A 135,757-nucleotide genomic window follows, 5' to 3' on the forward strand; every position below is an offset into this window, starting at 1 on the left:
TTTTCATAGCCTTTTTCTTAAAGACTTATTCATTATTTTCTAGGGGGTGGCAGAGGGAGAGAGAGAATCTCAGACTCCCTGATGAGCCTGGAGCCTGATGCAGGGCTCGATCCCACAACTCCGAGGTCATGACTTGAGCCCAAATCAAGAGTTAGATGCTTAAGGGCAGCCCAGGTGGCTCAGCGGTTTAGCGCCGCCTTCAGCCCAGGGCGTGATCCTGGAGACCCGGGATCGAGTCCCATGTCGGGCTCCCTGCGTGGAGCCTGCTTCTCCCTCTGCCTGTGTCTGTGTGTGTCTCTTGTGAATGGATAAATAAAATCTTTTTTTTTTTAAGATTTATTTTTATTTATTTATGATAGACATAGAGAGAGAGAGGCAGAGACACAGGCAGAGGGAGAAGCAGGCTCCACGCCCGGAGCCCGACGCGGGACTTGATCCCGAGACTCCAGGATTGCGCCCTGGGCCGAAGGCAGGCGCGAAACCGCTGAGCCACCCAGGGATCCCGGATAAATAAAATCTTAAAAAAAAAAGAGAGAGAGACGCTTAAGTGATTGAGCCACCGAGGTGCCCCTCCATTTTTTATAAACTTATAAGGGATGTTATCCTTCCTTGTGGGCCTTTTCTTGCAAGTAGGCAAGTGTGAATGCTACCCAAACAGTGCTTTGCTCTCATGTAGGGCTTACCAAGCTGCCGTGCATCCTCACCCATGCTACCTTGATGGTCTTCCCAACACCACATCGATGGCCCAAATCGGTGACTTTATCCTCAGTTTTACAGAGGTGGAGACTGAGTTTCAAAAATGCTTTGTTGACCTGCCCGAGGTGACACAGCTGGGAAGTGGTGGGATGGCCCTGGACAGATGTGTCTGACATGGTAATGTGTGTTCTCAAGAAGTTTCAAACCCAGGTGTGACCCGCTCTACCACACCTTAGGACCCCCGCTTGCCTCTCTGCCACCTGTTGTCACAGCAGGAGTTTACTGTAGCTGGTGGAAGCTGGGGTCCTTGAGCAAAGCTGCCTGCAGCCAAACCAGCTTTGCCTCCTCGTGACTGTGGACCTGGGGTCTTCCAAATGTCCCCGTTCCTTCATCTGTAAAATGGGGCTGCTGTTGCCCATGTCAGGAGGATTGAATGAATTAATGCCTCAGAGTAACACTGGATAAGAATTTTAAAAAGAAATCTCTAGGCCAAAAGCTGTAGAGATAAGGAGTTTTTTTTTTAAAGATTTTTTTTTTATTTATTCATGAGGGACCCACAGAGAGAGGCAGAGACACAGGCAGAGGGAGAAGCAGGCTCCCTGCGGGGAGCCCGATGCAAGACTCAATCCTAGGACCCCAGGATCACCACTTGAGCCAGAGGCAGACACTCAACCACTGAGCCCCCCAGGTGCCTCAAGGTGAGTAGCTGTTAAGAGAACTTCTGGGGCACTGGGTGTCTCAGTCAGTTAAGAGTCTGCCTTGGGTTCTGGGATGGAGCCTGCTTCCCCATCTCCTTCAGCCCCTCCCTCTGCTCACTCTCTCTCTCTCTCTCTTTTAAATAAATATTTTATTTATTTATTCATGAGACACACACAGAGAGAGGCAGAGACACAGGCAGAGGGAGAAGCAGGCTCCATGCAGGGAGCCTGATGCAGGACTCGATCCCGGGACTCTGGGGTCACACCCTGAGCCGAAGGCAGATGCCCAACTGCTGAGCCACCCAGGCATCCCATATCTCTCTCTCAAATAAACAAAATCTTAAAAGAGAGAGAGAGAGAAAGAGAGAGAGAGAACGAACCCTGGTCTAGCTTCCTCTTCTCTAGGCAATTCTCAATTTTATAGGGACCTTACTGAGTATCCCTACAAGTACAGTTGATCCTAACATTTCATTTTGCTTGATACTGTTTATTGCCGGATAGACTTAAAATCCTCCGTGGATGTTAGCGCCCGCCTAAGGATCGCCGTGTCAGCCGCAGGATGCAGTTGTAAAATACTGTCAGGCTTGCAGATACAACCCGTTTCCCCAAGGTCTCATGTGTACTCTCTTTCCTCAGTTATTTACACCCCCTCTCCCTGGGTGCTCAGTCGATGTCCTCCCGGCTCCGTCCCAAGTGGATCTGCACATTGACACCCAACTTCCCTCCACCCTTCCGTTCCAGGCACATGTTCTTCTCAACACGCTCCCCCAAGAGACCCTTCCAAATGCGGACACATGCCCTTGACCTGCATCCCAGGGTCCTTAGACCCTCAGTGTACAGATAAGTCTGTGCTCACGGAGCCTACGAAGTACTCCCACCATCCCAGGTCTCCCCAGGACGGTGGGAGAAGGTTTTGCAGCCATGGCCATGGCCAGTGGGACAGGGTGCAGACCTACGAATGAGTGAGGAGGTTCTGGATGCCAGGCTGCACCTGCCCAGGGAGGTCCGCTCACAAGGCTGTCACCAGCGGTGGGTGGGAGCCAGGGAGCGGACTTCCCTGCTGCCCATCTGGTCGCAGCACCAACAGCCTAGCTGTGCAGTCCAGGGCACCTGTGATTGCTGCTGCTTAGGGGGCAAAGGCTCCAGGCTGGAGAGGAGGCTCGGCTGAGGAGAGCTGCCGGCGTTGTCCCAGCTCAGGGTCGGGGGAGAATTGAGCTGAATGTGCACCTATTCCGAAGGGCAACGAGCCAAAAATAACTGGGAGCAACAGCATTTCATCTGACAGGCCCAGAAATAGAGCTCATTTTGGAGCACACCAGGGCTACAGAGTGGGTGATACGAGACCTCCAGCATTCCCGCAGAAATCCACGGAAAACCTCCCAGCCGGCACAGGCGCTCCCAGCCCCTCTTCACACGACTTCTCAAAGCCAGGGCCCCGGGGCCCACAAGAAAGGAGTCTGCAGAGTCACTGAGGCTTGAGGCTCAAAGGTTGGGGCCCGAGGACCAGGAGGTGAGGACGGTATCTGGCCGAATGTTCTAAGGAAGGAAGGAACAGGAAGTCATTGGTAAATACCGAGGATTCAAAAAAGGAAGAGCAGAGATAGGAACGGATTTAGGGGAGCCTAAAGCCTTGGCTTTCTCATTTTTTTCAGGAAAGAAATGGAAGGACCGAATGCTGAAAAAATATATATATATTTTTTACTGTGTGCAGGATTTAGCTGGATCCTGAAGGTCATCGTTGGCAGAAAAAAAGGCCAAGCTTTTCCAACGGGGATGGGCCGCGTGTTGCCTGACAGCAATCTTCTCTTCTGTTTTTGTTTTCTTCTCTCCAGTGTTGATGTAAAAGGCAAATGTCACAGTTCATTTATCTTTATTCCGCATATCTGAAGTTGCAGAAAGGAAGGAGGGAAGCGGTAGGGTGCAGAATTCCAGAGAACCCTGTCGGTGCGAAAAGCCCCCACCCGGTGCTAACAGGCAGGAGATGGAGAAGATGACACTGAATATGGGGCCGGGGGAGGGGAGGCAGAGAGGTAATAAGGGGCAAGAAGGAAAGGAAGGGTGGAGAGAAAAAAATGGAAAAACAAGATGATGACGTCGATTTTATTGAGTAACTATTTCTTAAGAGCTTGCTATGTACAAGGCATGAGGGCAGTGCCCAGAGCTGATTAAGAAACCACCCGTGTTTTCAAGGAGCCTTCAGTACACTTGACGAGGACAAACCAAGAAACTGTCTAGAATGTGAAGCAGGATTAGCCGGTTACCCCATGGGGGTCCACGGGATGCTCCCATGCATCGAAGCATCGAGAAGCATCGAGATGCTCGTGAGCACAAAAAGAACCAGTTGCTTTGTGACCTGAGGTCACGAGGGAAGGCTCTCTGGCCTTGGTGGCATCTGCTTGGGCCCCAAAGGTTTCGGTAGGAGGACAGTGGCAGCAGGAGCATTCCTGGCTCCTATGTAGTGCCCTCCCGGTGCCCACTTGTAACTCAGAGACCAGGTGTCTCAGTAGGGGTGGATCTCTCTTCCAGAGACATCCTTGGCACCTAGACATGTGGTTGCCAAGGGCCCTTGCACGGACTGTGACAGCCTGAAGGTTAAGTTTCTATTGGTCCACAGCAAAATAAGACAATGACACAGTGGGTGTTTTTCACAAATTATATTCAGTTTAAAGGACTTTCTTTTATTATGATGTTAGGTCCTTCCTAATTTTTTGATGGTAAGAATACCCTGTCTGTTGGATGAAATACTGTTGATAAAAGAAAGCATATTGGGGCAAGGGGGTTGTTTGTTTTAAATATTTTTTCATTTTTAATAAATAATAATAAAACAATTTTTTGAAGATTTTATTTATTTATTCATGAGAGACACAGAGAGAGAGAAAGGGAGGCAGAGACACAGGCGGAGGGAGAAGCAGGCTCCATGCAGAGAGCCCGACATGGGACTGGATCCTGGGTCTCCAGGATCACGCCCTGGGCCGAAGACGGTGCTGAACCGCTGAGCCACCCAGGCTGCCAACAAATTTTATTTTAAACACATTTTTAATACATTTATTTACATAAATAATATAATTATTTTATTTTAAATTTATTATAATAAAATAAATGAATTTTATTAAATGTATTAAAATAAATATATTTTTAAATTTATTATTTATCTTAAATAATTGTATTTTTATATGAATATAAATACATAAATATAAAAAATAATGACTTTTATATTATTAAATTTAGGCTTTATTAAATGCTTTAAGTATCTTTACCTGATAAGTGAATAGTTGGCCGTCATAGGTCACTGAGACTTTACAAGTTTTCAAACCATATTGGCGTCTAAGATCCACTGGCCTGGGATGCCCTTCCGTGTCCACGGAGGCAAGCCTCTTCAGTGGAGGTTTGGCCTTTTTCTTGCAGCCCTGACCCAACCCACCCAGGCCTCTAGTTGCTCCTCCCCGTGAGCCCCTGGAGAGAGGCTCCCGCCCCCCCCCCGCCCCCCCGCCCCCCCCCTCACTCTCTCCTGTTCCAGGTTGAGGTGTGGAGTTGCTGTCTGGCCGCAGGCCTGTCGGAGGGGATGGGAGGGGATGGGATAAACCGACTCACACCCAGGCAGTGGTGAGCCATACCGGATAAATACAGTCCCCGGGGACCTTCACAGTTTAGTGGAGCATCAAAACTTCACTTAAACCAATAAATTGTAAAGGCGGGAAAGAATGGTTATGCTTAAATTGAACGGTCTTCTTCTATAACAAGGCCGCACCCTTCAAATGACCCATAGGGACAGCTAGAGAGGACGCAAGGGCCTAAACTGATTGTAGCTTCTGGACCAGATGTCGCAGACCGCTATGAATAGAAATCCTGACCCTCTGTTTCTGCCCCCCTCCAGCACAAAAGTCATCAGTCCGCCCCGCAATCCCCTACCCTGGGCCACAGAGCGTCCTAGGCCACAGAGTGACCTGAACATCCCTTTTTGAGGACCACACTGAGGTCTGGTTAGTTTTCTGCAATGCCTGCTGCTCCTCTTGGGGAAGGAATGTTTGCTCACCTCTGGATTCTGGGGCCTTGGGTGATGCCTGATGCACACAGAAGGAACACACTAGAAGCCCAGCGAGTATATCAAGAGGTTTGCTATAGCAGGGTAAAAATAGCCCAGTGCCCTCTGGGGTGCCTCTGCAGTGACTACACTTGGGGAAATTCAAACCTACGGGCTTCTCAACCTCCAATGCCATGAATCCTGATTACAAACAACCCGAGGAAACCATTTAGTTCCCTGAAGACCAAGCGAGTCTGTGTGCAATGAAGGAGAGAACGCCGGAGAACCCCAGGAAGACAGGTGGAAGTTCCAGAAATGCTGTGAAACCCCATCTTCTGGAACTGGCCGGCAATTTTCCTTCCACATATATTGAAAAGCATAGTGTAGCCTTTGATCTGACCAAATATATAAATATATATCTATATGGACACAATCTGGGACAAGGCCACCAAATCTTTCATCTCCTCGGACAAGCAATAGAATAAGTGATTTTGCACATCGCACAGGAGGATTTTCAATGCTCTGGGTCTATGGAAGCGGGACAGGTGTTGGAGACATCTGTCAAACAAAGAAACCCTCAGATGCTTTCACGTGGTGGCTGCTGGGTGAGGTGGGAGCAGAATGGCCTTGCTATAAGCCAGTGCTTCTGGAAATGAGGTCTGTGGACCGGCAGTCCCCTGGCAGCTCGCTGGAAAGGCAGCTTTTCAAGCCTCCCCGGGGCGGCTGCACCTGAAGCTCTCGTGGGGTTGTCCAGCGTGTGTGGCTTCCCGGGCCCCCGGGGCGGTTGGGACACAGGCTGAACTTTGAAAAGCACCGATGTAAGCCGTTACCTGGCGGTGAGTGCCTGGGAGCCAGAGCCTGACCCACGGCCACAGCCCTCAGGTGACCTAAATAAAGAGAAAGGGATGACTCAGCGGAGTTGCTGAGCGCGGCCGGGCCTGTACTGAGAGGGCTGAGGGCATATGGGGGCGCGAGCCCCCGGGCTCCCCGTCTTGACTGCCAGCCTCTGCTGCCGCCTGGGCCTGGCTGGACTGGACCCTCCGCGGTGGCATCCCCGCAGGGCGGGCGGGGGCCGGATGCCCCCGGACCCCCATCCCATCCCATCCCTGGCTCCCACCTGTCCTTAGTCGCACAACGCACAAATCCAGCGGCGCCAAAGGGAAGCTTTGGAGAACTTTAAAGGTGGGTCGGCCGTGCCCCAGCCCTGCGCTTCCCGGGGCGCCTGGCGGGGGGGGGGGGGGGGGGCGCAGGCTCGAGGCGGTGGCCGGGTCCAGCCGCGCGCCGCAGGTCCCAGCCCGGTCCCAGGCCGAGGGCGCGCCAGGATTTATCTCACAAAGTGCCCGTGCGCTCCGCCGGCCTCGCCCCTCCGCTTAGGGCCTCGGCACGATTGCATTGACCTGATTAATGCATTTTCCCGTCGGTCCAGAGTAGCGGCCGGGGCGCGGGGCTGCAAATCCCGCGCAGACCCGCCTCGGGCGCCGGGGCCCTGGACAATTAAAACAAAGAGCGCGGCGGCGGCGGCGGCGGCACCGCACAAACCCTCGGGAAACGTCCAGAACGTGCCGCGTCCCGGGCGGCAGGGCGGGGCGCACCCCGGGTGCAGGCTGCGCGGGGCGGGGAGGCGGCCCCGCCTGCAGGTGGACAGGTGGAGGCTGGCGGGGGCAGAGCGCGTCCGGCCCCGCGCCCCGCGCCCCGCGCCCCGCGCCCTCGCCCAAGGGGCGACGAAACGAAACCCCCTGCGCCCGCGGGCCCGGGGCTGCGGGGCCCGCAGGGGGACAGGGCGGGGGCGGGAGGGCGCGCGGGAACCCGAAGCGGAGGGCGGGCGAGGGCCGGGAGGAAAGGCGCAAAGTGGAGGAAAGAGGGGGCGAGGGAGAGGCAGGTGCGAGCGGGAGCGGGGGGGCGGGGGGGGGGGGGGGCGCCGGGGGCGGGCCCACCTGCGGGGGCGCGGGCGGCCGGGCCGGGGGCGCCGCGGGGAGGCGGGCTGGGCAGGGAGGCAGCGCGGAGGGAGGGACGGGCACCGGCAGCGGGGAGGAGCCGGCGCCGGCTGGGGCTGCGGGGGCGGCGACGGCGGGAGCGGCGGCGGCGGCGGCGGCGGGTCCGGCGGCGGCGGCGGCGGCAGGTGGCCCCGCGCGCGGCGGCCGGCCCGGCCGGGGGCGGGCGGGAAGGTGGCGCCTCGGGCGGGGGCCGGTCCCTGCACCAGGTGACCTGCTCCGGCCCGGATCCGGGCGGCCTCGCCATGCAGCGGCGCGGCGCGGGGCTCGGGTGGCCGCGGCGGCAGCAGCGACCCCCCCCGCCGCCCGCGGTCGGCCCCCGGGCCGCAGCCATGGCCCCCCCGCGCGGCGGCGCCCCCCCGGGCCTCGGCGGCCGCCCTGCCTGCGCGCTGCTCCTGCTCTGCTACCTGGTGAGCGCCGGACCCTGCGGGTCCTCCCCTGCGCGCGGGCCCGGGGACGCGGGCGGGGGGCGGCAGGGCGCTGCTAGTTTGCTCGCTTCCCGGCCGCTGCGCCCCGGGCGCGCCGGCACCTGGGATGGGGCGCGGGGCGCGGGGCGCGGGGCCGGGGGCGCGGGGCCGGGGGCGCGGACCGCGGCGCTCGCCCTCCCTCCCGGACGCGCGGCCCCCGGGGGCCCCTCCCGCCCCCCGCCCCCCGCCCCTCCACCCTGCGCGCGGCTCTGCCCCCGGCCCCCTACCCGGCCGGGGCTTCCCTCGCAGTCTCGCAGCTCCTCGCCTCTCGTGCCCAACTTCGCCTCTCCCTCTCCCTCTCCCTCTCCCTCTCCCTCCCTCCCTCCCTCCCTCTCTCTCCTTCTCTCCCTCTCCTTCTTCCTCTTTCTCCCTCTCTCTCTCTCTCCCTCTCTCTCCTTTTCTCCCTCTCCCCCTCTCCCCCTCCCTCCCTCTCCCTCTCCCCCTCTCCCCCACTCCCTCTCTCCCTCCCTCTCTCTCTATCCCCCTCTCCCTCACTCTCCTTCTCTCCCTCTCCCCCTCTCTATCCCTCTCCCCTCTCTCCCCCTCTCCCTCCCTCTGCCTCCCCCTCTCGCCCTCTCCTCTTCCTCCCTCCCTCCCTCTCCCCTTCCCTCTCCCCCTCCCCCTCCCCCTCTCTTTCCCTCTCTCCCTCTCTCCCTCTGCCCCTCCCTCTCCCTCTCTCCCCCCCCTCCCCCGGCGATCACCGCCCCTCCCCTCCCCTCCCCTCCCCTCCCCTCCCCTCCCCTCCCCTCGTCCCCGCCGGGTCCTCCTGGCCCGGACCGCTTTCTGCCACCGCGCCGGCGACGAACCCCGCGCTTGCAGCGCTCGCCAACTCCTCCGCGGTCACTCCAGCCAAGTTGCGGATGCCAGGAAGAATCCGAGTTCTTGCAACACGCTTGCCGCCCGCCCGAGCGGTGACTTTAGCTGCGTCTCGAGCTTTGCAGCGGTGCCGCTCCGGAGAACAGACGCTAGGCTGCTGCGCGCCCGCGGACCGTTTGCGCTCCTCCTGGCTCCTCTTTCAGTCACCAGCTGAATGGCACTAACCTATTTTTCCCCAACCAGCCCATTTAAAAATACCCGAGCAATGTTCACCCTCGGGACACGGTGGGGGAATTAGCCCTCGACTCCTCTGAAGCCTTGCTAGCTTCTGCTCGGAATCCTCCCAGACAATGGTAAACCTACAGAAGGCGACACCCTTCCTGCCCAGCCTACCTTAGGCTCCAGGATCCTGCAGAAGCCCGGGGTTATCTCGCCATATATTACTGTAAATAAGTGAAATCGAAAATGCTGAATCATGAAACCGATGTAATAGGAAGTTCGCAGAATGCTTAAAATTGAGCAGTGTCATTGTCCAGGATTGTTCTCATTGATGATGTGGTACCGCCATTATTTGGAGTCTTTCCTCGTAGAAGCCAAAAACTGCTTAGGAGACGTTGTCGGGCATTAGAAATTTGATTCCAAAGAGATTGCCATCCAGCCCAAGTTTCTTTGAGCACTCTTTACTTCTCGTCTGCTGCGTTTCTTGGAGCAGGAGGGTGTGAAAATGCTAATTGTAATTCTGCGTTAGCGTCTACCTGTTGAGCTATCCAGGCTCTTCCTCCTATTTTAAAGTCAACCAGTACCAGATTTCGTGGCCAGATTTATTCAATATTTTCCTAAGAAGTTGTCGGTTAACATGCATGGTTTGGGTTTTTTTTTTTTCACCCCAGAGGTGGTATTATTTAATATTTATGCCACAGGGCTACAGCGCACAGGCTTGTAAATATAACTGCCAAAACAGATGATGACAGGGTTTCAGTTTAAACAGATGATCCACATCCACAAGGCCCTGGTTACCCACAGAGGCAGAAATGATGTACTAGAGCAGTGTGTGAAACATTAATGTACAGGTGGTCTGGAAAGTTCCATGTGGAAATCCCAAGACCTGGCAAGGAGAGCCCACTTCTTGACAGTTCTGAGGAATCAGAGTGACAGGAGCACAGCCCAAAGGCCTCGTGGTCTGCAGGAACAGAGGCAGGTGGTGGAGAAAGTATAAAAGTTCTGTTTAGACCAAGAGAACAGATCACAGGAGGGGACAGAGATGCTCTGCGTGGAGTAGAGCAAGATAGTGAGGTGGTGAGGTCAGGGCTCCGAAGACAGAGATTATAGAAAATACTGCAAAGTCGAACTAATCTGAGCGTGGCCGAGTGTCTTGGCAGACAGGGAAGGGTTGGATTTTGGAACCATCCAGAAGAGGGAAACAAGAAGCAGTGCTTCTTGACTGTGTTTCCTTCAGATGGGCTGCAAATATGCCACTGCGCAGGAAGGACGTTGATAAACAAGCAAACCACTTTGCAGCTAAATGTTAAGCTTTTGTCAAACCCAGGAAAGCAGAGGTGTGATTTGGAAGATGGGCTCCACCTTTTGTTCTAAAGGTCTATCCATTTCCTTAGGATTCTGCTCTAGAGGTATGTGCTACCTAAGCCAGTGGTGAGAGGTAAGGAAGGCTTTCTGACCTTGGAGAAATTCGCTGTGCAAGGCAGGGGAACGTCTGCAGGAAACACGAGATACAGAAAACAAAGGGGTGGGGGGATGCGTAACCATGTCCATTTTCCTTCTCAAGGAATATTTCCTAGAGGAAGTGATTGGTCAGGGAGGCAAGGCCGGCAGGTGGAGGGTAGAGGCGGAGCAGAGTAGCTTGGGCAGGATCTCAGGAACATGTAGACACTAGAGGAAGAAAGCTATCCCATAATTTAGAATCATAAATAATAAGAATAGTTTGCATTATCCTAAGTCGTTTATATGCATTTTCCAGGGCTTTTTTTTTTTAAGATTTATTTATTTATTTGAGAGAGAGAGAGAGAGCGCACACATGTGAGCAGGAGGAGGGGCAGAGGGAGAGGGAGAGAATCCTCAAGTAGATCCTCACTGAACGTGGAGCCCGATGTGGGGCTCGACGTGGGGCTTGAGGTTGTGATCTGAACCGAAATCAAGAATCTGATGCTTAATCAGCAGAGCCACCCAGACGCCCCTGCATTATCCAGTATTCTAACGACAGCCTCGTGTGGTAGGAGCTGTTATGCTCCTCATTCAGTTGAGGTAGCTGAGACTCAGGTTAGGTAGGTTGCCTTGGGCCACACAGGTAGTCCGAGATTGAAACCCAAGTCTGTCCCCTTCCGGAGCCCCAGTTCCTAGGCAGGCTAACTTACTGCTTTCTGCTTTTTGCTGCTCTGAGCTCGTTCCTCTCATACATAGATGCATGGGCCATTAGCAAAGCTCTTACAATGAGCGGCCACCGTGCCACTGACCAGGATGTGAGGTCATGTCTAAAGGAGCCTAAAATACACAAAACAGAAACAAGAGGCCCCAGAATGGAAGCAGGATGTTAAAGAGAAGAATAGGTGAAACCAGGAAATATTTGCCACCTGTGATGGCAAGGTAAAAGGTACGGTCTTTGTCTAGTCCGGAGGCAGCTGAGGGTTGGGGGGTTGGTTGGCACTTGTGTTTGTGTGAACGTGCGTCCAGGTGTAGAGCGAGCGTGCCTTGGAATGCGTTCCAAAGTCAAGTTGTCTCTGGTTCGGGGGCCGATTCCCACTTTGTGTTATCCCTACCTCTTTGCTTGTTCTCGAGGACTGGAGGTGGAGACTGGTTTTCTGAACAGATGCCTTTAAGCCCCTGCCCTCACGGGGAGCACGCTTCCGGGAGCCAGGGTCCTGAGGCAACGGGCGCCTTCCCTCCCCATTGGCTGGGACAGAATAACCTTCAGTGGCAGCCCAAGAACAGTACTGTGACTGTAGCTAGGATACTGCCAAAGCATGAATAATTGTGACGAGGCCTGAAAGATAAGTCACGGAATGATGCCAAGCAGATTTCTGAAAAGATGATCCCTGGTTCCAGCAGCTGCCAGAAAATTCTAAGGTCACGAAAGGTCAAGGTGGCAGAGAGCCTCCTCCGAGAGGGTGAGGGCTTGGAAAGTAAAAGGTAATGGAATCGCTTCCACTGAGGTCACTGGTGCTGAGTGGTGTGGTCCGCGCAGGACTTGCCAACAGACCCCCCTACCCCCCGCCCTTGTCATTCTCTTACATCATTAACTCGTACCTTCCTCCAGATTTGGCCGGACCAGCTGAGGCTGCCCGGCCCCATCTGTGACGGTGGCACTTGGAGAAGGCATTTCTGTCCATTCCGAACGCTGGTCTCGAATGTATAATTTTTTCTTAAATGAGAAAAACAGATCTCACAATGGCCAGTGTTGATGTCAGCTGTAGAGCCGAAATATTCAGGGTGGACATTTGCACTTGTTAGACGATCAGAGGACAATGAAGTAAGAGGGCATTGGTGGCACAGATGTATGGGGGGTCGTCCGCGGACGGTGGCTGTGCCAGAGCTCTCCATCAGTGGCCGCAGACCGTCGGTTATCCCTCGAGTGGTACTCACAGACTCCTCACTCCGTGCGTGACACAGGGCCTAGGAAGATCGGAACAGGGTGGAGACAGAGAGGCTCTCACTTATCTTGACTCGAAAGTGAAAATGGATGTTTGAAATATAGAGATGAGCTTCAAACCTCCCGTCGGCCAACAGAGTCCACGTTCACCCTGACCAGAGCACCTAAAATCTCCCAAGCCATGGCGCTTGCCTTTTGCTCTCTGTACCTTCGAGTCCTGTGGGCAAAAGTGTGGGAGTCGTGAATCGGCTGAAGGAAGCAGCTGGAGGAAAGATAGACAAGGCAGAAAGAACCCAGGCAGCTCACAGAGGAGACGGGTGGACATGAGTGGGCCATAAATAGCCTCCAGCGAATTCAGTTGCCCTGTTTATTGGCTCATCCTATTCCCCTGAGAAAGGACCCGAGGGGCAGGAAGGCTGTGCAGCATGGGAGGGATTGGGACATCCGCTTGGGTTGCCCTGGTTTGTCTGCCATCCTCATCCAAAGAAGGGCTTGGCTGAGTTGGGGCGTTGGCTCGGTGCGGCGTGTAGGTTTGTGGGTAAGACAATCCTTATCTTCCCCAGGCGCAAGGTGTAGCCGCCTGCTGGGATCTTAGCCCCCACCCCCCTACCTCCCTTCAGGATGACAGTGAGCAAAGTCTCAACAGCCCCCCCCACCACCACCCATGGCCAGAAAGTGGGACAGGTGTAGAAGTAAGTTGGTGAGTCGAGGGCCTCATTTTGGGCGTTTCTGGAAGACCAGAGAGACCCCGTCACTGACTTTGGAGTCAGATAGGAATTTGAATTTTGGTTCTGTCTCTGAGTAGCTTGACCTTGGCCAAGTGACTTCCCGTCTCTGAATCCATTCCATTTTCTCAGCCGTAAAACTGGAATGCTGTGTCCCTCCCAGAGCTGGTGTGAAGATTCGATTCGAAGGGAGAAGTCCTGTGAGGTTCTCTTTGAGAGGATGAGTTTTGAAGTGAGAAGTCAACTTAGGCATCGGTCCCAACGCCCGGCACAGAGTTGGGTACTCAGTGAAACGAAACCAAACCAACCCTTGGTTACCCTCATGATTTAAGTTAAATCAAATCAAAGCAGTATCAAAGAGAGGAGGGGAGCCAGTGCAACTAGGAGTACTGCCTGTGGTGGTGGTGGTGGTGGTGGTGGTGTTTCTCTAGCCAGCTCTCAGGTTTAGGAAGGCATGTGGGTCACCTGGGATGTAGTTCCCAAGGCACATCTCGATTCTGGATTCCATACCGACATCACTGCCCATTCTGTTTAATTGCATACTTTGTTGACATAAACAGGATTTTTACTTATTTCTAGTCAGCAGAAATTGGAGAAGTAGGCCTTTTAAGCCAATACAATTACCTTCTGATGTATGGAAAGTTTGATCCAGCCGGCTTGACGAGAAAGCACTCATGAGCAAGGTTTCCTTAGGTGACTGATGGGGTGGGATGGGCAGGAATGAGAAGAACAGACACTCGATAATTGTTTGCATATTACATGAACCCACATACATTTGTTGGGGTAAATAACCCTCCCCGTGAATGATCTCAGATGTTCCAATCTCTCTGTCCTTTCCTTAAATAACAAGTGGACCATGCAGAGAAAAGAGCCAAGTTTTCTCAGCTTTTTGGAACAGGGAGGGTTATTTGAATAGAATTTCTTCTTATTGATTTTGTTGAAAGGCATCAGATGCAGTCATCCTAAAAGAAGCTTAGGGAGAATTGATAGATTTTTTTTTTCTATCCAGAAGATACATAAATTCATCTGTTTCTTGACTCCCCCTCTGAATTGAGTGCACTTTGATCTTTAATTTGGGGTCTTTTATCATGAACACAACATTAATGACCCATTTCTTTCTTTAAAGAGAATTTACAGTACATACACTGTACATAACATCTTACACAATTAGACAAACACCAGGGAATCTATGTTTCCGGAGTGTGTGTGACATTGTCAAATTTGACTTTGATTAAGGCTTACTTCTGGTGTAAACAGATGTTCGAGGGCTCGGGCATCTTTCAGGGCCCAGCTCCATTGTGTGCAAAACAGTTCAGTAGCTTCCGAGGTGGAACATCTATCTATGTGGCTGCCTAAATAGCTAATTTGAGGGGCACAGAAATGCCCCCCCTCACCCCCCTAAATTTCTCTTTATAGCTGCAGTGCATTTGGGCTTTGCTTTTAAGGCATTATCTCCCCCAGCCTGGCAGAGAAATGCAGATCTGTGATACTACTGCAGTCCTTTTTCATTATCACATTAACACGGATGAACTCGCCAGATGAACAAGAGTCCAACAGGGGGTAGAGGGATAGGAAATTTTAAAAATTTAACTCATATTTTTTGGTGTGGAGAGATGGAAAAGTTCTAGAAGGTAGGGTGGTTGTCTGAAAGGTCTGGAGGGACTCCATAGGTAAGAGAAGCCCACCCTAAATGGGTAAGGTAGGTGCCAGAGGGCCACCTTCCCTGACCTCACGTCAGCTGTGATCCCCAGGAGCCCCCCGGGGGGGCGGTGCCAAAGGGTAAGGGTTCTTTCCAAGGAGATTAATGAGGCTGGATGGAAATAGAGAAGCGGAGAGGGCCCCTGTCACAGAAGAGCTTGTGAACATCAGGAGAGGGTGGCAGGGACTCTGGATCAGGTCCTCCGGTTTATGCGCAGGTGCTCCCTGGAGCAGTGAGCCGAGGAGGACCACAGAGGCTCCTGGCTGAAATGCTCCCGCCCAGTATTTCACTTCAGCGGGAAACACCCAAAATCCTACTGTGTGCCAAGCTCTATTTTAGAAGCCAGGAACATAACAATGAATAAGACACGGACTCTGACCTCATAATTTCTAAACAAAGGAGTGACTAGGTGCTTTTTTTACTTCCGTTAATGCAAGCTGGCATGTGAAAATACCTATGAAGGTTGGACACGTGTCATGCCTGTAGCTGAAACTCTTCAACTTAATTGCTTTATTTTCCTGGCAGGAAACAGATAACCACACACATGACTTAAGCCAGGAAATCAGCTTCAGCTTAATCAATATTTAGAGTGTGATGTGTTGCTAATTGGTGTTGGTTGTGTACATAACAGAGGTAGCCACAGCTCATGGCGTGGCAGCTGCCCACTGGGTCTGCTTCAATCCACGAGACACCAGCTTCCTACTTTGCATACGTGCCCCAAAGACTGAAGGCCGTCATGCCTTCTTGAGGGATTTGGACCCTGCCCCTAGAGCCGCAGATGGTGCCTTTGAGGTCCCCTTCGGGGCCAGCACCCCCCCCTCCACCACCATATTACGAAAGCCTTGTCCATCCCTGAAATTGTTCTTCTCTTGTACTCCTGCTTCTCCCACTTCTCAAGTCATCTGGCTCAGCTGGTGACATTTTTCTGCACCCAGGCTAGCTCGAACTTCTCATCCCACTTAGATCTTTACCAAAGGAAACAATAGCAAGATGCCAACGCTGCCACCACTGGGGAACCTTTGCAAAATAACCCATCAAGCGCCATCAACCACACGTCTACGAAGTTATGCCTAATTGGGTTATTCATCTCATTTCTCCCGTATGATCATTCCTTTAAAAAGCACATTTTCTGTCATTTTGTGGTTTCCGAAACTCTAAATCTAGAATAAAAGCTCGATAATCTAGAACCGTAGTCGGCAAGCTGTGGTCGACGGGCGCAGCCAGCTGCCTGTTTGTGTAAACAGAGTTGAACGGGCCCACAGCCGTGATCATTCGCTTATAAGTCAGTTGTCTGTGGCTGCTTTCTTGGTACCACAGCAGAGCTAAGCAGTTTTCATGGACACCAAGTGGCCTGCAAAACCTAAAATACTTACCATATGGCCCTTTTTTTTTTACAGGAAAAGTCTGCTAACTTCATATCTAGAATAGCACCAGCCAGTAGAAGTATAAACGAGTACGAGCCACCTGTGTAATTTCAAATTTTTCGATAGCTGCATTTAAAAACTAACAGGTGAAATTCATTTGGGGGGAACATATTTTGTTTAACTCACTGCATCTCAGTATGATCCACTTCAACACGTGGTCAGTATGAGAACTATTAGATAGGTTGCATTTTTTAAAACATTGAAATCCAGTGTATATCGTACACTTACAGCACATCTCGATTGGAACCCGTCGCATTTCTTCTGTATTGGCATGCGTCTAGAACCCATAAGCTCCTAAAGCGTGGATTTACTTTTCCTGCATTTGAGGTTTTGAAGTAGGTGAAAATAAAATAATCTTCATATGCACAGATAAAGATTTCCTTTAAAACCGAATTTTGAGGGAAGGCTCTGGAGAGAGAACACCGTCAGGTGTCCTATACCTTTTTCGTTCCCCTCTGTCACCACTGATCTCCACAGTGATGAGCCCGACGTCCAGAAAGTCATGGTTCATCAGGCAAAGCTGAAGCCAGTGTCAGCAGGCTGCGCTTATTAACGTGGGAAAGTGGGCCGGTGCACGTTTCACCCTAAGATGGAAAGCAACGAACGTTACCACTAACTGCACTTGCCAGTGGAAGCTCATGAAATCACATAGCCTTTCCCCCAGAATTCTGTTTAAGAGAAGCATTAGCCTGGAGTTGCCAGCGTCAGCGATAAAAACATGATTCAAAAAAATAATAAAATAAAATAAAATAAAATAAAATAAAATAAAATAAAATAAAATAAATAAAATAAAATAAGCGGCAGAAGAGGACTAGGGTGTGTTTTTAAGGTAGACAAAAAAGGAATGAGGAAGACGTTTTAAGTCATTTTCTGAAAAAAAACACACGGTGACATTCAGTATGTCCTGGCCTCTGCTCTCTGTTGCCTTATTAACTGGGCACGTGTGGGTTTGAGTGAGGGTGGTGGCTTTTGGGGCACTGGGAACGAGGGACACTCGCCAGCATCGGCTGCCACGCTGTCCAGCCTCCCTGTCTTCGGCTGGCCTCTGCGCTGGATTCGCATCTTGAGAAGGGGCCACATCTGGGCACATCTGTCTGAATGAACAAACCGCCCCTTGTGGACAAATGCTGAGGGTACCCGTAGCCCCAAGAAAGCTGAACTAAGCCCAGCCACTCCTTACAGCCTTGCTGCCGTGCGCGTGGGGGGACAACGTGGGAGAGGGCCGGGCTCCTGGGCTTGCCTCTACTAAGCCACCAGCAGGGTGCTGTGGGGGGACCACTCAGCGATCACTGCCTCGTTGGAAGAGTGGGGGGGCTGGCTCGTCACCAAGGGCTCTAACAGTTACTACTTCTAATTATGAGATTATTTTTATGTTTGTTTTCCCCCCTGTAATTTGGAAATATAAATGAGAGCATAAAACAATTAAGCCTCTCACTGCGGGGGCAGACAGTTTGGACTGTACCCACCTCTTTACATATTTCTTCCCACACTTTTCCCATGACTAATCAAAAGGGATGGCCAGCCCTCCTCACTCTGCTACGTGGAGAAGCTACATTTTTTTTAAAATTTTCATCTTTAGGACACTTGCTTTTCTCTTCATCCCCCCACTTTTCCCCCCCAATATTCATGTAGTACAAATTCAACTCCAGGCTAATGCTTCTCTTAAAGATGAATAAAAATAGATAGCACATGTCTCTCCCTTATCCTGTCTCCTGGTCACTTCATCCTTCATGCGAACAGCTAGTGGATTCAAGCAAATGTGTATATGTTTTTCCTTGTTTTAAATTAAAGATTATATTTATTTATTCATGAGAGGTGGAGACATGGGCAGAAGGAGAAGCAGGCTCCACGCTCGATGTGGAAGCCTGATGTGGGGCTTGATACCAGGACCCCAGGGTCACCCCTTGAGTTGAAGGCAGACCCTCAGCCACTGAGCCACCAAGTGTCCCTATTTTTCCTTTTCTTAAAAAACAACAGCAACAACAACAAAACTCAAATGATACTTCTGAAACTTGTTTTAAAAAAAAAACAAAACCCTCAAACTTTGGAGATCATTTCGTTATCTGTACATGAGGCTCTTACCTGTTTTAATAGCTGTCTAGCCCTCCAGGAGAGGATGTACTATTATTTACTGAACCAGCCCTGTCTAGATGGACATTTAGTTTTCCATCTTTTGCTGTTGCAAATAGTCCTGCAGTGAAAACCTGTACATACATCATCTTGCACAAATTTGAGTATATGGGTAGGATAAAATCCTAGAGGAGGAATTATTGGACCAGAGGGTGGGTGCATTTCTACGTTTGTTGGATACTCCCCGACCGCCGTCCATAGAGATCACTCTCACCAGCAGTATGTAGTAAGAGGCCAGTTTGGCGGGTACAGTGTGTTATTGGACTCTTGGATCTCTGTGAACCGAGTAAGTTCAAACTGATATCTTCAGCGTGGTTTCAATTTGCTTTTCTCTTATTATCAGTGGGAATTTGCTTATTGATGAACTCTGTCATTTGCTCATTTTTCTTGGTTGTCAGCTTTGTTTCTAATTGACTGTCAGTGCTTTAAAATAGAAACATGCTTCCCATTTCCAGAAACTTTCAATGATTCTTCAGTGTCAGTAGAATGAGAGTCCGCATTCCCTGGGCTGGGATTCAGTGTCCTTCAGAGCCAGGACCTAACCTCCCCCCACCCCCGCCCCCCGACCTCATAACCCCATGTCTTTTTGCATCTTTAATCCCATTCTGTTCTCTGGTCAAACCAATCTGCCTCTATCTAGTATATCTGCTCTTGCTTAAGCTGTTGACATTGCTTGTGGGGGCTTCCATGAGCCTCTTTACCTAAAGAACCTCTCTTCACCCCTCAAAGCCCAATGAAAACCCACTCTTTCCATAAATTCTAGATCCCCCAGGTAGAATTACCCTCACCTGGGACTGTACTCCATTAGGACTTGCGTCTAGGTTGACAGGAGCCTTGAGCACATTCTGCCTTTGGGTCACTGCTCTTTGTCAACACAATTCCCTGATACCTAGCTTTGTGTCTCAGCCCCTTCTGGGAAGAAAGGGGTTCTTAGCGCTTCCTTCTTTAGAAAAGGCCACAGTGACCTTTTTCTTTAGACTTGTAAAAATATTCACAGCATAAAATTTACCAATTTAACCACTCTTAAGGGTATACAGCTCAGGGGCAGCAAGTACATTCACATTGTTGCACAACCATCCCCACCATCCATCTCCAGAACTCTTCTCCTCTTGTAAAACTATCACTCTGTGCCCATTAAACAATAAGTTCCCATGATCTCTCCCCCTCCCCTGATCGCTAGCAACCACCAGCCCTTCTGTCTCTATGGATCTGACTGCTCCAGGCACTTCATACAAGTAGAATCGTATGGTATTTATTCCTTATGACCGGTTTATCTCACTTAGCGTAATGCCCTCAAATTTCACCCACACTGTAGCATGTGCCATACTTCTCTTTTTAAGGTTGAATGAGATTCCATTGTGTGTATATATCACATTTTGTTTATCCGTTTATTCACTGAGGTGGATGTCTACCTCTTGGCTGTTGTGAATACGGCTGCTGTGAGCATCAGGGTATGTCTATGAATGTATCTCTTCAAGTCCCTGTGTTCTGCTACGTTGGGTATACAGCCAGGAGTGGAGTTGCTGGATCATGTGGTAATCCTGTGTTTAATTTTTTGAGGAACTGATGTACTTTTTGACTCAGTGGCTGCATGATTTTACATTCCCACCAGCCATGCACCAGGAGTCCGGTTTCTCTACGTTCTCTCCAACACTTTATATTTTTGTTTTATTTATTTATTTATTTATTTATTTATTTATTTATTTATTTATTTATTTTGGTTTTGGATCATAGCCATACTAATGGGAGTAAAGTGGTCTGAAGTCACCTTTTCCCTACTGTGTTTTGGATGCCCGAATCACAAACTTTTATTTAGAAGAGCTCTAAGTGCCCATACATCAGTGCCTTATGCTCAAAACAACATTGCCTTGATCTCATGACCAACTGTCCAAATTTCTTCTGGAAGGAATGTCCGTTTTAAGAGGTCTTCATACTTAAAGAACGAGATAAATAAACACACAGCTAAAATCTTTCTTGGCACAGGTAACACCATCCATGGTGAGAGAATCAGACAACACAGTCTGAGGTCCAAGCCTTGCCTGTGTGTGATTTGGAGCAGTGGAAACTCCTGCTGGGCCATCCGTCATGCGTGCTTGTGCTGGCTCAGAACTTACGGGAGAGGAAGGGCCAGGTTGGCATCCCTGTCATGTTCCCTCTCGGGTGCACTTTGAACTCGTCTCCCACCCTTTGATTTGGCTGCGTCTGATCACCATTTGAAGTCAGGACAATAGTTTGGAAATGTCTGAAGCTGGCTCATCTCTTTCACGCGAAGGCAGAGTCACCGATGCTGGATTTGTTGCGAACTAGCTCCTCTATTTGGAAACCAACTCTGGAATGATTGCCACGTAGCTTTGAAAGTCACATTTTGATCAGCAGATGCTACTGAGTCTGGGGAGAGAGTTTAATGTGGCCTAATCTTCATTAGTGTGTGTGTTGGTTTTTCTGTAATTGTTCGGTCGTGGTTTTGCCATCTTGTGCGTCCCACATTCATTGCTTTATGTAGATGCCTATTTTTTATTCCAGGAAAAAAATGCACGTATCTGTTAATCTGATGATTTTTAAACTCCCTGTACTTTCTTTCCTTTTTTTTTCCTTTTCAGAACGTTGTCCCGTCTTTGGGCAGGCCGACCTCCCTGACTACGTCGGTGACCCCCAAAGCCGAGCAGAGCGTGGCTTACAAAGACTTTATTTATTTCACTGTCTTTGAAGGGAATGTCCGCAATGTCTCTGAAGTCTCGGTTGAGTATTTATGCTCTCAGCCTTGTGTTGTCAATCTGGAAGCGGTCGTTTCATCCGAGTTCAGAAGTAGCATCCCTGTGTACAAAAAGAGGTGGAAGAATGAGAAGCATCTTCACACCAGCAGGACACAAATAGTACATGTGAAATTTCCAAGCATCATGGTTTACAGAGATGATTATTTCATCAGACACTCCATTTCAGTATCCGCGGTGATACTACGCGCCTGGATTACTCACAAATACAGTGGTGGAGACTTGAATGTTAAATGGGAGGAAAATTTGCTACATGCTGTAGCGAAAAATTATACTCTGCTGAAGACAGTCCCGCCTTTCGAACGCCCTTTCAAAGATCATCAAGTGTGCCTTGAGTGGAACATGGATTATATTTGGAACCTTCGGGCAAACAAGATTCCCCAGTGTCCTCTTGAAAATGGTAGGTCATTTGCCTTGCGAGGAGCCTCGTGCTCATTTCTTCAGATAGCCTGTATCACGAGAGGTTGGCAGGAGAAGGTTCTCGCACTAGCAGGTGGGGGAGGCAAGGAAAACGACGAGCACACCGGATCGGCTTTAGGACTCCGGGGGAGAAAGAGGGTGGAAGGAAAAAGGTGAAGAGAGAAGAAACAGTAGTAGAGAATAGAGTGCACTTGAGAGTCACAGAGGTCATGGAGGGACCTTGAGAGGTTTGGCTCTGAAGTTGTCAAAGGAGTGTTAATGCCACCGAGACCGACCCTGGGAACATCTTCCTCCCTCTGTCCCTTCATGAGTATCCGATATTTTTAACTGGAGTGTTTTATCCCAGGGGAGATGAGAACCAGACGAGCCTTTGTGTCGGGCGGGAAGGAGGTATCCCACGGTAGTTTCCAGCCCAGAGCGCATGGGTTCAACTCCTGGCTCTGCCCCTTTCTGCCTGTGTAATCTTGGAATTCTGGGAGCCTCAGTTTCCTTGTCTGTAAAGTGGGGATGATCGGTAACAGTTCCGTCAGAGCAGAGTTGGGAAAATGAAATGAGATGTAATTTGCTTAACGCACAATCAGCACTCAGTAAAAAAGTAGCCGTGACGATGATAGAGTCCAAACTCTGCATTTTATCCTAAACGCCATGTGGTTACAGCCGCCAAAGGACCCATGCAGGGGGTTCCCGTGCCTTCCCTTAAGCACCGGGGTTGGAGCTCTCTGGCTGTGTGCCCTTAGGGGAAGTTCTCTCCCTTGGCAAGAGGAGCACCTTCCTATGGGGATGCTGAGCGCCCCCCAGCTCTTCTGCTCATCCCCCGATGGGGAGCTACGCTGGGCATGCTCCCAGGCACTCACCTGGGATCTGACAGTGCTTCCTGCAGTGTAGCCCTAGGACCAGCTCCCACAGTCACGCAGGGCTCTTGGTGTAAATGCAGATTCCCAGGCCCCCACACAGCCTACTGGGTCAGGAGCTGTGGGGTGTAGGGCCCCGAGATCAGCACTTGAAACACACTCCCATGACTCTGACGCATCTTGAAGCTCCAGGACCTCTGGAGCAGCGGCAGAGCTGGTGGGTTCTTGACCTAGAGTGACAGTGGCCCAACCGCCATGGGCCTGTGACAGAAGACGCTTCCCTGGGAGGTGCCTGACCCCTGCTAGTCTTTGAGAGGACTTGCTTTGGGGCAAGGTGACTTAACCCTGAGAAAACAACAGCGATGAGTATTCCCTGGGACCGCCCCAAACGGCCCTGCATCTAGAGGAAACGTGAAGGGTCTGTTTAGCCATACGTTATGGTGGGTCAGAGGCCACCTGCCGTAGAACAAATACATTCAACATTAAAAAAAAAAATTTTTTTTTTTTACATTTAGCATTAAAAAAAACCTTTTCTTTATTTGAAATAATTATAGACGTGCAGGAAGTTGCAAAAATGGTAGAGAGCCCTGCATATCCTTCCCCCACCTTCCCTCTAATAAAGATCTTTCCTGACTGTAGGACGCTAGCGTGAGCACAAAACTGATGTTGACTTAGACCGTGGACTTTATTCAGAATTCACTAGTTTTTACAGGAGCTCTTGTGTGCGTGTGTGTGTGTGTGTGTGTGCATGCACGCGTGTGTAGTTCTCTGCCCTCCTATCCTGCACTTGGTCTGAGTAGCCTTGTTCCGTGTCTGGCTGATTCCATGGTTGTGTGGTGCTCAAAGTACAGATCTGGAGAGGAGGAAGCCAGACTCCGTTCCCGTGTGCGTGTGAGTTGGGGGTAGGGCGGGCGGGCAATTAAATGTCTGAAACAGTCGAGCTGCCTGCATTTCGATGATCAGTGTGCATCCTTCCTCCACGCAGAACCCCTTGCTAGCATCTTTCTGGAATGCCTTCCACGGGGAGACCTAATTTATTAAGGAGAAGGAAGCACGAGGCACATACAAGCCAGTTTTTTTTTTTTTTTTTTTTTTTGATGTGCCTCCGATTTTGTCAGGGCGTAATGATTCCATTTCATGTTTGGCAAATCACATATTTCTCACTGAAGAATGACTAAATTGCAAGCTGGAAGTTTTCAGATGAAGTCATTTATGAACTAGCCGAGGTCTTAGGGCCCCTGCCCATACCCTTAAAATGTGAACCACCTTTTCTTTCTTTTGTTGTTCCTTCCCGTATTCACTGAGCTTCGCGGAATAGCGCAGTGGGATTTTTCTCTCCACCTTCTTCCAAGCATTACTTTTGGGGTGAGAACCAATCTGATAAAAGCACGATGCAGAGGAAAAACCTTTTCTAATAATTAAAGTCCTCCAAAATGGTTGAGGGGGGTGGTGCTCCGTGCACTCTCAAAGCCAGCTCTGTTTGCGTGGCTGTGATTTGTTCACCGAAAAGGGGAACATTCCCTCGCCCTCTCTTTAAAAGAGGAATCAAAAGAGCGTCTGCAGCAGCCCTATGGAAAGTGTCCACGACCTTTGTTCTTGATACGCTGTGCGATGGAAGGGGGCCAGGCCTCTGGCTTGTTCTTAGCAGGGGCTTCTTTATTCAGCTCTCGATGAACAAGAGTCAAGTCAGAACAACAAGATGGCATTAGGGAGCCGAGGGGGTGCCTTTCATGTCCGGTCCCCTTGCAGTCTGCAGCCAGCGCTGGGGTGGGGTGGGGGCGGGGGGGGACGTTTTCTGTGTCGAGTGCCTGGTGTCCTACGACAGCTCCACGTCTGGACTAAAGGACCCTGTGACTTGCTTTCATTTTCTTTTTCCTTTATAAAGAGAGAAGAGAGCCGAGGCGCCCCCACGCACGGGGCTGTTCTGTGAGGACGGTTAGGGTGCCTCTCCCCCAAAGGCCCAGGGCCGGCACCCACCGTGAGGCTGTGCGCCTGGACGCCCGCCCCTCCCCGCGGCCCGCCGTGTATCTGCTTTGCCACGATCCTGCCAGGCCGGGCCTTTGGCCTGATTTTTGGTGGACGTGCAGCAGATTTTTGTCCGGCCCTGCCAAGAAAACCTTCCCCAGATCAGAAGTCGGCAGCCTCTCAGGACACAGGTGTATCCAGGCCTGGCCACGTGTCCTCCTGGTGCACCTGTCCCTGCTGCATTCTGGGCACGTGGGCCAGCGGTGGCCAGGCACGCCACACCTAGGGCCCCAAGCGTATTGTCCGTTTCCCTGGGGGAAGGGACCAGGCCTTGGCCGTTGTCCCTCAGCGGTGACACATGTGCCTGACTCACGCATGAACTCATCGAGAAAAAGCGATCCACCCCCAGGCAACAACTCCAGGCCCGCCTGGACCTCTCTTCCTGCCTGTCCCACCGTGGCAGGTCAGCTGGCCCTGTTGCCTCCATACTCGATCGCCCCGCACCACGAGTGTTGCCGTCATACCGGTGGATGTCACCGCCGGCAGCGGCCTCATTCCCCACGTGGCAGCCAGTGCAGGCAGGTGGCATCACCCCCCGCAGGTGGTTCCTCCCGCTGCAGTGAGGAAGAGCCCCTCGATGACCCCTGTGCCCAGGGTCCCTGTCCCCTACCCTGCCGCGTCTCCTGACGTGTCCCCCTTATGCACCTGCTTCCTGCTCCTTGAGCTTCTCGGGGTCATTCTCCCTTTGGGACACTTACGTTATCACTCCCTGTGCTAATGCCATGTCAGGAGAGAGGGCTCGCTGAGCCGGTTATCTAGGATGGCAGCCCCACCCCGTTGTTCTCTATCTTCACCCCCTTCCCAGCCCTATCGTCACCAGACTTTGTAATTAAATATGCGTCATTGCTTTCTTTGCCCGGGGAGTCTCTCTGTACTAGGACGCGAGCTCCCTAAGGCCAAGGTCCTGGCTCGCTTTGTGCGGTGCCCCCCGCCCCAGCCCCTAGCACCCCGCAGGCATCCAGTGACTATTTGTGAATTGAGTGACGGATGCTGTCAGCCAAGGGGCAAGGACTGCGTGTGACCATCACACTGGGACATCCTCACACAGCTGTGTTGCCACATTAGCGAGCACCCAGGGGTAGCGGGCGGCTGTCCCTAGGCTCGCACACAGGCCACAGCTGCCCCGGGAGAGCCCTTCTGGGGCTGTGCTGGTTAAGGATGCAATCTCTTGGTCAGTCATTCTCCTTGGCAACCGCACATGAGCCCCCCCTTTGCCCTGCCCTCGTAGTTTGAGTCTGGGATTCCCCAACCCCCGCCTCGACCAAGTCGATGCCTTTTACGGGAAATAGGCCTCCCCCTGCCCCCACTGCTGCACCACGTGGCAAAATCATCCTTCTACTTTGGTAGCTGGCTCAAATGTCCACTCCTCCCCTGCCCACCCCCCTTCCCCACTGAAGCTTCTCTCTTTTCTTTTTTCATCCCTGCAATCAGAAATTAACTCCCTGCCCTCTGGCCTTCCCTAGCTGCCTGTGGGTGCCTGTGTGTCATGTTCAAGTCAGGGAAACAGAGAACATTGAGCACCAGCTAGGTATCAATTTCTCTGCTAGGGTTGGAGGCTGGAAGATACAGACACGGTGCCCCCTGTCTTTAGGTGCCTAAGCAGGAGGGAAGAGCTGCTACCCGTAGTGACAGCTGCTTCCTGTGGCTGAGTGCTCGCGGTGTGGCAGGCACTGTGCTAAGTGCTCTATGTATCTCATTTAATCTGCCCAGAGCCTTACTGTCACCTCTACAGGGGAGGAAACTGACTCAGAGAGGGTGGGGGACTTGTCTAAGGTCGCACAGCTCTCCATGATAGAGCTGGGATTTGAACCCAAGGGAGTCTGGTTCCCAAACCCCACAGGGAGCTATTATGCTGCACTGCTGAGGGATGTCATGAAACTATTTACCTATTTTAAGTCCTTCGTTCACTGAAAGAAGTCACTGAGCATCTTTACACATCCAGAGCTTTGCTTTCTTCTCAGCGGAGGCGACATCTGAGCAGACACTTGAAGGATGAGTAGAGTTTTCATAGTCGGAAAAGGGGTAGAGGGAAGGGTCTCCAGGAAAAGGAGAAGCATGAACCAGGACGCAGAGAGGAGAAAATGCATCCTGATGGCGGCAGGGGTGTGAGCCCGCATCTCCCGACGGGAGGGATGGCAACTAGGCCTCATCTTGGCCGCCAGCCCGGAGGAGTAAGAAGGATTCTGAGGCTGAGTCTGTGCCTAGTGCGAGAGTGGCAGGAGATGGGTTCCCGGTGCCTGGCACCAGGTGCAAATGTGGGGGAGCAGCTTCGTGCTCTGTGTTTGTCCGTCGAGGTAGAACCCCAGGTGTGAGTTGGGCGATTCGGGGAACTTAGACTGGAAAAGCAGGCCGGGCCCACACTGACGTGTATTAACCGTCTGCCCTGCTGTGCGTCTCTATGAACATTTCTCTGGTCTTCCCGCTTGGGGCAGACACTGGGGAGGGTGGCAGCTTCCTTCTTTTCCACTCTCTCTCTCCCTTTTGTCGACGATCCATCCTCCTCTTCAGAGCCAATGGATTAGAAGTGTGATTTCTTATAACAAAACTCCATTACAACAAAGTCATGGAAGGACAATGTGGGAGCCAGGCTTTACCTGTCCCCGTGAAACTACCAGTTGATGCAGTGAGACTATTTAAGGCAATGACATGATGATACCGTTTATAACTCTGAGAACTATGTATTTGGCACTTTTATTCAAAAGGAGAGAGAGAGAGAGACTTAGTTCTTTTTTTCCCTCCAGTTAATCACGGTGGTCTGAATTTCTCAGTAATAACACTAATTAATGCCTCGCATCTGCATGGCCCTTTATGGTTTCCAGAACACTTTTTCCGTGCACATTGTCTCATTTAATCCTCGTAATAGGCCCATGGGAAAGAGTATTATTCTCATCTTTTCTTTTCAGAGGAGAAAACCAAGGCTCAGCTTGTTTCAGGGGAGTCCAAGCTTCCTGATTCCTTCGACTTTGCTATGCCGCCTCTCTGAAATATGCTAATACAGCCCTAACCCAGGTTCTAAATTAGAAAGGAATACTCTTTTTTTAAGTTGAATTTTTACTGATGTGAATCATCCTGTTTTCCTCACCCACTGGACTTTGTGTCTTTGAAGCAGATTGAATAGTCACAGAGGCCTAGGGCGGGGAGGCCTTCTGTAGGGGGCTGGCGTCTCCTCCCGGCCTGCACGGGAATGCTCAGACTTTGTTCCTGGGTTTTTGTTTTTGGTTTTTTTTTTTTTTTTGGCCTAAAAAGAAATACATGCACCTGGTAAAAAATTCATAGAGTGTAAAAGGGGTTGGAGGAAGAGTGAGCTCCCACCCACCCTGTGCTCTCGTTCTTTTCCTAGAGGCAAACTCACTGACACTAGTTTCTTGCATCTGCTTCCAGAAATGCTCTCTGCTCCTATAAGCATTAAGTTCATACCCCTTTCTTCCAACACACATGGGAAGCTACTAAAAACTCTGTCCCGCTCTCATTGACAACACGGCAGAGATTTTTCTATAAGCAGTGCATGTGCTACACGACCTCAATCCTTTCAGTAGCTGCTCGGCATCCCGTTGCCTGACAGCCCATAATTTATTTAACCTGTCCCCTGCTGATGGTCACGCAGGTCACTTCTAGTCTTTTACTTTTGGCAGCAAGGTTTCGTCGAACATCCCTGTACATGCATCTTTGGGCACACCTACAAGTATGTTCAGAGGATAAATTCCTGGGAGTGAAATTTATTTTATTTTTAACACTCCTACTATTGAATATTCCACTGACTTCCTTACTCGCCCACTTCACTGCCTGGTATCCTTTGTGGGGAAGTTCTGACCTAAATCATACTTGCGAGAAAATTGAGTTTTAGTTCTCAGGCTTTGGTTTTAAAGAAAATGGAACCCCTGATCACACGTGCCTTTTAATGTCTTGCATTTGGAAAGCACTCTTGAGTTACCTGCGCTCCAGCTTTCCTTCTTCAGGTTGGAACATTTTAGCTTCTTTTCTGCCTGCTGCTACTTACAGACTTACAGTCTGGTTTGTTTTCGTTTGTTTGTTTTTGCCCCAAGACTCTCTCTAACTTCTCCACAAATGGGCTGAGGTCTCAGCTGCATCATTGTGGATGTGTTTGAAGCACGTCCTGAGTAGGGTTCTGTTACATGGACGTGGGACTGTCCCTGGAGCAGGTGTCCATGTCAGGGCTCTGATCACTCTGCTGACCTGGAGAATGGGCTACGTGACTCACCCCAACCGCCCCGCTCGGAGGTGGTGTTCAAAGTCCTTAAGAGCCCGTATGAGACAGGGTCTCCAGGTCAGGCTCCGCGGGCGCTAGCCGTAGTGCTGAAGCAGGATGGTGCAGGAGGCCCTTGCTGAGCCAACTCTACCCTGAAGGAGAGCCAGGATGGGTAGTGGTGCTGGGGTCATGGAGGGTCAAGGCAGCACCGACCTCTTTGGGAAGACCTGTGAGATGTGATGTGGTTTAATAAGAAGCTCATTGGGTTGTAGTGGGAGACCAGCTTTGAGTTCTACCTGCGTCTCTCATGGGCAGTGCAACCTTCACTTCTTGTCTCCAAATGAAGGAGTTTGTGCCATACAGACGGAATCCAATCCCTCTTTTTTCTCTAAAATTTGATAAAAGAAAACAAGCAAAAGCAGTCAAAGTGGTGGGTTCTAAATCTGACCCGTTTTCCTGGTATTTTTATGTTTGTCATAATGATGTCTTTTTCCTACCTAATTTCTGCATTCAAGATTAGCCAGAGAAAGGGATTTGGGGGAAGGGTCTGAAGGAAGAGAGGCTGTGATCTTATTTCAGAAGCATGGGGCACATTATAGAATTGTGAAAAGAGTTGAACAGGAGAGAGGCCGGCTCAGATTCTGACTTGGTAACACTGTGCCTATTTGTCCATTCATTTATTCATCATTCCCTCAATATTTGTGGAGCCTATCAAGTGCTGGGCTCCAGGGATGGGGTAATGATTGAAGTAATGTCCCTGCTCTCTTGGGACTTACATTCTGGAGGAAACTGGGCAAGCCTCTTACCCTCTTTGGACCTAAATTTTGGGCTTACGTGTTTCTACCTGTAAATTCTTTAATGGAGAATGACACTGGTATTATTACTTCCCATTCTAGTGGCCATGGCAGCCATCACTAATGAAACATAGTGCTCCAAGCAGCCCCACAGTCAGATATTAGAAAACAAGCCTAGATGTAGAATCCTAATGTCCTTTCCTGCTCTGAACTTTCATTCTTATTATTTCTAAGTAAGTGCTGAAAGAAAAATTGCAGGAGAACTCCAAATCATAGAACTATTCAAGCTGTAGATTTTACAAGAAAACCACCATCGCTTTGGTTTTGTTGGGTACAAAAGGTACGTGTTTTTGTAAAATTTATTTTAGATCTTTCTATCTTAGATTTTTTTCCTTCCACATCTTTTGCTGCAAGTTCTCCAGCTCAACCCGCTTTACTTTGATCCCTGGATAAAGGAGAGGCTCATCAGCATTGACTTTTAACTCCTTTCACTTTGGAAACCTCTTTATGAAGCCTCCTTTTACCGGAGTCAGGTTGGACAGAATCAAATCCTGCTCTTTTTGATAAATGTTTCTACTGCACACTAGGTAACTCAACAGCAATCACTAGCAGAAGGCCTCCTAGGGGGCTAACGTGGCCATCTGGTCTTTTATGTTCCACTCCACGCGGTGGAAGCCAAACCAAGGTTGGGCTGACAGCAGTCTCTTGGTGATTTTCTCCCTGGATTCCAAAGACACACTTGCAGTGTTTCCATTTCTAATCCCCCCTTCCCTTTCCCATAATAGATCAGCAAGTCCAATGTCCCCAAATTGAGCTCAAATAGTGAAGAATAAAAAAAAGTTTGCGTTGTTTCTGTTGGAATTGATAACTCTATCCTTTGGAGATTTCAAATGCCTCTCTACCTCTCACAAAACAGGGAGATTTGTGGACACTGGGGACAATGTGGCTCTATTTTATTTAATTCTCTTAGAAATAGGGGTCTGAGATTATGGACACTTTGCTCTTGTGATTTTTAAGTTTTAATGAGCCAGAGCTACCTCTCTCTATAATAAAACATTTCTCTCCATTGAGGAATGACAGCTGGGGTCTTCAGTATTGCAGGCTGAGGCATTGGATAACTTGGACAGAAGTTAACTCTTCCCTTTCCAGGAAGCCGAGGAAAATAGATAATTTCCACCATTGGGTCATGGACATTTCAACCGAAGAGCATTTTTTAAAAGAGAAAAGGGATTCTTTTCTTTTTCTTCCTTTGAAAGGGGGTTGGGTATGGAAAATATGAAAAAAAATCATTCTGGCCTCGTTGAAAGCAGTGGGTATTAAATACAGATGAGATAATTCAGTTCTCCTTTTAAGACTTGTTAAGGACACCCTATCTTCTCTAGAGCCACAGAGTTCTCCCACATTTGCAAAATAAAGTGGAAGGCTCCCTAGTTTTAAGGGGTTTGGGTTGGCCATTTTTGCCAAAGGTAATGTGTGGAATATATTGGAAAATCTGCACAGAAGGAAAAAACCTGTGCACTTCTAAGAGCATGGATTCTGAGACAAAACCACCTGAGTTTGAGTCCCAGCTCCACCTCTTATTTTTCAATCTTCTCTAGAGCTCAGTTTTTTCATCTGTTGAATGGAGGTAACAGAACCCATTTCATTGATGGTTATGGACTTAAATGAGATTACTCCTGGAATGGTTTGCTCAGCACATCCCTTGGCGTATTCTGTGTTCCATCAGCATTAGCTACCACTTTGGCACCTGTGCCTCCATTTCCCCATCTGTAAGGTGGGGATAATAGGATTATCCCTTTTCTTTCTAGGTAGCTAGCTAGCTAAATGAGACATAGACCCATTGACAGCAGTGTGGTTGGTGTCCTGCTGCTCGTGTGAAAACGGTTACTGTTGTTGCACAGATTCCAAACGCTTTCCTTAACACTGGAAGGGCAGCATGTGAAAGAGCCTAGGCCCCGAGCTTGAACATCACACGTCTGGCTCTCCTGCTTATTAGCTGTGTCCTTCGGCGAGTTATTTTACTTCTATGCCTCGGACTTTTCGTCTGTAGATTGGGACCCATAATTCAATCTCCTCAGTGGGGTTGCTGGGAAAACGAATTGAGACAGCTCTCTGTAAAGACGCTTAGCAGGCGTCCGGCATAGATTCAGTGTTCAATAAATGTTTGCTAATGTTTTCAGATGCTTTCTTGTAACTGGGCAGATTGGAACTGGGCAGAGGGTTCCAGGAAGAATGTGATTTGGGGAGCAGTGCTTTGCTGGAGATAATTGAAAGGCAGCCGTCTTGCTGTTTGCAGATGTGGTCACCCTCCTGGGCTTTCTCTATGCCTCCAGTGGAGAAAACACAGGCATTGTGAAGAAGTTCCTGAGGTTTCACAACCGAGAGCTGGAGGCCACCCGACGCCAGCGGATAGATTATCCAGTGTAAGAATGGGCAGGTGATGGGGGCTGGTGGGGCAGTACTGTGTTTCTCTGAAGACCAGGGCAGGCTAGTGGAATCCCGTAGGGAAGACACGCCTTGGTAGCACGTTTCAGAAAAATGTGGAGATCCACATGGCTTAGACAGAATTTGTGGCCCAAAGTATTCCTGAATTATTCTTGCAATTAGCAGTCCTCAGCGTGCCTCGGACTTTCCTGTGTCGGTCCCAGGAACGACACAAGCAGGGGACCAAGGTGTGGGATCCTGAGGCCTCGCAAGCTTTCGGGTGCAGCCAGCCACAGCCAGCGCACATTGCTGCCTTCGCTTTGCTTTTTCTGTCTTGAAAGATTGGATGAGCTGCTTGAAATCTCACAACTTCTGATCTCCTCCATTGATTTCAGCAAAACCCAGATATATTTTTTTCCTTCTGCTGAATTGAAGATGCTGAAAACAGTTCCTGGTTCACCTCAGACCGGATGGATTTAGCAGAGTGATTTAATTCTTCCCATGCTGCTGGCTGTAGAAAGATCTTGAGTCACTTTACTGAGCGTATGTTCTTGCTAAGCTTCCTTGTAATAACTTATCTTCATGAGCTTGCTCAGCTGGGTGGGTCAGGAGGGAGCTGTGTGGCACCATCTGTTTGCATATCTTACCACTGATTCTGAGGCCAGATTACAAAGCCCAGAAAATTCTAAAGGACTTGTTTGGATCTATCCCCAAAGAACCCGGGGCCACGGCCACTTTAACCCAAACTGTGAATTGCTTACTGGGGTAATGGCCAGAACTCTGTACATTTGTTTTGACCTTGATTCCTATTTCACCTGCAAAATGCAATTACTCCCAGCGCCTCATCTTTGAACTGCTGGTCACTAACATAATGTGTGGCATCAAGCAAGGGTTCAGCAAATATTTGCTGAGTGATGGATGGATCACACATCTTGGCTAAATGTGTCCTAGTTAAGTTGACTACTGTTATTTTATTCTCACGCCACAAATCACAGATGTACAATACTTTTTTCAACTAAAATAGCCCCGATCCAGAAATGGAACAATTAGATTAGTTGTTTCCATATGGGTCAGCCAAACTGTGATCCCTACAATCTAATGTATGCATTAAAATAGTATCTATGTGTCCCAATTAACATATAGTGATACCATCCGCAGATTATGACATTTTTGTACCTTTAAGCCTTTTATCTTGGAAGGAAACAAAATTGCTCAAAAAAGCCCTCATTATGTTTTTTTTCTTTTAATCATCGAAATTAGAATAGCTTCTTATCAAACCACCTCTTATTTAAATCCAGATTTTTATTTTATGTCTGGCTTTCCAACCCTTTATCAAGAATTCGGAGGGCAGGCATGTGAGATTGTCAAAGAGGCACAGACCCAGAGTTTTCGGTGCAAGGGACACTATCTGCTAGTTGTATACAATGATTCTTAACTCCTGTCTTTTGCAGTTACTATAACTACCTCCTTTGTCTCAAAAATCAAGCTTTGCAAGCTGATCTCCCATGATGAACATGAAGGCAAATTCATCCCTTCATTGGAAAGAAAGCAATTTACTTGGTCATTGTTAGCTATAATTACCTGTTCTTGGATGATATCAATCTGCAGATTTTTTTTTTTTTCTCCTCACTCTTGTAGGTTTACTGTTTCATTGTGGCTTTACTTACTCCATTATTGCAAGGCCAATCTCTGCGGGATTCTCTACTTTGTTGATTCTAATGAGATGTACGGCACGCCGTCTGTATTTCTCACTGAAGAGGGTGAGTATAAAACAGAACCTTTAAAATAATACTGTAGTTTTCTTGTGCTCTGTTGGTAGTTATGTCTGGAATTAAGGAAGATGCTGTCAACGTGGTAGTTCAGCGAAAGCGATGATTTTCAAATGCGGCCTCATGTGAACCTTTTCTTTCTTTCTTTTTCTTTTTCTTTTTTTTTTTTCCTGGAAACGTAAAACACATGTTTTCTTTACGAAGGAATCCACTTGTGTGTTCTTTTGCTTGCTTTGTCTTTGTTTATAGGAAGATGGCACATGTTCTAGCCATAGCGCTCCTTTGGACAATTGTCGAAACAGGAGCAACCACTTCGTGCACTTTCTAAGTTTTTTTTTTTTTCTCGTGTTCACGAGCTCTCATTTTCCTTGTAGGCCACTTGCATATTCAGATGCATCTTGTCAAAGGAGAAGACCTTGCTGTGAAAACGAAGTTCACCATGCCTTTGAAGGAGTGGTTTCGACTGGATATCTCTTTTAACGGAGGCCAGGTATCTGTGCGCACGTCCCGCGAATCACTTCGGGTTAAGCCTTGCCATAAACTCAGGAAGCAGGGATGTCTGCAAGAGCACATTTGTGGCGAATGATAAACTCTTTACAACTCTACACTTTTTCAATCAAACTTTTATAGATGGAAGTTTAAATCATAAGAATCCTCTCCCATTTAATTAACTTTTAAAGTGCTTCTTTCGACCATATTGTGAATGAGTAAATAATATAGCCAGCTCTATGTCCACAATTATCTGGATGGTATCAGCAATTCAGTATTCCCCCACCCCCACCCCCCGAGGGAGATAGGCTTTGTGGAAATAAATGTTAAAGCAGCATCGGTCATGTTTATGCAGTGTTATCAGATCTACGACTCTTTTTTTTTTTTTTCAGGAAATTTATTGGTTAGCTCAGCCAAGAAATGGTTTGACTGTTTTTGGCAGTTACACAATTGCTGACGTTTGGCATTAAACAGACAAATAATAACCAACAAACCTAAGTGATGGCAGGACAGAGGGGCTTTATCTACTTTGTACTATAAAAACAGTGTACATAACTGTTTCAAACTCTCATAACACAGATTTTATGGATTGTGGCAAATCTGTTGTTATAATTGAAGACTATTCCATTTCTCAATACACTTGATGCCGATATGCTACTCTTCCCCCTCGTTTTACTTCCTCATCAGCTTTTCTTATTGATTTGTGATTTTCTGGTAACAAAAGTGGAAGAGATGTTTTGTTTGTCTTGTGTATTAGGTAATACACAGACTTCCCTTGGTGCTTAGGTTTATCACATTTCCTTTTTCCTGGAGAGACAAGAAATCAGGTCAACCCTTGTTGTCTTCCTAAGAAGAGTCTGTGAAAGGTTAGCTGGAGTTTTTTTGTATGTTTGTTGGTTTCCTTAACAATGTGAAGCGACACAGCTGTGGTCTGTGGTCCAGCTTCCCATTTATGTAAGGATTATGATGGCATTATAGCTTGGTTGCTGCTTGCTCCTAAGAAGGTCAGATTGGTTCTATGTGTCTCTTAAACGGGTATCAAATCATCAGAGCAAATCACAGATCTTATTTTGTGCCCTATGGATGCAAGGCTCTTTGCTCACGGGGCTTATCGACTATTTATGGGAGAAGCATTAGGCAGGTGAAGGGATGTCATAAGGAGAGCTTAATTACCAAATGACTCATATTGACTCAGGGAAGAGAGGTGGCACTTCACGCTGGGATGCTCGGGGAAGGTATCATGGAGAAGGTTCCTACAGATTGGATGGAATGGAGAGAGAGGAGAGGAGGCAACATTTTAGTACATCTTTGGGGGTTAGCAGCAGATAAGCCAGTTTGGAGTAGAAATGTGCAGACTGTAGAAAACTAACAGAAGAAAAAAAATTGTCTTTAGGGCTAGAATGTGGACAATCTTGAATATCACGGAATCTGGATTTCTATTTGCAAGGCAGCACTGGTGTCATGGAAGATTTTCGAGCAGGAGAAGAGTAGATCAGAGTAGTCCTTTAATTAAAGAGATGAATTTAATTTAGCAGAGTACGTGATGGGGTAAAGATTAGAAAGACCAGATGGGATAGAAAGAAAAAAGAAGTAGGGTTGGTTTTTTTTTTTTCTTTTTCTTTTGGTAGATTTATGCCTTTGGTCCTACTTTCCTTCCATCCTATCTGGTCTCCCTAATATCTATAAGTTCCCCAAACAGCATTATGGTTTTTCCATATAATCTCCACCCCTGTGTTGGGACTATCATACTCATTGATTTGACTAAATGGACAAGTGATTTCAAGCCAGTGGCTGGTTTAGAGAAACAATAGATCTGAGTCATTTTCTTCTCTGAACCAACGTGTTGCATATGGATGAATTGGGTTGGGTTTTATGCATTTGTTTGTCTCTCACCAACACAGTGTCATAGCCACACCTTTGAGACCCTTGCTCTGTGCTAGCACTGGGGGAGTAGAAGGAGCCCCTTAGCTCCAGGGTAGTCCAAGGCACGAGAGGAACACGGGACAGCTAACAACATTCTCAACAAAAACATTGTCACTGTTGAAATGCCAGTGACGATTCTCCGTGCTTAGGGAAAGGGAGTGGGGAACAGCAGCACGTGAAGAACACTCAGCGCCAACTTATTTCTCCCCTAAGGCTCTCGTGGGATCAGAGTAAAATTTCATAAACTCCTTGTAGTATACTACACATTTCCTCGTCTTTCTACGCAACACACTTTTGAGCACAAGTACACCAAACGAAGCTTTGGCTGGTAGCTTGGAAGCATCTGAACCCCACTGGGGGAAACTGGGTGATGGATATTGTTACCATGTGTAGTCATTTGGAGAAAGTAAATTTCTTTAAATCTTAAAACGTACACTGGGCTAGTAAAGCGTCCCTTTTATTTCTGCAGAAATGGACCAGGGGAGAGACCACACAACCCATTTTATGAGTAATTTATACCCAGGACTGTATTTATGATGTGAGGTGTTGGGGCATAACTGATCTTGTGTATTTCTCCCAACACAGATCATAGTAACCACCAGCATTGGACAGGACTTGGAAAGCTACCACAATCAGACCATTAGGTAAGTGTGATATTTTCTTTTTACGCAACATGTTGTTGGATAAGGATTAAGAAATCTTCATACATTAGCCTTCAACCCTCATGTTATTCCCACACTTCCTTATTCAGCTTTTCTGAACATGGACTGTGTCTGGTCTGCCCGAGAGCCAGTGTTTGCACTTTTTTTTTTTTTTTTTTTTACATCTGCAAACTCCTCTCCCTCCCCCGCCACAACATTTTTTTCTAAGCAAGAGAAACTATTTCTCTCTCCAGATCCCATTGTAAATTCTTCCCTTCGTGGCACCTTATAATTCATTTTCTTTGAAAATTATCTTCTGTGAGGGATTCTGAAAGATAAATCAAAGTATTAATGTTGCTTATTGAGAATGGTTGGTAGCTTTGGCCTAGGATAAAGCATAAAAGCAGACAGTCCTCATATTTATGTTTATAATCTAAATTTGAAATGCATGCGACTATTGATATTGGTGTAACTTTTCATCCTCGTGTAACCATTCTCCACAAGAGTTACGGAAGCTGAGAATTAGGTCTTTTGCCTGGCGTTTCATAATTTTTTAATTTCCTTCTGCATCCCTGTCTAATAGTGGGGTTTCTAGTGGCAGAACCATGGGGCAGGCTGCTTTGGGAACCCAAGATACCTCAACATGCCTAGACTATATATATATATATCTACAATCAAATGCTTAAAAATAAGTGTAAAAAACAGAAACACAAATTACCAGCTTTGCATGTATAATTTATGTATGCATGTATAATACACATGTACCAGCTTTGTCTGTACAATTTAAAAAATGTATCAGGCTAAAGGAGGGGGGCATCTCGTTCCTCCCCGCTGTAGTTACTCTACTACAGCGAGCAGGAAACTGTCTCTCTGAACAGGCCCGATCCCTCAGACTCCTCACATAATCCACATTTTCTTGGAAACCAATTATTGAAGAAATGAAAACAAAGAGAGGTAGAGACGCGGGAATGGAGGGGGGCAGGGCACACACCCTACTTTTCCCCCCCCTGTCATTCCGGTTTATATTTATGTCAAACTGCTTGCTTTCGGGCTCTGGGCAGATACAACAATTCTTATTTTCATGGCCGGATTAAAGGATTACAGTTATAAGGAAAGGCTAAAGAGGTGTTATTCCTTAGCCTGCAAGAAGGTCAGGGGCGACTTGACAGCTGTATTGGAGCAGAGAGGCTGAGGCCTGAGAACAGAGGGGAGGAAGGCTGAAAGGGTACCACGAGGACTTAGACCAGTCAGAAAGAGTTCAACGGGCATGAGTTTTGTTGTAGAAGAGAGTTCAAGAAGGAGAGAGGCCTGGCAGTTTGTTTTGGAGAAACAGATGCTATGTGGCTCCTTTGGGAGCGTCTGCTGGTCCCCTGCTCTGCACGGTGGGCCCCAGAAATAGAGGGTTTAAATTTTGGGATGTGAAATCTGAAATAATACCTCCTCTTTTCCTTCCTGACCCCCACGCCCGACCCCAGGATGTTTTTGACAGAAGATTGATTTCATAGGCTCTTTTTCATTCTTGACATAAGGGCTTCCTTTCATCATACATCCCAGAGACCTAGGTGCTGAGTTGTAGTTGGAGCGATCACAGGGTGATCCAGGGCTGGGACCAGCATGCGGGGACAGAGACATACGCCTTCCACATAAGATTTAAGGAGGTTCCAGAAAACTCCGTAATTGTATTAGTTTGCTAGAGTTACTGGAACACAGCACCATAAGCTGAGTGGCTTAAACAACTGAAAATTGTTGTCTTACATTTCTAGAAGCTAGGGGCTCAAGATTAAGTGTCGGCAGGGCCGTGCTCTCTCTGAAGGGTCTGGGAAAAGAGCTGTTCTGGGTTCTGAGCCTGCCAGGCCTGTCTCCAGCTTCTGACAGCTCCTGGGGCTGTGGTGGCAGGTGTCCCAATCTTCACAGGACATTTTCCCTGTGACTGTGTGTGTGTGTGCGGGTCTTTCGTATTTCCCCGTAGGGTAAGAACACCAGCCATATCGGACTAAGGGCCCATTCTGCTCTTATGGCCTCATCTCAACTCATTACATCTGCCATGACCTTATTTCCAAATAAGGGCACATTCTGAGAGCCTGGGGTTCAGACTTCAACCTGCAAATCTGGGGTAGGAGGGTGGGGGGAAATGACACAATTTAACTCATAACAGTAATCATGACAAATAGCATCTAACATAATATTGTAAGAAACAAAAATTAATGTAAGGAATAGACAATGAACAAAAAATAAAGGTGATCCATGTGATCACCATGTGATCATATCAGATTCCGGAGAGGAGGATGGATTATCAGGTACAGACCAACTCAACATTCTGCTTAAAACATTGAAATGATCTCTTACGTGGTAATAAGGGCAGTCCCGGACCCAGGAGTACCCCTTGCCACCTCCTCAGCTGTCCTGCCTGTACTCCTGGGACCTTCCTCATCAATAGAAGAACTGGATTTAATGTGTGGCCTACCTGGGATTCCTGTGGTTAGATATTTGGAATCTCACCCATCAGAGAGATTTTCGAGGGGGCCAAACCAATGAACTAAACATCAGATATTTCAGGTGGTTATAGGCATTCCATCATAGCGCTCCCTTTCATTCCTTGTTGTCGTATAAACATAATGATAGCTGCCGTCCCACAAAGGTGGTATAGAAAGATCAGTAATTAAGTGCTCAGGAGTGCAGTGCTACACACAAATGAAAGGCTGTCAGTGACAGTGGGTGACAGGTAACAACTTCAGGCCTGTATAGGGTTTATCCTTCCTTCATTCATCCAATATATGCTCATTCACCCAACCTGACACAGTGCCAGACTCTGGGAATAAAATGATGAACAAAAATAATACAGGCAATCCCTACCTGCATGGAGCTCAAAAAGACAAAAACAAAGCAAAACCAAACAAACAAACAAAAAAACCCCAAAAAACCCTAGTGGGGGGAGGCAGATCTTAAATAAATTCACAAATACATTTAAAATTGCATATCGTGGTGAATTCTGGGAAGGAACTGAATAGAATAATAGCTTCAGAGGATACCAAAGGGATCAGAATTTTCAGCAGGTTCCGGAGAAATGACATTTGAGATGGCGATTACTCTAAGGGGGCAGAGGGACAGCTAATTTGAAGCTCTATGTTCCCCTACTAAAGAATGCTCGAGCTGGAGCTGTTTTCTAATCCTGAGTGAGGTTTATTAAAAAACGCCAGAGATTCTTTTGGGCTGCCCGCGCTCTGCAGTGATAAACCAAGGCAGTCTCCTATGTCCAGATAAGAGTAAAGAGAGTTTGCCAGTGTGTCTGAGGTTTCCAGAAGGGACGGCCTGGGCCTTGGAACCGTGTTGCTCAGCTTTATGTCAGTGAAATTGATGACCATCAAATGGTGCACACACAGTGCAAGAAAGCACTTGCAATCTTTGTGCAGCCACGGAGGATTTTAGAGGAGAAAAATGTACAGGCGCTGATGGGGATGGAAACCAGGCTAGGGAGATTTCCTATTTAGCTCTTCCTTTGGGGTTCCCAGACCCAATTCCAAGATGGGGGAGGCTTCCCGCCTACCACCGCCAAGCAATTCTCAGACACCAGCAGGGTGTCCGAGAATTCACTGCAACTCCAACACGGTCTACCCAGAGATAGCATCAGACGGCCACAGAGTCAGTCCTACTAGGCTGCCCCCTCCCCAACTTCAGATACCAGTTCCAAGCCCATGCAGTAGATTGGAGGTTCCAATGACCTCCTCCTTAGGTTCTTTTTAGTTGCAAGATCAGCTGCCAGGACTCAGGGAAGTACTTACTTACATTTACCCATTTATTAAAGGATCTGATATAGGATACTAATCAACAGCCAGGTGAAGAGATACATAGGGCAATGGCTGGGAAAAGCTTCCATGCCCTCTCCAGGTGTGCCAATTTCCTCAGCCTCCATGTGCTCACAAACTTTGAGGCTCTCACCCAGGCCTTTAGGGGTTTTACCGAGGCATCATTACATAGTCATGGTTGACTAAGACATTGGCCATTGGTTGGTTCAACTTGCAGCCCTTCTCCCCTCCCTGGAGGTTGAGGGGTAGAACTAAAAGTTTCAATCCTCGAATCATATGGTTGGTCCAGCCTCTGCCTTTGAGTGGAATCACCTTCACTGATATAACAACAAACATCTTTACCACCTTTGACACTTAGGAGATCCCAAGGGTTTGAGGAGCATGTGAGCCAGCAACTGTGGGCAAAGATCAAATGTATATTTCTCTTTTAAAAAAATTATTTTTTTATTTTAGAGAGAGAGAGTGAGGGAGAGAAGGGAGGGAGAGAAAGAATCTGAAGTGGTGCAGAGCCCAGTGCTGGGGCTCAATCTCTCAACCCTGAGATCACGACCTGAGCTGAAATCAAGAGTCAGACGCTTTAACCGACTGAGCCACCCAGGTGCCCTCAAATATATATTTCTTATAAACCACAAGGTTGCAATTGTATTATGATAGTGATAAAAAAATTACAATCCCGTATCATAGGGACCAAGTAATTCATGGATCAGTTGAAAAATTCAGTTAAAGCAAAGATCCATGTAAAAAGATACTTACCATAAACATTTTATTTTAATGAAAAAAACCTAGAAACATACATTCATCCACCAATCTTTCCAGATAGGGCCTTTGTTATGATTCTACCTATAGAAGTTCCCTGTGGTCTTTCTTGCATAAAAGGCGCCCAATTTCTGTTTCTTACAAATAGAAAGAAAACAAAGACACTTGTGAAGCTGTCAGAGCCAAAATACATCTAGATTGCTTCCATTTTCTTCTAGTCTTCTACAGTTGTCCTAATTCCACACTTTTTGAGTAACTGTTCTTTTCTGAATCTACCGAAAATAGTCAACCTAATTGTTATAGAATGGACAACTCTTTCTTTCCAGTCCACATTTTATTGAATATAATAGTAAATTTTATAATTTTAATGACCATACAATTGGCACTGTCAGGTTTGGGAACAGACACTTCTTACTCTCACTAGGCATGTGATCCTGCTAAGATGACAGTAAAAGTCCGGCCGTGGACTAGGTTAATAATAATAACCGTAGTTAACTGTTATGGTGCTGAATTACCATGTGCCAGGTGCAGTTCTAAAGGCTTGTTTAAAAATTAGTTTATTTAATCCTTCCAACAGCCCAGTAGGTAGGTACTGTTACCTTCTCTACTTAAGCAGTGTGAAGCCTAAGGCTACAGAGAGTGGGCTCCAGCCGCCGAGCATCCAGCACTAGCAGGGATAGCCAGCAGGTGTGCTGGTGAGTTGGTTGAGCCGAGTTCCCTTAAGAGAGCTTCTACTGTAGAAGCATCGCGAGGGTGGCTGGAATGTTAAATCTTTCCATGGTCTTGAAAATCAAAATCAATTCATAGCTCTCAGAGATAATAACTTCGTGGTCCTAGAGGAAAATAAAGGGAAGGACCATCGTCTTCTCACGGCCCCTCAAGCCTAAGATTCTGAAAGGAAAAAAAAAATCCAGAGAAGAAGCACTTCTTTTCCATTTTAGCCACATTCTTGTAAAGCCAATTTCTGAGCATTCACTTTTGCTGCCCTCTGTGGATGTGTTCTCCCTTTTGTCTTCCTCTCCAGCCAGGTGCACCTGCTAGGGTTCGGGTTCCTTGGTAACAGTCAGTACAGCCTCTCTTTGGGGCTAACCCCAGGTTGCTTGGCTTCTCTGATCCAACGGCTGGTATCTTGCTCCATCCCTGTTGGCGTCACCCTGGCCCATTGCTCTCGCGGCTCGCCGGGCTCCTGGCGGCTTGCCTGACATTTTGTTTTCTTTCCATCTGCTTCCATCTGCCCTCTGCCTTCCCTGGCGCTTCCTCTTTGCTTGGCTTCTCACTTGATGTCTGTCTTGACCCCCTCCCCCCAACCTGCTGTCCACATATGATGGCACCTTGTTCACCTATCCTATTTTAGTTTTTAAATGGGTAATAAAGGCACATGTTTAAAAAGAATCAAAACTATATGAAAAGATATACAGTTAGGTGTCTTGCTTCTACCTCCGCCCCCATCCACTCCATCCCCTACCCTCACGCCCTGAAGAAATACTATTATTAGTTTCTTGCAGTGTATACTTAGACTTTTTAAAATGCAAATACCAAAAGAAAATCCATTCTCCTCTTTCTTGGATAAAATGTATGTATTCTTTGTTCCACACTTTTGTTCTACTTTTTTTCACCTAATATATTAAAGATCTCTCCAGGTCAGTACACAGAGCCTTCTGTTCCTTTTTTCAAGCTGTGTATGAGGAAAAGGCTCACATTTAGGATCCACTGGATGGCTGTGGGCCAGACACCTGGGGTTTTCCAGGCTTTGGTGAATATAAACAATGCAGCAAGGAACAACTTTGTGCATTTTATTCATGCTGGCCCATTTTCCCCCTTCGTTTCCCTTCCTGTTCCTTCAAGTCTTTCAGGACGAGGCGGACTTCCAGCATATCACCTGTGCTGACCTCTTGCTTTCAGCCTCTTCCTCCTCACTCTGAATTTTCTCTTGGTTCTTATCTAATAGGATATGTTGTTAGTTTTCCTTCACAACCACCTTCTATCCATTCAACAAGATTTTTTTTTCCTTTTCGAGCAAAACATTTCCAAGTAAAACTAGAGATTCCAAAAAATTCTAATTCCAAACAATTTTACCAATATCGAAAGCCGCCAGGTACTGAGTATTTATGGTGGGCCAGGCACTCTTCTGGGCATATACCATTACATTTCATTAGTCCTCCTAAGAATATAATTATTTTTTTAAAAGATTTTATTTATTTATTCATGAAAGACACAGAGGGAGAGGCAGAGGCACAGGCAGGGGGAGAAGCAGGCTTCCTGCAGGGAATCCGATGCGGGACTTGATCCCAGGACCCCGGGATCGCACCCTGAGCCCAAGGCAGAAGCTCGACTGAGCCATCCAGGCATCCAAGAATCTAATTATTAAGGAACTGATTTACTAATGAGAAAACTCAGTCTCAGAGAAGGTAAGGGACAGGTCCAAGGTCACACAGCTGGTAAATAGCAGAGTTGGGATCCTAGCCCAAGTGTGTCTGACCCCACCATGGTCTTATCCGCTAGAACTCAGCGTGACAGGCAAGAAGAAATTTGGGGGTGTAAGTCAGGGACCGTCAATGAAAGAGTCTCTTTTTTGAAGATCTGGTTCAGACCAAGAGCCCTCCTAATTCTTTGTTCTTCTGTAGCTTCAGGGAGGATTTCTATTATAATGACACTGCTGGATACTTCATTATTGGAGGGAGCAGGTATGTGGCCGGCATTGAAGGGTTTTTTGGACCTCTGAAGTACTATCGTCTCCACACTCTGCACCCCACACAGGTGAGCCCTGGCATCGAGAAGTTTCTGGGTGTTCATGCACGATGGGTGTGTGCCTCGGGGACGTGGAACCTCATGTAAACAAAAGATTTACCCAAGCCGGACCTCGCATTGGCTCTGTCATCAAACATAATTAATATGGAGGCTTTTCCCCCAGCAAACTCGATAATAGATTTCTGTTAAGGTTTGGTTCATTTAGTACTCATAAAATGGAAACCATTTACTTCCTCTGTTTTAATAACTACTAGCTTAATTATAGAGTAGATTTTTATCAGGCTGTTGCCTATCCAGTGATTAAGCTAATGAAAGGAGAGAATCTTACTTATTTGGTAGAGCTTCTTTTATGTGCTATTATTTAAAGTATCAGAAGAGGAGATGCTCTAACAAATTAAAATCTTGGTTCCGTTTGCTGCTCTCTTCAGAAACACAGACCCTGGGCTCCCACTGGGGTGGGTTGGCTGTACTAGAGATTGTGGAGGACTCAATCTACTGTATCGTGACCCTGCATCAAAAAACCCACCCAGAGATGGGATTGTCCAGCTCTCCATGCCTGCTCCCTTGGGGCTGGTGCAGGGAGACGGGGATTCCCACCATTACAGAGGTGTCTTTTTCCACCTTGGTAAAGAGATCACCAGACACCTGAACAAGGAACATTAATGCATCCTGTGACCCTGTGGGATTTGTTCTGGGAAAAGTGGGAGTCATTAGGCAAAGTAAAGGAAGAAAAACGCAGAGCCCTCTACCCATGGGTGCATCTCAAAGGCCCTATGGAGAGACCTTTATGAAGAGGAAAACAAATAAATTAATTTATTCATTTCACGGCAAACACTTCTAGAGCACCTGCTACATGCCAGGCGCTGTGCTGGTGCTGAGGCATCCAAGATAATTAACATGGAAGCTCTCAAACTTTTTTCTGAAGGTGGTTCACATAAGAAACCTATGTAATAAAAAAAAAGAAAGAAAAGAAGAAATCCGTGTAATATCATGAACATACATATACATACACACATAGACACGTGTACGTATAAAGTACAAAACTGAAACAATGATCTTACAAAGAACACATACCCTTCCCATGTTAAATGCACTCTGCTATTTTGTGTTCTACTTTATATATATTTTAAAAATCACTGCTGGTTACAACCTGCTGAAATCATTTCATGACCCCCTAATGGGTCACAACCTGCATTTTGAAAACCAATGAGTTGAGATAAGGCCTGTTTCCGAGAAGCTCCCCGTCTGGGTCTTAAACACCTCGGTCATGAAAGAATGCGGTACATGCTTTAATTCACACTCGAGCCCAGGGTTTGGGGTCTGTGGGCACATCCGCGTCCGCACACACCTGAGGGTGGGCTGTTAGCAAAGCCGCCCCGAATCATGACCTTGGACCTGACTCTTGGAGGCTGAGTAGGATCTTGCCAAACAGACGAAAGTGGGAGGAGGGTTCCCAGGGAGGGGCACAGCGCGGGGAGACTTGGCATCGCTTGGGAACTGAAGGAGAGATGAATGTGTCTAGGAACAGCATGCAGTGAGGGGAAAGAAGAGGGTGGAGGCCTGGTCTCTGGGAAATCCTGACATTTAAGAAGCTCTGCAGAGGAGAGGGTGCCACGGAAAGCAGCTAGAGGGAAGCAGACAGAGCTGGTGCATACCCTCCCTTTGCTAATCCGGAGTGGATGATCCGTGCGCAAGCAGGCCATCTGGTGATACCAATGGGGGAAGGACATTAACCCCAACGCAGCCTCATCGGTATCGATGGGAGCTTGGTGACAATTGTTGCTCAGTCGATTTTCTTGCCTTCTTGTAGATTTTTAATCCCCTCCTTGAGAAGCAGCTTGCTGAACAGATCAAATCATATTACGAAAGGTGCGCTCAGGTCCAAGAAATAGTGTCCATGTACACGTCCACGGTACAGCAAGGGGGAGGAAGACAAGAAGCATGTAAGTACTGAGCTTGCGGAGAGCAATTTCTAGCTCTGTGTATTTGTGTCAGTACGTTTGGCTTCTTTCTACCACGGCCAAAATAGAATATATATGACTTGAGCAGTGGGAACAAATATGACTGCAAGCCCTTCCGCAGATGGAGGCAGGTGACCTTGTACTTTCCACCCGGACCCCAACCAGACCAACGGCCAACAGGAACCCACACCTGCCTCTTAGCTTCAACCATATGCGATTCAGTTTAAGAATACAAATGAAAGCGTTTCGAGCCTCGCATTGCATTCTTCCTACCCATAATGGGATCTTAGGCCAGTCTAAGAAAATAAAAGTGAATTGGAAAATAAATTAATCATTAGAAATGTTTCCCCATCGGTGCACTTTTGTCTTGGGCCATTAATATCTGAATATTAGCTTTCAGAAATGTTGAACAGTGACTTTGTTGTTTGGGGCTCGGTTTTATTTTTTTAATCCTTGAAATTGATTCATTCTGGAAGACCTTGGTAATAGCCAACAGAAGGGATGAATTTCAAATAGATTGCTTTCATGCCTGCTCATATTTGCACGGACATCCTTCACTCATACAGGGTGGTCGTTGATTATAAGACTCGGTTCCTGGCCCGTCTTGCAATATTTCAGCTTGGATCTAGGGCTTATAAATTTCTCTGTGCTTAGAGCTCCTTGCCTGATACGGTGGCACTAGAGTTAGTCACATATGTTCCTTCTGGAAGAGAAATTCCTGTGGGGCCTTTGCCATCAGGAAAAGAGAATTGAGTATGGCAGTCCTGCCCACGCATTTCACTGTCTCCAGAGCTGAACTTCCCACCCCAGGCTGTGGAGGGATGGGTGCCTCTGGAACGTACCTCGGTCCGATAGGGTTCACAGACGAGGGTCTTGGGAAGTGAGGAGAGGCAGTGATAGGTGAGTGTGGAAAGGCAGCGCTTCTGCAATTTAATTTAAGAATAGGCAATACTGGTCCCCAGCTGCTGCTCGTACAGCTGACTCATCCAGAAAATATGATGCTGTCAGAAGAGGGGGAAGATATATAGGAATAGTAATATCCCAAACAGGAAAGAAACTGATTTTGATAAGTGATGTAATTTCAGGAGCGATACTCTGAGTTGGAAGGCCATCCTTGCATGCTGATCTGTTTGGTGGCCTTGAACATTTTCCTAACATCCCCTGCCTTGCCTCCCTGGGGGTCCTTGTGCTTTGCTCCGCAACTCACGCTGCCAACAAAACGGCCTAGATATTGGCCTCCTGGGGCACAGTCCGAGGCCAGCTGCTCATTCCATAGAATTATTCCACAGCCATCAGCAACTTGGCACATTTCCCTTGGACATGGCTTTGAATTTGTGACCTCGAGGTCAAGGCATCGTAGCTGGTTTCAAACCCCTACTGTACCCAAACCAACATCCAGTAACATGAAGTCTGACCTCTTCTTTCTAGTTCCTCTTAGGGAGGAGGGCTTTAGAAGGATGAGACCTTCCCTCCCCTAAGGGGAGTGCTGTCTTGTGCTTCCTTTGCCTGTAGGCAACCTCCAGAACTCCTACCTGGACCTGAAGCTCAGATATGGGAGTCCCTCCACGTGCAGAGCCTTCCCCTGGGAGAAAGAGCTGAAAGACCGGCACCCGGGCTTGTTCCAGGCCTTGCTGGAGATGGGCCTGTGGACAGGTAGGTAATTGTGTCTTTGCCTCGCCTTTGGACACTGGCTAGGAAGGCTCCTCCTTTTGCAGCTCCCCTCACCCTCTTTGGTGACGTATGCCTCAAAGCTATTTTTAACCCTATGTTCTAGGGTAACTTCACATTTACATTCTGCCCCTGTAGGCCCACCTCCCTCGGTGTCGCTGTGCACATTTCCAACACTAAATACAAGGACAAATTGAGGAATCGCTCCAGCCGTTCTTTTAAAGCCAAGGCCACAGAGGATGGCGTGCAGCCAGAGCTGGCCATCGAAGGCCATTGGTTTGGCCTGTACATTATTGTCAATTAAAAAAAAAAGTACTTGCTGGTATCTCAAAAGTTGCATAAAAAATGCAAATTTTTAGCTTTTCTTGAAAAACCAAAGTTCTGGCAATGCTAGGCACAGTCTGGGAGTGAGAGTCGGCCCAGGCGTGCTCCGTCCATCCACGGTACGCCCCTCCCCACCTCCCATTCCAGCACCTACCACCTGCTCCTCTCCTGCGGCTTACCTGCCTGCTCCCCCAGGCACTTGAACCTGAGATTCCTGACTTGGCATCGTAAACGGGATCTCAGCCATCTGTCTCACCTTCCCGACCGACCATGGCCAGCTTCTGCGTAGGCCGGGCACAGTCTGGGTGTGCTTAGTCATTCCGTGCCCCCTGGAGGGCCACAGGGGATCTTGGAATGAAGTCTGTTGGGAAGAGGAGGGGAGCCGGAAGTGCTCAGCCCGGGGAAGGGGATGCCAAGGCGAGCGATGATCACGGTCTTAGTGGTGAGAGGCCACCCGAGGTGCCGCAGAGTGCCAGCATTCCACGGAAGAGATGCCCTGTTGCAGACAGTGCAGAGGAAACCTCGTCCGGCCTGAGGGAATCCAAACCAGACAAGATATTTCCTCTTTTCGTTCATTTGATACCTGCTGAGTGTCTGCTCAGTTACTTGGCTAGACTTTAGAGAGAAGTAAAATCACTCAAGGTCCCTGTCCTTAGGGGACAGACTTGGAAACAAAGGAAAATTAAGGATGCATCTTTTTTTAAAAGATTTTATTTATTTATTTATTTATTTATTTATTTATTTATTTAAGAGTGAGAGTGTGAGTAGGGGAAGGAGCAGTGGGGGCAGGAGGAGGAGGGGGAAAGAGTCTCAAGCCAGACCCTGTGCTGAGCGTGCGGAGGAGCCCAGATTCGGGGCTTGATCTCATGACCCCGAGAGCATGACGTAAGCCGAAACCAAGAGTCCATTGTTCAACGGACTGGGCCCCCCAGGCACCCCTGGGGATGCATCTTTAGTAAAGGCAGTGGGAGTAAGTGGTAGAGTCGCAAGGAAGGAGTGGTCAGGGAAGGCTTCCTGGGAGAGGCGACACCGGGACTGATTCTTGAGGAGTCGGTAGGTGTTTGCCAGATAAGCAAGGTACCTGGGCGTCGGAGGCAGGGCAGAGGCAGAGCGATGGGAGCAGCGCAGCCCTTGGAAATGACGCGCGAGGGGCTTGGGAGGTGGGAGAAGGCCTGGAGAGTGTGACTGTGACGCGGTTCGGGCACCGTCCTGAGAGTTTGAGCTTCACCTCGTGGGTGACAGGGGCCCGTTGAAGCAGCAGATGTGATCAGACTTGGGTTTTGAGGTTCTCCGGCAGCAGCGGGCGGTGGGGGGAGCTGAAGGGAGGGGTGTGCGCGGAAAGCAGGGGTCCTTGGCCAAGGACGCAGGCCTGGATGGGACAGGGTGCTGGGGACAGAGCTAACGGGGGTGGAGACAGGTTGGCTCTCAAGGACGTGGGGCTGCTTGGATGCGGGCAAGGACTGCGTAGCCCCCGCAGCCGGGGGCCTGACTCCGAGGTCAGCTTGGCGCTTACCTGCCCTGTGCTCTGGGACGAGCTGCCTGGTTCCCTGGGCCCGTTTCCTCGTCTGTGAAGTGGGAACAGTAACGGCGCCCCCCTCCGAGCGTCCAGCGTCGGGCTAAGTGAGTGGATGCATGGGAAATGGTTTTAAAACCGAATCAGCATTCGGGAAGCTCTGCACAAGCCGAGTTTCTCGACCTCGGAGCTGCTGACCTTTTGGACTAGATGATTCTTTGGGGGGTGGGGGTGGGAGCCGAGGTCTGTCCTGCGCATCGTAAACATCTGCGCAGAGATGTTTAGCTACATCTCTGGCCTCAACCCTCTCCCCGCCCCCCCGGGACCCCCCTCTTGAGACCTGACAACCAGAAAGGTCTCTGGAGTTTGCTAGATCTCCCCAAAGAGGGGCCAGGTCGCCCCATGCTGACAAGCACTGCTGCGTCACCCCTGCGGCTGGTACCGCCAGGCACAGCCAGTTGGCAGGTGCCGGGCCTCTGGGGGCGGGTCACCTGGACATACGTGCCGGATGGTCCAGGCCCAATGGGCTGAGGCCACGTCAACGTCAAAATTGCTTTTGTGAGATTTCTGATCATATTTATATATAGTTTTACTGATTGGGAACCGGAGTGAATCACGTTCACAAAACACTCTTTTTTAAAGTAAATACTCCCAGTAAGGTTTTCAGGCTATTTTTATAGCTCAGAAGTTTTGTTTAGAAGCACTTAGAATTGTGTGTGCGTGTGCGTGTTTTCTCCGTGGAGGCCTGGAAATGGAACCTAATTAAAAACCCAAATCATGAGCTCCTGAACCTCACGATGTCCCAGGCTCTGGTGCTGGGCAACTGTCACATTGCAGCGCACAGCCTGTTCTGCTGACCCCGTTAGGCCTCCGCGGGGCCCCATCTGTGAGAGAAACAGAGCCCCAAAGCCCAATTTGCCACCATACAGCCCCCCACTGGTGCCCAGCCGGCCAGTTGAGTCCTTCTGGGGCCAAGTCTGCACCAAGGAGCATCTCCTGAGGGTCGAATCTGCCCCCACGGCCTCTGCCTCCCTGGGGCTCGCAGCCACCTGCTTCCTTCTTCTCCCTCCCATTTCCTGCGGCCCAGGGGCAGGCAGGGAGGGGGGTGCCAGGCAAGGTAGGCAAGTTTCCAGAATGAACCCCAAGCCCCCATTCTGCCTTCAGCTCCTGTTTTTTTTTCTGGGTTACACCGCCCTGTCCGTGGGGACTGGGGAGCCTTCTGCAGAGGTCGGCCCTACACTCCTCATTAAAATCCATCTCCCTGCCTGGCACCCTGCCCTTGCTTGGGGCCAGCAGAGCGTCCTCCTGCTAACCCTGGAGACAGACTGGTGTGGCGCATGGTGTTCACTCGCTAACAAGGCCGAGCGCAATGCAGAAGAAGTTGATTTTGTAAATGGAGGTTAAAAAAAAAAACGAGTTTACACTTTTAACAGATCTCGAGTCTGGTCTCCTATAAAAGGAATCATCGTAGACTCGTGTGGCTACAGATCCATTCCTGGCTCCTCACCCCCCTTCCTTGTGGGTTCGTCTTGCTGTTAAGGGCCTCGCTGGCTTTGGAGCGTCTGGACAACTCTAGGTAATAAGAACTCTGCCTACGTTGTTTTGTGCTCTTGCCCCGAGCTGCCCTGTCCTGTTGACTGACTAGTAGACTCTATTAGAACCATCCTCATGGTTTTCCATTTTGCATATCTGAGGTAAGCTCTGGGAATGGAGTCAAGGATCATCAGGTGTTTGGGGCTTTGAATTCGGGCTGCAGGAACTGAATGGGCGCAGGAAGAGAGGGCAGGACTTCACCTGTGTGAGAAGCTTCTTGGGTTGCTCATGTCTCGACCTTCCTTGCATTCATTCACTCAGCAGATGTTGACTAAGTGACCCTGTGAGCTGGGATCGAACAAAAACGGGGCCGTGTTTCATATATCAGGTCAACGTAAAGAAAAAGGTCAGCTCTCATTGCTCCTACAAAGGGAATTAATTTGTGGAATTATTATTTTTCATTCCCAGCAATTTGGAAAAATAAGACCACGGAAGATAGTGGCCTGTGATTTCTGGTTCTTTGCGGCAGAGTCATTTATTTTCTTGGCAGCATGTCCCCACATGCACAGCCCACTCCGCTTCCAGGCCGCTACATGCGCACGTTTCAGGCTTAAAAAGAGTTGTTTCTCCGCACTGTGTGATTTCGGGCGGATCATCTGCTCTCTCGCTAAGCCAACAACGCACGTCAAAGCAGTGATGAGAACATTGCAGGGGGTGGACAGTCGGGACCATTGGCTTCATCCACGACCAGCAGGGACCCTCATCGGAGGCCTGCATCCGGCCTCGCGAGGTCAGCAGTGGTCACCACCTTTCAGTTGTTCCCCAAAGTCTGAGCTGTACTTTTCCTACCGCAAGAGAGAATCACCCAATATTTGTACCCTCCCTCTTTAAGGACTGTAATCGAAAATATGTTTTTGTGGTAAGATACATGTAGTGTAAAACTCCCCATCATAACCATCTTTCTGTGTACTCGTCAGTGGGGTTAAGCCCATCCACATTGCTTTTTTTTTTTCCCATCCACATTGTTGCACAGATCTCTAGAACTTTCTCACCTTGCAAAACTGAAACTGTACCCATTAAACAACGGCTCCGCGTTTTCCCTCCCCACAGCCCCTGATAACTGCTGTTCTAGTTCCTGTCTCCATGTGCTTGCCTGTTCTAGAAGCCTCTTGTAGGTGGGATCGTGCAGTGTCCGTCTTTCTGTGACTGGCTTATTTCACTTAGCACCATGTCCTCAGGAGTGTCGTGACACGTGTCTGAATCTTCTTCCTTTTGAAGACTGAATAATAGTCCATCATCTGTATATACCACGTTTCGTTTGTCTGTCGATGGATACTTGGGTTGCTTCCACCTGTTGGCTATTGTGAGTAGAGCTGCTATGAACGTGGGTGTGCAGATACCTCTTCCAGACTCAGCTTTCAATTCCTTTGGGGATAGACTCCGAGGTGGGGTTCCTGGATCATGTGGGCATCCTGTTTCATTTTTCGAAGAACCTTCCTACTCTTTTTCATAAGCGGCTACACCATTTTACGTTCCCACCGACAGTGCCCAAGGGTTCCCATTTCTGTACATCTTGGCCAACGTTTGTTATCTTCTGGTCCTTTGATAAATCGCCATCCTCATGGGTGTGACATGTAATTTATGTGTGTAATTTATGTACTGGGGAGAGTTTGGTTTAATAGCAATTAGGAATGATGCTCTCATCAATGACATAACGCTATGAAAGCGCTTTGTGGACAGAGAGGCACCATCTGGATATGAGGGATAGGGTCGCCTGAAGAGGGCTCATCTCACTCTGCCTTGAGTCAACTATTTGATCCCGTTTGTGCCTCTATCACACAATCGCAAGCTTGTTGAGGGTAGCACAGGAAGTAGCAGTGTCCCACTTACACCGCCAGTTCTCCACGGAGTCTACAAAGGTGCTGGCCATATAGGAGGTGCTTAGTTGTGGAGCCTTCTTCTGTATGACCCTACACAGCACGTTTCTGTAGCATTCCCCTCCCAGAGCATCCTTCACCCACCCATGCTCCTCGGCAGACTTACAAATAGTCTTCAAGTCCCAACTCAAATACTACCCCCTCAAACGGCCCTTTTCTGTGTCCCCAGGCAGACTGCTTTCCTCCCACGCTCCCCTTGCCATTTCGTGGGTATCCTCTTCACTATACCTGTCCTACCGCATCATCATTATTGCTTTGCCTGTCTGATTCCACAGTGGAGCTTCTAAGACTTCAAAGACAGGGACTGGGATCTACGTTTCCTTTGAAGTCCCCCAATAAGTATTTGTTGGGTAACTGAACGCATTCCAAATGATTAAACGATACATTCACAGCACTAAAAATGTCTTTGTTGGGTCAATCGATCGCTGAGGGAAGGAGGAATTTGACTAGTAGGAGACACACGTTCAAGGCCTACGCTAGCCAAGCCACGACACCAATCTCAACTGATAGAAGTCTATGGGCTTCTTGGCCCTCTTTCTACATTTTTCTCATTTCTTGCACACTCCTTCAGTCTGTTCTCTCTCTGGAGCTGCGGCCCTGGCTCTGAGACACCTCTGCAAACATAATTCTGTTTCCCAGGCCTGCCAGCGAGCTGGGCTCCGACTCCTCCCCATCCACAAGAGCAGCCCGGAATCCTTCTTACGCGCAGCCGGTACAAAAGAATTCCCAAAAAACGTAGCCCTCATGGCTCTCGCTTTTTCATTTCATTTCATGGTTCTCGCTGTCTGTTAATCTACTGCTCAAGGAGACAGGTGCCCAGATGTAAAACAGCCGCAAGGTTCACGCACGCCCAATTCGGTACCCATGGATTGGATCCCTCCAGCACCGTGCTGGGCCCTGGGGCAACCGAATGAAAAGACTTAACTGCAGCCCACACGGAACTCTCTGCCAAGCGCCAGGGGTTGAGGAGGAGGGAGGCTTCTTAAATGTTGACAGCTGATGTGCGAGCCTTGTATAAAATGCAGCTGTGCCCACCGGTGGTTCCCACTCTGAAGAATCACAGGACGTGGTCCTCGTCGCCCCGAGTAGGCATGCCTTTGAATTAGAGACGGCAGCGCTCGGGGCCCTCAGCTGCAGTCACAGAGACGTGGCAGGGGACATTCCTGCCTCCCGGCATTCCAGAGCCACTGCTCTGCATTCTGATTGCCATGCTTGGCACGGAATCCTACTGTGCTGCTCTGTCCCAAAGTCCACGACGGCCCAGGCCCTGGGTGGCATCCAACACGAGACCCCGTGTTCAAGACCTCAGGGGGACCATCCTGATTGGTCACCCTCTATGTTGTTTCCTGGGGAACCTCCAATTCTCTAGGAAAATGGCTCTGTCGGAGCATAGAAATTGCCCTATTAGCATTTGGGCCTTCTCCAATGCCGGGATGGTAGTGTTCCAGTCTGCGTGCTCTTTCATTATTGAAGAGGTGTGCTGGCTATGTCTTTCATTCTCCTGTTGCAACTTCCTTGTCAAAAGGGAGCCCTTAGAATTCAAAAAACCCTTTGAATGGGGCTCCAGCATCCAGGGAAGAGAGGTGGTGAGGATGGGTTGGGGGGGTTGCTGGTAAGAGGCTGGGGGTGGGAGGCGGGGGATGGTAGTGGAGGTGGGGCTCGAGGCCAGAGAGCTGGTTGGGGTAGGAAGGAGTGAGGAGAGCGCAAAGACTGAGGTGCAGGTGGGGTGCAAAGGCTGGGGGTGGGGACAGGTGAGCCAGCTGGCATGCCCCTGGGGACATTGCACGGAGGCCGGATCTGTTACTCCCTCCCTCCTGGGCTGGGCGCCTCTGGGCCCACGGGAGTCAGAGGCCGACGCTGCAGGAATCCAAGGTCCACCAGCAAACGGGTCTCGGGAGGAGGCCGGGTCCTGCGTGGGCTCGCCTCCCAGGGCGGACACCATCTGCGTCTGGTTCCTCTCGTTTCTGTTTTTGTTCGGGTCTGGCCTGACTTGCCCCGGCTCGGCAGTGCTGAGTGCAGCAGACGAGGGACCTCCACGACATGCCAAGGGGTGGCTGGCCTTGCTGGCGTCACTCTAGTTTGCTTTTAACTGTTCGTATTTTTGCCAACGATGGCAGTGTTTATTTGGAAACACTAAAATGCAGAGCACGGAAATGTTAGACAGACAGTAATGTTTCTTAATAACACCGGGATGCCGTGTCCTTTAAGAGCTATTTTCAGTGTTGTTCATTGAAAACCCATCATCTTTATTTTTATTTAAGAAAGCATACATTATAGTTGTTGTTGGTGGTTTTTTTTTTTTTAAATACACAGAAGCACAAAGGGGAGAACAGAGAGGGGCATACTTTTCCTGCTCAGTGAACCCCTGATGGGGGTCCTGGTTGGGGCGGGGGGCTGGGCTGTGGAGAAGGGAGGGAGAGAAATTATGGGGACAAACTAGAAAACTTGCATACTGGAGTATAAGGGTTTTTTTTTTTTTAAGATTTATCTATTTTATTTTTAAAGATTTTATTTATTTATTGATGAGAGACACAGAGAGAGAGGCAGAGACACAGGCAGAGGGAGGAGCAGGCTCCCCACTGAGCACGGACGCGGGGCTCGATCTCAGGACCCTGGGACCACACGGACCTGAGCTTGAAATCAAGGCCTAAGCCCGACCCGCCGAGGTACACAAGCGTGTCCCAAGCCACTTTTGAGAAATAAGCCATCTCCTTGGGTCCTTGCATTCCCCAGAATGCAAATAAGGAACATGATGCATGTTGTAGGTTTTTTGTGTTTTTGTTGTTGTTGTTGTTGTTTTAAGTAGTAAACCGGGTGAGATCTTCCTTTTCTGGTTAGATGACATTTTCTCCTTTCACTTCTTTTTCCCTTTCCAACTCGTACTTTGGATGCGTTCCACCTTTTGGAAGCTTGAAACTAAAAATGCCTTTCCTGTCGATGCCCCCCGTCCCCATCACGAGGCACGAGGCAGCCTGTCTCCTGAATTCCCAATCAGGTGCCCACGCCAGCTCCCCAGCAAGGGCCCACCTTCTCATTTTCTGCTCTTTGCCTCCGTTAATGATGAGCCTGCAAACGGCCGCCTTATGGGATTGCGTAGAAGAGAAAAAGGAACAAAATGAACAAGGCCCGTGCTCCTGGGGAAACGGGAAGGGTTAATTAGTGGGGGCGCTGGCCTTGTGTCTCCCTAGCTTCTGGGGCAGGAGGCGAGAAAATGGGAAAGAAGATGGCTCCTTCTTCTATTTTGTTTGTTTTTTCCATTATGCCATTAATCTCCATAAACAAGGCATGTTTTTTAGTTACAGATCGAGGAGAAAAAAAAATGCATATGCTAAACCAGATGGGTGAAATTAACAGTTTCATTAAACTAATTTTAAAATTGCCAGTTTTACAGTATCACCAGTGGTACCATGGCTTTCATTTTCTGCCGCAGTTGGAATTTGAACTTTAAAGGATGTGCAAAAAGAGCAGTTTTACTTTAGAATATTATTATTTTTTTATTATATTCACTAGTGCAGAAAATTGTTTAGATTCTTTTGCCGAGAAAATACTGATCAGTAATATTTTAGGGGGGGGGAGTTAGGAGTTTTAATATGTAAAAGAAATAATGAAACCTTTTCAATCTGCCTTGGTTGCAGTCTGCAGGTTTTTTGTGCTAAGGTTTTGAGCTTTATGGAGGATTCCCCTTTTGCTCCTTGCTCCTCAGCAATCCCAGCTACCTGGGCACTCCTGCTAATGATTTCTGGGGTTCTGTGCCAGGGGTCAGCAGGGCAAGTGTTTCATTTAGAGCTTCATTTGGTTGGGAGCCTCCTCTCTCCTCTGAGCCCACAAAGCCTGTGTCTGTGGGTACTCAGGCAAAACTCATCATCTTGGTTAGGTGTTCGGCGGAGCAGGTGAGGTGAGGATGAATCATTAACAAAATGTTAATGTTGCTCTGCTCAGAACGTGCACAGAGGGGCATCTGAGATGAGTACATATTTAAAAGTAAATATATGAATAAGTAGGAGTAGGATTTATTTTGCAACTCCATCTGAGTGCTGCAGTGCATACTAAATCCAGTGGAGTAGGTTCTTATCCTGTCTAATGGTTGAGTGGGATGGAATTCTCTCACCTATTCAAAGGGAAAATCCAAAATGAGATCCCCAGACTCCTGGTGGAAAAGGGTGTTATTATTCAGATATATCCCAACAGATGAGCAGAGGGAAATGTTCGAGGATGTTCATTGCCACGTTGTTGGTTATAGCAAAATCACTGGAAGCAACCCAAGAGTCTAAAAATAGAGAACCGGTTGGGGACACAGCACTGCTATAGAATGCAATACTACCGAAGCTTTAGAAAGCGTGGGTTTCTGACAGACACAAATACTCATGATACTTGGTTAATTTAAACAAGAAAGTTGAAGGTCAGAATTACAGGAGCTTTTTGGAAAGAAAATGCATATGTATCAACACAGATAGATGTGTATATGAATTATTGTCTGTGCAAAGAGAAAAGTCTGGAAGCATACACACCAAGCTTTTAACGGTGTTTATCTTCACTATTAAAGAAGGATCGGGAGAGAGGGCACTTGTGGTTTTATTTTATACAAATCTGCATTATTTGAAATTTTTTTAAAGCAGCTATTTCTTTAGGGATTAAAAAATACAGAAGGAGAAGCAAATTGCATTTGTTTAGTCTGGTGATTTTTTCAGCACCTGTTGCTTGGGATTGACAGAGTAAAAGCAGTTGCCTCTTGGAATCTAGAAGGCTGAGGTGAGGTGTTTTGGGAGCCAGGAGATGAGACTGCCTTCCGGGCAGGGCTGGGCTCCTTCCTCGCAGCTCGGCAAAGTGGAGGCACGTGTCCCCCACTCAGGGAACAGCCAGCACGCCTATGTGCCCAAAAGGACTGGCACCAGCTCATAACCAATAGCTTGGCTTTCACAATTTCATCCTTGGCTCCCACTGGTTTGGATTTCACAATTTCATGCTTGGATCCCACTGGCCTCTGTTTTTAGCATGGACTTCTGCAAGAGAATTGCCCTTAAATAAATCTAATCTCAGACCTGCCCATTTCAGTTTTCCCACATTGGAAGCTCCCCTTAATGGGGGTACTGATAGAACGAGTCCCTTGTTGCCTCCTGAAAGTTGTTGGTAGCATTTCGGTGTGGGATAGAATGAGAAAAGACGAGCAAAATGTTGGACATGACAATTTTCAGGCAGATAAAATTTGTCTTAAATAAGATGCCCATGTCTCTTTAAAGATAAATAACATCTACAGAATTCTATATGGTCCTTTGTAACATATAATCTAATAGATTAGAAAATAAACATTTGTTGCCTAAATTAATGAACATGGGAGATGAATAGTGTAGAGAGACTTTGGAAGACAGTCACGCGTATGTAGTAAGACCACATATAACCTGCTAGTTTGGGGCTTAAATGTTTATCAGATTTATGAGACGGTTAGGTAAAAGGAAGTACCGTACAGCTTAAGGCAGTTGCGTAGAGAAGGGTCCATCGATAATGGTGAGGCACTTATTAAGACATCCAGTAGCCCCTTAATTAGCAGGTAGGTGCAGCACAGGTAAGTAAGACCCTGACTTACTTTCCTGACCCGCAAAGCTGAACTCAAAACCCGGCTCAGCCACTTACCAGGTTTTGTAACATTGGACGGGTTACTTGACTTCTCCAGGCTTCAAACTCCTCATTGGAAAAATGAGGACACTAATAATAGTCCCTACCTCATCAAATTGTTCCGATTACATGACATGATTTGCATAAGACACCTAATCCAATATTAGGTGTTTTTTAAGCCCTCCATTAAAAGGTTGACTCATTCCTTTTACTGTATTTAGAAACCCTCAAGAAAAACTGGAGGCAAAAGATAAGAAAGCATCTCAAAATAAGGTTCTTTTGCTCGACTTTTTAGAGCGGCACCTAGGAACTATTTGTGAGATACAATACATTCTTCTTCCCCGAGTCTTGGGGGGCGAAAAAGGTCTCTCTGGAACTTTCGGTGGTCCTGATTTGGTGGTGAGTTACCCCGAGTAAATTACTCTCTGGAGGCGCTTTCTCAGCTATATAAGGCACATCCTTTTCCCCAGGATACTGGGCTGTCATTTAGTGCCAAAGAAAAAACTATTTGCAGAATGACACCGTGGCATCCCCAAAGGGCTTAATTTACCTTCCTGGAAGGTGGTATATTTCAAGGCGCTGCAGAAACAGCCATGTTAATAACTCAGGTGGTTTAATTGGCTTTTCCCTCTTCTTTCCATAGCCACGTCTATCCCATGGTAATTAATCGTGTGTGCTGTGAATTGTGGTTATTTACAGTGCCAAGGAACCAAAATGAATCTGTATTAGAAATCGGCAGGAGGATATTTGAGAAAGCTGTAAAGAGACTCTCCACTGTTGATGGTCTTCACCAAATTAGCTCTGTCGTCCCCTTTCTGATGGATTCCAGCTGCTGTGGATACCATAAAGCATCCTACTACCTCGCAGTCTTTTATGAAACTGGATTAAATGTACCTCGGGATCAGCTGCAGGTAGAGTATTTCATGGGTTCCAGAAACATCAGTCACCTGCGTTATTTGCAGAGTAATGCTCTCATGCCCCAGCTGGGAACTAGACATGTTCGTGCTCCATGGAGTCCTTTAAAAATCTTTACACTCAAGAAAAATGTCCTAGGGCTATTTTAAATACAGGATCTTCTATTTTCAGTGAGTGAAAAAAGGTGCCTCAATTCTGGACACAGGCTGGGGGTGTGATTGGTATCTCTAAGTCAGAGTTTGGGCAGGGCTTACCGGAATCGAGAATAGGTGCCTCTAACCCAATTCTTAGAACTACTGAACTGCTCTGGCCCTAGGACCGTCATCTCTCATGACCGTTTTGCTAAGTGAAGTCATTCGGACCTCTCTAAGCAAAGTATTGTCACAGCCAGACCTCTACCGTCAATAGAAAAGCCTATATCAGACTGTTTAAGTTGTGGTTTTGAGACCCAATTAAGTATAGAACTTGCTGAACATTTGGAATCCCATTTTATAAGTGCTATGAGCGGTTCCTGACCACTTTTAGTTTTCAGATCTACACCGAGCATGAACACACCCTGGATTTGAAGAGACTCAGGTTGTTTAAACCTGCCCAGGTGGTTCCATGCCCCCTCCAAGGGACTTCTTTGTGTATGTCTCCGGCTTCTTGAAGTTCATCCCCAATGGCGTGCTTTCCCGAGTCCCCACGGCAATCCCCACAAAGGTGAAATAGTGAAGAGGATTCTAGCCCTGTCTCTGTCCCAAAGTGGCTGGTTGGCCATAGACACATGACTTCAAATCTCTCTCTCCTGTCTTATCTCAAATATGAAATGAGGCTGTTGGGCCAGCTGACCTCCAAAGACCCTTCCCAACACTAACATTCTGAGAGTGTAAGATTAGGACGTGGTCCCTATGCAGATCGTCTGCCATAGATGATGTAGCTGAAGCAGACTGGGGATCCTTAGAACAGTTGGCGGATACACAAACAGATCCTATGAGAGAAGTCAGAGGACGACCTCTGTTTTCACTGAGTAATGGACAGAAGTCAAGGAGTCATGAGCTATTAGGCATTAAGAAGGACAGAGTGCTAGGATTTGTAATCCATTAGAGAGCTGCTGTGGCTTCTATTCTAAAAAAAAATTTTTAAAGGCACATTAACATGTTTCTGGAATGACGAGGTTCATATATAAGGGTTGGGGTCAAATGACATTTCAATGTTAGGATTTTATGACCCTCTTCTACAGTCTTGTGAACAAGACTAAATTTGTGACTGTAAATTTCTTCCTAACAGGGCATGTTGTATAGTTTGGTGGGAGGCCAGGGCAGTGAGAGGCTGTCTTCAATGAATCTTGGATACAAACACTACCAGGGTATTGACAACTACCCCCTGGACTGGGAGCTGTCCTATGCCTACTACAGCAATATTGCCACGAAGACGCCCCTTGACCAGCACACGCTTCAGGGAGACCAGGTAAGATAAAGACGTGGGCAGAGATGATTGTGGCCCTGTTTCCTGGGGCTTCCTGAACAATTTTATATAGTGTCTGCACCTGTGGTTGGCTCATTTTCAGGCTTTTAGAGGATGAGCATAATTGAATAGAGAGAAAAGCTATCTTGCACTCTTCAATTCATATTTCCTGACTGTCTTCTCAGGCTGAATGCAGGAACAATCCCACATCTATACATGAAAAGCCTTTCATGAACAGGAGGACTTTCATGGGAAGAGTAGATTTGGCCCTGGGCATATTTTGATTTTGCAAAAAAATGCGTATCAGAAATATAGACACCTTGTCTTTGTTCCAAGACCATGTGAGGGGTGGATCTGGAGGTGTTAGGGATTGGGTCAAATAGAGTGGTGAGAGTAAGCCAAGGGCTCCTATCAATGGGTGACAAGCAAGCAGAATTTGTGGTGTAAGGAAGGAAGCTCCACCCCTGGCTATGTTCCCAATGCTGGGCACCCCGAGAAGTATCCATCCATATCACAAGAGCTGTGTTAGCTCAGGGCTTCCAAGTGACCGACATGGGATGCTTGAAGACTGCCCCAGCCCAAATTAAGGACTGGATGAGGAATAATAACTCTAGCTTCTAATCTTGCAGGCTTCCAAATCCTATCAACTCATGAGGTGGAGAAATCAGTGGCTTATATCTGCCAAAAAAATACATAACATGTTACATTGAATCAACTGGTGGTTTGTTTTGGGGGCCGTAATGAAAGGGTATATAAGTAGAAGTGATCATGCAGGAATTCAAGGAAAGCTGCCTCTAGATGAGGCAGGTCTGCGTTTGGTGGGAGTAGACTACAGACTATGATGTGGTTGGCTTCTTGAAATGTCTTTGTCTGTATCCTTTTTATCCAGGAAGGATTTCAGAGATTTTGATGGTCGTAGCCCTTGAGGTGGAGAGGAAATGCAAGCAGTCTCCACCAGCAGTTGGCAATTTTTTTTTTCCTGTAAAGGGCCAGATAGTAAATATTTGAGGCTTTGCTCATACAGCCTCTGTTGTCACTACTCACCCCTGGCAGAGACAATATATAAGCAAACAAGGAACCTGGGTTTCTGTAGCCATAAATAGTACGTAAACTGCATGGCTGGATTTGGCCCTGGTGGAGGCCATAAACTCTTGATTTTCCCTGCTTCTGCTCCCGTGAGCCCAGGGGATACCCCTGGCTAGGTCAAGATTGTAGAATCTTAGCCTGAGCAGCTAACTGGGAACCCGTCCAGTCACTGGTCCCCAGCGCTGCTTCTAGATTGCATTCAGAAAACCACTCACAGTGCAGAAAACTTGCACTTTGATGATAGGAGTAGATGGTGTCTGGAAATGAAATCTGCAGTGGCGGCCATACGGTTTCAAAATAAATGACTCAGAGGTATATGCTGTCAGTGACCATTAAACATGAGTCCAACTATAAAATACCAAATGGCTATCTACAGAGATGTTCCAATTCCTTCCAAAAACAGTGATTTTTCCTGAATAAGCTTACGCAACCTCATCATTATTGTATGTATTCTCACAGCGTATATAAGCCGTGCACAAAATTTGACCTCAGTTCGACAGGAATTAATTTATGAATCGATAAAGTTGGGTTTTTTTTTTAGAAAGGAATTATTCTGAAAAAAAAAAATTCATAGAAAAAGCAAGCCACGAAGTCATGTTGCAGTTGTTGCACTCAGCCAGAATGTGTTAACACCGTCCTCTATGTATACATTATACTTTTAAGAACTCTAATTCAGCATAAATTAGCAATGGGAAATGGTACGTTGCTAACAAGCGCCTTTTCTTTTGAAGATTTGGCACATGAAATGTTGCGATTATGAAAGAAAAGGTTTAATTGGTCAGAACCAGGGAAGATGAATAGAAGAGATCCATCTTGCAGCTGAAAGTCATATGATTAAGAATCACAGATAGGAATTATACAGTTAGAAGAGTTGTATCCTCGCTCATTTTCTTAAGAATGTGTAATTAATGGCTTCTTGAGAATTTAAGCAGGTGTCATACATTGATTTAAATGTCCTTTTGTTGAGAAATCTATTAATTCATCAGCAGCACGTAACCAATGAGGAGATGCGGAAAGCCAGACTTCTAATTAACAAGCCGAGGATCCATCAGTAACTCCTTCCTGGATTCTCACTTCATTTTCTCTTTTATGTAACTCGTGGTTCACATCATTTCATCTTCTTTATGAGTAATCTCGCTTCATGTCACTTCTGTATGATTTAGCGGGACTCGGCCTCAGGTGAAAGAGAAAGGAGCTGGGCGGAGGGGGGGGTATTTGTTTTTGTGGCTTGATCGCAAATGAGTTTCTTTCATTCTCTCTGCTCCTGGGAATGTGCTTTTATTTTTCTTTTCTTTTCTTTTTTTTTTAAGATTTTTATTTATTTATTTGAGAGAGAGAGAGGGGGGAAGCAAGCACAAGCAGGGGGAGTGGGCAAGGGAGAAGCAGGCCCCCTCTGAGCAGGGAGCCCGACTCGGGGCTCAATCCCAGGGCCCTGGGATCATAACCTGAGCTGGAAGCAGATGCTTAACCGACTGAGCCACCCAGGCGCCCTGGGAATGTGCTTTTCCACAAGGCTCGGTCCCGGCCTCCTCTCTCTGCACCTCCTAGAGGAGCAGGGGTCTCATCCACACCCCTGGGGTCAACTGCCCTCCATATACTGATGACACTCAGACCTTCCTTTCCAGCTGAGATTTTTCTCACGCGCCCCCATCTGCAATCACAACACGCTGTGAAGGCAACACACCACCTCCCCTCTCCGTCCCCGCCGAACTCCTCCGTGGACGGCACCACTGTCTGTGCCAGCAGCCCAGGAGCCGTCCCTCCCCATCCTCCCACAGGTACACTCATCCCACCATCCTTACCTGCCCACCCCTCTCTCCGCCCACCCCCATTCACCCCTCGTCATCTCTGCCCTGAGCTGCCAGACCACCTCCTTTTCTGCACTTAATTGTGCCCCCCACACACACCTGTTGAAGCCCTAACCCCCAGCACCTCAGAATGAGACTCTCTTTGGAGATAAAGGCTTTAAGGAGCTAATTCAGTTGAATTGGGGTCATTAGATGGGCCCTGTTATAATATGACTGGTGTCTTTATAAGAAGAGGGGGTAGGACACGGATAAAACAGTGCAATAACCACATGAGGACTCAGTGGGAAGGTGGCCCTCTGCATGGTATGGAGAAAGGCCTTAGAAGAAACTAAACCTGCCAAAATTTGATCTTGGACTTCTGGCCTCCGGAACTTCAGGAAAATGAACGTCTGGTTTGCACCGCCCAACCTGTGTTTTGTTGTGGTGGCCACAGCAAACTGATACGCTTTCTAACTGGTCTTTCTGTCACCAGTCTTGTCCCATCCATTCTCTTCTCACCGAGGCCAAAGTAGGCCATCAACCATCAAGGTTCTCAACCGGTGGCACATCAAAGTCCCCTGGGGTTTAAAGAATACCTCTGCTCAGGTTCCACCCCGTAGTCTTGAAGCCACAGGCCGGGCAGCCCGGCCCTATGTGCATATGTGAATGTGTATACATTTGCCCTTGAACAACCTAAGAGTTAAGGGCACCGATCCCCCCACACAATTAAAAGTCCACGTATAACTTTTGACTTCCCCAGACTTTCCTACTGATAGCCTGCCCTTGACCAGGAGCCTTACTGATAACGTAAATAGTCAATTTACACATATTGTATGTTATATGTGTTATAAACCGTGTTCTGACAATAAGGTCAGCTAGAGAGAAAATATGAATAAGAAAACCATGAAGAAAATATATTCATAGTACAGTATTAAAAAAAATCTGCATGTAGGTGGGCCCATGTAGTTCAAACCTGTGTTGTTCAAGTGTATTTAAAAAGCTCAGAGGGGCACCTGGGTGGCTCAGCGGTTGAGCATCTGCCTTTGGCTCAGGTCATGATCCTGGGATCCTGGGATCGAGTCCCGCATCGGGCTCCTGTGTCTCTGCCTCTCTCTGTGTGTCTCTCATGAATAAATACCTAAAACCTGAAGGAAGGAAGGAAGGAAGGAAGGAAGGAAAGAAAGAAAGAAAGAAAGAAAGAAAGAAAGAAAGAAAGAAAGAAAGTGAAAGAAAGAAAGAGAAAGAAAAAGCTCAGATGCTCATAATACGCAGCCAGAGTTGAGAGGAACTGACCCACGAGATCTAAGCTCGGCTGGTGGCTTGGCATGGGAGGCTTTCCTTGATCTGGTTTCTCTTTCTCCGAAGTCCGCTGTCCCTAATCCCTGCTCGACCTGTCCTCTCTGGTGACACGGTACTTTTGGCCACACTGTGCTGTTCACACCTCCCAGCCCCATTCAGCCTCCCCCGCCTGGTGTGCTTCTCCACACTTGCTCCCCCCTCTTGCCTGCTGACCCCTCCTCCGTGAACCCTGGGCTCAGATGTCACCTCCTCCTCCTCCAGATCTCCTGCTTGCGGGGTGGGGGGGCCGCGGCACCCCGGTGTACACCTGCCGATGGGTGCCTTGAACAGGGTCCCAGCGCTGGCTTCCCCAGGGGACTGTAGGCTCCCCAACATGAGCTCCTGTCGGTCCACATCAGTGACAGGCCCCGCATTGTGCCTGACACACAGTTGGCACCCAGTGTTTACCGCTGGGATGATGGACGGGATAACCGTGCTGCGTATCCAGTGACGAACACGAACTTGGTGCGCTGTCTTGTTGACTCCCTGGTGCTCTCTGATGCGACCAGACTTCACTGCGGACTGCACGCCCCAGAGCACGTGGCTTCAGGTCCTGCGCGTCTCACATTCAGCCCTTCTGAATCCCTCCCTTGAGAATCTTGGGAACTTATAGCTGATATTTCTTACTTAGATGAAATCCCTAAAATGTTAAATTTTAACAAAGAAAACATGTGCTCCCCCCATTGGGAGCCAAGCATTCTAGCAGACGTTAACCCCCCCAGAGGCAGGTTCCTACTGGCGGTCCCATGGGCCTTGCAGGGAAGTTACTGGAGTGGGCAGTGTAGGTTCTGGAACGATCCCGCTCCTGAGTCCCCAGGGAGGGCGGGCTGAACCGCTGTGTTTCACGACTCCAGGGAACACAGGTGCTCCGGGAAATGCCAGCTCCCCAGTTGCAAAGTTTCCGTCTTCCTTCTTCTCTGTCTCTCCATCTCTGTGTCTCTCTCCCCCTACTTCTCTCTCACCTGTTCGCTTTGCTCTCTTTGTGTCTTTTCTTTCTCTCTCACCCCCCCTGTGCCCCCCACTTCCCCGGCCCTCCCCGGTACCCCCTCCCCTCTACCCTGCCTGGTGCCTGGCACCGTCATCGATGGCAGGTGGCAGATGTGCGCTGCCCTTGTAGCCTGTGGGCTGAGCAGAGGGAAAGGTGGTGAAGCAGGTGAAGCGTCAGGGTCTGGGACAGTGTGGCGTCTCCTCTGACCCTGGATGTGGGGGCCTGAGGACTGCACAGTCTCCAGACATTGGAGCTCCTCTGACCTGGTCAGCAGCAGGTTTCAGCCGTGCAGTACTGTTCACTCTAGAGACCTTGCTTTGTAACACAGCAACAGAAAGAAGCCCCCAGAAGCCACAAAAATGCCAGCACTGGTCAGTGTGGGGCTTCTGGGTCCCCGCCCAGCATCTACCCAGCTCTGGCTCCCACCCGTCTCCACTGTTGCTTCTCCACGGCCACAGCTTCTTCCTGGCTTGGTGGCGTTTCTATCTAAAGCATCATTCTCTGGTCACAAAATATTGTTTGAATGAATGACCAACCAAGTGTTGCTTACTTGGTTCCTTCATCAGATGTCTCTGTAGGTGGTTGGCTTTCACACTAGGCCCCAGCCAGGTGGCTGTGACATGGCGCTGGTTGCCGCCACATGGACCCCAGTACTATGCAGAGGCCCCCAGCTGCCTGGCTGTGGCAGACAGTTGAGGTGTGGCTGCAGGGCCAGATTTGCCGGGGTTCAGGTCCCGGGTCTGCAGTTCCCTGGGTGAAATCTTGGGTAATTTTGCCCACCTCTGTCCCTGTACAGCTTTTCATCTATAACGTGGTGCCATAATGGAGCGCACCTCACGTGGTGGTTGTAGCTTGAATACGTTAATCCACACAACATGCGCCTGGTGAACTCTCAAAAATGTTTCTGGCCCTGCAAGTCCCTCCTCAAATTCTGTCTCTCCCATCTTCTAAAGTAAAAGCTCTCTCAGACAGGCCATCCCCACAACAGAAGGCTGCGAGCTACACAAAATCCAAAACAATAGGAGGGCGAATGTTCTAAACTGCTGTCAGACTTTTACGGGTTGGGGCGACCTAAGGCCCTAACAAACGATGAGTTCCCTCACCGAGAGCTTCCCATTGGCCACACCCTCTGCCAAGCTCTTTTAGAAACAATCTCATTAAATCCTCTTGCAACCCCATGAGGTCAGCTCCCGTTTTACAGAGGAGGTAACTGAGGCTCAGAGAGGCTAAAGAACTGCCCAAGGTCACACAGCAAATGAGTCATGGGGCCTCGGTTTGAACCTAGGCCTTTCTAACTCTTCATATTATAAAAAATAATAGCCGATAGGTTGAGTGCTATTGATACAGCAAGTACCATGCTAAGCTCCACGTTATGGATGCAGAGACTAAATCTTCGATCAATAAAGTTAGTGCCTGAGGCCCAAGGGCAGTTAGTGGTGAGTTAGGGTTCCCTTGGCCTGCTGTGAAAGGTTGTGCCCTTAATGGCTCCATCTTGCTGCAAAGCTTGACGGCACTGCCCAGGGGAGCAGGAAGGACTAGGCCAGGGGACAGTGATCCAAAGGACAAAAGTGTCCCTTCTTCAGCACGAGGCACAGCTGCTCAGGTCCCCCAGAAACATGGCCTTTGCTAAGACCCTCCTCATGACCCAGTTTGGGTTCACTATGTCTCAGGGAAGACCAGGGAACAGTCTACCATTTGCTTCCTCTCAGATGCATGAGGCCTTCCCTCCTGGGTGGTGAGGACCACGGGCCCCACAGCCAGCCAGCCTGAGTTTGCCTCTTAAAGTTTGTTTGTTTGTTTTGTTTTGTTTCTGTTTTTGCCTCTTAAGTTTGAAGAACTAAACATATGATTTTGGATACTTAACTTCTGAGCCTCAGTTTCTCTACATGGGTGAAATGGGGGATATTGAGAGTGATACTCATAAGGTTGCAAAGATTCGGTGAGTCAGTCTCGGGCAAAGCAATTAAAACAGTGATCTATCATCAGTGATGTATCATCACTGCCCGAGAATGGCAGAAACACCTAAATCCCTGCGGGGTAGGAAGTCCCAGGACAAAGTTAAAGAGGAAGGCGCAAAATAAGGAGAAGAAAAACAACCAAAAATCAAAATACTCAAATTCTCCAGTTGAACAAAAAAATTCTAGCTGAGAACAGCTCACGCTGTAGCCCAACTCCAGGCTCACACAGTAGAGCATCCCCTGGACTTTGAGCTGAAGCACCAGCTCATTTGGCCTCACACTTGTCAAGAGTCAAGGAGACTGAGCGGGTTCTAGGGTCTTCTCGCTGGAGGGTGATGCTCTGCGGAGCCGGAAAGAGCCCCGTCTTTGGAGTTAAGCCAGCCTGGCTTCGGGGTCTGCTCTGCAAGGTGACCGTGAGCTGATGGTTTCACCTTTTGAGCCTTGCTTCTTTGCCTATAAATTGAGGACACTGATGTTTGGATCGCAGCCCTCTGGCGAAGATGCAGTGAGAGAAAAATCTTAAACACCTGGTACAGAAATGGTTTCAATGAAAGGTGGTGGGTGTCATTATTCTGATTGTTGCTATTGGCTTGGGAGCCTCCCCAGGTTAAACCTGAGCAGGACGTGATGCCTGCTGGGTTCTGAGCCCCAGCACAGTCCCCACTTCTCAGTCCCCCAAAATGGCCCTGGAAGGGACCCATGGCTCCACATGACCACACCAGTCTCTGGAATGGGGCTGCAGACTCGAGTTGTGAATTCAAGGACTTTTCTTAATTAACAAAGAGGGTCAGAAGGGAAATCAGGCCTGGTTCCTTGTTTTCTGAGGCTTCTTTCCCAAACCCATGTAGATCCAATTTTTTCACCATCTGCCCATGGCATGAGCCGGGCCTGGGAAGCCCTTTCCAGCGCCCCTCATGGCATTGTTAAATAGAGTTCATTATGTGTAAGGGGAGCCTGTGAAACAACAGAACTGGTCTCTTGATAAACAGCCCAAATTTACACATCAAAATGAGTCTGATTTTCTTCAGAGGAGTCGGATACCTCGGAGGCCGTGCACAAATTCAAAACATTTTGTGAACTCTCCCTTTGGGTTCATCCTTAGAGCCTCTAGCACATTCTCACTCACATCCTCAGAGTGAACATGCCCTCTTTTTTTTTTTTTTTCAAGGTAGATTTAATTTTTGGAAATAGCCAAAAGATATTTGAAGCTGAGCCCGCTAAATAAAAAAGGTTAGTCATGCAGGATAATAACACTTTGGGATATAAAAAAAAAAAAACCCACACACAAGGTTATACTTAGAAAATATTGATTTACCTTTTTTGATGCTGTGTGTAATCTGGCTCTGAAATCAGCGGCGTGAAAGTGGTCTCTGAACAAGCCTGAGCAGCAGAAGTGGAAGTGAAATAAATTTTGCCCTCCCAAGGCAAACGCTCTGATAGGAACAAAAATGCCCACTTAGATATATGAGATGCGATACATTCATTTAAAAACAATTTGATCTTATGGCATCGTGAGCACACCTCTTGTTTCAATTATTCATATCGTTTTTACTTGAGCAATTGCTAGTTTCAGAATAACGTCCTGGCTTTGCGTGCCCAAATCATTTGGATATTTCCCTTCTCCCCCTCCGCCCCTTTCTTTCCCTTTTCCCTCCCTCCTTATCTCCCTTCCTGCCCTCCTTTTCAGGCATATGTTGAAACAATTAGACTGAAGGATGATGAAACGCTCAAGGTACAGACCAAAGAGGACGGAGATGTCTTTATGTGGTTGAAGCATGAAGCCACCCGAGGCAATGCGGCCGCTCAGGTAAAAATGTGGCCCACTGTTTTGGCAATCCTGTCAGTTATAATAGCTCACGTTATGCCACGGTAACGAGATACCCCAAACCTCACTGGCTTAAAACAATGTGGGTCAGTGTCTTGCACCTGCTACCGGTCTGATGGGATTAGCATGCGCTGTGTCCTCTCTGGCCCCTATGAACCAAGCTACCAGAGGCTTCACTGCAAAACAGCCTCCCACAGCTGTGGTTGCTTAGAAGTGGCACAAGCCACCTCTCCCATTTCACTGGCCAACGCAAGTCACTTGCACTCTCTTGACTTCACGTGGGCTGGAAGTGTAGCCCTACCCTGCACCCAGAAGGAGAGAGAGCAGCAACCTTTGTGATCTGGCCTCAAGACTACCAATGGATATTTTAGGGCATTGGATAGAAAGAAAGAGAAGCATCTTGGGAGGCAGGAGATATTAGATGGGTGGCAAGAAGAAGGCCATGAATTTGGTTAGGAGAATAACAGAAATCAGGTGCAGCGTATTACACCAAAGCACCAAGCTTGGCTCTTGAACATGTCTTGTTCTTTGGATGGACTTTTCCGAGGTATGAGAAAGGGCAGAAAGCTGGAGAATGTTCTCTATCTGACTTCTTGCCTTGGTTTCACTATGAAGAGAAACCCGTGACAGGAGCCAGCTTAGGCTGATTGCACCTGGAGGGAGAAGGCCTCCTTCCCAAAGAATGGCCTTCACCTTTGCTCCTAGTGGGCACATGGTGTGGGTAAGAGCCTCTGAATCTGCTAAGCAGGTGGAAGTCCAGAGATGGGAAAAAGAAAGCAAACAGAAAAGACAAATGCATTGACAAGCAAGCATTTCAGAGACCCTTTAGTAATAGGCCTCCTGCCCATCTGTGGAAGTCTTCCTAGACTTTCAGGAGATACTTTGCTGGAGGTTATAAGTATTTGGGGCAGGGGGGTGAGTAGGAGGAAAAGGAGATGAGAGAAGAAGCAGAAAGGAGGAAAGACCATAAGGGGCCAGAGTGGGGCCAGAATGTTAACAAACATTCCTCCGGTTCCCTCCTTGGGCATCCCAAGCCTCCCATCTTTCTAGTGCAGGAAGGAATTCCAGTGCCTAGTTCTGGAAAGGCCCACCGCCAGAGTCATTTCCTGGGTGCTCCAGAGCTAGTATGCACTTCCCTTCCTCCATTCAGCAAATCCCTGTTGGGTAACTTCTGTGGGCTTCTACTGAGCTTTGCTGAGTGGGGACTGAGGGGGGAAAGGCAGAAAAATCACAACTTGAGGTTCCGATCCCTGGAGAGCTCCCCATCTTGAGTGTCATGGTGGGGTGAGCCGTGTGGACAAATGCTGGGGTGGGAGGAGATGAGTGCCCTTCTGATTCGGCTGTGCACAAGCCTTCGTGCCACTCACTAGGCTAAGGGGATGGCATGTACCTCCCAAAAGAGAGGAGACAGTCATTTTGACCAAGTTCCATCCAGCTGTCCCCCGGGGTGCGTGTGGTAGACTGATTCACATGCATGTGCATAATGCATTGTTTCCAGCTGGTTGCTAAGGCCTTGCCTTGTGTTTACACAAGATCGCCTTTCAGGGCTCCAGCCCCCGGTTGGACGATAATGTGTGTCTACCTAATTCCTGGTTCTCGGTATGAAAACTTTTTGAACTAGGTTTGTCCTTCCACCTTTTAAAGCCTTGTGTTAAGCATTCCACAGGAGAGTCATTATTCTAAATTGCTACTGTCTTGAAGCAACGACTGGCCCAGATGCTGTTCTGGGGCCAGCAAGGTGTGGCCAAGAATCCTGAAGCGGCAATCGAGTGGTATGCCAAGGGTGCCCTGGAGACTGAGGACCCCGCATTAATATATGACTATGCCATTGTGTTATTCAAGGTAAGAGTCCCTCAACTTGGGCTGAAATCATGCAATTCTTATCAGACTTCCCAAGCAGTTTCCTGTAGGCGTGCAGGCAAACAAGGAGTCGGTAGCTGGAGAAACTTAGTATCTGCTTCTGTCACTCTTGATGGAAAGAGATATTTGCTGAAAAGACAGAGTCAGAAACAGTGTCTTGGTCGAATTTTTAATCATTAGTCATTTGTTTGGCTCCTGGATTCTCTTTGCTTTTGCAAGAACTCTAGCACTCGAGGAGGCACCCATACTTTATGGATTGAAAAACAGCCACCGGCCCCCAGAGGTACTGCGAGTTCAGCACCAGGCAGGGTTGTCATTGAATTTCAGCCTAACCCAAGTGCGTGTTTGGCCTGGCTCCCACCAGTCTGGTTGGTCAAAACAAAGATCTTGTTTTAAGGCAACAGGGGAATGGGGGTGGGTTGAAGGAGCGTTAGCCCAGGAGACGGAATGGAGTTCAAGTCTCTCCTCTGCAGTCATCAGCTAGGTGTCCTTGGAGTTATTTGATCTCGTGGGACAATGGTAAGGACCACGGATTGAATGAGATAATATAACGAATGGGCTTCAAGAAATGTAAAATATGAAATCCTCGTGGTTGCACTGATGATTGAACACTTACTACCTGATTTACATGTGTTCACGCATTTAACCCTCACAACCATCTTGCACGATAGGCACGGGGTACGTTATGATTGCCGTTCATATGTGTGGTAACAGAGGCAAAGAAAGTTTTTTTTTTTTTTTAACTTGCCCAAAGTCGCACAGTTGGTGCATTTTAGAGACCTGGGACTGGGATCCAGGCATTCTGGCTTCAGAGTCTGTGTTCTTCACCCCCAAACACAGACATCAACTCACCAGCTTTAGGAAAAAAAAAAAATCTGGTTCTGGTAAGGAAGCCCTTGGGCCCCATGTCATGCCCAAAGAAAACAGCTGCCCTCAGAGAGCAAGTGTCTTCAAACAAGGACATGGAGTCATGTGGCCAGGTCCATCTTCAGAACCACCGCCGTGGCCACTCACTGATTAACAGCCACGACTCTGCTACATTTCTAATCCTCTAAGACCTTCAAACCTATTGGTTCATATGGTTTCCAAATTTAGGGTCTGGACTTTTCCTTTTTCAGCTGTCAAGTCAACTTAGAAATGGTTTGACTCCTTGCCATATGCCGATGAAGCCATGTGTTTATTCAATAAACACCCATTCGGGGCTGACAAAATGCCAGACTCTGCGCTGGATGGAGGGACAGATGGATGAGTGCTCCATGTCTTTGACCTCAAGGGGCTCATGCCCCTTGATAGGGAGAGGGCAGGCACGCAGAGGCATCTGGCCGCCGGAGTTGGGGCTGGCCACTGTCAAAGTGCAGAGAAGATAACAGCGTGAATCAGACATTACCTCTGACCACCAAGAGCTCACCATCTAGAGGGAGAGGCAAATTCATGAATAAATGACTCTGGAGGTTTTCCCAACCTTAATGATTTTGGGTTTTCCTGCATTCCAACTAAAACTCCCTGAGTGGGGATGAAGGAAGCCCCTTCTCAGTATTTTAGTAATGGGAGGATTTCACCTCTGGCCAGAAGGTCACTTTAAGTGTATTCCATCTGAAATAACCCCACGCAGAGCATGAGCTTCCCAAGTGTGAAGAGCAGTAAAATGCCTCGGAGCTCAGGGTGGACATTTGGCATCTTGTTCTTGTCTAAGACAATCCAGGCCTTCTTGTTTTGCATCCTCATGAGGATAGAGACTTGACTTTTACTGTAGCAGCGTTTTTCCATGAATTCACCCGGCAGATATTATTGAGCACTTACTACAGACCAAGACTTCACATTTTTCTCACTTAACAGCTTCCAGTACTACTCAGATTTGTGCATGGTGCAGAGTCTTTGTGCAAGAAATTATCCCACTTAGGTATAAATAACAAATATTCTAGAAAATGCTTGATGCCTAGAAACGAGAGTATCTGAATTCTAGTCACAGATCTAACTGTGAGGCTTCGGGTAACTCATCTGGTCTGGGCCCGTTGTATTCCTTCAGAGCAAAGAAGTTGGAAAAGATAAACCTTGAGTTAACCAGGTTCTAACATCCGTCGTCCTAATCTTTCTGACGCTTTTCCAGACCTCCAAAAAGGTTGTCTCACTGCCAGTTATTCCAAGTAGGCTTCATGTCCTTTTTTCTTTCCTCTTCCTCTCTATTAAATGAAGTAATGGTGCATTTCTGAAAAACGCTTTCATCTTCAACTTTGCTTCAGCTCATCGGTTTCTTTAAATGGGTAACTTCAAGTCGAGTAGAAACTTGGTGTATATAATTTAACTTTTAGTTGGAGTCACAATTTTATTTTGGGGCCTGAAAAATCCAGAGGCAAACGTACCCTGCACGTTTTGTGCATCCCATGAGGAGGTCATGAATCATTATACGTTCTCAGCACGGGATGGGAATGTACAGGAAGCAGAGCGTGGTAGTCACAAGCTTGGACTGTGGGGCCTGCCTGCCTGGGTTCAAATCCTGCCTTTGTGTCTCACTCAGTGTGGGACTCTGGGCATGCAGGGGCTCTGGTGGGAATGCCAGCTGCACCCCCGGGGCTTGTGGCGAGGACTATATATGGCAGCACGGTGCCGGGCGCACGGTCATTAACACAGGGATGTTTGCTAAGACCATCCTGTTGCAATGAATATAGCAAAGCCCCCCCACGTGGTATCACCTGTGAGCCCATCAACCACTGTGTCTGAGGCCAGGAAGGCTCCACAGGGCACGTGCAGTGTATGTGTCGATCACAGGTGCTGGGTGAGTTTGGTAGCAGCGATGGTTTCCATCTGGCTCCCCTTGCCCACCAGCTTCATTGTCAATCCTATGGTGAGATGACCTTGAGGACCCCTCCCGCCCCACCCTCAGACCCACCACTTCCCCACACGGTCCTGCAGACAACTCACTGTGGTCCCACAAAGTTCCTCTCTTGTAGCTAGAGCCCCAAAGTGGTGCTCAGACCGCTTCTTCTGGAAAACCTTGATCTTGCAGGAGGAACCTTGTTGGTTTCTGTCAGCATCTGAGGTGACGGATTCCAAGGGGTCCTATCTCCCTCACAGCTGGCTCTCGAGCTGGTCCACCCTGGGCACTCCTGAAAGGACCCAGGAAGGCTGCAAAGGACAACGTAATAACTTCTGACTGTCCGTGGCAGATCGAGTGCTTTATCTGGCTCCCAATTGAGGCCATCTGCAGAAAGTCGCTTCCAAGATGACCAAACTCATTTAATTGTCCTTCACGGCTTCTCCCAGTAGTATCTGTGGGTTGACGGGAATGCGACTCACCCCATGACGATGGGGGGTTTGTGTGGATGCTAAGCTGGCAAGGTGAGGTCTGCGGTCTCTGGGCCACACGTACAAGCAAAATAATGGTGGTGGTGGTGGTGATGGTGATGATGATGGCAGAGCGGCTCTGCCTACAGAAATCTTGAAGATAGGCTTTTAAGTAAGAAGGCTGGAGTTTTCATTTTTCTTTCCAGTATTTTATATGGAGCCAAGTTGATACACGTGCGTGGTGTTTTCGAGGGCACCCTGGATTTATTTTCTTCATACTCATTGCTGTTTACCATTGTTTAGGGTCAAGGAGTGAAAAAGAACAGACGGCTTGCCTTAGAGCTCATGAAGAAAGCCGCTTCCAAGGTAACACTTCTGCGTATTGTCAGAGGGAAACATTTGCACCACACGCCCACGGGCTCCCAAGTCTGCAGGCGGAAATGGCCAGCCTTCAGCCTTTGGCCCTGCCCATAGAAAAGAGTAGGGAGGGAGGGTCGCTGGCACAGCTGTGATTAGTCACTTTGGAGCTCCAGCACCACAGTGACCTGCCACAATGGGGACGGCAACGCTCAAAAGCCGAATTCACCTTCCAGTCAATAGAATTCAGGCCCAGTTTGTTTGAAAGCTAAAATTATAATCACGGGGCTGCCCTGATAATAAGCAGGGTGGGGGGACCGGATTCCTTGGAATTGTGTAGAAATGCCATTGAATTAGGGAAACCAGAGGCTAATTCTTTGGAAGGTTAACCCTGTTGTGTCCAATGCCCCATTGACTTCCCTGTGCCTTAGTCTTGGGGATGTTTATCAAGCTGGTGGCCAGGTTTAAAACCTGCTCTGTCTTTGTCGCTATTTATTCTTCAATGTTGTCATCAGGTCAGCTGGTTCAGGACAGCTGACAGCTGTCAGGACAGCACCCCAGAAGGGAGGTTAGATATCGCTTGTGAGGGGACCCACGCACAGACAGGGCATGCACGCTCGCAGGTGCGTGCGCGCAGATTTGCAAATAAATAAATTTCGCAGAACCCGCTAGAATTCTAACAGCCTTGACAGAGTCCTTTATAGCCCTTCTGGCTCTTGAAAGTGCTTTCCTCCCCAAGGCTGCTAATATTTGCCTGGTCAACAAAGACTCCTGATGTATCCATGCTGATTTTTTTTCCCTCATTCTCCCTTGAGAAATTCATAGTCCTCTTTTTTTGTGTGTAGAACAGGAGATTGGGGCAAGGAACAAGAGAGCCAAGAGGATTTTTCTCCACCTTTGTGGTGTCAAGAGGGCACATGACCCATGAGAAGGGAGCCCATGAAGGACACATCACCTCATGCCCACACCGCCCCCAAGCACACACACACAAATTAAAAGGCCAAAGTGGAGAAGCATTCGATGGGGCTCAGAGAGGGCCTTCCTTCCAAAGCATCCTAAACAGGGCGGGTGTGAAACTGGCATCCCTTTAGCCATCGGAGTGGTGGGCTGATGTCTAATGTGCTTTGTTTTGAAGGGATTTTTAGCTAAGTTTAGGTTGAGTATCGGGAAATGGAGCTTTATGGTCTGGAGTCATCACATCCTTCAAAGTGCGATGTGATTCTCCCTCATTCACTGGACAAGGAATTTTTAAGTCCCCACTCTTTGTCAGGTGAAGGTCCAGTGTAGTTTTGTTTGGGGGAACTAGCGAGAAGTCCCATGGGGAGCAAATCTGGTGATTGAGCTGTCAATGTGCAGAACAGAGGATGAGCGGTAAGCCGGAAGACGGGAGTTCTTGTGGGGCTCCAAATGCAATTCCTCAAGGAGCTCTGCAGATGTTTTGAAGGGTGACAGGTACATTTGAATAAGCCTGTGGCCTCTGGCTTTGCAGCAAAAGTCACTGTGATGTGCACATTGCATAGGCTTGTTCCAAAGCTTGTTCTTACTATTTTGTAGTACGCTCTGATCTAGGCCAATATTGAAAGGCATTCTGGAAGACTCCCTAGGAGACCATCTTGCACCTAGTACAGTGTGAGGCTCGGGAAGGTTCCTTCTATGACCAGATAGATCCACGGCACTGACACCCTTCCAGACATCAGCCGTCTTGGGGGTCAGCTATCCTGGGGGCCTGCATTTCTAAACCCTACTCTCCATCCCCAGGGTATAGGATTTGGATTCCATTTTGTGTAGCACCAGCCTTCAAAGGGTGGCTTTGCGTCATTCATCAAGTATTTATCGAGTGTCTACTCTGTGACAAGTTCTAATATAGGTACTTGGGAAACAAAAGAAAGATTCCCGCCCTCATGGAGCTTCCATATTAATGGGATTTGTTAGTTTCTTTCCCCTGGTCTTCCTGGTACCCGGAGCCCAACAGAAACACTAGGAAGTGTAGCTTTTTAGGCTCCACTGCAGACTGAAAAGGCTCAGACGGGGATCTTGGCATCTGTTCTGAAGGGACACCCGTCCTTTGCTTGTGAAGGTGGTGAAAGAGATTCAGTTCTATACTTAGACTCTGACTTGACAAGTCTTACACATGCAAGGCACGGTGTGACCCTCGGATCCTTGTCCCCCTGCTTCTTCATGGCTTGGTGGGTCTGGCAGGAAGTGGGGAATGAGAACCCTGTACACCCAGGCCCAGGTTTGCACACAGGTGTCTCACTGCTGGGCTGGAGGCTCCCCCGGGAGTGCTCACACCCCTGCAGGACTCCTAAGGCCTGGACAACCAGGCTGCAGGCTGCCCTGTGGAAGCAGGTGGGAGCACCTGGGGAAGGCAGACGAGAGCATCTGAAACACGGGGAGGCTCCAGACTAGATTCGCATGAAGCTTCCTCAAGTCCATCCCCAGGTGTAGACATAGTTTTAAAAGCCTCCTCCCATTGCCACTACCCTCCCCCCCACAACCTCCACTCTACCTGTCAGGACTAGGACGCTCAGTGGCCTCAAAGCACCTGTGCTTTGCAAGTAGGCTGTTGCAGCTGCTTCCCTTGGAGGACCTGTTGGTGCTCAGGGCAGAGTAATCAACAGATGGGCAGGCAGGTAACCTAGAAAGTGTCCCAGCCCAGGGATGGTGTCAGGCCTCCTCTCGCAGGTGAGCGCTGAGGAGTTTCAAGGTCACTGTCAATACTGCAGAGCAGTAAGAGGCCTCTTTGTAGACAAGGGCATTGTCAAAGAGCCTCAGGAGCTGAGCCATGACTGGGGGGCAGCATCAGGAATCCCAGCAGCAGCCAGATGGAAGCCACCCAGGAAGGCTCTGAGGCGGGCTCATGGCTTCTAACACTTAGCTCTTCTTCAATGCCATCTGTGCCCCAGAAAGAGACAGGAGAGGTTTTGCTCAGACTCGGGCAAAGTGTTTTCACAACAATCGATTCTCTTTAGGTCTCAGTAAAAACAAAACAAAAAAGTGATTTCTTTTTTTTGTTGTTGTTCTGAAATCCAGGGATTGCATCAGGCAGTCAATGGCTTGGGATGGTATTACCACAAATTCAAGAAAAATTATGTCAAAGCAGCCAAGTACTGGTTAAAAGCAGAAGAGATGGGGAACCCGGATGCATCGTACAACCTTGGAGTCCTGTATTTGGATGGCATTTTCCCAGGAGTTCCTGAAAGGAATCAAGTAAGACTTGAGACCAGCTGTGTGGCTGGCCACCAGCTCAGCTACTGTGTGTCCGGCCTGCCTGAGGCCCCGGGGGTGGCACCAGGCCTGTGGGTGGGGCAGACGCCTCCCAAGACACAGCCCCTGTCCTCACTCAAGTCCCGGGCCCAGTTAGGCAGATAGGATAGCAAACAGCAAAGGACGGTCTCAAGCTAAGTGTCAAGTGTGAGCTAATTGCTGTGACCCAGACAGTTCTCGACAGGGAAACCGGGCAGGCTGCACGAAGGAGGGAGTCCTCAGTTAGGGAGGGAGGGGGAGACGATACGAGGTAAGAATGCATGACAGGCAGGCAATGTAGGCATCGATCTTACCGGAAGCAAAGAGAGCTGGGTCCAGATAGGGTTGCCTGATATGAGACCACATTTTTTTTTTTTAAGATTTTATTTATTTATTCATGAGGGACACACAGAGAGAGGCAGAGACACAGGCAGAGGGAGAAGCAGGCTCCCTGTGGGGAGCCTGATGTGGGATTTGATCCCAGGACCCTGGGATCACAGCTGAGCCAAAGGCAGATGCTCAACCCCTGAGCCACCCAGGTGCCCAGAGACCAGATTTAATAATAGTGAAAAGAGTGGCAATCTTCAGTGTCTGCTAAGCACTTCCTCTGTGACAGACACTCAGAAATACCTGACATGCATCCCACGTCATTCTGTCTTCCAGAATAGCTGCTATGATTGTATCCATTTTACGGAGTGACCAGTCAAGGCTTACTCAGAGCCATATGCTTAGTGGAGGCAGGACAGGGATCCCTGCGCACAATGGGAGCCTCTGATTATTAATAATACTATTGATGATAGTAATTATAATTTCTGCATCATTACAGTCAACAAATGTCATTGAATGCCCACCCTGTGCCGGGCACTCCTCCAGGCACCAGCGACACAGCAACAGACGAAAACAGCCCCTGCTCTTGGGAAGCTCATATTCCAGAGGGGAGCAAAGACAATAAGCAAATAAATATGTAACATGAGGGCGGGTGGAGATACGTGTCATTGGGAAATAAAGATCAGAGAAGATCTCTTTGATGATCTGATGTAGTACAGAATCCTAAAGGAGCCTTCCATCTGTCTGGGAGAAGAATATTCCAGAAAGAGGGAACTTCGAGGACAAAGCCCTAGAGGAAAGCAGGCTTGGCATGCTCCAGGAACAATAGGGAAGCTGGCGTAGGGGGAGCGAGAAGCGGGGAAGGGGCGTAGGTGGGAGGGCAGGTTGGGCGGGCAGGTGCACAGGTCATTGTGAGGTCGCGGCTGCTCCGAGGAAGATGGGAAACCGCTGGGCAGCTCTGGACGGGGCAGTGCTGTGTTTTAAAAGCTTCCCCCTGGATCCTAGCAGAGACTAGGATTAAAGAAGACCAGAGGGGAGCAGGGGGTTAATGTGCTGAATCCAAGCAAGAAGGATGGGCCACCCCAGGAGGGGACAGAGATGTGGCTGGGTGACGCATGTCCTTTGAAGGTCAAGGTGACAGGGCTTGCTACCAGATTGGATGTGAGGTGAGACGGGGAGAGGAGTCAGGGTGACTCCAAAGTGTGTGGCATGTGTCGAGGTGGAAGATGCAGGGGGCGAGACAGAGGCAGCGGCAGGTCTCCGGGGGTAGGCCGCTGGAAGGTGACTGCCGTGAAGCCCCCGCCAGCCTCCAGAAGGCATCTCCCCTGGTCCTTGACACAGCCCTCGTGCTGGGTACCATCAGAAGCCCCACTTTTCACTTGGAGAAATTTCTCAGTTGGGGAGATTACCAATGGCCAAGGTCACCCTGCGCTGCTAAGGAGCGGAGCTGGGATTTAGACCCAGGCCTGTCTGACTCCAAAGCCCTGGCTTAAGAACGACCGCTAAGTGCCCCCCGAAAAAATAACAGTAAACCAGCAGAACATTCGCCCTTCCGAATGTTTGTCTTATTTTTTCCCTCTGCCTCTCTCTGACTGCAGGAGAGGCCGTATATTTTCATGCGTTGCTAATGTCTGCTAACCCACCCACGTATATGCCAGTGTGGATTTTTTATTGTCATATTCTAATTCTCACCTTCCTACGGGAAATGCAGTTTTTGCACACGAGTTTGAAGAAAGGTATTAAGCAAGGTGAGGAGAGCCAATGCCTGAATGTTCACCTGGTGTGACTTCTGCGAAACTCTGAAGCGTAGCTGTGTAGCTTGCAGGGGTTATGCGAGTCCCAGCGACGTGTTGTCCTATTTATTTAGTGGGTTGACCTTCACTGAATAGCTTCCCACCGAGGTTATCGCATCCGGGGGCCAGCTTCTGTGATTGGCTGTCTTCCCGGAGCTTGACTCAGTTTTCCTAAAGGTCCTAAGAAGTTGTAAGCCAGTGAAAATACCAGGCGTTAAGCGTCCACCCCCACCCTCCTCACCCTGGCCCCCCAGGTTGGCTCTGGTGAAACCAGCCCAGCCAGGAGGACTCCTCACCAATGAGATGACTTTGTTGATCTCTCTACAGACTTTGGCCGGTGAATATTTCCATAAGGCTGCACAGGGCGGACACATCGAAGGAACTTTGTGGTGTTCTCTCTATTACATCACAGGAAACCTGGAGACTTTCCCTAGAGACCCCGAGAAGGCTGTTGTGTAAGAATCTGTCAGATGTTGTGTGCAAAGGAAAAGCCATGTCCTTTATTCACTGAAAATGGAGTTCCCTTTCTTTGTTTTGCAATGTTTGATTTAATCCGTATTTTTTAGCGATTATGCATGCATGGGGTTTAAAGAGCCACAGACGTTGACAAAGGCGAAAATAAGGAAATTTTAACTGAAACAAAAAATAATAATGTGACATGGAAAAATCAGGAAATCTGCAACCCCACCCAGACTGCTCCCTGCTCTCAAGAATAAGTCATTTTCAGTCTTTTCGTTATTTCTTTACTGTTTGGCTCTATCTTTCAATGACACGTTTATATACCACTATTTCTTGTTATTTTCATTATAGGCTTTGTCTGTTGTTAATCCACTGTAAAAGGTTTAGTTCCCTCTCCTGCCCCCGCCTGCTGTCCCTCACATCCACACTTCCTGCCCTGTCCCATTTTCCCAATAAATATATCATTTTTTTGGTTCAATTAGTATCAGTGTCCCCCATTATGACCACACAAGTGCTAGGCACAGCTGAGCCATGTAGTATCCTATGACTACTATTTCTTTCTTACCCAGTTTTTTTTGTTTTCTGTGGAGTAATCGTTATACTTCATAGTTCTTTAATAGCTTGGCTTTCTGCGTGCTTATCATTTTCCATGTGTTTGATCTCCAAGTTCTCCCACAGTTGTCGAGATCTCTCCCAGTATGTCCAGACCCACCAGATATTGGATTAACTTAATCTCAGTGACATCTCTCCTGGAGTCTGCTTAGGACACAGCTGCCCTCCTGAAATTAACTTTGTCATCACCATAGGGGTTTCCTTTTCCTTCATCTCTGACTTTTTGGGTTCTCCTTGCTGGACCCTATTTCTTCCTCTTTCTTGGTTTACTCCTACACTTTTGTAGAGTAAATACTACAGTAGCTTCCTAAAGAAAGGTGAACAGGAGGCACATTTTTGAGGTCATGTGCATCTGAAAATGTTTTTCAGAGGTTGGTAAATTATGGCCCATAAATAATATGAAGCCCACCCTCTGCTTTGTGTGGCCCCAAGAGCTAAGAATACTTTTTACATTTTTAAAGAGTTCTAAGGCAAGCACACACAGAGATGAATATAAATAGAGACTATGTGTGGCCCGCAAGGCTTAAAATATATACTATCTTGCCTTTTACAGAAAAAAGAAAAAAAAACACAAAACTTCGCAGACCTCTGCTCGAGACCACCTTCATACTAATAGTCTGGCTTTTCAAAAGGTTGTTTTTTATAAGACATTTGCGAGCAAATCCAACCTGACCTGGGCTCAGTGCTAAAACTTGACCTAGGCAGACTCTTGAAGCTTTTTCTCATTATTGGTTAGGATGCTTGATGTGAACATTCATGTTTCACAAATTTTTCTTTTATGTGCTCGCTTCGGCAGCACATATACTAAAATTTTTCTTTTGTTATCGATTTCTAGCCTAATTCTACTGCAGTCAAAGGATACATTCTCAATAACTTCAGTCCTTTGGAATTTGTTGAGGCTTGCTCTATGACCAGCATACAGCGAATTTTGCTACACCTGCTTTTTATGTTTTATTAGAGTTTGCATGTTATATCTTTTTCCAGCCTTTACTTTTAATTTTTTCTTCTTTTAATTTTAATGTGTCTCTTCAGCATATAATTGGGTTTTATATACTTTATCTTCAGTTTTTAATTGGTATATTTAGACCATTTACATTTAATGCAACATAAAGATAGATTCTGTTTTAAATCTGCCATCTTACTCTTTATTCCTTATTTGTCCCCATCCATTCTTTGTACTTATTTCCCTTTTTCTCATCCTTCCTTTATATCAAACAAGTATTTTTTAAAAAATTTATTTCCCCCATCCCTTAGCTTATTATTTGTGTATCCTTATAATATTCTTTTAATGGTTGTAGATCTAAAGACTACAACAGGCTAGTTCATTATTAGTAAAAATTCTCCAGGATAAATTAGAGAACAGAAAAAAGTGGGGAAACCTTATAATAAATCTGTAAACATGTTTTAATGGAGAGAATACCAGGACTCCTGGTAAATACTATCCTTCTTCATATTGGCAGCTCTTTTTCATTAGGTACCTTTCATGTCTTTGTTTGCATACATGATAACTCCTAAGTATTCATAAGATAGGCACTGAATGCAAAGTTCTCAAAATGCATCTTTCTTTACCTTCTTAACATTCATTTCAGGTTTGTTGCCATGTAAAAATTCTAACCAGCAAAATAATCCCCACGTGGGATTTATTGAGATCATATGAAGAAAAAAGCAATTATTTAATTTTCCGCAGTTTGGATATTTTCTTGTTCCTTTTCTTTTCAGATGGGCAAAACATGTAGCTGAGAAAAATGGCTACTTGGGTCATGTCATTCGCAAAGGCCTCAATGCCTACCTGGAGGGTTCATGGTAAGTTGGGGACCCACGTTAGGATGAGCTTTCTCAGCCCTCACCTTTCAACTTGTCAGTGGAGTCTTTATGAGATGGAGTCTTAAAATACAACCGAAAAAGCAATTTGCAGGGAAATCACGGCCTCCCAGTAATGATATTCAGAGTATCACAGACTGATTGGCTGTTGATTGGAAAACATAGCATTTCCATGTTTAATTATACACAAAAATTAGTTCTCTAGGGGAAGCGTCCACATTCATCAAGTTGAGAGACACATGAATGTGTTGACTTCTCTTCCCTTCAAGCTTGTTCCTCTTGGTTTTAGAGTGGAGACAGCACAGGGAGTCTTAGCTGAACCTCTGCCTTTCCCTGGCAGACCACAGAAAGTGCACAGGAAGCAGATAGAGCAGTGTGTTTAAGGCTCAAGCTGAATCCTTCCACTGATACGTTACTACCCCTTCCATGGCCAAGAGCCTGGGATTACTGGAACTCACTTACCAGACCTTCAGTGCCACAGCCAAACAGACTCCCCGTTTTAACTTTCTTCTCATGGAGCTAACAGATCTCATCCTGTACCCTATAGGATGAGACGCTGCGCTGAGGACTTGCAGATGCTCCCCGTTTGCTGTGCCTTGATTTTACAAATAAGGGCACAACCCTCCAAGCTGAAAACTTCACCTGATTCCATCTTTTTGTTTTCTTCTGCTGGTCCTACCGCCCTGTCTTGGTTTTCCACGGGGCCATATTTTTTTGGCTGGTCTACTGCCTAAATGATCTGGGTATTTCAGTAACGGCTACAAAGGGTCTGCACATCAGCACGTATCCCCATTGGTCCACTGCTTCAAAGACATGTTAGACCAGACCTGTCATAGATCATCATCTGATCTGAACCTTAATTAAGAATTAAAATATAAGCCCAAAAGAACACTATTTTCCCCTTTGGTCCACAGGTGCCTGCATCATAGGCAGATAGCATGTCAGTGACTGAAAATCTTAAAGAAGAGCAGGGAACGGAACCCGGTGAAAACAACACCTAAAGGAGTGTTTGTTATTATCTTGTGAAAGTTTATCATCGGTAGCCTCACTTTGCACAATCGGGGAAAAGATTTTAATGAAATTATTATTTTCCGATTGATAAACCTTGTAATTTTTCTGGTGTTTTATCTTGTCTCCCAAGCGAGCTTCAGTTTGTAAAACTCACAAATTTGACTTTAATTTATTCTCTACTTCTCATCCCCCAAACTTCCCACCCTTCATTCCCTCATGAAACTTGAGGGGGAAAAGAGCATTCAAATACTGAAGTGCGTATGTGGGTTTTCCCAAAGAGAGAGCACATCTGTAAACACCCCCACACTGACAACACACACACACACACACACACACACACACACACGCCAAGATGTTTGACACTATTTTTCCCATAAAGAGAGTATCTATTAATAGCTTACATTTCTTGCCTGCATTTAAATTTAACATCACCAAACATTTCAGGTTAGCATATTGTGAAATTTGCTGTGAAGGTCAGGATGAATTAAGGTTTTTGTGACCTGTTGTCTTACAATAGTCAACCACAGCATGAGATTGATTGATTTTTTTTTTTTTTTTAGGGGAGGGGGAAATTAAGTGTGCTCTACACGGTTTGTGAGTTTGGGTCCTGTTCAGCAGATTTTACTGAGTACGCTTCAATGCAGGCTGCCTTGCCACAAGCTGCAGGGGATGCCACAAGCAGGGCGTGGGGAAGTTGGCTGCCTCATTTCTTCCTTATGCCGAGCAATCTGCTGTTCCTCTCGGGGCCCACATTCTATCCGACCTTTGGATCTTTGAACTTGCTCTTTCCTCTGCCGAGAAGTCCTACCTAACTCCTTGCTCCCTTTAAGGTCCTGATCGCTCTTGTTGATTGCCCTCTGGTTTGCACCCCGGTGCCCAGCACCTAGTGGTACCTTGGAAGTGCTCAAAAACAAATGAGTGCACAAAGGCAAATAGAACAACCCTAACTTGAGGCACATGAACAGTATGTAATGAGCACGAGGGATTCTGAGAAGGAAAAGATGCTATCTGGTTTGTGGGACTTAGGTTCGGCCTTCATGCCGGGGGTAGCAGGTGATATGGCCTTGAGGGGTGGCTGGGATTTCCGCTTGGCCATGCAGGGAACAGCATTTCTGGTGAAGGGAATACAGGAACAAAAAAGCAGAGATAGGAAAATTCTGGATGAGTCTAGAAGCTTTTAAGCCACCAGTTTGCCTTCAGGAAGATTTGTAAAAGGGAGTGACACGTAACAAGACCGAAGAGGTACCGCTTTCTGGAACTTGGAATGGCAGGTCGTACACTTTTTAAATTTACGAGGCAGTGGGGAGCTATTGATAGTTTGGGGAGAGAGAAGGAAGAGTCTGAAGGGGCGTGCTGGTTCAGAATCCAGGTAAAAGGTGCTGAGCATCTGAACTAGAGATGTAGCCAAGCCAGTTGAGTTGTTGAGTTGTTTTTCCTCTCTTCTGTCATTCAATGGTTGATACGTATGAAGTAATATATTTTATATATATATATAAAATCTCTTTTGTATATATAAAATATATATGTGTTATATATATATATATATATATATATATTCTCAAGCATAATGATACAATGAACACCTGTAACCCTATGTAAGAAAAGGAACAGTTGTGTTTCTCTCCCAGATTAAACCCCCGGCACCCAGAAGTAACCATCACGCTGAGCCTTGTTGTTGGTCTTGCCTCGCTTTCTTTCTTTTTTTTCCCCCTTAAAGATTTTTTTTATTATTATTCATGAGAAACACAGAGAGAGAGAGAGAGAGAGAGAGAGAGAGAAGCAGAGACACAGGCAGAGGGAGAAGCAGGCTCCCTGCAGGGAGCCCGACATGGGACTTGATCCCAGGACTCCAGGATCACACCCTGGGCTGCAGGCGACACTAAACCGCTGCACCACCGGGCTGCCCTTGCCTCGCTTTCTTTATAGTTTTGCTATATGTGGATAGATTCCTAAGCAGTAGATTTATTTGGCTTGTGTCTGAGCTTTATATTATTAGAACCGTATTCTACATAGCTCAACTGCCTTTTTTTTTAAACATAACATGTTATGAGATTCATATCCCTTGATGCATGTATCTGCGGGTCACTCACTTTGACTGCTATCATACACCACACTTAACTTACCAATTCTCATTTCAACACGCATGTGTGTTTCCCTTTTTATGTTGTTTTTAAGAACAGTGTGGCCATGAACATTTTTTATGTGTATCGTGGCATACATTGGATAAGTGTCTCCAGAATATAAACTTAGGAGTGGGGTCACATGGCGGGCACTTTATAAGATAATGTTCAATTCTATAGGACAATGCCAACTGTTTTCCCAAAGGATTTTACCAATTCATTCCCCTGCCAACCATGTATATGTTTTTGTTTCTCCATATCCTTGCCGATCTTGATGCTGATGCTAAGTATTATTAAGTTTCAATCTGGATCTGAAGCCTTTATTCTATCAACAGGAAGAGACATCTAGTATCTGTTAGAATGGGAAAGATCTTTGTCAAAATATAGTTGAGGCAAAGTACTTCTATTTCCTCCTGCTTTCCCAAGTTCTGAAACCCACCCTGGGGTTAAATAAGACATGAAGACATGAATGTTGGCCTCCCCACACCACAATGTGGCTTCTGGGGGTACCCTCTATTTTGCTGTAAGAGAACTAAATCATCCATCAATGTCCCAAGTCCATCCTCCTTTTCCATTTTCTGTAAGTGAATTTATTCTGGACGTTATTTTCAAATTACATGTGTCAGTTTGATGAGCTTGTACTTTTCTGTGTTGTTCCAAGATTTATATGGGATAGTTTAAAAGAGGAGCATGATTGAGAAAGGGGCTTTTTGCTGTATAGGCATAATACGGAAGATAATGTTGTCGTGCCTGGGGCTGTCCTCGGACACCAGGAGAAGTCAGCTAAGGAGAGGCTGGCTGTCATGTTCCATTTCTCTCCGCCTTCCCCGTATGTGTGTTTTATCTGTGCGCTGTGTGTTTTATTGTCCTTTGTCTTAAATATGCCCCAAATATTTAAGCCAGGAGGTTAGCCAGATTATGGTGGGCTTGAGGCAAAGAAGGAGGCCTGCCAAGTTCCAGTTGAAAGAGATTCACCTTTCTGCAATAGACCAGGGGTCCTGAGTGCCACTGAGATCCAAGGATTCTTTTTTTTCCTTTTAATTTGAGCTGCTTCAGGCATTGGCAGAGAAGAGCACAAAGAACATAATATAATTGTTTGAGAAGCTGCTCTGAGGCACTCAAATTCACAATTCACAGCAAGCAACCAAAGGATTGATGATTAAGATGTATCATTAAAAAATTCTCTAAGTGTATATGCTGAGTCGGAAGTGGGAGGATTGCAAAGGTGCCCCTAAACTCATTCTTTGCTGCAAATCCCTTCCTCTCTGCATCCAGCCACCACCCCCATCCTGTCAGAATGACTGTCTGGGGGGCGACTTCACTTTAGTGCACTGGAAATAAAACTTGAAGCTCTGGTTAGCTTCTTAAACCTTGAGGAAATTCATGGAAGGACAGTACAGTTTTGTGGCTTGCCTTTGGGCTTCCTGCTCCGAGTTAAGTGCTGCGTACATGTTTGTTCCGTGAATATAAATATAGAAATATCTGTAATGAATACTTCTGGGCAGTCTCTGCTGAAACACAATTAAGCAAGAACAAAGCACCGGGCAGCTAAATGTGGGTAGGATTTCTGCAGAGGTGTCATTTCTCAGAAGTCTTAATAAGCTGAGAAAGCCTGGCCTTGAGAGTTCCAACCTTCCCCCGTGGACGGTGGCGGTGTGGGACTGCACCGGCATCTGATGCTTGCTTCTGCGGGATGGAAGACAGAGGTGGTTTCCCCTTCCGTGCTTCTGTTGACATCAGTGTTTTATAGACCTCTCTTTTTCTGATGGATTTCAGTGCTTCCTCCAAGGAAATGCTTGGGAATTTCCTGTGAAATTTCCTCTTGGCTTTTACAATAATTGGACAGTGGAAGTTATTCCTGTAAAACTCCCTCCTCCCTGGCCTCCCCACCACCAAAGCAGCTTTAGAGACAAGATACTGTCTTTATAAAGTTTATCCTAGTGACTCAGTTCTTACAGGAAGCGTCAACCTCATGCCTCCCCTGCACATCCTAACAGGCTGCCTGACTGCTGTCAGAGAAAACATCGTTTTGTTACATTTTAATAATGTGAGCCACATTCCATCCAGTTAGGGCAGCAGAGGGGCCTGGCCCAACATTTGAACTTGAGCCAGCAAGTCCATACCATCTCCTTCCCTCATCCGTTCCTGGGGGAAACAGGCACTGGATCAGATGTAAGTGTCTCCGAAGAAACGTGAGATTGTAAGACTTTGAGAACGGGTCCCTGTCAGAGAATGATGGGGACCTTCTGCTGGGCCTCCTTTGCACGCTCTCCATCTGGGGTCTGTTCTGAAGATTCTTGTCATGAAACATGAATCTTGCCAGCTGTGTAAGAAAATGCCTAGGCATCTTTTGTGTTGTTCTTACAGCTGTAGTCCTGGGCTTGTTATCTGGCTTGCGATGCAGGGGACACTGCCCAGCCAGCCTCGTCTCTCTTTAGCATGAGTCATGGCTAATTGGTCTGCTGCCGTGGGTGTCTGGGAAGCCGAGAATCAGCTCACTCAGCGGCTCCATGGCCCATGACCCGCACTGTGTCTGAGTGAAGGCCTCCCTGTCCTAATCTGACCCCCAATCACCTCTCTTTGTCTCTAGGGGATGGGCCACCAGAAGCTGCTTTAACAGAGTAGAAAAAATGATTTCAGAATCTGCGCTCCTTATTTCCTCAATCCCACCATAAGCCAGTTTGCAGGTAGAGCTGCAATTAAGGAAGAGTTAATTCTTAATGTCAACACCTGAGAATGAAAAATAAGCTTTTTAGGAACAACAATGTAAGGTCAAAATAAAATTTTACTCATAAACTGGGTAACGCAAAGAAAATGGAGGAAATCATAGAAGTGAAAAGAAAAGAAAATGACTTGATCCTCACTACCTAGAGATAAGTACTGTCAGCATTTTGATAGATGATTTTTAGGTTTTATTCTTTTTCTCTGCGTATATGCACCTGCATGTGCGTGCAAATGTGTACACTTGATTTTATTTCTGTTTTACAAAAATGGAATTGCTCTGCTTCTCATCCTGCTCTTTTTTTTTAACCGAATGGAAAATTTTGCATAAACATCTTTCTGCGTCTTTGAATTCTCTCTACAGCATCCTTTTTAATGGCCTCATCTGAAAATGGCCGCACCGTGGGGGTAATTTAACCACTCAGTGATTTTTCAGATACTTAAGTTGCTTCCAGTGCTTTTTGGCCATATACACGGCTCTGCCATGAACTCTGTTGTCACAGAATCTTTGCACATGTCTCTGTTTCTTTAGAAGAACCCTTCCCAGTTGGCCAACTGGCATGTGCATTCTGGAGACTTTGCACATTTAACCAGTGGGTTAACCTGCCCTCCCATGAACACTGGCCGTAGGAATTTATCTTTTCCCCCAAACCCTTGCTGCTATTCTGTCTTGTGAATCTTGTGCCAGTCTTTCAACAGATGCACCGTGATCCGTCATTGTTTTGCCATCATTCAATTATGAGTGGTTTTTATTTTTATTTTCTCTGTGTGTTTTTTTGGCCATTGAGATTGGACCCCTTGTAAACGCCTTCCCTTCTGCCAAAATGCTAATGCATCACAAAAGATCAGCTTTAATTAAGCTTGCTCAGGATCTAAAGCCCCAGGAAGCCTTTTCACAGAACAGAGGACCCAAGAGCACAGGGCCTTTTCTAAATGCCACTCATCTCCCCTAAGAGGCGATGGAAGGATTCGAGGCTGGAAAGCTAAATAGACAGCCCAGCCCGCATGCCACACGCCGTTCGGTCAGTAGAGGTAGCTGTTGCACCAACCAGCTCCCCAACCTTATCAGTGAGTTCAGCCTTGGAGATGGAAAATAAATCAGTGCCTGCAGTATTTTTAACAACAGTATTTATTTAAAACACACACACACACACACACACACACACCCCAAACTCATGATTTTGTGGTTTTAAAAAAACTGCTTATTTTGTGCCCTCTTGTGCTTGAATATAAAGCTCTCTGTGGATATTAGCAAGAGCCACTATATGAAATTTATTATTAATCATCTATTTTTAGGCACGAAGCTTTGCTGTATTATGTTTTAGCAGCAGAAACTGGAATTGAAGTGTCACAGACAAATTTAGCACACATCTGTGAGGAGAGGCCAGTAAGTAAATGTATTCTTCTCGGAGTGGAAGCTCTAAGGTTAAGGATAATGAATTGGGTTTTATGAAAGGTAAAATTAGTCGCTTGGCTGAAATATATTAACGAATTCACTTTTTCTCCCCGCTTTCCCCCCCTTAGGACCTGGCCAAGAGATACTTGGGTGTTAATTGTGTTTGGAGATACTATAACTTCTCTGTTTTTCAAATTGGTGCTCCTTCATTTGGTATGTATAGGAAGAGGGGTGCTAAACTGAAGCATTGGAAGCTTTTAATCTTTAGGATCAGGGACCATCTAACAGCTTTGTGTGAAGTATGATGTGTCTAAACAATTAGGAAAGAGTGTGAAAAACCCTGCTATTAAGGTCACGAGTAAAGTGCTGTCAGCCTCAGGCAATGGGCTTCTCCTCCTCCATGGTCCACAGAATGCTTGAACCCACCATTTCTTCAGAGTTGATGAGAATTCAAAAGAGAAAGCTACTCTGGAGAGATTCTCTGGGCCAGTCACTTGCCTTTTTTGCCCTCAGTTGTATCCCTGTCTTCCTCTGCTCTGCTCTGCTCTGCTCTGTATGGGAGGGGCTGATCCCCAGGAACTATGGTTCCCTGACTCCTGTGTCCTTGGGCATCTGATGGGCTTTAGCCAATGGGAGGTGGTGGCAGGAGATTGCTGGATGGGAGGACGTGAGAAGCCTAAGTATTTCTCCCCTTCTCTCTCTATTTCGGGCCATTCCGACAATGGCTATACGCGCCCATGGTTCCAGCTCCTGCCTGGCAAGGCCGCCCTCTGTGGTCTCAGGTGGTCCCAGATCTAGGGACAGTAGTAGTTTCCCATATTACTGTTCTCCGGATTGTTGGCTGTTCCTCCATTTGCCTTTCCAGCCCTGGTAAGCAATATTCCAGTGTTGAAATCCATCTTTTGAACTACTTGACACAGATTCTATTTTTCTGCCTAGACATTGAGCGATACGTACACCATTAAACAAAACTTTTTCCGGGGGGAAAAAAAATAAAATACATGGCTTAAACAGAGTACAGAAATACCCATCGGTCATCAAGCCCAGGCAGCAAAATTTCAGACGTCAAGTAAAGTGCCCCAAACGATCTCGGTCAATTGGGCTGTAAGGTTGCAGATGGGGATTTTCACAGACCCATTTGGGAGAGCTGCCCAGCAAAGCAAGAAAATGTGTCTAGAAATGGTGCTGCTCAGTACAAAAGTTTTTCCTACCCCTCCCTTCCTGACACACCAAGGAAACGATGATGTTACGCATTTGAGTTCTGGTAGGAAAAACTCGCCATGGGGAGACTGGGCCAACCTTTAAAATGTCTGTCTGAAATAAAACCACTTCACAAATAGTCCTGTGCTTTCTGTTTCACAGCATATTTGAAAATGGGAGACCTTTACTACTATGGCCACCAAAACCAGTCACAGGACCTTGAGTTGTCCGTGCAGATGTACGCCCAGGCAGCCCTGGATGGAGACTCGCAGGTAAACCACAGGAACGAGCTCTCGCTGATGTCTCTTTGCGAGCTTGCAAGGCCTGGAGTCCTCAGATGCCCTCCCGCCTTTATCTGCTCCCCGGTGTGCAGAGTCATTTCGCATCCATTGTCACAGCTCTGTGAGGACGCGAACCGTAATGGTGATACCTTTATTGAGCACCTACTGTGGTGGCTGCACCGTTCTCACAGCAATCTCGTGAAGCTGGGGATTCTGTTATAACTGTTCTATAGGGAGGATAACAAGACTGCAATAAGGTGATAAATTGCTCAAGAGCCGAACAGTCGGGGAGCAGGTGAAGCCGCCCCACCTTAAAGCCACATCTTCTGGCTCTGAGTCCAGGAGTCTTTCTACCAGATTCCATCAAACTAACTCACTGCATAGAAACTGAAGAGATGGCAAGTGTGGTCAGAATGGCAAGTGATTCACTTGTTTAGCTGAGCCAACCCCTCAGTGATAGGAGTTTGCTTTTCGTGACTTTTGGCAGGGGAAGCTTCTGACTTGGGAGTGTTTCTTAATTTATAGAAAAGCTACGAAACGAGTACAGAGAGTTGCTATGTACCAGCCATCCAGCTTCCCCTAGCGTGACTATCTGGCCCAAAACCACAATTCCATTATCAAACTAAGAAGGTAGTGTTGGTTCAGTACCATTAGGTGCACTTCAGGCTTTACTTGGATTTCACTCATTTTTTGCACTAATGCCCTTTTTCTGTCCTGGGATCTATCTCATCCAGGGTCCCACATCGCATTTAGTTGTCATATTTCTTTAGTCTCTTTCAATCAATAATAGTCCCTCAGTCTGTCTTTGTCTTTCATGACCTTGATACTTAGGAAGAACCCTGGTTGGGTGTCGTGTAGAACGGGCCTCGATTTGGCTTCTAGAATGAAGTTATGTGTTTTGAGCAAGGAAAGCACAAAAGTGATGTGTCCTCCTCGGTGTGTCGTATGAGGCATACGTGATGCCAGTATGTCTGATTACTGGTTAGGGTGGTTTCTGCTGGGTTTCTCCCCTGTAAGGTTCATATTTGTCTTTCTAAGTTATATATATCCTGGGGAGATAGTTTGCAACTCTGCAAATATTCTGTTTCTCCTCAAATTTCTGTCCACTAATTTTAGCATCCTTTAGTAGGTCTTGCCTGCAACGATCATTAGTGTGGTGTGCTAATGATGATCCTCTGTTTCCCTCACTGCTCTGACACTGGCTAATCAGAATTCTCCCCTGAGCATCTCAGGGCCATTCTCACAACGGAAGTCGCAATGGTTGATGCCTTCTTAGACACCAGGTTTCTGGCAACGTGCTTTGGGGTTTGATGACACAGCAAAAGCTGGAAACCCATCCCTATCGTAGTGTCTGTTTTACTTTTTTCTAAAGGAGGTCCTACATCCAGGTGTTTCTTTACTTGGGTTAAAACCCCACGTCTTTCTCACTTCATAGCTATTCGTACCCGGCCAGTCACTGAATCACTGAGTCCATGTTTTCTCTTTTGGAAACTGGGGATAATAATAGTATTTAGCTCATAGGTTATAAGGATTGAATGTTATTAAACATTCAGCACTGAATATACTCAATGGACATGATCTTTCCTATTATTATTTCTTCTGGAATGAAATAGGAGTTGCTGCTGAAAAGGACTCACAATAGAGCCAAACTCCTTTCAGTGATATCTGCTGTCACTCAAATTTAGGGGACGAGTTTTTTTTTTTTTTTCAATTCTGATGTTTATTTTTTTGGACAAACAATGTTATTCAAACATTAAAAGATCATTTTAAAGGAAAATAAAACTTAAAGGATGCAGCCACAGTTCTGCGGCAGGGGCTTTACTCCTGTCTTCCTGTCCCCCTCCAGCGACGGGCAAGTGTCTCTCTGTGATGTTAACAAGAGTGTCTGTGCCACTTAAAAATTCATCTCTTGGGATGCCTGTGTGGCTCAGTGGTTGAGCGTCTGCCTTCAGCTCAGGTTGTGATCCCAGGGTCCTGGGATCAAGTCCCACATTGGGCTCCTCACAGGGAGCCTGCTTCTCCCTCTGCCTGTGTCTCTGCCTCTCTTTCTGTGTCTCTCATGAATAAATAAATAAAATCTTTTTTAAAAAAATCCATCTTTTTTTAACATATTGTAGGAATGTGTGCATTTTACTGCCCAGTCTCTGTAATTATTAATTACTCTTAACCACTGTCCCATTTTCTGTCGAGCCAATGGTGGTAATTTATTAAGCTTTATCTTATTGGTGGACATTTATTCTTGTTTGCTAATTTATTCATTGACCTGGCCCCTATTCACTCAGTCCTGCCATGTCTTAGACACTTCTCAGTGGTGGGGACAAAAGATAAATAGATAGACAATATTCTTGCCTCCTTGGGATTTATATTGCCCATTAAGGAAGACACAGAGGCCTTATCCATTGTGTTGCAATGCTATCGAGTGCTACAGCAGACATATTCACACCTCCGCCTTTTATCTCCATTTGAATAATTTCTTTATAATCTGAGGGCTAGTATCACTGAGTCAAACAGTCAAAATGCGTCACGGCTACATAATACTAGCATATGGCTGATGGGCTTCCTGAAAGGGTTCACCAAGCAGTGGTTGAGTGCAGGAAAAGAGCTGAAGTCTTGTCAGCACTGGATGTTTTCATGACTTCACTTTTAATTATTCAAATTAAATAGTTATCCGTTGATAACTTCCTCATTGTTTTACATTGCATTTATTTGACTACTAGTGGCCATGGACATTTTTACGTATACTTTATGATCATTTACTCATGGTTTATTTTACATGGATTCTCTATTTGTATTCTTTTCCTATGTATCTATTGGAGGTTTCATACTGGTTTTTTGGTTTTGTTTTGTTTTTTTAGGATTTTATTTATTTATTTGAGACAGAGAGAGCATGAGCAGTGGGGAGGGGCAGAGGAAGAGGGAGAAGCAGGCTCCCCACTGAGCAGCGACCCTGGCTTGGAGCTCAATCCCAAGACCCTGGGACCAGGACCTGAGCCAAAGGCAGACACTTAATGAACTGAGCCACCCAGGCACCCTTGGAACTATGTTGTTGTTGTTTTTTTTAAATGTAAATCATAATTAGTTCTTTTTACATTGGCCCAGTGGATAATGGACCTTAAGCTATTACTTTGCATACAAACATTCCCCTGGTCTATTTTCCCATTTATTTTAATTTTGCTATTTTTCCAAGAGACATTAAAATTACATAAAGTGATTTTTTTTTCTTTTCTTCTAATAGCTCAAGTGTTAAGAGTACTTTCCTTTTAGAGAGTGGAGAAATATTCCACTTTCTGGTTGTGTGTGAGTGTATGCTATGTATGCATCTCAAAGATACAGCACTTACATCAGTTTAGAGGTTATTTGGCAGCATAGTGGAGGTTAAGATTTGAGACTCTGGACCCTGTCTGGATTCCAGCTCTTGCTCCTGTCCAGCTATGTTACCTTGGGCAAGTGCCTTAACCTCTCTGCATGCCAGCTTCTGCACCTATAAAACAGAGAGGATAATGGTACCTATCTCAATTTGCTGATATGAGCATTAAGGAAATACATATAAAACAGAACAGTGCCTGACCTTCAACAGCTCTCGTTAAATGTTAGCTGCTATTCTTTTTATCTTGATTACTGCCCAGAATGGTAATGAGAGGCCTGGTGTGTACAACCTATTTTGGGTGATCCTCATTGAGATCCTTTGTCCATGGCAACTGAAAGGAAAGGTGAAAGGGAGGACACAAATCATTAAAACATGACCACGAATTCTTTGAAGGGCAACAATCCAGTCTCACTTGTAAATCCCTAATGGGAAGTAACACAGTATTTCTTGTTGATTTTTTGGTCCGGCCACATGCTCAGCTCATTGTGGGCAGTGGAATAGACAGTGGTGTAATAGCTTCCACTGTTTACAAAGCACCTCTACTGTTAGGCTCTTAATTCTGTTGGCTTTTTTGATCATCCAGCCCAGTAAGGCAGGTCCTACCTCTGAGGGTCAAGACCAAGATGTATAAGGAAGAGGGAAATGTACCTGAGTGGAGCTGTGCCAAGAGGATCATAAGAGGAAGTTTCCCACACTGGCCAACGAGAGCAGGGACAAACCCACATAGGTGACTTGGTACATGAGAGAGACTCTCCACATTAGAAAGCCAGTTGGAGGAGCCCCTCCAGCCACAGGAACATTCTGTTAGATTTTCTGACAGGCTGATGATGTCCTAGAGCATAATCTATACGTGATAGACATTGCCTTCAACTTGGTATTCTGGTTTGTCGATGATACAAGGGCACGTTTTCCAGTGAGTTCTGTCTTGAGAGAATGAGCAGGAAAGGACAGGTTCCCCCCGGTTGGCTGGCTTCGGAGCAGATGGGACACAGCATCTTCTGAAAGCCTCCTGGTTCTCCTGCAAATAAATTTCTCAGATGCATATATTTAGGGAGACAATCCATCAATGAATGACAAAACCATCTGGCTCGAGGGACTAAAAAAAAAAAAAAATCTAGAGGTTGTAAAAGTTTACATTCTGATGAAGGGTATGTGTCTGGGATTTATTATAAGGAATTGATGAGTTTGGTTTGTGGCTTGTTTTCAGGGATTTTTTAACCTGGCTCTGCTAATTGAGGAAGGTGCTATAATCCCACATCATATTTTGGATTTCTTGGAAATTGACCCAACTATCCATTCTAATAACATCTCCATCCTCCAGGAACTGTATGAAAGGTGAGTTCAGAGCCTCTTTAGTGCTGTGGATTCTGGGGGAACCCAAGTGGGTGGTGCTTGCTTCTCGGTTAAAGTTAGAGTTTCTCTCATTATGTAACGCCAGTTATAAAAAGGGCCCAGGATTTGTTTTGATTCGAGAACACTCAGCTGGACCCAAACTATTTCCCTTTTTTAGCGTCCGAGGCTTACCATACAGAATCTGCTTGATCTGAAGTTAAACTGCTGACCAAGGTTTTCCACGAGAGTGGAAAGAATAAATATGTCTGATGAGACCAAGCCTTTCTGCAAGATAGGGAAGCATTCTGACGTCCAGGCTTTGGACAGACAAACAGAAGTATTGCTGGGTGGGCTCCATGCTTCCGAGTCCTCCTTGACCCATTCGTTAGCTTTTTACTAAGGACAGGACTGCTCTTTTTCAGAGGCTTCTGCTGGAATTTCAGGGCAGGCCCAAACCCTTTAGAAGTGACTTCCTTTCTTTGTTTTTCGTGGCGAGTGTGCCCATTTGCTCAAAGCAGGAGGTGGGTTTGAGGATCGGACAATGCGGGTCATGAGTAATGCCACCCAAGTTTGCCAGTCTCTCAGGAGCCCCTGTGTTTTTTGTTTTTGTTTTTGTTTTTGATTTTTATCTGTAGGTGCTGGAGCCAAAGCAGTGAGGAGTCCTTCAGCCCCTGTTCCCTGGCCTGGCTTTACCTTCACCTGCGGCTCATCTGGGGTGCCGTCCTACACTCTGCGCTGGTAGGAGCATCCTCCCCAGCCCTGCCCCTGTGACCCCTGCCCCCTGTCAGTATCTGAGCCATGCTTTGGATTTTGCAGATCTACTTTCTGGGGACCTTTCTGCTGTCTGTACTGATCGCCTGGACCGTGCAGTATTTCCAGTTTGTTTCAGGTAAAGATTTATAAGAAGCCAGGGTGATGTAAAAATGTGGGGATTCTTTTTCTCTACAGAAAAAAAGATGACACGCTCCCTCTTCACACCCTTGACCATGTTATTTCCTTTCATTAGATTGGTCCTTCGTGGGGTGGAGGCTCCCCCCAGGATGGTACCATCGTCTCTAGCTGAGGGAAGGGCCCAATTATTGTTTTATTTGTCAAAGTAAGCAAGGATTTTTTTTAAAGATTTTATTTATTTATTCATGAGAGGCCCACAGAGAGAGGAAGAGACATAAGCAGAGGGAGAAGCAGGCTCCCTGCGGGGAGCCCAATGCAGGACTTGATCCCAGGACCTGAGCCAAAGGCAGACACTCAACTGCTAAGCCTCCCAGGCATCCTGGATTTTTTTTTTTTTTAATAAGAAGCTTAAGAAATTGAACTGAAATGTGTTCTCCCATTGAAAATATACTCACCATCAATATCCTACTCTGTTGCCTTAGAACCCAGCTCTGAAGCCCCCTCTGGTATCAATTCTTCCTATTTATTCCAGTCAAGGAGTCAAATGTGTGGGATGATCAACAACATTCATGATGAGTAAACTACGCAGCCACGTGGATTCAGAAGGAGGGGCTGAGGAGGAATATGAAGTGAGCCTTTAGGGTCGCAGGATTTCCACTGGTCACTGCTAATTTTTCCGAGCTAGCAGAAGACCATCGTTGAAGAGCTAGACACCCCCGTGGCTTCTATTTGGGCTCGGAGTCCAGGCTTGGCTGCCCATTAGTTGTGTGACTTATGGCGAGTCATTTCACCTTTCTGATCTTCCAATTTCCCCCCCTATAAAACTAGGTTATAATAGTGGCTGTTTCCCAGGGACGTTACAAGGGTTCCATGAAAAAATTAAGCACGACACTTACCCAAGTCACTACCGCAGGCAGGCTTAGCTGTTACTTTTGTCTGGCAGAGAAGACCCCCTCAGTAATGGGGGCTCTTGTGTTCCTCTCCCCTATCAGGCCATCAGATGAGCCAGAGAGGGGCTTTAGTGCATCATGGGGGGTATCTCCCATGTAGTAGGTGCTCAAGTGGCCAATCTGTCGGAGGAGAATAACAACTTTCCACCAGCTGGGGCGGCTGCAGAAGGACATAATCACTCATGAAGACCAAGGGGGCACTAACAAATGGACAGGGGAGACTTGGCCATGGCATTAGAGCACTCGCTCCGCCACTCTTAGTGTAGTGGCTCCGACTATGAAAAGCGAAAGGAGTGCATCTCAGCACACATTCCTGGGGGGAAGGAAGTCTGTGCTGCAAGAGGCTAACGCAGAATCATTTCCCTCTGATTTTTACCTGAGGAGGTTAACAGGGAGCCATCAAAACCCGTCCAGATTTGATGCCCTGTCATATGCCGGCTTATAAATCTTCCTCATGCAAATTCCATCCCGTTCCTAAATTTGTTGCCAGGTAGAGCGCATTTATTTTGCATCTTGTCAGTGTTTTCCATTTCAAATTATCTTTGTCATTTTTACTCTGTAGAAATATTGTTATGATTATTACAAATGCAATTCCGTTAGAGGAGCTGAAAATTGTCTTTATGATTTTATGCCAGCTGGTAGCCATGAAAATTCATGGGCTGGTGGAATTGCTTTTATCAGAAGTTGTCTCTTTTTCCTGTCTTCCTGTCTGCATTATCAGTCTCTCCACATTCTCGCCTCCCTGTCCCTCCTGCCCTTTGATATATTTTTTTCCCTCTTTGCTATGTAGCCTTCGCTCTTTTGCACCTGTTCTTCATTTTCTGCAACCTCAGGCACTTCCTGGGCTTACCCCCCCCCCCCCCATTACTGGCCCTAGACAAGTCTGGTTGGACTCTTAAAGTTAATTTAATTCTATGCACTTTGTTTTACAAGTGAAGAAATTGAGGCCACACAGATGAGGGGATCTACCCCAAACCACAAAGTAATGTCCAAGAAAGGACATAGGGCAGCAGGATTTTCAAACTTTTTCTGACTCCAGATACAGTTGACCCTTCAGCAAAGGGGGTGAGGGGGGGTGTGTTAGGGACACCCACCTACCCTGCAGTTGAAATTCTGCATCTAACTCTTGACTCTCCCAAAACTTCACTACTGCCTACTGTTGACCAGAAGCCTTACCAAGAACATAAACAGTCAATTAACACATATTTTATGTGTTATACACATTATATGCTATATTCTTAGAGAAGAAAAATCATTATTTAGAGAATCATAGAGATAGTACATTTACGGTGTGTACTGTGCTTATATATTAAAAAAAGAAAACTCGTGTAAGTGGATCCATCCAGTTGAAACCTGAGTTATTCAAGGGTCAACAGTATTTTAAGACAGTGGTTACCGTTCTATCTCTGACCTATTATCCCCTTATATAGAAAATACTCTGTAGCACATTTTTTTGGTGCCTTGAAATGAATGATCGTTATCCTGTCTACACACGTATTTTTAAAAGTAATGCCCTAACAGCAAGATAAAGGGGAGATAAAAAGAAATTAATTCTAATAAAATGACACATATTTCAGTAGGTAAATTCTAGCCCCCTACTTCTTTATTGTAATGTGCACATGCATCAACCCCAGGATGGTGTTTAACGCAGATTCTGACTCAGTAGGTCCAGGGCGTGGCTCTGGGATTCCACATATCTAACAAGATGTTGAGGTGATGTCCACGCTGCTATTCCATGGACCATGCTTTTTGAGTAGTAAGGACCTAGAGGTAAAAAAAAAAAAAAAAAAAAAAAAAAGGCTCCATGTTATTTCCAAAATGTGCCATAAGTGGTGCCTACTAGCCCTGTTAGAACTAATGTTGAGAGTTAAAATACAGAGTAAATGATTTTTTTTTTTAAAGTCCTCAACATAGTGCAAATTTGTCAATAACTTTGACTCTGCTCTGTCAGAGATGAGGCAGTGGGCCACAGAGGGACACAGAGGAGCCCGAGAGAAGACTGCTCCAAGGGCAGAGTTGCTATGATGGGTGGCTTGCCACCAAGGACCTGGTGCCTGGGGTCTGGTGACCTGCCCCGGGGGAGGAGGGCGCCCCCTCGCAGACGCTGGTGGTAGCCAGGGCCTCGTGAAGCAGGCTCAGGAAGGCAGTCTGGGTGCAGAGTGACCAGATTTGAAAGGAAGGAGCCTCCCTTAGGCAGCCTGTGTAAGGGTTCTGCTCCAAGTGAGGAGGGATCTTTGTCATTTCACGATTTGCATTTCTCCGGACAGTTCTTAAAAATTAGTGATTTACGGTCAAACTTTTAAATTGAGCTGTCCATCCGTCTTGCTTTCAGCTCCAACTACCTTCGTTTTCCTCCTGGGTTTATGTGCTCTGTGATGTAGAGCCCACACTGCACCGCCTCTGCCACACTAAATTGTCCCGTGTTCAGAAGGCTAGCTGTGTGGGACAGTAGCTAATGACAGCCTCGCGGGTCATGCTGCCAAGATTCTGGCCCCTGCCACCCACTGTGTGACCTTGGACAAGGGAGGGAGCCCATCTGTGCCTCGGTTTCCCTTTCTGTAGGGCAGCAGCAGCAGCTTTATACCCACTTCCCGTTGTATCTGAGGGAAGCAGATAACCAGGTAACAGAGTGTAAAGTGCTTAGAACTCAACATTTGTTGGGTAAATAGCTGGTAGCTCCCCGAGGAGTCATATCACGGGGCCTTCCAGTGGCAATGAAAGCATGTGACATAGGTCGCGCCGGCACTTAACTAGCTTGGTTGATCTCAGTAACGGACACAATTCCCAGAGCCTAGTGGGTGTTTCTATGTAGCTAGACTCTTTCTAAAACACGAAACTCTTTTCTAAAGCATCTAAAAGATTTTTTTTTTTTTTGCATTTAAAAGATATTGACCAGGCTCTTGAGAGAACCAAAGCAAATATCAAATATTTGAAAAATACCACACATCTCCTGTTTCCTTTAAAGGAACTTGTTTTCATCTCCCAGCTGGTGTTCCACCAGGCAGCCCAGTCTCTCTTGAGGTCCATGCCTCCCAGGGTAGCCCAAGGCTCCCTGGGTCGTGGGTGGCACTAGGACCCCATCCATGGCCACCTGTCTGATAGCAGAATGCACACTGCCCTGGGGCTCCTCTGTCCCTCCGGGTCTACTGGCTTGGCAGCTTCTGGGCACCGAGGAGTCCCACCGGCTTTGCCAAAGCTGGGTGCTGTTCACCTTTTCCCTCTCCAGGCTTCCTTTCTGAGATTTATGGGGCTGGGGCTGGGGCTGGGAGGCCAAGGTGAAGGCTCAGCTGCCGGTACAACCCATAACTGGGCTCAGCCACATTCCCACGCTCCAGACACTCCTTTCCATGCTTCGCTGAGTCCCTGAAGTGCTCTGCTTCTCCCCTCCCTGTCGGGGACGCCAAGCATAATTGCCTTAATGGACTCAGGCTTTTGGGGTATAAAAAAAAAAATCCCAAAGCAAAGTATGTCTAGAACTGTTTCCATTTCTGCACTGCCACGAGTCTCCCCCATCCCCTCCACCCCCGAGACACAGAAAGCATGGAGCCTGGCTAGCTGCCCGAAGGAAGGCAAAGAGAGAACAGAGGGACAAAATGGAAGGGCCCATTTCAGAGCGGGTCCTGCCCTACCAGTATTACTGGAAACTCGATGTCTCAGTAGAATGGCCAGCGTAGAGCAAGACCTGCCGAACTGGCAGCTCCTAGGTATGACGAGGCCACCTCTTAGACCGATGTCAGTCTGTTGACAACATGCATGCTGTAAGCCAACTCATTCCTTCTGCCTACGTGGTTAGCCCAGTGGTCATTTCAAACAAGTGGGATGATGTGAACAAGATTAATTAAACCGTTTCCACTCTTTTCCTGTCCTCTACATTTCCAGTTAATGAGGTTGCTACGAAAATTGCAGTGAAATGTCAGAAAGTGGCGCTCATGAAAAAAAGCAGTAGCCTTAAAGTCAGAGCTATTTGGTGGTGAGATTTCACTTTGCTTCGATCTCATTACCCTTGGCACTGCCCCAGTAGCTTGACTCATAAGACATGTTTAAATGACATGAATCTTATGCTTGTCCTGCCTCCCCCCTGCCCTCCCACCCCCCGCCCCCAGATCCAGAGGCCTAGGTGAAGTAGGCTAGACCTTATTCATTGTCTAGGACTTCCAGGGCTTCCCCTCCCAAACCCGCCCCCGCCCCACCCCCACGTACTCCATCTTTGCAAACATTCTACTGACTCAGGACTGCCCCTGAGTATGAGGATATTCCATCATATTCTTTTCTTTTATGCTCCCATCTGGTCGACTGGCAAGCAAACCCTGTTCCTATGATGGGCCACAGCGGGGGCTGGCAAACCTTTTCTGTAAAGGGCCAGATAATGAACATTTGGGGCTTCAAGGGTCATCTCAACCACTTGGCTTTCATCGTGGGGCCAAGGCGGCCATTGACCGTACATGAAAACAAATGGGCATGGCTCGTTTCCAATAAAACCTTACTATGGATGTGAAAATCTGAATCTCATATGTTTTTCACCCGTCACGAAATATTACTCCTCTCTTGATTTTTGTTCGACCATTTAAAACTGTAAAAACCATTCTTAGACTGCAAGCCATTTGCAAACAGGCAGCGAGGCCCATTTGGCCCGTGGGCTGCAGCCTGCCAAGCCCTGGTCTACCACTCAGGGCCAGCTTTGGATCATTCTCACTAATGTACAGAAAATGGTCCCCCATGGGCAAATAATACAAGAATCACTTCTATTTGGCTCTGGAATAGATTCTATAATTTTTGAAGCGCACACTTATTTCCCTGGTTACCTTGATTCCAGTCTGGTAATCAAATTAGCACGCATTTCAGGTGAGCAGAGACAAAGAGGCCACTTTAAAATTATGATGGGCAGTGGGGGGGCTTGTCCAGTGATTGCAAACCCCTGATGGAAGGGGGAGCGTTCTCACATGGATAAGGACACATTTACTGTAGAAACATCAAGCATTTTTATTATGTTCTTACAAGAAGATTTAAATGGTAGCAGTGCTAATTATGTATTCCTTCTACGTTTACACATTGGCACTTTTTTGTTTTAATCAGAAAACTGATTGCTGATTTATCTTGTTACCATGGTGATTTAAACTTTTTTCCCCCCAGAGCTCGAAAAGAAAAAAAAAAAAAATGCATGCCTTAGTACTTTGTGAATTTCCTCAGAGATCATCAGAAAGATAGATCTCAGGGCCCAAAGGGGTCTTGGACACCATCTGATCCAAGCCCTTCAGTTCATAGATGTGGAAACTGAGACCCATGAGATTAAAGCATTTTAGGATTAAAGTATCCACCACTCAGTACCTACCCCAAAGTCACCTGATATAGTGGCAGATAAATAAGACTTGCCCAGACCAGGTCTGCTGACTGCAGCAAATGGTCTTTGTACCGTGTCACTGGGCCTCATGCTCCCTGCCCTGGTTTGATCACCTACCAGAGTGATGGCTTTAACCTAGAAACATCACGTCATTATATAATACCCTGCTTCCTCCCCGCCCCACCAACCACCATCCCTGTTCCGTCCATTCCAAAACCGTCTCTGGATCCACAAAATGTTCTGTAGGTGTTGGAAGGGGTTCTTAGGAAATTCCGTATCTAGAAAAGCCAGAGGCTTTGGAGCTCATTGCTAAAGTCCCTAGAATGGCCTCGTGGAGGTGGAACTCTTGAAGTGTTTATCTAGAAGTCAGACTATCCCTGTGGTGTCATCTTCTTAAAGCCAACACATTGCAGACAGACACTGGGAACTTTTAAAAATGGTCCCACCTAAAAAAAAAAAAAATGGTCCCACCTACTGAAAATTATATAAGACTCAAGGACTGCTGAGCTTGGTTAAGATCACTGCTCAACCACAAGCCAGCAATTGTTGGCACACCCTAGGGCCACTGTGTTAGTGTTACACTTGAGTGTGTCACACTCATCTGCAAACTGCTGCCCCCATATCACAGATGAAGAAACCACAGCTCAGAGAGGTTAAATAACTTGCCTAAGATCGCTCATCTGGTACATGTCAGAGCCATGGGACTCCTGGTCTTTCTGGCTTCAAAGTTTCTGCTGTTTTCATAGGCTACTGGGGCCTAATAGAGAACCAGAGGAATCCCAGAATTTAATGCACCAACTCCTTCATCAGTCCTGCAAGCCATGTCCCTGAGATTCATAAATCTTAAGACACCTTTTCAGGGCAAGACAGGTATACTATCACTCGTATTAATAGCTAACATTTATTGAGTGCCTATACATGCCAGACGCTGTTCTAGGCACTTTAACTCTATTGAATCCTTATAACAATTTAGCGTGGTATAGACACTTTTATCTTCCCCATTTTTTAAAGGCAGAAGGAGAGTAGGTAATTTGTCCAAGTCACATAACTGATAAAGGAGAGTGGCCAGGGTGGCCAGTTTCCAGAGCCCGAAATCTTATTAACCAGGATACCTCTCAGCGGCAGCGTAGAAAGCAGAGTGTGCAGCCTCAGCACTACTGATAGTGGGAGCTGGGTCATTCTTCGTTGTAGGCAGGCTCTCCCACGCAGTGTGGGATGCGTAATGGCATCCTCGGCCTCAACCCACCGTCCACAGTTGTGACAACCAGACAGGTCTACCGACATTGCCAGCTGTCCCCTGGAAACCAAGACTGCCCTATTTGAAAACCACTGACATAAAGTACAAAACTTTATAAGCTTCCCTATATTTATGGCGGGTCAGTCTTCTTACTAAAGGTAAATTGATAAATAATTAAACTGAATAATTATGATTTCCAAGACTTCCACACATTTTAAAGAACATAATTTAAACCGAATTTTTTATTTCATCCAACTGGAATAAGAATGTGAATAAAATGAACACATTTCTGGTTTCTGGTTGACTGGTATAATCATGGCTTGCATTGCATCAACACCGTGAGAAAAAAGAGATGACCTCAGAAGACGCAGACCAGCGAGCTGTTCACTTGCTCATTCGTTCTTTTTCTTTCTTTCTTTCTTCTTTCTTTCTTTCTTTCTTTCTTTCTTTCTTTCTTTCTTTCTTTCTTTCTTTCTTTCTTCTCTCTTAATTCAAACATTTGCCTGGAAGTCACAGCATAAAGGCAGAACTTAGAATCCCAGGATGTCAGAACCATTAGAGATCTTTGCACATCTATTCCAATCCACTATTTCATACAAGGGGACACCAAAGTCCAAAGAACCCAGATAAGGAGCATAGAGTTAATTATCTAGTGAGTGTCAGGGCCACTGGACTAGAAGCATCTACCCTGGCTTGCTAGGGTCCAGGTGTTGGTTGTGTGTCATGCATGCATGCACTGGTTTGAATATTCAGCACTTGCATGTGTCTCTACAGCCAGCGGTTCCGGTCCGACACCAGCCCGGTCCTCCTCAGAACCCCCGGCTCCCACCGCAAGTCCAGCTGTGACTCCAGCTGCAGATGCCTCCGCTCAGGACCGGCCCACAGTCACTAATAACGCAGAGCCTCGAGAGTGACCTGTGTGCTCCAGGTCTCTCCAGACGAGAGAGAACCCCGTCAGCAGCTGGTATCGGAACGCTGGGGCTAGGGCATTATACTGAAAAACACCATATATGTCTTGTCAAACTGGATGCGAATTTTGCACTTGGTGTCTTTTTTTTTTTTCCTTTTTTCTTTAATCCAATTATAAGGAAGTACCCAGAGCAGGCAGTGGGTAGACCAGAGGTTATCAGACAAATACAAGGAACATCCTGAGCACAGGGTGTGTCGGGGAGGTTGACTGGGTCACTGTTGAGTCCATCCCTAGTGATCGTGTGTTGGGGAGTCATAGTTTGCCCTGTGGTGTAGCTAAATCCGTGCACACTGTGGTGTATTTTAAGCGTCTTAGCCCCTTGGTTGTTCCCATCCACTGAAGAACAGAAGATCGTGACCTCTCCACCCGTTAGAGAATATTTTGGTGTGAGTGTTTGCCACAGCCCTGCTCCTCCAAGTCCAAAACACAACTTCAATTAGGCTTCCAAGACCCAGCAGTTCTAAGGCACCTTGAAATAAATAGGTTGTGGCTGGAAATGTAGGGGAGGCGACGGCTTTGTAAATGGGTTTACATTTTCCTCCTTGACTTTTTAGGGTCGTGCTTCCGAATCATTTAATGACATTGTTGGATATCATTTACTTTTCGATTGAATCCATAAAATAACATGTAGAAAATTCTTAGTATTTAACTGTAGTCTTCTCCATGAATTACCCATTAGAATAGACTGGCAGCAAGTGGAATATGCAGGAAATAAGCCTTTAGCTCATAGTTCCATCCCTACCCCTTATGCCTGCCTGAGTCTGTGGAAGGTGTATGTGTGAGAGAGAGAGAGAGAGAAAGAGAGAGAGAGAAGAAGAAGAAGAAGAAGAACAGACTGTCTGTACACTGTATGCTGCTAAGGTAGTAAATAAATCAGTAATGCAATATTGTGGGTCCCAACTACTCTTTGCACTACTTTATTTACAGTAGTAAATAAAAATTATTTTTATACTGTTGACTCCGGGAAAGTGGTTTTTTTTCTTTTTCATGGTTATTGTCGTCCTCATACAGAGTCCTAAGTTCCATGCATTCTCTTCAAGGAGGCAAAAAAAGAAAAGAAAAAAAGGAAAAAAAAAGGCCTCCTTATGAGAGGATTCATTTCTGGTAACCCATTAATGTTTACAGATATAAAGATGGAAAGAGTCCTCTCTAGGGATCCCGTGCTCAGAGTCTGGCCCCTGTGATGTTTGCATGGTACCAGACATTGTTTCAGGGCCTCTGGATACCCTGGGGCTGTAGTTATATTGGTTCTGGGTGACATCTGTGGTCCATCCTCTTTCTCCAACGTGTGCTGTGTAGACTGCTCTTATTTTACCAAAGATTATCTTTTCTGCTTGAGAGAGAGCCAGACTTTGGAGTCTGACAGCCGTGGATTCAAATTTTAGCTCATAGCCTTGAGCGAGTGATTAACCCTCTCTGAATCTTAGATTATTATTTATAAAATAAGGGTCATATGAAGTCCACCTCTCTTGACTTTTCATATGGTTTAGACGAGGTAATATAGGTAAAACCCACAAGACAGTGTCCTGACCATGGTTGCTTGTTACTTTTATTAGGAAGAGAAATCTGAGGGGCATCTGGCTAGCTTAGTCAGTAGAGCATGCAACTCTTGACCTTAGGGTTGTAAGTTTAAGCCCCGTGTTGGGTGTAGAGATTACTTAGAAATAAAATCTCAAATAAAATAGAGAGAAGTCGAGAGTCCAGATAAAAGGCTCTTTGCTCTACGTGGATCTTCTCTTCATGACAAACACTCACTCTTCAGTTGCTGGGATCATAAGACTTCAGACGGCTCACTGGAAATTGCCATCAGCTATAGGGACCTGCCCAAGGTTATGTCTTGGCAAGAGAACCTCATGGTCAATGACTTGTTGATGTAGGGCAGGCTTTCTCAACCTCAAAACTATTGACATTTGGGACCAGATGGCTCTTTGTTGTGGGGGCTGCTTTATGCATCATAGGATATTTAGCAGCAGCATCCCTGGAGGCCAGTAGTGCATGTACCCCACCACCACCACACACACACACCCATTCCCCAGTTGTGAGAACCGAAAACTATCTCCAGACATTGCCAAATGTTTCAGGTGATAGAATGGAGGGGGAAGGAATCACCTCCTGCCGCCCTTCACCTTAAGAACAACGTATGTAGGAAAAAAAGGCTTCTTGCCTCAATTTGGAACAGCCCTGAAGGGCCATCCCAGCTCCAGAACACCACCTTGGTGGCAACCTCATTATAATTCAATTTCTCCCTCTGTCTTCCTTTTTGTATAGGATGTCCTGACACTAGTCCCATAAAACTTCACATGCAACCCTGCATCTTAAAAGAACACAACTATCTTGGTCTGCTAGAGCTGCCATAACAAAGTATCACAGACTGAGAGGCTTAAACAACAGAAATTTAATTCCTCACAGCTTTGGAGCCTTGAAGTGCAAGATCAAGGTGTCAGCAGGGCTTTCTTCTTCTGAGGCCTCTCTTCTTGGCTTAGATGGCTATCATCTGCCGATGTCTTTTTTTTTTTAAGATTTTTTAATTTTTTATTTATTTATTAATGAGAGACAGAGAGAGAGAGGCAGAGACACAGGCAGAGGGAGAAGCAGGCTCCACGTAGGGAGCCCAATGCAGGACTCGATCCTGGGACCCCAGGATCATGCCCTGGGCCAAAGGCAGCGCTAAACCACCTAGCCACCTGGGCTGCCCCCCCCCCCCTTTTTTTAAGATTTTTTATTTTTTTTTATGTCGATGTCTTCACACAGGCTTCCCTCTGTGTGTGTCTGTGTCCTCACCTCCTCTTATAAGGACACCAATCATGCTGGATCAGAGCCCACCCTAATGACCTCATTTTACCTTAATGATATCTGTAAAGGCCCCATCTCTGAATACAATCACATTCTGAGACATTGAGTGTTCAACTTCCACGTGAGAATGTTGGGAGGACATAGTTCAGCCCATAACGCCAACTTGAAACACTGTGGGAGGTTGATTCCATTCCAGAACTTGGACTCATGAGAGCCATCCTGATCTGAGGCAGTTGTCCAAACATGCTCATCTCCAGGTAATGCTGGAAAGAGCTGGAGTTGTTCCAGCACCAAACTACTTTCAGGTAAAGCTGGTAGGTAGGTCACACATCAGTGCATGCCCCAGCTTAGGCATTTATTCTCTCAAGAGTTCTCAGCCTATATGATCTGGGTCCAGCTCACACCTTCTCAAGCCTTGACCACCCTCTTCTCTCAAGTTCTAAATTCAATTCCTATGAGGCTAATGTTAAGAGAACTGGAATAGAACACTGCAGAATGAAGTCAACATGGGGTAATCATGGGGAAAAGGAATGGAAGAGTGGGGTCCAGAGGTGATATTCATTTAGTACCCTATTGTCTCCTCCCTTTAGGACATTCTCAGACCAGGGGGTGTAGACCAGTAGATTGTGAAACAAATCTAGCACACAGATGTGATTTCTTCGGCCCACCCAACATTTTTAAATTTTTGAATCATTTCCTAACATCTTAATATCAAGGATTTGGGGCTTTTCCTAATAAAATCTGAAGATGTTAAAAAAAAAAAAGTAGCTTTCATGGCTGCATGACAAGAATTAGCTGAAGCTAAGGAGGTCTGCCCCATTTAGATAGAGCCTGTGCTTTCTGGTTGACTCCAGTCCCCACCATTCCCTGCTGATTTACACCTAGCCTACCTAGGCATTTGAGTTTACAAGGCATGCTTTGGATTTCCTTCTCTTTATTCTTACTGGTCACATTTTGGCAAATCTGAGACTGATGCCCACATTCATCTACTACTTGCTCATTGCCAAGCCTCTGTTAGCTGGGGAAGTGGTAGTCTTTCTTTCCTCTCTTTGGTAGAGGGAGATGCCAAGTTGTGATTCATTGGAAGTCCAAATAAAATGTCTAAAAAAGCTGTAGGATTTAATGTCAATTAAAAAAATCAGTAGTTTTTCCTATATCAGCAGTAATAAAATAAAATGTTAGATAATTAAAATGTTAAATAATTTCCTTTATAACAGCAACATAGCTTTAAAATGTCCAGTAAATCATTTAACCTTTACAAAGAAAACTGAAAAATATTAAAGATATTAAAGTACTTAAAAGAAGATGTAAATAAAGTAATATGCCTTGTCCATGGATAGAATAAGAATATATAAATATGTTAATTTCCTCAAAGTTTATGTATAAGTTCAATATTTCAGTCAAAGTCTCCTGATTTTGTGTTTGTGAAAAACTGACAAACTGATTTTAAAATGTGTACGAAAGAATATAAGTCCATGAACAGGGTAAGAAAATTTGAAAATTAAGAGGAAAGAGAATTGACCTACCAAACATCATTTTACTACAAATCACAGTAACACAGTGGGGCGGTGATGAAAGAATGGACAAATGGTTCAAAGGGGAACAATGGAGAGCTCAGGAGCAGACTAGTTATAAACCGATATTTGGTGTATGTATGATAAAGTGTCACCACAAACTAGTTGGTCTAAGAATAGAATGTTTAGTAGATAGAGTTAGGAAATTGGCTATTCATAGTAGAAAAATAAGATGAAAACTGTATTTCATGTCCTTTATACAAAAAGTCAAATTTAATTAAAAACTTAACTATGAAAGACAGAACTGCAAGGCTAGTAGGAGAAAATGCAGGAGAGTATTTTCCTGATTTTGAATCAGAAAGGATTTTTTAAACAACAGATGGATTTCTTTTTTTCAAAAATGAAGGATTTCTGCTCTGATAATCATAGACAAAATTGTCAGACTGGTGACAGATTGGGAGAAGGCATTTGCAACATCCATCACCACAAAGGATCAATATCTACAATGTACAATGATTGCACACTAATCAACCACAACAGAAAACGTAGTAGAAAAAAGTTTCAAAGCATATGATCACGCAATTCCCAGAAGGAGAAAAATCTAACAATTTACAAGTAGTTAAAAGGCTGCTCAATCCAACCTGAAGTCGAAGAAAGACAAATTAAAATGAGAAGATATCACTTCATATCCACATTTTGCAAAATGAGGAGGACAGGTAATACACCGAGATATGAGAAATAGAAGCTCTCATGCCTTGTTGCAAGAGGGCAAACTGGTGCTCAATGTGACAGTAACATACTTAGTGAAAATTAAGCATTTATTATCCTGCAAACCTAACTGTTGAGGATGGGCTCCACAGACTGCACAGTTCTGACAGGGGTTACATAGGAGAGGGGATGTTCATCACAGCACTGTCTCAGAGAGCAAGGAGATGGAGCAGTCTAGGAGACTGCTCAGTAGGAGAATGGATGTAACAGATGAATGTAATGGAAAACAATGCACCAGTCAAAAAGGAAGGAACTAGACCTATGAGCAGCCACATAGAAAGGTGTCAAGAGGGGTACCTGGGGGGCTCAGTAGTTGAGCGTCTGCCTTCGGCTGAGGTTGTGATCCCAGGGTCCTGGGATTGCGTTCCGCATTGGGCTTCCTGCAGGGAGCCTGCTTCTCTCTCTGCCTATGCCTGTGCCTCTCTCTCTGTCTCTCATGAATAAATAAAATCTTTAAAAAACAAAAAGAAAGAAAGCTAGAGTAGCTTTATTAATATCAGACAAAATAGACTTTAAGACAAGGAAAGTTACAAGAGACAAAAAGGGACACTTCATTATGTTAAAAGGGACAATAAATCAGGAAGATAGAATAATTAGAAATATAGATGTAACTAGTAACAGTATCAAAAATGTCTGAAGCAAAAACTGACAGAAATAAGGAAAAATAGACAAATCCACAAATTGTTAAACATCAACACACTTCTTTCAGTAATACAACAACTAAAAATAAATCAGTAACTATATAGAAAATCTGAATGACAAAACATCTTTAAAATGTTTTAACATAAAACACTCTACCCCCAAATCACAAAATACACATTTCTTTGAAGGAAACATGAAATGTTTACGAGGATAAACTATATCCTGAACCATAAAACAAGTCTCAATAGAATTCAAAATATAGAATCTTACAGAATCTATTATCTGACCACAATGGAAATAAATTGCAAGTTAACAAAAATAAAGCAACTAGACTAGCTGGAAAAGAAACAATACATTCCTAAACAACCCACTGATCAAAAAGAAATCTCAAAGGAAATTAGAAGATATTTTGAACTGAATAATAATAAACAAATAACACATCAAAATTTGTGGCACTGTGCGACGTTAACTGTTTATAAGAAAAGAGGTAGATCTTGGGGCATGTGGGTGGGTCAATTGGTTATTGGCCAACTCTTCATTTCAGCTCAGGTAGGATCTCAGGTCCTGGAATTGAGCCCCAAATTGGGCTCTGTGTTCAACAGGGAGTCTGCTTGAGGAACCTCTCTCTCCCTCTCCCTCTATCCCCTCTCCCTGCTCACATTTTCTCATACGCTCTCTCTAAACTAAATAAATAAATCTTTAAAAAAAAGGAAGGAAGAAAAGAGGTAGTTCTCAAATCAATGATATAAATTTCTACCATAAGGAAAATCTCTTTCCATAAGGAAAAAGAAGAGCAAAATAAACTTACAAGTAAACAGAAGAAAAGAAATAATAAAGAAAAGATATTAATGAAGTTGAAACCAGAAAAATAAAGAAAATCAATGAAATCAAAGCTGATTATTTGGGGGGGAATCAATGAAATTGATAAAGCTCTAGAGAAAAGACACAAAATTGCCAATATCAGGAATAAATGAATAATATCACTATAGATCTTACAGACATAAAAAGATTAATAAGGGAATATTAGGAAAGCTTTACACCAATAAATTTGGCATCATACATAAAATGGACAATTCCCTAAAGGACATAAATTGCCAAGGCTAATGTAAGAATAGTCAATGTGAATAGACCACAGCTTTTAAGGAAATTGAATTCATAGTTTAAACCTTTTCAAAAAGAAATTTCCAAGCTCAGATGACTGTAGTGGTGAATTCTAGCAACAATTTAAGAAATGAGGAACCTGGCTGACTCAGTCGGCAGAGCATGTAACTCTTGATGTTGGGGTTGTGAGTTTGAACCCTATGCTGGGTGTAGAGATTACTTAAGATTTTAAAAATTTTTAGGAAAAATATAATGCCAACTCTACATAAACACTTACATAAAAATTAAGAAAGGGAGGGATGCCTGGGTGGCTCAGTGGTTGAGTGTCTGCCTTCAGGCCAGGGCATGATCCTGGAGTCCCGGGATTGAGTCCCACATTGAGCTCCCTGCACGGGGCTTGCTTCTCTCTCTGCCTATGTCTTTGCCTCACTCTCTGTGTCTCTCATGAATAAATAAATAAAATATTTTTAAAAAATTAAGAAAGGGAAATATATCAGAATTTATTTTATGAAGCCAGTATTACTTTGACATAAAATCAGACAAAATGTTACAAGAAGAAAAGACTACAGATAATATCTCTCCTAGACACAGATACAAAAACCAAATATTAGCAAATTGAAACCAGAAATGAATAAACAAGGTAATACATCATGATCAAATGTAGTTCATCCCAGGAATTCAAGGTTTTAGTGATTGAAACCAATCAATGTAATTCACCATATTAAAAACAAAAAATATATATATAAAACAGGATCATCTCAATGGGTGCAGAAAAGACATTTGACAAAATCCAACATGATAAAACAGACAACAAATTAGGAAGAGAAGGGAAATTTCTCAATTGCATAAAAGGTATATACAGCAAAAGCTATAGCTACATTCCCTTAAAAATGAAAGACTGAATGCTTCCCTCTAACATGGGAAACAAAGCAAAGATGTCTGCTCACCCCAGTTCTATTCAGTATTGTACTGAAAGTCCTTTGTAAAATTTCTAAGAAATACATAAAAAAGATACTATAACAACTAAATGACCTTAGTACACCTGCAGGATCCAACGACAACATACAAAACCAAATTATATTTTGATATATTATCAATAAACAATTGAAATGTGAAAAATTTTTAATAACTACTTACAAGAGCATCAGATAATATGAAACATCTAGGGAAAAATTTAACAAAAGATTTATAAGATCTGTATTCCAAATCAAAGAACATTACTGAAAAAAATTAAAGAAAAACTAAATAAAATGAAGATATAGATCATGTTCATAGGTCAAAAGACTTAATTTCTTAAAGATGTCATTCTTCAAATTTATTTATAGATTCAATGAAATAGCAATCAAAATCTTGGCAGGATTTTTTTTTGGTAGAAATTGCCAAGCTGATCCTAAAATTTATATAGAAACACAAAGGACCTAGTACAACTAAGGCAATACTGAAAAAAAAAAAAAAGAAACAAAACTAGAGGACTGACACTACCTGATTTTAAGACTTAGAATAAGCTATAGTTATGAAGACAGCATGGTATTGCTGTAAAAATAGACATATAGATAAATGGCACAAAATAGAGATTTTAGAAATTCCACACATATATGGCCAATTGATTTGCAACAAATTGGCCAAGACATTCAACTGCCTTGGAGATAGAATAATCTTTTCTTAAAAACAACAACTTTAATAAATAAATAAATAAATAAATAAATAAATAAATAAATAATAAATAATAAAAATAAAAACAACTTGAGAGTCATAAGCAAAAAATTGAACCTATACCTTACCTTACACCATAGAAAGAATTAACTCAAAGTGGATCATAGGTCTAAATGTACAGGACAAAACTATAAAACTTCTGAAAGAAAATATTAATCATCTTGAATTGACAAAGCTTTTCTGTAAAGGACACAAAAACATGAACTATAAACTAGATTTCATCAAAATGAAAAATTCTTGCTCTTCAAAAGACACTGTTAACACAAATGAAAAAAACAAGCCACAAACTGGGAAAACATACCTGCAAATAAGGTATACAACAAAGGACTTGTATATAGCATATGTAAAGAACTCTTACAAGTCAATAAGACATCAGAAATCCAATACAAAAAAAGACTTGGGGGGTGAATGAACTGAACAGACTCTACATCAGGCTAGCGATAGGGATGCCAAATGAGCACATTGAAAATATACTCAGTATCGGTAGTCATTATGGAAAAGCAAGTTAAAATCACATTGATATACCACTGCAGACTTACGAGCATGGCTAAAATTAAAAAGATTGATCATACCAAGTGTCGATGAGGACATGAAAAAACTAGAATTCTCATATATACTGCTTGTGGGAATGTAAATGTTACAACCACTTCAGAAAAAAGTTTGGCAGTTCCTTAAAAAGTTAATAGTGTTAATTAAGCATTAGTTTAGTTAAGTTAGTGTTGTCAGATAATACCAAGGAAGTTAAATTTGAATTTCACATAAATAATAAATAATTTTTAATATAAGTATGACCTAAAAATTTAATGGGACATATATATTAATAAATTACTTATCTGAAATTCCATTTTAGTGGGTACTTTGTATTTTTATTTACTAAATCTGGAAACTCTACTTCCCATACAGCTCCACCATTCCACTCCTAGGTATTTATCCAAGAAAAATAAAAATGTATGTCCACTTGCACATAGTGTTCATAACAGCTCCCTTTGTAATAGCCCTAAACTGGAAACAACTCAAATGTCCATGAACAAAAGAAGGGATAAACAAATTATAGTATATCCATACAACTATCCAATATAAAATAAAATTCTAGGATATACCAACTAATCCATAGTGACAGAAAGTTGATCAGTGATTGCCTAGGGCATGTAAGAGTGAAGTGAGATATGGGGGGCAGGGAAGATGCTTTTGAAACTTTGGGGGTGATAGATAATGTTCATTATCTAGATTTTGATGATGGTTTCACGGGTGTTTCCACATGTCAAAACCTATCAAATTCTGGTCTTTAAACATATGCAGTATGTTGGGTGTCAATGACACTTCAATGAAGCTGTAAATTTTTGTTTTTAATTTTCCTGTGTGAATTTGCTCTGTGTGTAACACTGTGTGAAACTTCATGGTGGATAAAACAAACATTTTACTTACTTGGAGAGAGAGAACTGACAAATATGAAAAGTTAAATAAGAGCACGAGTATTAAGCAAGATGAAACTTGGGGTAATATTTGTAAACATTAAACCAATGCATCTTAATTTCTCCTACAACTCATGTTCCTTTGAAGCTCTCTCCCTCAGAGAGAGCCCTGAAGCTTATAACTAGAGAGTGGAAGAAAACAGGTGTTTGACTTCATTAACAGGATACTGGGCCTGCCAGCTAAGCCTGGTGGGGAAAGGATGGGTTTCTCACATTTCTTTAGTTATATCAAAGGACAGATTTGGAGGACTAGCTCAAAGATTTTTCTATCAATAGTGGAGAGACAGTATTCCTTCCACGTGTGACTAGATACTATGGTTGCAAGAGTGTAAGGAGTGTAAGAAGAAAATGCACTCTTTATAGCCAAAGGAGGGTGGAGAAAAGAAGAGAGGAACAGAGTTTGAAAGAGGAAAGCACATGCCATGGTTCTTCTTTTTTACACCCTCTCAATAGCCCCTGCCCTCCTCCCATACCTGAGGTTCAACCAGTACTTCTGTTTTCTGTAGCCAAGGGCAAGAATCTGAAGCTTCCCTGAATCTTCCTGGCTTTCTGTGTGGTCTGAAGGTGTCCAGAAATGTGTGCCCTGAGGGAGAAATGGGGGAGGTAGCTGAGGGTGCTGGCTGTCTGCTTTAAGAGGGGCTGCAGCTATGGGAATCTTTATTCACTTTTTATGTAGGCTCCACACTGTGTGGAGGTCTCATGAGACTCAAGGTCTCATGACCTTGAAATCAAGACCTGAGGTGAGATCAAGAGTCAGATGCTTAGTGGACTGAGCCACCCAGGTGCCCCAGCTATGGAAATCTTTAAACATCAATGAAAGCCAGAGTGGAGTTCATTGGTCAGCAGAAGTTGGAGAAGACGTCCCTGAAGCAGTGGCCAGGCCAAGGGAAGGGACCACAATCTTGTTGACAGTGGATGTTTGCCTCAGAGGCTGGCCTGATGGCTAGACGGTATGAAGACTCCATATACCACCATAAAAATGCTGTAGGTTACACCATTGTACCATCTTACAAGGAAATTTGGGGGATGGGGGAGATGATTCTGAAAGAGGAGGCATTTTACCTAAAGAAACTGATCAGGGCACCTGGGTGGCTCAGTGGCATCTGCCTTTGGCTCAAGTTGTGATTCCGGGGTCCTGAGATTGAGTCCTGTATCAGGCTCCCCACAGGGAGCCTGCTTCTCCCTCTGCCTGTGTCTCTCATGAATAAATAAATAAAATATTTTTTAAAAAAGAAATTGAACATCACCCAAAGATACTGCATTAGTTTATTACTTTGGATGAAATAGATCCCTCACCCCAATCCCCCTCACCAATCCCCACCAATACCCAGAGGACGTACACTCAGAAGTAAGTCTAGACTATGAACAAACTAAAGAAAATACATTTCCAGTGCACATCTTGGTGTGATGCACATACATTTGGAACCCATTGCCAAGATAATACAAGATACGTTTCAGGGCATTCAGTGGCAGAAAGCACTAGTGGTAGCAAGGAAGTGAGGGGCAGTCACAGAGGTGGAGGCTGAGTCCTTTCAGCTGGGCAGGATTTTAGCCAGGCAGATCAGAGGCGCATGTCAGCTGGGGAGGCCTGCCTGGACAAGGGTCTGCAGGTGAGAACATGCACAATGTGGGAGAGAGTGGAGCACGGAGCTTCCCACTGGTGCCCCACGTGGTTAGCATGACCCCAGAACTCAGCAGTGAGTGAGCTCGGGAAAGGCTGCCTCTGAACAGGCATAGATTTGCCTTCTGGAAACTTTGCAGAGAGAAAGCCAGGGAACGTGGCCACCCAGATGTCAGTGGGTCTCTCAATAGTCAAGAAGCTGAATGTGGCCATCTCATGGCTCTTGGTGCTTACAGAGTGGCAGAGCTTCAACATGTCACTTAGACTGAGATGACTCTTTAGAGGGCAGGTCTAAAGCACTAGAAATACCAAGGGTTATTCTCCGAGTAAGTCAACCTAAGGAAACCAGGGACTCAGAATGAAGGCTGGCTGATACCCAGTAAGGAGACCTCTTATCTTCTGTCTCCTTGAAGACTATGTACTGGATCGATCATTGAGAACTGGCTTGGCTCATGAACACTGGAAGTATTTCATGTACTTCTTGCACCCATTTCACATAATTCCTGCGGCCGGTCCACTCTGCCAGCCAGAACTTGCTGAGAGTCACAGAGTAGGAAAGGTTGCTCCTTGCACCTCTGATGCCTGGACACAGCCTGCCCCCACCACCCCCTCCAACATCCTGCCTAGTGGGTTTTTAATTTATTATCACTTTCAGGCACCCCTCTCACTCTCCCTCTCTGACCTGGGTCACCCGCAGCAGGCCACGTAGTCACGAAACAGACACCAGGCCTCCTGTCTGCACCTGGAGTCCCCATATACCTCAGGTGAGTGCTTCCAGAAGCCCACCTACCATTTCCCTCCATGTGGCACGAAGACAGATTTTGTCTGGAGGGCCTCACGGCTGCCAGGGGAAGAACAGAGTGGTTTGGGCATGCCCAGGGGAGCCCAAACTGATTATATAGAAGGGTCCCACTTGGATCCCCAAATAAAATAAAGCAATAAAAAGCTTATGCCCATTAGAACGGCCCAAATTTGGAACACTGACCACACCAAATACTGGCAAAGAGGCGGAGCATTAGGAACTCTCATTCATTATTGATGGGAACGTGAAATGGTACAGCCATCTGGAAGACAGTGGGTGGTTTCTCACACAACTGAACGTCCTCTTAACATGCAATGTAGCAACTGCATTTGGAATTTACCGAATGAAGTGGAAATTCTGTCCACCGAAAAACCTGCACATGGAGGTTTATGGCAGCTTTATTGATAACTACCCAAATGTGGAAGCAGTCAAGATGCCCTTCCACAGGTGAATGGATAAAGAAACTGTAGTACTTCCAGACAGTGGACTAACACTCAGAGCTAAAAAGAAATGTACTGTCAAGTCAGAAGACACGGAAGAAATTTAAATACATTAATACTAAGTGAAAGAAACCAATCTGAGGAACCCCTGGGTGGCTCAGTTGGTTGGGCGTCTGCCTTCAGCTCAGGTCATGGTCCTGAGGTCCCGGGATCCAGCCCTGTGTTGGGCTCCCTGCTCGATGGGGAGCCTGCTTCTCCCTCTCCCTCTGCTCTTCCCCATGTTTGTGTTCTGTCTCTCACTCACTCATTCTCTCCCCCTCAAATAAATAAATAAAATCTTTTTTAAAAACCTGAAAAAAATTACACACTATAGGATTGCAACTATATGACCTTTTGGAAAAGGGAGACCCGTGGAGACAATAAAAAGTTTAGTGACTGCCAGTGTTGTGTGATCGAGAAGGGCAGAGATGAAAAGGTGGAGTACAGAAGATTTTTAGGGCAGTGAAAATGCCCTATGATGGATACATGTCATTACGCGTGTCCAAACCCACAGATCATGCAACCCCATGAGTAAACCCCAATGTAAACTATGGTCATAGAGTGACAGTGACACGTCAATGTAGGTTCATCAACTATAACAAATACACCATGCTGGTGGGGGGGGGGTGTTGATAATGGGGGAGGCTACACGGTGGGAGGGGGCAAGCAGTAGATGGGAAATCTCTGTATCTTCGCTTGAATTTTACTGTGAACATAAAACTCCCCTAAAATCTAGCCTTGGGATGCCTGGGGGGCTCAGCTGGTTAAGCGTCTGACTCTCAGTTTCGGCTCAGGTCATGATATCACAACCCTGAGATCCAGCCCAGCGTTGGGCTATATGCACAGAGTCTGCTTGAGATTCTCTCTCTCTCTCCCTCTGCACCACCCCCGCTTGCACTCTCTCTCTCCCTCTCTCTCAAATAAATAAATAAATAAATATTTTTAAAAACTAGTCTTAAGTTTAAACAATTAAAAATAAATAAAAATTTTAAAAAATAAAAAAAAATAAAGCTGATAGGGGATTAGTAGCCATTTAAATAAATAATGTTCACATTTGAAGAGTCAAAAACGTAAGAAACACAGTACTCGTTAGGACTTTAGGAGACATTTATAGGACCTCTGGGAGGCCTTATAATAATTTCATCACCAAAAGGGTGTGTGAGACCCACAGGTCTGCAATGGCCCAGAGCAGGAATGCTTGGCCTACATTACTTGCTAGTAACCCTGAGCAACCAGCAGACCATCTGGGCTCCGTTTATTAGTCTCATTCCATCACCTCTGAGCGGACATCAAGGTCTGACACATAAGGATTGGGCACACTGGGCACAGAGACTTCAGACCCCTTCTTTTTTTTCATTCCAACTATTCCATAATCCAGCTCAAGTTTCTTGGCCTCCAGGAAGTGGAAGAGAATTGACACTTTTGACTACCTACCATTTATTTGGTACTTTCTGTATGTTATTTCTGGAAGCAGGGATCCTAGCAGGGCCTGACCTACTGACAGAGCATGGTCGAAGGATACCCCACCTTACAGGAAGCTGTTTGCAGACTCAGATGTGCACGGAAACTAGAATGTCTTCTGGGAACGTATCTTCACTGCTGGTCATGGTTGGCGTTCAGACAAGCCTGACAGATTTCTAGGCCATGGACTAGCAAGGCCTTACAGAGGCCAGGGAGGACTCAGCCATAAGGCTTGAGGGCTGCACGGGAGACCTGAACAGGGTTTGCCGTGATGGCTGTCAGGGGGCCTCTCCTTAACCCTGCCATTCTAGAAACATTCCACACTTGAAAGGGCTGTTTCACAGAAACAGCCCTTTAGAATTATTACTAAATTCTAACCAAGCTGTGGAGTTTGCCAATTGAGTATAAATGAGGGAGACAGTATTTTCTATCCTCATTTCCCTTCTCCTTTTTAAAAACATATTTATTTATTTATTTATTTATTTATTTATTTATTTATTCATGAGAAACACAGAGAGGACTCTGGGATCACACCCTGAGCTGAAGGCAGATGCTCAACTGCTGAGCCACCCATGTGCCCCTAACCTCATTCTCCTTATCAAAGCAATTACTCTAAGTCATGCATCTGCCTCAGTGTCCCACTGAAGTACACCAGTCAGCAGGCAATAGATATTTGTTGGGTGAGTCAAGCTGTCCTGCATCATGAAGTTCAAGTCCTCGGCTGTTTGTCGGTGAATCTATTGCAGCCCCACCAAAGGGCCGGACTGAACTGCTCAGCAGACGCAGAATCCAAGATTAGAGTGGTATCCTGGCAGCGTTATGGGGACCAGGGGCTGGTGGGCGGTAGGGGGCACCCACCACACACACTGAGAAACAGCAAGACTTTTTATTGATCATTTGTTTTCCAAGAAGGGAATTTCCTCTTGAGTAGAGGGGCTATTGCAAATCAGGGATTCCTATTAATGCACCTTAGTTGCATTCTCGGCGTGTGGAAGTCTGAGACATTTGGTTTATATTCCACTTAATTCTCACACTACCACTGAAGATAGGACCCATATTTTCCCCATTTTACAGATGAATAGACTACTGTTGCAGTCAGCCTGAGTATCAAGCCACTGTAAGTCTCAGTGGCACACAGCCATAAGCATTTATTCCTCACTCAGGCACCTGTGGGGTGGCTGCGGTTCAGTGATTTAGGCTGGACTTGGCTGGGCTTGTTTCCAGGCCATGCGGTGCCTCTGGGCATGCTCAACACAGTCAACCTCACGGCAAAAGCTCAAAAATCCAACAGTGTCAGCATATTTAAAGCCTTCACAGGGGTGCCTGGGTGGCTCAGTTGTTGAGCATCCCTCTTGTGATTTCAGCTCAGGTCATTATCTCACAGATGATGGGATCAAAACTCGCCCTGGGCTCTGCATTCAACAAGAAGTCTGCTTAAGATTCTCTCTCTCTCTCTCTCTCCCCCTCTTCCTCTGCCCATCCCCCCCCCGATAAAAAAAATAAATTTCATTTTTTTTTTAATTTTAAAATAGGGCGCCTGGGGGGCTCAGTGGTTGAGCATCTGCCTTTGGCTCAGATCGTGATCCCCGGGTCCTGGGATGGATGCATCGGGCTCCCCGTGGGAAGCCTGCTTCTCCCTCTGTCTGTGTCTCTGCCTCTCTCTCTATGTCTCTCATGAATAAATAAATAAAATATTCAAAAAAATTTTTAAAGCTTTAAATAAAGCTTTCATTCACATCACTTCTCCTAACACCCCAATGGTTAAAGCAAGTCACACGGTAAGCCATGTGGGCAGGGAAGCAGATGCTTCCTGTGGAGGAGGAAGGTGGGGTTGCTTTCTACTTCTACTTGTCTGAAGCCAAAGCCAGGGATGCTCTCTTGCAGCCTGTGCTCACTGCCCCCTCCTATGAATTCCCTGGTTTGCTGTCTTTACCAGTCAAATGATGCCGTTAATTGCATACTTTTGTCCTATTGTTCAGGTCTTTGTTCCTTGGCATTTGCTCTGTCTCCCAATGGGATGGGTGAGGTATTAAAGCAGGGACACCTCTGGGTCACCCCAGCCCGGCACAATGCTGACACAGAGGACAGCAGTGAGTCATCGCAGAAGGACGGGTCAGGTATATCATGGTACTGAGAAGTCTGCAGTAAGTGGCGCTTTGAGTATTGTGGCGGATTCTATGAAAACAAGCCCAAAAGAGCTGAGTGTGTAACTGTGTCCTCCCCTCCCACCCCACCCCCACCCCCAGTGCTGGAAGAAGATGACAGCTCTTTGTTATTTCTGAGGATCTGCCACCAGCAGGTACAGCTGGATTAATCAGCACTGTGTCCTCCTTGCAGACTTAATTAGCAGCTCTAGTCGAAACTCAGCTTCTTGTTAAAACCAGACTTTAAAAAGGAAACTGTTCCAAGCCTATATCTTTATTCTCAGTTACATGTCATCCAGATATGAGGCTAAAGTCTCACTTTTTCTAAATTGAGTTATAATTGACGTATCACATTTGTGAAGTTTAAAGGATACGTGTTGATTTGATGATACACTTACATCTTGCTATACGATAGCTACCGTAGCGTTAGCTAACACTTCCATCACATCACATAATTATCATTTCTTTTTTGTGGCGAGAACATTTAAGATCTAGACTCTGAGTAACTTTCAAGTGTATAAGACAGTGTTGTTAAAAATGAACAATACAGTAGTGTTAAAATTCAAAAGCAGAACTACCATATGATCCAGCAATCTCTCTTCTGGGTACGTATCCAAAAATAAAAGTGGAAATAGGATATAGAAAAGATGTCTGAACTTCCATGTTTATCGCACCATTACTCACAATAGTGAAGATTTAAAAATAATATAAGTGTCCACCAATGAATAAATGGATGAAAAAGACATTATATGTGTGTGTGTTTACATATATAATGGAATATTATTCAGCCACGAGAAAGAAGGACATCCTGCCATTTGCATCAATATGGATGGAGCTTGAGGGCATAATGTTGATGAGATAAGTCAGACAGACAAAATCAAATACTGTATTGTATGATGTCACTTATATGTGGAATCTAAAAAGCCTGAACTCCTAGAAACAAGGAGTAGAATAGTGGATACCAGGATTTTGGGGATGTGAGAATTTAGGATGTGGGTCAAAGGGTACAAATTTGTAATTAGAAAATGCATAAAATGGGGATCCCTGGGTGGCTCAGAGGTTTAGCACCTGCCTTCAGCCTAGGGCGTGATCCTGGAGTCCGGGGATTGAGTCCCACATCTGGCTCCCTGCATGGAGCCTGCTTCTCCCTCTGCCTGTGTCTCTGCCTCTCTCTCTCATGAATAAATAAATAAAATCTTTTTTTAAAAAATGCATAGATTTGAGGGATCTGATGCACAAAATCTCATTTCCTCGAGAGAGTTAAGAAATGAGAATCAGAGTGATTCAAGAATGCCCTTGTAGTCAAATTGAGATGCTGATAATGCAGGTTAACATTTAGCTAAGTGCTTACTATGTGCAAGGATCATGCGTTCACCACCTTGTTCAATCTTTATCTTATTTAATCTTATAGCTATTATAATTGTGTAATTATTATAACTATTCTCCTTTTTGCAGCTGGGGAAAATGAGTTTTAAAGAGATAAAAGGACTTGTCCAGGGTCCCAGTCTGACAAATGGTGGCGCTGAGAAGTAAAACCCTGACCAAACCCCCCCCCCAAAAAAAACAAAAACAAAAAACAAAAAACAAACCTGTGCTCTTTCATACTCACTGCTCAATCCCTATTGCATTCTTGTTTATTTTATTGAAATGATTTCAGACATTATCAAGTACAGGAAATAATATTTGTGTATCCACCGATCGGTTTTGTAAAATGTTACTTTTTCTTTTCTATTTCATTGACTGGTTTTAAAATACCAAAATACAACAAACCCAGAACATGACCCACAGCCGTCACTCCTCTATACTCAGGGTAAACATTACTTGAATTTAGTATTTTTAATTCCAGCATATTTTTGAATGTTTGCTACATGGGGTAAATATAGACAGGCATTATATAGAATTATTTTGATCATTTCAAAATTTTGTTTACATAATATCTTTCCTAAATTTGCTTTTCATCCCACTTGATGTGTTTGAGATTTATCCATGTTGATGCATATGGGAATATTGCTATGTATGTTGTTTTTCCTGTTGGCTTTTGTTAGTACAAACAACATGTCAGTGGGTATTTTTGGTCCTTGTTTCTTCATACACATTTGCCAGAAGTTTTCTGTGAAAAGTCCCAAAATGTGCAACTTCTGTGTTGAAGGATGTATTTTCTATCTGATGGCTGTGCAGTTCTCCAACGGGGTCATACCAGTTTGCACACTGTGACCAGCAGGACCTGGAGCTCCCCATGTCTTATATCCTCACCCACACTCAAGACTGTTAGAATTTTAAGTATATTCCAATCTAATGGCAATAAAATAGTAGCTCATTTTAATTTACAGTCTTCTGATTGTTAGAAGAGAATTTTTTTTATAGATTTTATTTATTTATTTGAGATAAAGAGCACAAGACGGGGGCAGAAGGAGAGGGAGAAGCTGACTGCCCACTGAGCAGGGAGCCCAATGTAGGGCTCTCTGCAGGACTCCAGGATCATGCCTGACCTGAAGGCAAATGCTTAACCAACTAAGTCACTCAGGCGCCCCAGAGGAAGTGAGCTTTAGTATTCATTTGACCTGTCATGTTTCTTCTGTGAACGTTTTTTTTTTTTTTTAATCTTATTTTTTGTTTATTTTCAGATGGAACTGTCTTCTTCTTATTGATTTGGAACTCTGGATACTAACTATTAGTCAGTTACATGTGTTGAAAATATATTCATTCCCCCAGTATATCACCTGTCTTTTCACCTTTTTAAAGGTGTCTTTAATCATACAGAAATTTTAACTTTCAGTGTAGTAAATTCACTAAATTTTAAATGTTAATCTTTTATTTGAAAGACAATACATACACACAGCTTAAAATTCAAGAGGAACAAAGAGCGTACACCGACAAGTCTTATCTTACTCTTCCTCAGTCACCCATTTTCCCTTAACATTCTTCCAAAATTATTTTATGCACAGGAAAATAAACTACGCATTCCACCTTTGAACCCCAATATTAACATGCTGTATACACTGTTGTGTGCAGTGTGTCTTAGGGTTTTTTTTTTTTTTTTTTTTTTTTTTTGTGTCTTAGGGTTTTTTCACCCTTTAACTACACCTTGAAGATTATTCTGTGTCAGTACTAAAGAGTTTACATTTTACAGCTCCAGTATCCCATTGTATGAATGTATTATAATTAATATTTAACCAGTTACTAATTAATATTTGGGAGTTTGCCAACTTTTGAGGAATACAAACAATGTTGCACTGAGTAACCTTGTCTTTTTATCATCACACACATGTGTGTTTATGTCTAGGGAAAAATTTTTAGATATGGGAATGTGTGGTTACAGGGTGCGTGCCAACTGTATTTTTGATAGATATTGCTTCAAAATTCCTTCTACAGAGGTTGTAAAAATGTGTTCTCTATAGCACTGGAAGATGGTCTGTTTCCTATACTATGAATGATGCTATAAATCAAATTTCTGGATTTTTACCAACCTCAGAGGTAAAAAATAGTATCTCAATGTGATTGTAATTTGTGTTTCTATTACTAGGAATAAATAAAATGGCTTTAGATTTTTTTAAAGGTCTTTAAAATAAGGTTAGTAGTGCTTTATTGATTTGCAAAAAGGCTCTTATTTCTTCGTGAAATTAGCTCTTTGTGATGTAAGTTGTAAATTTTTTCCCAGATAGTTCCTTACTATTTTTTACTAAGGTGTTGTTGTTGTTGTTTTAGTAATCCCTACATCCAACATGGGGCTTGAATTATAACCCTGAGATCAAGAGTTGCGTGCTCTACAGGCTGAGCCAGCCACATGCACCCCCATGGTGTTCTCTACTTTGGCTAAATTCTTCTCTGATCTGATGTCATCAAAATATTTCTGCGGGGTTTTCTTTTTAATATTTGTATATTTTGGTTTTTTACACTCAGCTTTTCAATTCATCTGAAATTGATTAGTGTTTATGGTGTTAGGTAATAAAGCAATTTTAGTGTATTTCCCATGTACTATATATATATTATAATTAGTTATTCCATAGCTATATGTATTTTAGTTATATTACAACTCTATTCAAACATATATACATATATGTGTGTGTATGTGTGTATATATATATCTCTATCACTTATTGAAAAATCCTTTCTGTTCTAATAGATTAGTAATGGCACTCTTGAAGATAATAAAACTTCCAAGAATATGTGGGTCTATTTGAGTTCTCTAGTCTTCTTGTCTATTCCACATCATGAACACATAGAAACCTTTGTAACCTTTCCACATCATGAACACATAGAAAAATATCATCTTCGATTTGCACATGGGAGTAAACAGAAGAGGCTGATGGTCTCTCCTGGGACTTCAGGTGCTACAGGCCACCCCAGGCCTCCCCTAGCCACTCCAAGGGCTGGCTGAATCAGTATCTCAGCACGTTTTTAGCACAATGGAGGAGAGTCAAATCTATTGACCTTAATGACAAACTGCTTTATTTCTATAATTTACAATTGATTCTTTTAAAAAAAAATTATTTATTTATTCATGAGAAATGAAGAAAGAGAGGCAGAGACATAGGTAGAGGGAGAAACAAGCTTCCTGCAGGGAGCCCAATGTGGGACTCGATCCCAGGACCCCAAGATCATGACCTGAGCCAAAGGCAGATGCTCAACCACTAAGCCACCCAAGCGCCCTTCCAGTTGACTCTCAAACAACACAAGTTGGAACTGTGCAGGTCCACTTACACATGGATTTTTTTGGATGCAGTACATTATTGTAAGTTCATTTTGTCTTCCTTATGATTTTATTAATAACATTTTCTTTTCTCTAGCTTAACTTATTGTAAGAATATAGTGTATGATACATATAACATATAAATTATGTGTTTATCAACTGTTTATGTTATCAGCAAGGTTTCTGGTCAACAGTAGGCTCCTAGTAGTTAAGTTTGGGGGGACTCAAAAGATATATTCAGGTTTTCAACTGCACAGCGTGGTGCCTGTAACAACAAAGCTTGGTATTTGTCTGGTAAGGCAAGTCACTTCTTTTTTTTTTTTTTCCTTCAAAATTATCTCCACTAATTCCTTTCTGTTTCTCTGCTTTTCTAAAAGAATTTTAAGAATTTTAAGATCAGGCATCATGATCATGGAGACTTGAAATATTTATGTTATTCAGTCTCCTTATCCATGAACATGGTATACATCATTGAGTCATTCTCATCTTCCTAAATCTTTAAAAGGCTTTCATTAAAGTTTTACAATTTTTATTCTAAAGGTTTAACGACTCTTTTGTTAAATCTATTCTTTGGCATATTATTGTTTTGTGGCTATTGTGTGCAAACCGTGCCTTTTCCTCTTATGTAAAGGATGAGAACATGATATTGAAAACAATAATATTAACACTACTACTGCTATTACAGTAGTAAATGCTTATCTCCTGTATAGACAGGCATTATTCTAAGGATTTTACATATTTTAATTTAATCTTCAGGAAAATTTTCTTAAGTAGTTTTACTATTATTCCTATTTTATAAAGGAAGGAACTGAGGCACTGACAAATTACATAACTTGCCTGAGGTCATCTAATTGGTGGATGGCAGTCTTGCTTTGGAGAATGAATCTTTTAAAATTTGAAGAGACCACACATTTACTTATAATAAAGCCCTTGAGAGACTTGGGGGGGGGGGGGGGGGACATTTAAAGAACACATGATCTGAGACACAGATCAGGCTGTGTGTTTTTAATGTCACAACAATCTTGTGATTGCTATTCCTGTTTATAAAATGCAGAAATCAAGACCCAGATAGATGAGTAATTTGCCCAAGATCATATTTCAGGCTGGGCACAAAGTGGAATATAAGTGTATACATGCCTACCTCCCGATTGTGTGGTTGCTGTTCTCACATACTCAAGAGCCAGTAGTGTCACTCTTTTGCATTAGCTTTCCGGAGTAGGAGGCTTCATAACTCCAAATCAGTGCCAGTACCCTAAAGCCAAGTATGAATACAAATGAAGCAAAAGAAAAAATAAAGGAAAGGAAAAGGAAAGGAAAGAGAAAAGAAAGAAAAGAAAAGAAAGAAAAGAAAAGAAAAGAAAGAAAAGAAAAGAAAAGAAAAGAAAAGAAAAGAAAAGAAAAGAAAAGAAAAGAAAAGAAAAGAAAAGAAAAGAAGAAAAGAGACTCATCTTTATCAGTGTTGTCAAAGTATTGTCAGACCTTCATGATCAGAAGCAGTTAATGAAAAGTGGGGAGGTTATATATAGATCTCCCTCCTGGTTCTTGGAGGGACCTCTAAAGGGAATCATGGGGATCCCTGGGTGGCTCAGTGGTTAAGCGCCTGCCTTCACCCCAGGGTGTGATCCTGGAGTCCCGGGATTGGATCCCACATCAGGCTTCCTGCGTGGAGCCTGCTTCTCCCTCTGCCTGTGTCTCTGACTCTCTCTGTGTCTCTGTGTCTCTGTGTCTATCATGAATAAATAAATAAAATCTTTTAAAAAAATAAAGGGAATCAGATGCTCTATCAATCAATTAACAAAAACATAATGATTGGGAATCCTTCTACCCTCACTGAGCTGCCTGATACCTGTTCTTCAGCTACTCAAGGGACATATCTATCACAGGGACCTGATTGCATAGGAGGTAGTGGTCCTAGGTAGAGGAGTACCGCAGCCATAATACCACTGGCTCTCAGCTCTGCAGATTGAGCAATAAAAGATACCAAATATATGTTTAAAAACACAAGTCTCATCCTCCAGAAAGCAAATTCTATTAAAGTAATGAGATCCTAAGTTCTTCTCCAAACAGAACTATAAGATTCTGGCTCTATTTTAATTTTTGTTTATTAAATATATATATTATATATGTGTACATACATATATTATATATATAAATTAGAAAAGTAATATGTGAATTACAGCAAAATCTGGATAATATGAGAAAATACGAAAGTTTTCATAATTTCTGTAGCTGAAGACTCCCATTGCTACTAGGGTTTACACTTCTAGGCTCTGGAGATAGATGATAGCTAGATTAGCAGTCAGTACTGCTTTGTAAACTTTTTTGATTTAATTCTTGTTTTCATCTAACAGAACAATTTTTTAGGTCAAAAAATTGTTTTTCTTTACCACACTTTTAATGGCTGATTTATATTACATTATATGGTTGTATTTGTATTTGATCCATCCAATACTCCCATATGGGATATTTATATTATCTCTGATATTTGGTTATTATAAAAAAAGTCTTGTAGTCAAATCTGTAGTTTCCATACTAATTCCTTTGGGATAAATTCACAGAAGTAGAATTGCTGGATTAATGAGAGTGTACAGTTTAAGACTAGTTGTACTCGGCTGGCTTTGCTTGGCATCTCAGGTTGGGGCTGGCATAACCACTCAGCTTAAGATGTTTGAGTTTCCAGCAGGAGTCACAGCAACTCTGGCCTCCAGGGGTAAAGTTGCATTCAAGAATCAACATCTATCTGGCTTCCCACTGCTGGCCTGCTGCCTTAGGACCCTTGGGAACCAGATGCTCCTCCACCTGTGTTCTCACCCTGAAGGATTAAAATCAGAAGCTCTCATGGTCTGATGGAGACATTATGTTTGGAGTCCTCAGAACTCTAGAGGTTCAGAACCCAGAACTAGCTAGAATCTAGAACTTCTAAAACCAGGAGTGAGAACTGACAGCTCCAGGTTAGAATCAGCTCCAAAAATCTCCTGGAGGTCTGTTTGGGGGAAGAGGGAGCATAAAACTGCCTCTTTATCTAAAATCAATGAAGGGAGTCAAAGGACTCTCCAACAGGTACCGACATTCTATAAAATACGAGCTCTTTTCTAGTTTACTGAAGGCCCATGTGATATTTCAGTTCAAGGGGTTTGAATATATACTTAGGCAAGAGAAGCCCCTGTTTGAATTAACAGGATCTTTCTTAGCTTGTTTTTATTTTCCATTGCAAGTGAACTAAATTTTGTTTCCACTCTTTACAAGAGACTGTGTGGACTTTGAAACCATATGATCTGGGCAAAAATCCTGGCATTTACATTTCTTAGAGATCTGTCTTGAGCACGTGACTTAATTTTGTTGTGCCTCAGTTTTCACATCTGTACAATGGGCATCAGAGTACCTACTTCAGAGGCTCTTGCAAGGATTAAATGAGAAAGTAAAGGTTGTGCATCTGAGTGCCTAACATGCAGTAAATACTTAGAAAACATGAATCCTCTTTGCCTCTTCTCTTAGTTCAGCAGCAGATCCAGTGTGGCACATACATTATAAATATGGAGTCCTTCCCAACTGTTTTATTTACAATTTCAGTTTTGTTGACTATCTCAAATCAGCAGGAGGTCTTATGTCAGTCAAGCTTCACTTATAATAACCGAGGTAGAAATAGCCCAAATCTCCATTAACGGGTGAATGGATAAGCAATTTATGGTTTATACATACAATGGGCTATTATTCAGCCATAAAAAGTAGTGATACATATTACAACGTAAATGAACCTCGAAAACATTATGCTAAGTAAAAAATAAAAATAAAAAAAATCAGAAACAAAAAGTCACATATTGTATGATTCCATTTAAATGAAATATTCAGAATGGAAAAATCCATAGAGAGAAAGAAGACATAGGTAGGTAATTGCCAAGGGTTGGGGAAGGTGTCGCAGAGAAATTGCTTAATGGGTAAGGGGTTTGAAGTGATGGGAATGTTCTGGAACTAGAGAGAGGTGGGGAGTGTACAACATCGCGAATGTACTGAATGCCACTGAATTGTGTACTTTAAAATGGTTAATTTAATGTGATAGGAATTTTGCCTTGATTTTTAAAAAATCATGGGAAGACCAAAGCCATTCCTGCCAAAATTCAAACCCAGTCTAGCATTTACCCAAACTCATAAATTCCCAGTCTCCTATACTGCTTTCTCCACTCAGGGTCACTCTCTGGGCCAAGCTCTTAAGGGGACAAGGGTAGAGTTGGTTGGTTGAGGAGGAGGGGGGAGGAAGAGCCCCGGGGCAGAGGGAAAGCCTTGCAGGGGTGTGAAAACCCTGCTGACTGTTATCCCCAACACCACTGACTTTCTAATTGGTCTCAGCCACATTCTTGATTTCTTTCATGATACATTAATCCCGAGCACCAGACTGGGACCGGCCTGATGTGGCCTCGCTGTGCTACATTAACCTGCTGATTTGAAAGGAGTTCTAAAATATTGGCCAGGAAAGATGCATGAGACCTCTCTCTGTCCTCTACTCCCACCTCACCCCTAACCCATTCCCACTGCAACACCCAGTGCTATGAGGGAAGCCTCTCTACCCATGCTGGATGTGAGGGTTTCACGGCAGAGGTATCTGCCCCCGTCATGCCCGGATGGGATAATGCCTTATCCCTGCCCTCTGCCACCCCCCCAAAATCCCAGTATCTTACTCAGTGGATCAAGAGTTGCATGTGTAATGGGTAATCCAAAGCTAGTCATGTCATGGAAGAAGGACCTCAGCTAATGAGCACATGCTTTAGTTGTTTAGGGCCAGAACCAGCCAAGAGGGAATCTTTCCCCTGTTGGAAGGTTGAGCTGGAGGTGGAGAAAGTATAAATCCATACTTGAATCCTGAAAGGTGCCAGCCTGTTAGTCAACTCAGGGTTGATGGCTATCTCTGTCCCTGAATGGTCTGGGCACCTAGGAAACTGACACTCATGTCCTCCCCAAATACCCCCATCACATGATGTCACTGTCACCCTAAGCCTCCCCCCTTCCTCCTGCCCCCCTGGGTCTGATGGTACCTGGAAGCATGCATCAGGCACTTGTTTGCTTTTTCTACTCACAGCTGGAGAGTCTAGTTCACTCAACCAGAGAAAAACAAAGCAGATTACAACCCCACACTTGGAACTAGGGCACACAATCTAAGGACGCACTGGTGTGACCTCGAGAATGAGCGCCTCCTTAAAATTTGTACCCCTGGTACCTCTCTTGCCTGCCCCTAGTCTCAGCCCCATTGATCCCCAGCCTCACCTGGTTGAGTAATCTGTGCACAGGGAGCAGATTCAACAGACTCCCACGAAGAGGCTGGTGACTCACACTGGAAGGTCAATTTATTCATTTATAGAGTTGGGTTATTTTAGGCAGCCACAGATTACAGAATGGGGCCAGGGAGAGAGAATACTATAATACTATCAAACCCTCACTGAGCTGCTATCAGGTGCCACACGCAATAGAGCAAAGTGCCATATACTCCATATCTGCGTAATCCCTGCAAAAACCCCATGAGCAGATACATGAGTAGGTTATCCCCACCTGTCAGATGGGGGACCAGGGACTTAGTGAGAATAGGGGGTTTGCATGGGATCCCACAGATACCCACATGGAAGAGTCCAGGTGTGACCAGAGGTGAGCCTGGGATGGAGCCCACCAGAGCCCTGGGGCCAGAGATGCAAAGAGCCTGAGCAGCATGGGGGGGTGTAGGGATGGGGGGAAGGCAAGGGAGCAGAGCAAGGATGGGATTGAATGGGTGTGATAAAGGGGAAATGGGTAGGCCTGGTGCCCCTGGCTGTGGAAGGTGCAGGGGGAAGATGCTCTCACCACCCAGTGGGTGGATAATGATTGAGCAGCTTCAGCTCTTCCAGACTGGAGAAGCTAATATGGGAAACAAAGTGCTCATCTCTGCTGACATACAGAGTTCCACCATCTGGGAGCTCCAGTGAGTGAATGAAGGGTGGAAGTGTGAGACCTTGGAGCCTTCTGCCCTGGGCTACTCTAAACATTCTCGGAGATCCTCGTAGGCGGTACCTGGGAACATGTGACTTCTCAGCCAGTCTCCCCATATCCCTCAGGATCAAGTCCAAACTCCACACAGACTCCCCTATCTCTCTCTGCGCCGCCTTATCTCTCTCCCAGGACCATTCCTCGAAGTTCTAAGGTCCCATTAGGATCCTGGCCTTTGTTCCCTTTTCTTGAAAAGCACCTCCCTCTTCCCCTCCCCTCTCTCTCCAACCCTTTCATGGGTCTGGTGAGGGACAGCTCAAGCTTCAGTGCTTATGTTCAGAGATCACCTCCTCTGGGAAGCCTTTCTCTCCCCTGCTTACCCCCCACCTCAGAGGCACTGGGTCCTCCCACCTCCTGGGAATCAACAGAAGGGTGTGCATTTAAGCCTTACCTTGCACCAAGCCATGTGCTAGGTGCTTTCATTATGAATCTCCGTATTTTCCTAAGTGTAGTGTTTATATCCCTGGGGACTCATGAAGTGTTTCTGACCCAGGTGAACTTCAAACATTTAAATAGCTTCATTTGCTTTCGTGTTCATTAGGAGAACAGAAAAAAAGAAAAGAAAAAAAAAAAAAAGACTCACATCAAACCCAAGGTTTCACAAATACCTCTGCTTACCGTGAAGCAAACGTGGGTGGCAACGTTAATGAACTAATTGTAAAGGTTGCAGGGAGACCCCAGACAAACTTTTTCAAGGGAGGGATGCTGAGTCCTGAGGTTTGGGGAAATCTCGGTGAATCCTTACAACAACCCCATGAAAATGGTATCTTCACCTTTCTGAGATAGAAGCACGTGGGTCACAAAGGTTAAATAACTTGCCTCTGGTCACCGCACTTGCAAGGAGGGCGTAGGGTTTGCTCTGGGTCTGGACTGGCTCCTCCTGCCCTAGCGAAGCTCCTGCCCTGACTTTGTCTCCCTCTCTGGATGGCCGAAGGGGCTTGGAAGCAGGAACATGCCTTTATCACCTGTGCACCCTGTGCTCGGCGCACCTCCCCGCACAGTAGAATGTACTAAGGTTCTGTGAAAAGAAGAATCTACCACCCGCGTGCCTGGCACACGGTTTGCAAGGCCCTCACCAGCATTTTCACTCATTTTGCCCGACGCTCTTCTGAAGAAGGGCCTATTAGATCCCTTTCCTGCCTCCCAGCTGAGGGCACCACGATCAGAGTCTGGCCTTCCAGCTAGGAGCATCAGAGAAGGACCAAACTCACCAGGGTGCCACGGAGGCCACCTCGGGGGGGATTGGAGGGTGGGGTAGGACAGGATGGGGGCTGTGTAGAGAGGGAAGGAAGGGAGAAGTGGTCAGGTCCTACTCTGCAGACCCAAGGCGGGGGGTGGGGAGGGGGGGGCTTTGGCCTTGAGCACTTTTTCCCTCTCCAAGCTCAGAGCCCAGCAGGCCAAAGTCACAAGAACATCCTGTCCTTGTTAAGCACAGACAGTCACTGGGGATAAGATAAGATAGGAAGAGCTGAAGACCTGTCCTTGGGCAAGGGGACATTCCTGGGTCAAATCCCGTTTCCCACCTGACACGCTTCCTGGGGTTCATTTGAGTTTTGCTTTTCTTTATTAGATTTTCTCGCCCGTGACAAAATAATGTAAGGTCATGGCCAAACAACTGGGAGGAGGGAAAAGTATCTAAGTATTTGCAATCTTGATATATTCTCATTTGTGACTGTATAATTATAAATATCAATATAAATAAATATATGACATATATCACTCTGTGTAGTTTTCTTTATCAAGGTTTCTTACCACGCAGAAATGACTAACATTTGCGTGTGTAGACAGGAGGAAGAGAAGAGGAAGGGAAAGAAGGAGGGAAGGAGGAAGAGACAGTCTGGCAAGTGTGTTAACTTTTGCACTTTGCTGGGGCAGATATTTTTTTTAAAAGATGTTATTTATTTATTCATGAGAGACAGAGAGAGAGAGGCAGAGACACAGGCAGAGGGAGAAGCAGGATCCCTAGGAGCCCAATGCAGGACTCGACCTCAGGACCCCGGGATCACACCCTAAGCCTAAGGCAGACGCTCAACCACTAAGCCACCCAGGTTGGGGCAGAGATCTTATAAATATGTTTTGAGGATCCCCTGCATCAGAATTACTCGGGGAATTTTCTAAAAATGCAGATTCCTCCACCCACTGAATTGCCGTCATTGGGATGGGGTCTAGGGTTCTGCACTTGGACAAGTTCTGCAGAGTTGA

At 45.8% G+C, this 135,757-nt stretch overlaps 1 protein-coding gene and 1 long non-coding RNA gene across 8 annotated transcripts; one reads left to right on the forward strand and one right to left on the reverse strand.

Moving 5' to 3' along the window:
• Positions 1-4,220: 4,220 nt before the first annotated feature.
• On the reverse strand, positions 4,221-4,767 carry LOC140595520 (uncharacterized). The gene is made up of 2 exons (XR_011997217.1): positions 4,652-4,767; positions 4,221-4,400 (listed from the first exon to the last, which is right to left on the reverse strand). It is a non-coding gene; the product is annotated as an uncharacterized lncRNA (long non-coding RNA).
• A 1,309-nt stretch (positions 4,768-6,076) lies between these two features.
• SEL1L3 (SEL1L family member 3) lies at positions 6,077-107,305 on the forward strand. Of its 7 annotated transcripts, none has more exons than XM_072737956.1 (24): positions 6,077-6,597; positions 20,869-21,439; positions 31,633-31,759; positions 33,399-33,520; positions 33,904-34,019; positions 36,527-36,585; positions 43,766-43,898; positions 45,700-45,832; positions 47,363-47,503; positions 59,135-59,346; positions 60,620-60,799; positions 69,641-69,760; positions 71,480-71,620; positions 75,224-75,286; positions 78,311-78,487; positions 80,971-81,098; positions 83,434-83,517; positions 90,684-90,774; positions 90,912-90,996; positions 92,146-92,255; positions 96,839-96,966; positions 97,599-97,701; positions 97,780-97,852; positions 106,154-107,305. In XM_072737956.1, the coding sequence occupies exons 2-24, from the start codon at positions 21,166-21,168 to the stop codon at positions 106,291-106,293; spliced, it is 2,940 nt and encodes a 979-aa protein (XP_072594057.1). In that variant the 5' UTR covers positions 6,077-6,597; positions 20,869-21,165; the 3' UTR covers positions 106,294-107,305. The 7 variants fall into 7 exon arrangements, with proteins under 7 accessions (XP_072594057.1, XP_072594060.1, XP_072594056.1 ...); XM_072737959.1 differs by having other exon boundaries at positions 6,331-6,597; positions 31,615-31,759; XM_072737955.1 differs by lacking the exon at positions 6,077-6,597 and adding an exon at positions 7,229-7,294.
• Positions 107,306-135,757: the final 28,452 nt, after the last annotated feature.

This window comes from Vulpes vulpes, chromosome 14 (genome assembly GCF_048418805.1).
Source record: "Vulpes vulpes isolate BD-2025 chromosome 14, VulVul3, whole genome shotgun sequence".
Lineage (NCBI taxonomy): Eukaryota > Metazoa > Chordata > Mammalia > Carnivora > Canidae > Vulpes > Vulpes vulpes.

Bases quoted from the DNA above. Each gene is read 5' to 3' on its own strand.
- SEL1L3 (XM_072737954.1), top strand. From the start codon at position 7,652: ATGCAGCGGCGCGGCGCGGGGCTCGGGTGGCCGCGGCGGCAGCAGCGA. The intron at 7,817-20,868 runs GTGAGCGCCGGA...TTTCCTTTTCAG, and splicing joins TGCTCCTGCTCTGCTACCTG to AACGTTGTCCCGTCTTTGGG. The intron at 90,997-92,145 runs GTATGTATAGGA...TCTGTTTCACAG, and splicing joins AATTGGTGCTCCTTCATTTG to CATATTTGAAAATGGGAGAC.